Raw genomic sequence first — 143786 nt, 5'->3', positions numbered from 1 at the left:
ATTACATTCCACCAATTATACCTGTACTCACTTAAAAAAAACACAAGAGTTTCTCTGACCAGACACGAATTCCACCTTCTTTAAGGAGTTTGCAGGGACAGCCGTTTTGGTCTATGAGGTGACCTTGAGGATGGAAGTCATGAACTGAGGATGGCTGAGCGGGAATAGAGAGTCTGGATCCCTGCTGACACTTAGAGATTCCATCCCAGTTCTGAGCTGATGATTCTCCAGAATCTATCTTTTTCTTTCTTTCTTTCTTTCTTTCTTTCTTTCTTTCTTTCTTTCTTTCTTTCTTTCTTTCTTTCTTTCAAGATTTTATTTATTTATTCATGAGAGAGACAGAGAGAGAGGCAGAGACACAGGCAGAGGGAGAAGCAGGCTCCACGTGCACGGAGCCAGACATGGGACTCGATCCTGAGTCTCCAGGATCAGGCCCTGGGCTGAAGGCGGTGCTAAACCGCTGAGCCACCGGGGCTGCCCTCCAGAATCTTTCTTATGTGTGACAGAAATAAACTTTTATCTTAGACTTGTTCTTTTGAAGTTTTGTTGTAAGCAGGAAAACTTAACCCTAGCTGATTCAGCTGCTTACAAAAATGGGAAGATGTCCCATTCACATTCGAATGCAAATTGCTATTTTCACTTAAAAAATAAGATCTGGCTACACTGGGGCCCACATTCCCAAGTGGCAACCCTGGGGCTGGGACCAAGGAGGGGCTGTCGCCTTTATTCTCAGCTTGAGTGCCCATCTCCAGTTCACACAGTCCTCACTAATCACAATGGGCAATCCTCCCAATGCCCCCATCTATATTGCCTCCCTGCTCCTGTAGGCGTTTGAGTTTGTGAACCCTGTGTCTCAGAGCCTCAGTTTCCCCATTAGCAAAACTGGACTAACAGTAGAACCTCCCTCTTAGGCTTTGGGGCAGTGGGAAGTTTAGATATGTTACTAGATGTAAAGCACTTAAAGTGCTCTCCACCCGTCTCAGTAGTGACAGCCCTGCTCTTATTGGGACTGTTACCTTTCTTTTCAATATTGGAAGGAATTTGACTTTTTTGGTGGATGATCCAAAAGCGAAAGAAGAGAAAGCCGGGCACAGCCCAGGCTCCAGCAAGTTTCTCGGGTGTGATCATGCCTGAGGGTGACTTTTCTTGCTGGACCAGGGACAAATGCTACCATGGTTATTTCCTCTCTCTCTCTTTTAAAGGGTGAGCAGCTCATCGCTTTCACAGAGGATGGGGCTGCCTATGATCTTCTTCAGGCACTTTCCAGCTTCTTCTTTGGCATCCCCCTGCAAGGTCTGGGGACCTGCCATGCCTGGGCTGTCTGCCAGCACTCCTCCATCAGCCTGGGGCTGAGGCAAGGCAGCCAATGCAGTGAGGAGGGGGGATTCCAGGTTAGCCCACAGCACAGGGGAGAGTGGATTTTTCCCTTTGCCCCCATCCAAGGCTGGTACCTCCCAAGAAAGGCCACATAAAAGGGGGGAAGGAGACAGACACACATTGTGCATACTGAGGTCTGGGGGGATAGGCTGGCAGGGGTCACCCTCAGCATGTGCAGGGGTGCTGCACTCGTTTCCACTCTGAAGGCTGCCTCCTGACCTGCAGCTCAGGCCCAAGGGCCCTTAGTCAGCCCTGGTAGGACACTCCATGCACGTGCAGGAGAGCAGAAAGTGCTGGAGAGTTAGAGCCCTCAGGGCAACCCTTGGGCACTTGGGATCCGATCCTGGCTCTCTGATTCACAAGCTGTATGATCTTCAGCAAGTTACCTAACATCTCTGAGCTCCAGTTGGCTATCCCAGCATCACCCTGGTGACTAGTCCTGTCCATGTCTCCTTAGGCCATGGGCAGGGGTTTCTCGAGCACATCTCCCAGGTCCAGATGTGCTGAGTTACCCAGTGTGGGCAGTCCTAGTGTTACGGAGGGCCAGTGGTGCTCTGCAGTGATTCACAATTTACATTCCCATGGGGAGTGTGTGTGCTTTTCCCAGGCTGTTGAATACCCTTTACAAGCAGAATCATGATATGCTCATTCTTTACCTTGCTTTGTTTCCCCTTGCCATGGATATTGGAGATCTTTCCAAATCAGCCCATCTAGATATGCCTCATAAAAAAAAAACATTTTGTTGAATGATATCATAATTATAGAAAAGTGCACAGCACAGTGAATCTCTGGAGTGAAAAACAACTATGTAACCACTACTTAAATCCAGAAACAGAATGTTACTCTCATCAAAGAAGCCCCCCTGCCTGCCCCTCCCCTCTCCCAACCAAAATGCACTTATAAATAATATGTACCCCTTTTATTTTAGGGGAGGAGGGACAGAGGGAGAGGAGAAAGAGAATCTTAAGTAGGCTCAGTGCCCTGTGTGGAGCCTGACTCGGGGCTTAATCTCATGACCCCGGATCATGACCTGAGCTGAAATCAAGAGTCAGATGCTTAGCCCACCGAGCTACCCAGGCCCCAATAATATGTACTCTTGTTGTCTTTTTGTTTAGCTTTTTTAAGCTAAACATTATGTTTATGAGGTCTTTTTAAAAAGATTTTATTTATTTATTTATTTATTTATTTATTTATTTATTTATTTGAGAGCACAGGCAGGGGGAGGGGTGGAGGCAGAGGGAGAGGGAGAAGCAGTCTCCGCACTGAGCAGGGAGCCAATTGTGGGGCCGGAACTCAGAACCCCAAGGTCATGACCTGAGCCTAAGGCAGATGTTTAACTGACTGAGCCGCCCAGATGCCCCTGTTTGTGAGATTTATTCACGTTGCTGCATGTAGCAACATCTAGCAAGGTCTGGAGACATGGTTGTCACAACTTGGAGAGGCGGGAACTGCTGGCGTCTAGTGGATGGGGTCCAGGCGTGCCCCCCTGCACCCTGCAACTCATAAAACAGCCCCCTTCCCCGCAACAGAGATCATCTGGCCCCAAATGTCAACTGTGCTGAAGTTGAGGAAGCCTGTTGCTTCGTCCAGGCTAAGGACTTTGGATTTTATCCTAAGAGAGAGGATGAGAAACCCGGATCAGGTGTATATTGAGATTAACCGCCCAACTATTTTCCAAAGCAGTTGGGTTCTCATTCTTTAGTGACGCCTGCATCCTTTTCCATGATGTGGGCACATCCTGTTACCAGTTCCCATCGATTAACTTTACACCATTTCCAATCTTTTGGCCACTACATCAGCACCAGATGAGAGCCCTTGTAACAGTCTGTGTAGACGACATACTGCATGGGGATGTAAACACACACACATTCTCTCTTTCACCCACAGATTCTCTTTCTGGAGATTCCAGACAATGGGAGGGTGATGGAAGATTCATTTAAATGTAAATTTCCTCCCCCCTCTCAACATGTTTAACATCGAACTGACTTACAGAAATAGCTCCTGTCATCTTGGCTTCTGCTGAGGATTCACATCTTGTGCAAGTGGACACATGATCTGGAAAGATAAACAGGAAGTCCCTCGAGACACAGGGACATGGGACAGGCCTCTGCTCCTCTGTGAGCTGGGACTCAAATAGCTGAGTGCCAGCCAGGGTGGAGCCCAGGCTAGAACTGACCCTCCTCTGCCTACCAACAGGACTGACCAGCTCTGGGATGATTTACAATTTTTTCCCCCTAAATGCTTCATCTGAACTAATTCTACTTTGGAATTAATCTCTGGTATCTCAGGGTCTTTTATTTTTGTCTAAAATCCAAGTAACAGTTAGTGCTTGGATTTCAAATGCACTGTTTTAAACCATAACTACATAATCTGTCTTGCTCATTTTTACCTCGCCTATTTTTCAAGTGGCTGTGTTAACAATTTTTTTTACATTAACTCTGAATGCTACAATAAAGTCAATAGAACAGAAAATTTATTTATTTATAAAGATTTTATTTATTTATTCATGAGAGACAGAGAGAGAGAGAGAGGCAGAGACACAGGCAGAGGGAGAAGCAAGCTCCATGCAAGGAGCCCGACGTGGAACTCAATCCCGAGACTCTAGGATCACACCGTAGGCCAAAGGTAGGCGCCAAACCGCTGAGCCACCCAGGGATCCCCTAGAACAGAAAATTTAAAATGCCCATGACGTTAAGGAAGACAGCCCAGATTCGTTCACTTACTACTCTCAATAAGAATTAAATTTAGCTCTGAGCTTTCCGGTAGCCAATGCAAAAAGTGAAACATGATGCTTCGCACAATTTTTTTGTTTCCTAATCAAAGGAAAATGGCACATCTTTAACTGAGATAATTCTTTTCTCTTCTTTTCTTTTTTAAAAGAATTTATTTATTTATTCATGAGAGACACAGAGAGAGAAGCAGAGACACAGGAAGAGGGAGAGGCAGGCTCCACGCAGGGAGCCCAGTGCGGGACTTGATCCTGGGACTCCGTGATCATGACTTGAGCCATAGGCAGATGCTCAACCGCTGGGCCACCCAGGTGTCCCCGGGATGATTATTTTCTTGATTTGAAGTTCTGAAAGGGGCTGAACCCCCAACTGCCACATGGACAGTAGTGGAGTTGATAGGTGGTCAGGATGGTCCTTGGAGATGGTAAGTAACTTGTTCAAGGTCGCACAGCTGGGCAATGCCGGGGCCGAGTTGCAAACAGGAGAATTTAGACACCTTAAATATCTACCTAAGTACCAGGTACACCTTAGGGCATTTGGTATAATTGTGAGGGCGGGAGGAGGCTGAAGTTTAGAGTAGCTGACTTAAACTGAATTTGGCCTCCTAAGAGCCATATGACTCTGGGCAATTTAACTCCTTGGGGCCTCAGTTTCTTGATCTGAAAAATGGATAGATAATGGCCCCAACTTCAGATAGTACTGTGAGGACTTAGTAAATTGATTCCTGGGGAGGGTTTAGCATAGAATCTGGCAAAGATGGTACCCATCAAAGTCAGCTCTCAATGCCAAGAATCCTTGATGGTAAAGAAAATATGGCATACACACACACACACACACACACACACACACACACACACAGAGAGATGGAATATTATTCAGCCTTAAAAACGAAGGAAATCTTGCCATGTGCAATGACACGTATAGAACTGGAGGACCTCATACTAATTGAAATAACCCAAACACAGAAAGTCAAATACTGTGCGATCTCATTTACATGTAGAATCTGACATAGTCAAACCCATGGAAGCAGAGAGTAAAATGGTGTTTGCCAGGGGCTGGGAGAAAGGAGAAATGAGGAGATGTTGGGCAAGGGTAAGAATTTCCGTTATATAAAATAAATAAGCTCTGGAGATCAGTTGTCCAGCACGGGGCCTATGCGAAACAATATTGTATCATATCCTTAACGATCTGCTAAGAGCTAGATCTTACGTTAGGTGTTCTTACCATAGAAGGGAAAAGACAAAAGGGGTGGGAGGAAGCTTTTGGAGGCAATGGGTAAGTTTATGGCATTGGTAGTGTTGATGGTTTCACGGGTGTGTACTCATCTCCAAACACATCAAGTTCATATGTTAAATAGCCCCAGCTTAGCTATTTGCTCTACATATTTGCTATTTATCTCTATCTGGATCCCCATACATCTATGTTATAAAGAAGCCTTGCTGAGGCAGGAAGGCCAGCTCTCCGCTTCGGGTGGAATCAAACTCTCTGCCCCCTTTTATAAGCCTTTCCTGTTCCCAACCCTGCACTCTCTGATTGCCCTAGGGGGGTTGAGGAGACACAACCAGGACAGGGGCTGGAATTTAATAAATAAGCTCCCTTTGAAATGGCCCGGAGGTCCCAGCTATGCGCTGTCCGCAGTGGTTTTCAGGGCAAGCTTTGCAGTAATACCTTCTGTTTTTATTTATATTACATTTCCTGTTTAAAAAGCCCTGTTGCTACATGCCCTCATCTGTTTGCCTGCTGCCTCACTTCACCGCTCTGGCAGTTCTGCGAAGGGGCAGGGTTCCCATTGCCATTTTTTTTAAAATTTTTATTTATTTATGATAGTCACAGAGAGAGAGAGAGAGAGAGGCAGAGACACAGGCAGAGGGAGAAGCAGGCTCCATGCACCGGGAGCCCGACGTGGGATTCGATCCCGGGTCTCCAGGATTGCGCCCTGGGCCAAAGGCAGGCGCCAAACCGCTGCGCCACCCAGGGATCCCTTCCCATTGCCATTTTAGAGATGAAGCAAAGAAGGTCCAGAGAGGTTAAGTGACTTCCTTAAGGTCACCCAGCAGAGAAGATACAGAACCCAGCTCTTCTGGGGCCCTGTTCAGGGCTTTCCCCTAGCACATATTGCTGCAGGCCAGCGGTTAATAAAATCGTTTCCGGAAATAGTTAAGAGTCAGAGCCAGAAAAAAGCACATTTTGAATTGGCCAAGAGGGATTTGAAAAACCAACATGCCTCAAATCCCTGGCTTTTCTCCTGATGTGGCTACTTGTCCCTTGTCCCCTGTTCCCTCAGTCTCTGTGTGTCTCTGACCAGCCTCACGGTCCTGCCCAGAAACAAAGCAGAGGACCGGTTCATTTGTTCAATCATTCACTTACTCACTGTTATACACTGAATTGTGGTCACCCCTTCTAATTCATATATTGAAGTCCTAACCCCCAGTGTATCAGTATGTGACTGTATTTAGAGATAGGACTTTTTTTTTTTAAGATTATTTATTTATTTGAGAGAGAGAGAGAGAGAGCACAAGCAGGGGATGGGCACAGGCAGAGGGAGAAGCAGGCTCCCCACCGAGCAGGGAGTCTGATGCAGGGCTCGATCCTAGGACCCCGGGTTCATGACCTGAGCAGAAGGCAGCCCCTCAATGACTGAGCCACCAAAGTGCCCCAAGATAGGGCTTTCAAAGAGATAGGGCTTTCAAAATGAAATCCTATGGGAGGGCCTTAATCCAGTATAACTGGTGCCCTTACCGGAAGAGGTTAGGGCACAGACAGCCCAGGCAGAGAGGCCACCGTGTGAGGACACAGCAAGAAGGTAGCCACCTGCAAGCTCAGGAGGAGGACCTTAGGAGAAATCCACCCTGCCAGCACCTCGATGTTGGGCTTCTAGAACTTTGAGAAAAAAAATTTCAATCATTTAAGCCCCCAAGTCTGTGGTATTTTGTTGCAATAGCCCTGCCAGAAGAACACACTCACTCCCTTCCTCACACTTTCCCATGCATCTGGCCTCATGTAGGTCTCTGCTTTGCAGTCACTGAGCAAGGTTTCCTGACCACTCTCTTTAAAATTGCAACCCCATTTCCTCTTGCCTCATCCCCTGGTTCCCTCCTCTGCTTCATTTTCCATAGTGCTTAGGACCATCTGGAAACCTGTGTATTTGCCGTTTTGTGTGTATATTGCCACCTACCCCCACACGGGTATATGCACACAACAGGGGTGGGGTTTTTTGGTCTGTTTTGTTCACTGCTATATCCACAGTGCCTCGGTTATAGTAGGTGCTCTCTAAGCGGATCTCAAATGAATGAGGTCATGCATACACTCAACCAATCAACAGTATCTGAGCTCTGACTTAGCACCACGCACCATGCCAGGAGCCCAGATGTACCTGGGGACCCGAGTGTCTGTCATACTGGACTGAGTATAGATATCAGATGCTGGGGATCGTGTCATGCACTGTCCACTTTCTTCCCAGACTTAGTCTGGGATGATGCTGGATCAATGATTGTTGAATGGCTGTGTGTTTCGAGAAAGGACCTGACCTACCTAACACCCTGGGTGGGAGGGTGAATGGCCCCACTGTGGGACCATGATGTGGCAGGTAGTGTATTACTTATTTTTAACAAGTACCAAAGTCTGCAAAGATAGGGATACAGGAAGTAACCTCCCTCTCCATTACTTGATTCAGTTGTATCCTCCTGAGTATGAGAAAAAGGATGGATGGCAGGATGTTTTTCAAAGCCAGAGCCCTCAGAACTTCTGGCACCCACAGTGATCCATAACCCCCACTTTCCTGGCTTACCATTCACAGCTTGGGGACTTTGAGTTGTTATTTAGAGTTACATGCATTTGTGTTTAATTTTACCCATGGAGATATTTTTACTAAGGTAGAAGGTCAGGAGTGGTGAGCAAAGCATGAACTCGGGCACTTTCTGGGGTGCTAGTGACATTTTGTATCTTGAGGGGGGGTTGGGTTGCATAGCTATGCTCCTTTGTCAAAACCCATTGAATAATGTTACTTAAAATCTGTAAATTCCTATTTGTAATTTCACCTATAAACAAATACTGAACCCTAGGGAATGATTTAGGAGGAAGTAAAATAATAACTGCACTTCATTCGAAATGCATCAAATCTCAAGATGGATCAACAGATGGAAACAGATAGCTTCATGATAAAGCAGGCACAGTAAAATATTAATAGAGCCTATGTGATCACTGCAAAATTCTTTAGACTTCTTGGTATGTTTTAAGTTTTTTATATTAAATTTTGGAGGTAAAAGGCATAAGCAAAGCACTGATTATTTTTTTGGGGAAAGGGGGATACATAGGTTTTTCAAATAAGGTAGTAGGAGGGCTGGACAAGGGAGTGAGCCTGAAGTGCCATTGTTTCTTTTCCTCCTCCTCCTCCTCCTCCTCCTCCTTCTTCTTCTTCTTCTTCATTTTAAAGTTTATTTATTTATTATCTTTGGTAATCTCTATACCCAATGTGGGGCTTGAGCTCATGACCCTGGCTTTACCAGGTGAGCCAGCCAGATGCCCTTCATTTCCTTCTTGATTAAAGAGTTACAACATTGATGCCATCCTCAACAGACACAACTGGGTCTCCCAATTTATTCGAATCTGTCTCATTCTATAAAGTGGATTGCAGGTATTTTATTTTATTTTATTTTATTTATTTATTTATTTATTTATTTATTTATTTATTTATTTATTTATTTATATTTTGAGAGAGAGAGAGAGAGAGTGCACAAGCACATGCCCCAGCAGGGCAGGAGTGGAAGGCAGAGGGAGAGAGAGAATCTTAAGCAGGCTCCACAGCATGACCCTGAGATCACAACCTGAGCCAAAACCAAGAATTGGAGGCTTAAATGACTGAGCCCCCCAGGCATCCTAGATTGTAGATATTTTAGAGAGCCCTATCATAGTTCTAATAATTATACATTTTTCTCTTTTGGAATTTGGGGGCATGTACCACTCATTTATTCACTCATTCATTTATTTATTGACCCATTCATTCTTTCCTTCCTTTCTTCCTCCTGTTTTTTTCATGAACTCCTTTAATCACTCATTCATACAGGACGTCTCACTATTATAATTAATTAATATCAAATAAGTGAAATATGCAATGATGCTTTTCATTTTAATTACCACATGTTAAAATCTACACAGTCTATGTGGTATCATTTTAAATTATAATGTAAGAGGGTTTTTTTTTAAGATTGTATTTTTAAGTAATCCCTCTACCCAGTGTGGGGCCCAAACTCACAACCCCAAGATCAAGTGTTACATCTCTACCAGCCGAGCCAGCCAAGTACCTCTAAAATAAGATTTATTCATACTTCTTTATCAATAGTACATCTGGAGAAGCTTGACAGATTTAGCAAATAAAAATGCAAAACACCCAGGTGAGTTTGAATTTCAGATGAATGATAAATTTTTTAGTATAAATATATCCCATGCAATATTTGGGACATATTTACACTAAAAAAAAGTTGTTTTTCTGAAATTCAAATGTAACTGAGCATCTTGTATTTTATGTGGCAACCTTGCACATAGACTCACCTCACGTATATTACCTGGAAAACATTGACGCTGATTTTTTAAAAAATCTTTTTATTTTGGAAGATTTTATATTTACAGAAAAGTTGCAAAGATAGTATAGGGAGTTCTAGTATACCCTTTACGTAGTTCCCCTGTTTTAACATTTTACAAAACTGTGGTGTATTCATCAAAACTAAAAAATTCACTTGGGTGCACTGGTATTCACCATACTCCAGATTTTATTTGGAATTTTCCAAGTTTTCCACTGATGTCCTTTCTCTGTCCCAGGATCCAATCCAGCATACCACATTGCATTTAATAAGTCTGATTTTCTTTTAACATTTCATATTTTGGAGGTGAAGCTGGGTGTGTCTATTTGCCTTTGCTTATAAAAGGGCAACTTCCTGAGATTTTTGCAAATAACTATTTTAAGCATTCGTGGGCTGGTGAAATGTTTGTGGGAAAACCACAGCAAAAAAGAACAAATTTTGGTTTTGTTTTAAAATACTGTTATTTAAATCCAATTAATTAACATTAATATAGTATATTATTAGTTTCAAAGGTAGAGTTCAGTGATTGATCAGTCTTATTTAACACCCAGTGCTCATTCTATCCTGTGCCCTCCTTAATGCCCATCACCCTGTTACTCCATCCTCCAACCCACCTCTCCTCCAGCAAACTCTCAGTTTCTTTCCCATGATTAAGAGTCTCTTCTGGTTTGTCTCCCTCTGATTTCATCTTGTTTTATTTTTTTCCTCTCTTCTCCTATGATCCTCTGTTTTGTTTCTTAAATTCTGCATACGAGTGAGATCATATAATAGTTGTCTTTGTCTGACTGACTTATTTCACTTAGCATAACACCCTCTAGTTCCATCCAGGTGTTGCAAATGGCAAGATCTCATTTTTTGATGGCTGAATAGTATTCCAGTATGTGTGGTGTGTGTGTGTGTGTGTGTGTGTGTGTGTGTGTGTGTATCATATAAGAAAAACAAAGCACTGATTACTACCCAACAAGTTTTGGTTTTGTTAACAATCTGGGTGTGCTGATAGGAGTGCATTACATATGTACATGTTTTTTTGCATCTGAGTTATAATCATAGTAGTATTATTTATTGAGGGATTGCTATGTGCCAGATATTGTGATGATGTTATTGTTGTCAGGCCATGGGCCCCATGAAGGCAGAGATGATCTTTTACTAAGTTTTGTAACCCTGGAATACAGTCGGTGCTCTGCAAACATTTACCAAGTAAATGAGGTATATAATTGTTCTCCCCAAATCCATCACCACCAGTTAAACAGTTTAAAAGTCTAGATTTTAAAACTAGTCAGATGAATCGGTGTTATGTTGTAACAAATGAGTCCCTGAATCTCAGTGGCTTAAGAAAAGGAAAGTTTAGGGGCACCTGGGTAGCTCACTTGGTTGAGTGGCTGACTCTTGATTTCAGCTCGGGTTGTGATCTTGGGGTTGTGGGATCCAGCCCTGCATCTAGCTCTGTGCTCATCAGAGACTGCTTCTCTCTCTCTGCCTCTCCCCCCACTTATACTTTCTCTCTCAAATAAATAAATACATAAATAAATACATAAATAAATACATAAATAAATATTTTTAAAAACAAACAAAGATTTATTTCTTATCCCTGCTGCCTATGTAAGTTAGGATAGTAGGGGCAGGGCTGGGGCTCTGCATCACTCAGAGACTCAGGCTGACAGATGTTTATATACTTCAACCTCTGCATTCTTAGTCCCCAAAGTAGGATGAAAGAGAACTGAAGCTTATACCCTGCTTCTTAAAGACACCCATCCCTTCTGCTACCACCCTTTGGTTAGAATCAGTTCCATGGCATCACGTAGCTGCAGAGGGGCCGTGGAGTGTAATCTGCTTTGACCTGAGAAAAGAAGGAAATGAAAGGGGACTTGGTGGGCACATGGCAGCATTACATGTGAAATGTAGCTAATGGACAGAGATCGTCCATTTCTACCTACTTGCCTAACTCCCAGCATAGGTTGGCACCAAAAAAAAAGAAAAGAAAAAAAAAAAAAAAAGAAAAGCCGCACTGTCAGACTTGTAGGGTTTGTAGAATGAATAATGTATGAATAAATCAAATGAATGATCATCCCACTTTTCGCCTGGCTTTGGGAAGCACACATTCAGAGTCATATTTAATTCCCGCACTCTGAGGCTGAATCCTTTAAAAGATCCTAATTAGATTCTTGAAAGAAAGAATACCCATCAGACAAACAAATGACAGGAGGTTGCCTGCGGAGCTAAACTCCAGGCTGGGAAAATGTAATAAGAGGGCCTCTCCCTCTGGAGACTAAACAGATAGGATGAAGAAAGGTCATGCCAATTCATAGCAGGCATAAAACCCATAAATAGTGTCCTTCAAGGCTCAGTGCCCTATTCCCTGTTAGTCTGAGGAGGAGGAAGGAATACTTTTCGTGTGATTCTAAGTACATACTTTGTTTCTGATAAATTAAGCTTGAGAGAGTTCTGGATTGTTGACAAGGGTGTTCTATATTCAAAAAGGCCGTATTATGGTCAATATGGGAAATTTCGGAGCCATTTCTTTTCTGCACTGTGGTAAAGCAATAGCAAGGTTTCCCGGGAAGGCAAAGACACCTTTGTGTTCCTGCCTATTTATTATTCTCCTGTGTGAATACATGGTGGTTTGTCACAGTATCATAGGCTCTCACCAGGGACCTCAGAATCATCCTAGAACCACCAGCTCAATTTGCAGGTGAAATTGGAGACCATGCAGGTTAAATTTAGCATGGTTTAATATCTGTGGCTGGGCAGGTTGTGCACTGCACAACTTAAAGGTGTTGTTAATGTAGGCTCCGTGTGAATGGCACCTGTTGGGGTTCAACCATCCTATAAGACTTATTGTGAAGAAAAAAATGATCTCTTGTTGCTTTGAATAAAAAAATGTGTATAAATTTCAAAAATCTTTCAACAGATTATTTAAAGAAGATTAGCATAGCTTTGCAAAGTATGATTCTCAACTTTTTGAAGCACCTCACATTTTTGTTTTCTTTCTGGAAGTGGGTATTCCATCACAGCTAAGAGTTCAGATTTGAAAATCAAGGAAGAAATGTGACTTGATCATTACTTAGCTGTAACCTTAGGCAAATCACTTCTGCTCTCTAGTAGAGGGCTCTTTGTAATATGAACATAATATTATTACTGGCTTGGACAATGTTACCTACAAATTGCCCATCTCCCCTACTTCTTTACATACTGGGAATCTGTTCTTGGTAACAATGGACTTAGATTATGGATTATGGTTGATCACTAAGCCAATCATTGGGCAATCCCATTCCCTGCTTTCCCAGACCCTTTTGCACCTAGGGGTAGCCATCTGATCCTGTTCTGGCCAGTGGGTGTGTTGCATCTGTTTCTAGGATATTTGGTTATACTTGAGTCCCTATTATTATTATTTTTTAAGATTTTATTTATTTGAGAGACAGAGAGAGTGAAAGAGAGCACAAGCTGTGAGGGACAGAGGGAGAAGCAGACTCCTCGTTGAGCAGGGAGCCCAATGTGGGGCTTCATCCTGGGGCTCCAGGATCATGACCTGAGCTGAAGATAGATGCTCAACTGACTGAGCCACCCAGGTGCCCCACAGTCCCTGTCATTCTTCCACAGAGTTCATAGTTTGAAGGCTGTGTGTGTCCAGCTGGAAAGAGGATCCACTTAAGCTCTGAATCAGAAATCACAGACCCTTTTTCTCCCTCCAGGTGTGCCAGTGGTCCTGTTGTATGATTGTGGGCTAGCCACTTCCCCTTTGGGGATTTCAGTTTTCTCATGAAAGTTGTGGGGGGAGGGGGTTGGATTGTACCTGAGGGGTTATTTATTTATTCATTTACATAGGCAAAGAGAACTCTTCAGATCTCATGCCTAACCACCCACTGCCCATCACCCTTTTAGCTCCTCTCCAAGGAGAAGGTGCTGGTTGGCTCCTTGAGAGTCCAGGACATTCTCTGGGCCATGCATCACTAGTGGGAAGAGTCACTGTGTGGCCATGGCACAGCTCTGCTCCACCTCCTCTCCCACTTCAAGAGGCTGGGCAGGGCTCTGATCTAGTGCCTGCCTGAACTCTTGTGCTTTCCCACTGGGAAACTGATGGCCGTTTGGTTGTGCTCTATATTAAGTTTGGTAAGACCTCAAGATTAGGGGCACCTGGGTGGCTCAGTTGTCGAGCATCTGCTTTTGGCTCAGGTCGTGATCCTGGGGACCTGGGATCGAGTCCCATATCAGGCTCCCCACAGGGAGCCTGCTTCTCCCTCTGCCTGTGTCTCTGTCTCTCTGTGTCTCTCATGAATAAATAAATAAACTCTTAAAAAAAAAAACCCTCAAGATTTATAGGCATGGATTGGGGTAGAGAGTTAGGAAGCCTATGTTAGTCTAGCACTCAAACTAAGTGCTCAGATCTAACTTTTGTTAGGGACTTCTACACTGGTGATTATTAGGTCCAAGTTCAACTCTTAATAATGAAGAGTTCAGGGAACCCTGGGTGGCGCAGCAGTTTAGCGCCTGCCTTTGGCCCAGGGCGCGATCCTGGAGACCCGGGATCGAATCCCACGTTGGGCTCCCAGTGCATGGAGCCTGCTTCTCCCTCTGTCTGTGTCTCTGCCTCTCTCTCTCTCTCTGTGTGACTATCATAAATAAAATTTAAAAAAAAATAATGAAGAGTTCCAGTCTAGCTCCTGTTCCTTGTATATGGCTCCCTAAAGAAATTTGAGAACTGGATGGAGTAGGAGGGGAGCAATAAGGAGATTGTGCTAAGTCTCAGGCATTGCCGGATCCCCGGTTCAATGGTATCAAAAAGATGAGCAAAATCCCAACTCAAGCCAATTCCTACTAAACTTTTAACAACTATTTCTGAAATACCCATTTTGTGCCATGTCACAGCCAGCTCTGCTGTTCTAAAATTCTCCTATGTTGGTTGAGACTGATGCTGAACCCTAAATTCCCATCCTCCCAGTGGCTTGTGGTTTCCTTTCTTGAGGCCTAAATAGCCGTGTGGCTCCAAGCATTGGAGAATTTTATCCTTCCCCATCTTTCAATTTCCATCAGCCCAGTCTTTAATATGGGCAGCTGATATTGCCTTTAAAAAAAAAAAAGAATTTATTTATTTATTTGAGAGAGAGAGCATGAGTGGGGGTGGGCAGGGCAGAGAGAGATAGAGAGGGGAGCCTGACACCGGGCTTGATCCCAGCATCATGACCTGAGCTGAAGAGGCTCAGTGAGCAGAGGCTTCACTGACTTAGCCACCCAGGCCCCAACATCGACTTAATTTGATGTGGTATTAAACATCTTCCTCTTCAACAACTCCTTTCTTCCTGAGACCCAAGCCTTTCCTCCTATAAAAATTCTGGGGCTCCCTCTGCTGAGGAGCCCCTAAAGATTTACACTTTCTAAGACAGCATGATGGGTTCCATTCAGAGAGAATACTTTCTTGAAAAGCAAACATTAAAATGGCACAATGAGTCCTGGCCTGGCTTCCAACAGCTTTTGGGCATTAGCTCTATGACTGGTGCCATTTATCTTAGGCACCAGGAACTCCAGGACATTGCCATACCTTGTGCTTTTAGAGTGGAACAGGCGATTGTGGAGGACATGGACAGATGTTTTTAAATTGGCCATGCACACTGTATTCTTGCTTTTTTCCCCAAGGCAGGATTTAAAGCAATTTTTTTTAAAAAAAGGTTTTATTTATTTATTTGAGAGAGAGAGAGAGAGAGCAGAGAGAGAGCACAAGCAGGGGGAAAGGAAGAGAGAGAAGCAGATTCCCTGCTGAGCAAGGAGCCTGGTTCAGGGCAGGATCCCAGGACCCCAGGATCATGACCTGAGCTGAAGGCAGATGCTTAACCGACTGAGCCACCCAGGCGCTCCTTAAAGCAAATTTTTAAAACTTAAAAATAAGGAAACAAACAAGGACACCGCAGTGGGTATGTTCAGAAGAGCTTGATTCAACAGCTATTTCTGGCAGCTTTCTAGAGCAGGTGTTCAGGAAACAGAGAGGTGAACTGGTGCGGTCCTTGCCTTCAAGGGGCGGGTGGCCTCAGGATGAGACAGACACATAAGAAGCCTCTAGAATATGGGCTAGTCTCAGCCAGGGCTGGGCAGAGTTTAATGTGCCTACAGACCACCTGAGAGCTTCTTAAAATGCAGATTCTGAGCAGATTTGAGACAGATCCTGAGATCTGTGTTTCTCACAAGCTCCAGATGCTGCTGCTGCTGCTGCTTCAGGTCCACATTTTGATTGGCAAGGGACCAGGCACTGAAAGCATGAAAGCAAGGGCTCTGGAGCCACTTACTAGCTGAGTGAGCTTGGAGAAGCTTCTTAGCCTCTCTGAACCTCAGTTTTTCGTCTGTATAACAAGGCCAATAATGCCTACCTTGTGGTATTGTGTCCGTATCAGACGGCATAATTCAGTTGAAGCACTCAGCCTATTGGAAATGCTCAACAAATGGTAGCTGTCCTTGGGAGGGGCTCTTAAGAGCTATTCTGAAGTTAGTGCTATGGGCATTCAAGGAAGGTTTCGTGGAGGGGGTGACATTTCAGCTGAGTCAAGCAGAATGGGAAGAAGCATAGGGCAGGGGACAGCCTGAGCAGATGTCTTATAACTGGCCGCATGCTGGGCATGATTGTTCTTGTGTCAAGACTTGGTATGACATGGGGTTGCCAGAGGCTCAGCCCTTCCTGCTCCTTCTGCTTCTTTCTTCTGCTGTCATCCTTGCTCTGAAAGGGGCATGTGTAGGGATCTGCATGGAGCTGCTCTATCCAACATGGTCGTCATTAGCCCCATGTGGCTAGTCAACACGGACAAGGTACCTAGTGCCACGTGTTGAAACGACAGTATGTTGAATATCCTGGGTTAGAGAAATCATGTAAAATATATAAGGAAAAACGGGTAACAAAATACAGTGTATTGTTAAAATTAATTTCACTGTTTCTTTTCACCTTTTCAAAAATGTGGCTAGTAGAAAATTTTAAATTAAATATGTGGCTTACATTGTATTTCTATTGGCCAGCACTTGCTGGGAGCCACCAGTCAGGTTCCCTTGCTGAGATTATGGCAGAGAAGTAGGGAGTTCTGATCTGGGGACCTCAGCCAGGGTCTGCTTCTGGAGCTGGAGCAGCTTGGAGAACAGGCATGGAACAGGAGGGAGGGCTGGGTTTGAGGAAAGGAAGGAGGTCAGTTACCATCTCAGCAGATGTTCATATGTGTGCTGTGTAGCAGTTAGCTACTGCAGCATAATAAACCACCCCCAAAACTTAGTCACCTAAAACAACAATCATGCTTCCGTGTCTCTGGGAAGTTTGCTGATCTAGACAGGGTTGGGTAGATTTTGACTGTGTCTCTTCATGGGCCTCAAATTTAATTGGTCTGTGACGGGGCTTAGCAATCAATACATCTTAAAAGCTCCCAAGTGACCCTAATGCAGCCAGGATTCAGAACCATTGATTCGGACCCTAAAGCAGTGGTTCTCTGATTCAGAACCCCCTGGAGAGTTTATCAAACTAGAAATTGCTGGGCCTTACCCCTCAGACTTTCCAATTTAGCAGATTTGGGTTAGGCCCTAAGAGTTTGCATTTTTTACAAGTTCCCGGGGTGATGTTGATGTGCTGGTCTTGGGGCCACTTTTTGGGAACCGCTGAGCAGGAAGAAAACAGTGATGAGGTAATGGTGAGCAGGGATTCCTACCAGACAGGATGGGGAAGTAAAACCTCCCCATCTGGGCTGGGAGGAGGAGGGGAGAGAGAGGGGAAGTGAGGTAAGAGATTAGATTTAAAAGTCCTCGCTCCTACTTGCTGGAGGAAGTAGCAAAGGCTGGTGAGTTTTAGAAACCTTCAGCACAGTTTTGGGGAATCTGAGGATTGGACATGGTATTCGGTTTAGCATCACACGGCCCAGAGAGATTGCAGGTCCCTTGGGGAAACACGCTTTGGCATGGCGCCACATCAGTGTGGCGTGAGAATGGTGGATTAACCAAGGTGGCATGAGAATGGTGGATCAACCAAGGTCTGGGGTAAGGGTGGCCTTGAAGGCAGACTCCCAGAGTCCTGACGGCTGCTGAGAAATCCCTCAGAGACTACAACAATCCCCACCCTCCTCCTGGGGGCACAAAGGTGGATCATTAGAAGTCTGGGGTTGGGAAGAAGCAAAAGCAATGGGACACCTGGGTGGCTCAGCAGTTGGGCATCTACCTTCCGCTCAGGTCGTGATCCCAGAATCTGGGATCGAGTCTCACATCAGGCTCCTTGCATAGAGCCTGCTTCTCCCTCTGCCTCTGTCTCTGCCTCTCTCTGTGTGTCTCATGAACAAATAAATAAATATTAAAAAAAAAAAAAAAAGCAAAAGCAATCATAGGGATACAAGCAGGACCCATGGTCATTGGAAATGGGTTCCAGCATGAAAACCAGGAACCAACACAATCCAGACCAGCACAGACCTGCCACTTCTCAGCAGAAAGCAGCAAGAATAGAAGCCCATGTGCAAAGCAGGGTCAGGACTAAGGTCAGGCGAGAGAGGTACCCAGGACACAAAATGCTATTGCAGGGTCAGCACTCACCCTAGACCCAGTCCCTGCACAAAGACGAGAGAGATGAAGCCCCCCTATGCTGGGGCCCCACAGACTTACCAGTTCTCCCACACTGCTGCTGGGAGTCTGACATGCACCCTGCATCCATCATGGAAAAGGCTCACAGCTGGGGACACCCCAAGAGCTGATGGAGAGTTCTAGTCACCCTGTGTCCTCGAAAAAGACTGGGATCAGAAGAGACTGAGTTATCATTAACGGGTGAGTTTCCGGAACCAGGAGAAGAATGGTTTTGCACAACTGAATCATGGTGTCAAGTTTGCTACGGGGTATTTCACAGAGTTTGCATCAAAAGTCTTTTATTATTAATTTTTTAAACAAATGAAGGTTTGTCTGAGACAAGAAAGGGTTTGAACCTTTTAAGAACTTGGCTGGGTAGGAGGCTGAGGCATGTTATGGAGATCCCGTTAAGACTGATGAGGCCAGGCGATGGGTGGGTCAATGCGCCTCTCTGGGAAACTGGCTGAACCTAGAGTGAGGGCAGGTCTGGAATTGAGCAGACCAGTCCCACCCAGTAATTACTTTGTTACTCACCCTGCAGATTTACTTTGGAGAGGGAGGGGGCCCAATGGGCAGGGACACTCTGGGTCATGCCAGATCCAGGGAAAAGCCTAGACTGATCCTTTGAACCTATCCCCCGCCCCCATTACAAGGGGGCACAAGTTTGGGTGTCAGATCCCATTTGTTCCAAGACTCTGGTGGGGCACCTGATTCCCTTCTCGGGGAAGTCCCTGGCTCTGGTGGTCAGGGAGGCAAAAATGTGGTCCTGGGAGTGAAGTCAGCCCGCCACAAAGAAGATCCACTAGTTTAACCTGGGTGTAAGAGGCAGGAGATACTTCCCCTTCCTAATGCCTGACTTCTCCTTTTATTTATTTTTTCTAAGATTTTTATTTATTTATCCATGAGAGACAGAGACAGAGACGGGGGGGGGGGCAGAGACACAGGCAGAGGGAGAAGCAGGCTCCACGCAGGGAGCCCAACATGGGACTCAATCCCAGGTCTCCAGGATCAGGCCCTGGGCTGAAGGCGGCGCTAAACCGCTGAGCCACCCGGGCTGCCCCCTCTCCTTTTATATTCAGCTCTCCCTGTAGGATCCCTCCCCTTGTCCTGTTTTCCCAGCGCTGGATGCCTTCCCTCTGCCAGACAGGAGGAAGTCAGGTTAGGGAAGGCCTTGCACACATGGGAGGGTGTTGGCATTTATCCTGCAGGGAGTGGGGACCTCAGCGGGCTTCCGAGCTGACCACTGACGTGGCTAGTGTTTCCCGTACCCTCACCCCAGACAATGCCTGGTTTGTAGAAATGTGTGCTCAATCCACTTGGTAGACCCATGATCTATGCTGTGTTCTAAGAACTGGGTAAGTTTCCACTATTTTAACACAGCCTCTTCTCCACTGCCCTAAAGCAATCTCCGACCCATCCTATCGCTGTAGGATGCTTTGTACTTATTTCTACTGATGGTGCATTTGATTTTTTTCTGCCAGATTGGCAGCTCAGTTTTCACCGATCTTATCTCTGAACCCAGAAATACCTAGAACAAGGGGTAGTCTATTAGGGTTGGATATTGGTCCTCCCCCAAAGCACTGTGATGGATGTGGCTTTGATTTCTTTTTTTTTTTTTTTTTCATGATAACCTTCCAAGTTGTTCAGGTTTAATGGAATTAGAGCACAGTAAAAGGCATTAGTATCCTAAGATAATGCCCTCATTCGTCCCATGGTCAGTCTCCAGGATTCTGTGGGGTCAGAAATGGAATGATCAGGTGTTATTTGGTATAATAGAAAGAGCAAGAATTCTGCTCACTGGCAGGTCACTCAGATCCCAGCCCTGCCACTTAGTAGCTCTCTCGCCTGAGACTATTTGCTAAATATCTCTTGGTTTCAATTTTCTCTTGAAAAGTGAGCACCACCTCTGTGTCTGGCTTACAGAGCTGTTGTGAGGATGGTAAGGAAGACAGGTACTCTAGTGTTTAGGGCAGTGCTTGGCCACAAGGTAAAGGCTCAATAAACAGAGTAGTTATTGAGTAACACCCTCCTCTCCCCCCCCCCCCCCCCCCCGCCCAGTGGCAAAAGCCCTAGTGATTGGGATTCTGTTCAGAAAGATACCTGACATTTTCGATCCAAGGCCTGTGAAAGATACTGGGGCTATTTCTGGGCAAGGCTGAGAATAAACTTCATGAAACTCACTTTAAGGATAAAACTTTTTTTTTTTTTTAAAAGAATAAAACTCTTAAAATAAAAATCCCTTTCTCTTCACAGAGCTCTCCAGCCTCAAGAGATATTTGGATTTAAGCTTGCAGGGGAAGGTGGTTTTTAGCTTTCAATACTAGATAAGAGTAGAGGTGGGGGTGAAGGAGGAAGGGGTGTAGGAGTGACTCAGAGAAGGGGAGGAAGTACTGGAGTCCTCCTGGCGGGATGAGGGAAAAGAGATCTATGTCATGAGGACAGGGCTGGCTTTACTGGCAGTGGTCCAGATCCTGTGCTCAGAAAGATTGCGAGCCCGGCTTGAAGATCTGTTGTCATTACCATCTTGAAATTGTTAATAATTTGGAACAAGGGGCCCCACATTTTCATTTTGCACTGATCCTGAAAACTATGCACTTATGTGGTCCCATATAAGTGGAGGGATGAGGAGCAGAGGGGGCTCAGCAGATGCTGAGCTGCCTGCCCACGTGGACCATCCAGTGACCATCCTCTTTGGGTCATATGCTTTCCCAGAATCATTCAACACTTGTACATCCTCTTGAATGAAGAGAGAGGATGCAGATGGGTATGCACTGTCTTTAAGAAGGGAAATCTTAAAAAAAAAAAAAAAGAAGAAGAAGGGAAAATCTTGCTGCCCTCATTGGAGTGGATCTGAATATAACCAGGAAGGCTTTTCCCTATGAGCACCTGTGAGACCTGAGACCATCACCGAAATACTCTGAGGTCCACAATGGCTCATTGGACCATCTTGCCCTGTTAGGATTTTTCTGCATGAGGTGGGTAATCTTCTGGCTGTCTGCTGCTTCTGCCTTTCAACCATTCTCACTGCCTCTGTGAAAACTGCCCTTTACTTTTCCATGTGTTTCCAGTGGGTCTGCCACTGATGGTGTGCTGTCTCCCACCATTGGCCTGGGCACGTGACCCGGGCTAGGCCAGTCAGTGCTCTATCTTCTTCCCCCTCTGCATTGGACCATTGGTGGCAGTAGAGAGGACACCAAAGCTGAAGCTACCTCTGTCCTCTAATGGTATTGAGATGGAAATGGCCAGTCACCCGGAAACAGACTCATCAGAATATTTCACACACGTCTTCCGTCCCCTATAATCACAATGTAAGATTTTACTTGTACTGTTCCTACTTCCTGCGTGAATGTGGGATTTATCCGGTGCTCCGATGGGCACAGATCCCTGGAGCTGGTGCAGTTTACTCAGTGACCAGGTCAGAAAACCACTTCAAAATGCCAGAGTGTTATGAACCCTTTTGGGTCTTACTGAGGGCAGAAATGAGAACTATTTATAAACTTCATTTGTATTAACTGGGACACCAATGGGTGCATTCATTGGTCTTTCTTTTTTTTTTTTCATTTTTTTTATTTTTACGATAGTCATACAGAGAGAGAGAGAGGCAGAGACACAGGCAGAGGGAGAAGCAGGCTCCATGCACAGGGAGCCTGACGTGGGATTCGATCCCGGGTCTCCAGGATCGCGCCCTGGGCCAAAGGCAGGCGCCAAACCGCTGCGCCACCCAGGGATCCCTTCATTGGTCTTTCATAGAAACACATAACTAAAAAGCAAGGAAGCATAATTCTCAAAGCGAATTTGAGAGGAGAGCCTTTAGACACAGAACAACAATAACAAAAAATAAAAATAACAGGGAAGATAGTAAAACAATAGTAAAAAATAGAAAAGATATAAGCTATGTCATCTTTTGGCAAGAGATTTCATTTTATTTTCTTTTAAAAAATAGCTTTGTTGACATGTAATTTACATACCGTAAAGCTCACCCATTTTGAGTGTACAATTCAATGATTCCAGTAATTCACAGTCATGCCACCATCACCACAAAACAGTTGTAGAACATTCTGCTCCCCTCCCTATATCCCCCCCCCAACTCTCTTGTGCCTATCTGCATTCATTCCACATCTCCACTCCCAGCCCCTGGCAACCACTAACCTCCTTTCTCTCTCTAAGGATTTGCCCTTTCTGGACATCTCATATGAATGGAGTCATATCATATGTGGTCTTTCTTATCTGGTTTCTTTGACTTAGAAAATGTTTTTGAGGTTACCCATGTTGTGGCATGTACTGATCATTCATTTCTTTATTGCAGTAAAGTATTGTATGTCTGTACCACATTTTGTTTATGCATTCACCCATTGATGGGCATTTGGATTGTTTCCACTTTGGGGACAATTATGAATAATGCTCCTGTGATGATGGCATACAAGTTTCCTTGCAGAGCAATGGCTCTTTCAATAATGTTAAATTCTTCTTCAGTAGAGAGAAACAAGCTCTTTCTTGAAAGAGTACATGGGACTTCGTGAACCTTGTTTTGAATAATGGATAAAGTGTTAAAATTCATCTGCTACCCTGGAGAAGGCAAAATCGTTATAGGGGATGTCAGAAAATCTCAGTCCCTGTACAGGAGATTTCCCCATGTCTCTCTTAATGAGGTGGGGCCCATTAATTCCTCCCTGGATTGATATACATATGGATGTCTGGGAAAATCTCTTTTCTCACAGGGGTGGCTATGCTGAGAAAATGTAAAGTTGGTGCCCACTAGTGCCACTTGTCCTCTACGTGGAAGGAGACTTAGCAAAATCCACTCATGCATTCAACAATACTATTGAATGCCTTCTATATGCAAGGCACTGTTCTAGGTATTAGGGATACAGGTGTGGGAGAAACAGAAACCAAAAACCCGCCCAAAACCCCTAAGCTCAAAGAGCTAGTTGGGGAGACAGACCATAAAAAATAGGGAAGATATAAGCTACATCACATGGTGATATGTATTAAATTAAGCAGGAAAGGCAAACAGGAGTTCCTGGGAGAGGGGAAAGGTTGCTATTTTGTTTTTGTTTGTTTGTTTTTGTTTTTTTTAAAGATTTTATTTATTTATTAATGAGAGACATACAGAGAGAGGCAGAGACACAGGCAGAGGGAGAAGCAGGTTCCATGCAGGGAGCCCGATGCGGGTCTCGATCCCGGGTCTCAGAGATCACACCCTAAGCCAAAGGCAGGCGCTAAACCACTGAGCCACCCAGGGATCCCCAAGGTTGCTATTTTGAAGAGGAAAGTTGGCGAAGATCATATTGCAAAGGTGACATTTGAGCAAAACCTAAAGGAGGTTGTATTATCTAAAGCTATCTAATGAATCTCTACATGCTTAGCTACTTAAAATAACACGTATTTATCATCTCACAGTTTCTGTGGGTCAGGAGTCTGGGCATGGCTTATTTGGATCCTCTGCTTCAGGGTCTCTCTCAAGTCTTTAATCAAAGGGTCGGCGGGTTGGGGTCTCAGCCGAAAGTTCAACCAAGGAAGGATCCACTTCTGAGCTCACATGGCTGTTGTCAGAATTTTAGCTCCTCTACGGGTATTGGACTGGGGTCTCAGTTTCTAGCAGGGTACCCTCATCTCCTTGCCATGTGGATCTCTCCAACATGGGAACTTGGGTCATGGAGAAAGAGGCAGCTACCAAGGCAGAAATTACTGCTTTACATAACCTAACCACCGAAGTGACATCTCATCACTTGTGATAAGTTCTGCCAATACTCAACGGGAGGAGATGACGTGAGGGCGTCAACAGGAGGCAGAATCATTATGGGCCATCTCGTATGCTGCCTGTCATACAGGTGAAGGAGTGAGCCATGGGGGAGCTCAGAGGGAGGAGTGTAAGAGGCAGAAGAAATAAGTGCAGAGGCCCTGGAGTGTTCAGGAAACAGTGAGGAGGTCCGTGTGGAGTGGAATGTGCAAGGGGCAGGGGAGCAGAGATAGGGACAGCAGAGGAGGTAATGAGGGGCCAGGTTATGTGGGACGTATTTGACTCTTACCTTAAGTGAGATGAGTCACTGGAGAGTTTCCGGCAAAGGGATGACATGAGCTGGCACCTGTTCTAGACCCTCGATCCTCCAACTGTGGTCTGTGGATCACCCTTGAAGCTTGTTAGAAATGCACAATCTCAGGACACCCACCCCCCCGCCCCGACCTAGCGCATCAGAGACTGCATTTAACAAGACCCCTAGGTGAATGGAATGCCCAGTAAAATTGGAACCTCGGTGGTTCTCACCCTGCAGCCAGCATCAGAATTACTCAGAGTGTTTGTTGACCCAGTTTGCTGGTCGCCATTCCCCAACCCCCAGAAGTTTCTGATTCAGTAGGTTCAGGGGGAGGACTGAGATTCCGCATTTCTAACAATGTCCCAGAGCTGCTGCTGCTGCTGCTGCTGCTGCTCAAGGGACCATGGTTTGAGAACCACTGGTTTACAGTGTGCCTGGTGCCAGGGTGCAGGGATGAGGAAGACAAAATCCTTCCCTTGAAGCTGTTCAGAGCATCAGACCCTGTTCTGGCCTCTGGGGGAACATGACACATTAGACCCAAAGCTCTTTCCTTGTCATAAGTCCTAGGAAAGTAGATTTTCTGTGCTGTCCCTTAAAACCACATCTGTGTGGTCACACTGGTGCCTACCCTGGCTCTCCGTTCTATTTGTGCAGTTAAATCTCATCTGTTTCTCCTATGCCTTTGCTGTGGCAAAGAGAGGGAACAGGTGGTCACCAGTGCCCCGCTAATAGCTCTTCAGATGTGTGCAGCCCATTATTAAATCGCCCTCAGATTTTCCTTCTTGAAGACTAAATAATTAGCTACCCTTTTCTGAATCACGGAGTGGAGAAGGTTTGGCTGACTGTAGCTACCAGCCTCAGACAGGGGCAGATGTGGTGGAAATTCTTAAACCAGCAGGGAGGCTAGAGGTAAGATGGGGTGGGGGTCTTCAAAAGCTAGACCATGGGACTCCTTCATCTCAGCAAGATCCTTAGAAGTGATGCCAGCAGACAGCATGCAAGATGACATGTCTGGTGTCATGCAGAGATCAGCTGGAGGTGACATGTCACGGGTGAGCCAAACGTCTTGAGGGATTATGGGCACCATCGGGTTCACTCCTGCCCCAGGGCAATCTCCCACCCTGACTCATTCCAGCCAATGGATCAAGACCAGTGGTGATGATCCTCCTAGGTAGGAAGTGTGTGGACATCACAAAGATGATGTCCTAGTATGTCAAGGTCAAGGTCAAACTTGGACCACCTGCATCTGCCTCTCTTGGGAAGCTTGTAAGGAAATGCAGACCTCCAGACCCCACCTTAATACTTACTGCATCGAAATCTCTGGATGAGGAGTCTGAGAATAGGGATTTTAACAAGATGGCATCCCCTCATTTCTGTGCACACACTGTGCTAGTGTGTGATATGGCTCTCTCTCTTCCTAGGGTTGGCCACCCACAAAAAAGAGAAACTGGTCAGGGTAGATAAAGCACTTAATATGGGTATTAGGAATAAAAGCAACTTTGGTCTGTTTCCATTTTGAAAATAAAAAATAATGATAGCATTTCTTGAGCAGCTCCTCAGTGGCAGGCACTGTGCCAAGGGATGAATATGATTGGCCTATGAAATCCTCCCCTCGGGATCCCTGGGTGGCGCAGCGGTTTAGCGCCTGCCTTTGGCCCAGGGCGCGATCCTGGAGACCCGGGATCGAATCCCACGTCGGGCTCCCGGTGCATGGAGCCTGCTTCTCCCTCTGCCTGTGTCTCTGCCTCTCTCTCTCTGTGACTATCATGAATAAATAAATAAAATCTTTAAAAAAAAAAAAAAAAGAAATCCTCCCCTCCATGAAATAGTGGCTGCTAGCATCCCATTCAACGAAGAGGCAACTGAGGCAGAGAGATATGTCTGAAGTCACATAGCTGCTAAGTGGCAGGCAGCAGGATTTAGATCCAGGCTTGGCTGATGCCCAAGGCCAGGATTTGAACCTCTACTTTGTCCCTTCCTCCTCCCTAACACATTTCCTTCCACCTATAGAATAGAATAAGAGGAGCCACGGCCCCAGATTCCGTGTCTGTTATGGGAGAAAGAAACAGAGAACCACTAATTGTGAACACCCACTAGAGTTTCACATGCATTGTTCTCACTTACCTAACTTCACACCAGCCCTCAGAGGGAAGCAATATACCCATTCTGCTGGTGAGGAAACCTGAGGCTCCTGGGGATGAAGCGTCCTGCCTGAGGCCACAAAGCCATTCTGTAGGCAAGGCTGGAGTGGAACCCAGATCTCTTGCTATCATCCAGCCACACTGCCCAGAGAAGAAAGGGGTCTGACTCCTATGTGGGTTTACTTATCACGTCAGCCCTAGGGATCATACTTAACAGGTGGCTGCCCTTCTTATTGCCACACCAGCTATTTAATTAGCCCAGAGCCTTCTTACTTCCCCAGAGTTCAGAAACACTGCCTGTGGGTTATGGGCACAGCTAAAACAGGATCTGAATGGCATGTTCAGGAAGCTGTATAATTAAAACTGACTTAGGAGACAAGTGCCGTCAGCCTGTTTGGCAGAAATAGAAAGTCACCTAACCAGAATGTGTGTTGCCCATATGGTTGCCAGAGACAGCTTTTTGCTCTTCTGGCGCTTTTAAATTATAAGAGATATCCTGAGGTCTGTGGTTTGCCACTTCTAACTACCTTCTTAAGGATCCCGAAGAGAAAACCATTATTATGTGTCTGCCACCTGGGGTTGGAGGGGAGAAGGTGAGGGGCCAGGTTCCTTCGAGAAGCTGTGGACTGAGGTGAGCCTAGGAGGTGACTGAAGCCTTATCTCCTGATCAATTCTGTGCCCCATTCTGCATTAGGAAGGTCTGAACTCCCTTACCAACACGTCTGCCCATTGAACACCTCCACCTGATGTTCCACAGCCACATCACTGTGGGCATGTCATTTGGTTTCCAGAATGTCTTTCTTAGAGGACCCCATTCTCCCCCTCTCTACATGGTCTTCATGGGATGGTGGCTCATGATCTCTGCTCACCTGGTCCAGGTGGACTCCAGCAGAGTGCTGGCTCCTCTGGACACAGTGCTTGGTCCAGAGGTAGGCACTTGAGCCAAGCAGGACCAATTAGAGTTTTTCCTTAAGATTTCATAAAAAGCCTCTCTTACTTTTGGAGCTTTAACTATTAAAACATACACTCACGTTCACCACTGGCCGTGTTTCTGCCACGGGAAGCAAACCCCCTCCAGGAGAAAAACTTCACGTATTCAGAGAAAAGCCGTGAAGAGGTGAGATATGGAGAGAGTGAGTCCTTAGGACTTCTTTTGCATCTCTAAATCCAGCCATGGATTTCTAGGATTTGCCCTCGGACTTCCCAGTCAGTGAGCCCACAAGTTCTTTTTCGTTCAAGCTGGATGGACATGAGTCTCTTCCAGGAACCTTACATAATATGTGTCTGAGATTCAACATATGCAAATAGAAAACCCCAACTCCTCCCCCAGCAAACCTGCCTTCATCTAGCCTCGGCTGCCTTCTACAGCCTCACTGCCCATTCAGTTACAGCTACTGATTCACCGCCGTGACCATCGTTCACGCTCGAAATCGCCTCATATCTGGATCACCACCATATCCTCCCCGCCTCCAGGCTTGTCTACTCCATGTCCACAGACAGACACACACACACACAGACATACACACACCCCTGCCAAAATCCTTCTGGGCCTAACCCTTCCTGCTCTTCTGTGGAGTAACTTCCCAGGCTGCAGGGCATCTGGCCTCTTCTACCTGTTGAACCTCACCTGGCACCGTCCTCCCCTTGCTCTAGCCAGAAAATTATTTGGCAGTTCTCACTCTCACCCCTAGGCTAACGCACAATGCTACTTGCTGGGGCTCCTAATCCTTTCTGTGCCATGGACCCCCCAATGGCCTGTTGAAGCCTGTAGACCCCATCTCAGAATAATGCCTTTAAATCATACAGTGGGATACCTAGGATTATAATGAAATGATACTTCCATTGATAGACACTGATCAAAATATTAAAACCAATTTAAATATGGTAATGTATGTTCTTCTTCACTAATGCATTAGATAGACCTAGTAGTTGTGATTTTCAAGCAGTAAAGAGTGCAAATAAAACTTCAAGTTATTCGCAACAACTGTAATGTGATACGAATGTACTTGATTTCAACTGACTTCTATTTCTTTTTTTTTTTTTAAGATTTTACTTATTTATTTACTCATTCATGAGAGAGAGAGAGAGAGAGAGAGAGAGAGAGAGAGAGAGAGAAAGGCAGAGACACAGGCAGAGGGAGAAGCAGGCTCCATGCAGGACCCCAATGTGGGACTCAATCCCAGGTCTTCAGGATCACGCCCTGAGCCAATGGCAGGCGCCCAACCGCTGAGCCACCCAGCATCCCCTGACTTCTATTTCTATTCTACTCTCTGTTTCTATTGGTCACAAACCCAGGTAAATGTTTTAATCTGCTGGGGTTTGTTGTCTGCGTCCCAAATGAAAGGAGGTACTGAATTTCATGTAGAGGCTAGTGACAATGGAGGTGGAACTCTTTTCCTTCCTAATTTCAGGAACCCTGCAGAATTCTCAAGTAGGGGCTTCTCTACGGAGAGCTGGGTGGATGCCAGCTGCCTCGTCCAGACAGGCACAGCCTTGCTCTGAGTCCATATTACACCTCAAAGTCGGACTACAGGGGCTCCTGGGTGGCTCCGTGGTTGAACGTCTGCCTTTGGCTCAGAACGTGATCCCAGGGTCCTGGGATCAAGTCCCACATCGGGCTCCCCGCAGGGAGCCTGCTTCTCCCTCTGCCTGTGTCTCTGCCCCTCTCTCTGTGTCTCTCATGAATAAATAAAAATCTTAAAAAAAAAAAAAAAAGAAAGCCAGACTACACATCCCTGTGAAGGGCAGACAGAGGAGGTGGGGACCCTGAAAGCCAGGCTTCGAGTGACATCTGATGAATGACTTACAACTGACTTCTTGTTCATTCTTTCTTTGGAGGCAGGATGGTGCAGCTCTGAGGAGCTGGGCTTCCGGAGTTAAACAGATTTGTATTTTGGTCCTGTCCCTGTCACCCTTCACTTCTTTAACTCCAGTGACTCACTTCCTCTCTTCAGAGCTTCAGCTTTTGCACCTGGAAAATGGGATGACGATAGTACCTACCTTGTGAATGCTCCGGTGAATGCATGTGAAATGCTCAGCTCTCGGTCATAATAATGACTCAAAGGTTGGCAGCATCCATATTAGCTATTGTTACCATCCATTTACTCATTCAACAAGCACTTATTAAGCACCTATAGTGTGCCAGGTGCTTACACACCAGAAAGTATTTGGTAACCTCAGAGGTAGGTTCTATTACGCCCATTTAAAATAACCTTCAAAAAAAAAATAAAATAACCTTCACTGGGAGGGGTGCCCGGTTTTCTCAGTTTTAAGTCCTTAGGGATTAAGGTATTAAACTAACCCTAAGGATTCCCTCCCTTTTCCCCCAATACCCAGCACTGGGAGGCAGTGCGGTGCCCTGACAAGGGGAAGGATTTGGTGCAGGCTGTCTAGGTTTGAATCCCAACTGTTCCCCAATACCATCTACCCCCTGGGCAAGTTACTCCACCGCTTCATGCCTCCTCTTTTGTCATCCAGAGACTGGGATGGCAACAATGCCCACCTTATGTTTATCAGGGAAGTCAAAGCTGAATTTGGGCAAAAGGGTTAAAGCAGAGCCTGGCACACCATCTCCAAAAGGTTAGCTGTTCTTTTCTTTTCTTTCTTTCTTTCTTTCTTTCTTTCTTTCTTTCTTTCTTTCTTTCTTTAAGATTTTTATTTACTTATTTATTCATTCGAGACACAGAGAGGGAGAGAGAGAGGCAGAGACACAGGCAGAGGGAGAAGCAGGCTCCATGCAGGAGCCCGATGTGGGACTCAATCCTGGGTCCCCAGGATCAGGCCCTGGGTTGAAGGGGGCACTAAACCGCTGAGCCACCTGGGCTGCCCAGGTTAGCTGTTCTTAACACCTGGGAACACCTGGCTAACTCTTCCACCTCTCTCAAGTTCCCCACAAAAGCGCCCAATCCCAGGGAGGCCCTCTCCCCACCCAGCACCTTTTCCATCAGTGTTGAAGAAACATCGGGGATAAATACCATTAAGTGGTTAGGAGGGTGCACTGTGCGGGTTGCAACGCCAGCTGCATGCTTCTCTGAGGGGTCTCTACCTCCTGCACCCCAGTCTCACCTGTGAACTGGGGGGGGGGGCGCCTGCAGCGCCTCCCTCAAACAGGAGGAGCCCCCCCTGCAAACACAAAAGCATTTCTTGAGTGCCTCCTCAGGTCAGGCACCGTGCTGGCCATATCGTGAGCAGGGCAGGGGGACGAGGGCATGACACCGTGCTGGTGGACAGTGGAGCACGTTGCCCGGCTGATTATGCGTGCTCGGCCTGTGTTGCACGCCGCGCTACGAATGAAATCTTCCGTGCTAACGAATGTGTGCCGGCTGGATTTTCACGCCAAATACCCACCCAGAGGCACGTTATGCCATTTATTTATGACATCCACGCTCATTTGCTCACGTATCCCCACAAAGCAGCCTTGGAGAGAAGGCAGGACGCAAGGACGGAGATTCCATGCCTTTTTTTTTTTTTTTTTTTTTAGTGCAGAAAAGACAGACGGGAGGCGCCGGGCGGCAGAGGCTGCAAAACGTGCTCACGAGAGAACCGGCGGAGGGCAATGTTCCACTTCTAACCCCCCGCTCCCGAGGCCCGGGGCGCCCCGGCCACGCGCGCCGAGGGGACCCGCGGGACCCGTCCCGGGGCGCACTCGCTCGCTGGCCCCGGAGCCCGCCCGAGGCGGCGGACGCGCGCACATCGCGGGCGCGACGCTGGGTGGCGCTGCCGGGCCGCCCCGCCGCCGACCTGTTGCGCCCGGGGCGCAACTCCGGCAGGTTCGGGACCCGGGGGCGCTCGGGTCTCGGCGCGCGCCCCCGCGGCCCCCCGGGCGCCCCCCGCCCCGCCTGAGCTTGGGGCTCCCAAGCCCCCGGCCCCTGCGATCCTCGCCGCAGCAGCTCCGGGCGCGTCGTGCACCGTTCGGGTGGGGCGGGAATAAAGTTTTTCCGACCGGGACTGGGAGAGGGCTGGATGGGGAGGCCCCTGCCCGCCCCGGCCTCCTCGGCGGGCAGGCCTGGGCGCCGCCGGCTGCAGGGCTGTGCCGGGGGCCGCGCTCTCGGGAGGGGCCGGCCCGAGGCGCGCGGAGGGGCCGGCCCGCGCGCCGCCCGCGCCCGCCCCCGCGCCCGCCCCCGCGCCCGCGCGCCCCGGCCCCGGCGCCTCCAGCCCCGCCCGCGGCCGCCCGGGGCTCCGCGCAGCCCGGCCCGCGCCTGGGGGGAGCGGCGGCCGGCGAGCGTGGCCGCGGCGGGGGCCCCGGGCGCCCCGAGCGCCCGCAGCCTGGGAGGCGGCCCCGGCCCCGGCCCCGGCCCCGGCCCCGGGAGCAGGAACGCGGGGAAGGGCAAGGACGGGGCGGCCGGCGGAGGGGCGGGCGCCGCTCATCAGCCACGCCGGTCACGTCTGGGGCCGCCCGGCTGCCTCTTGCTTCCTTCCCCCCTTGGCTGTGCCCCGCGGCCCCTGCGGGCGAGGGCAGAGCGGCCGTGGCGGCGCCATGCCCGGGCCGGAGTGAGCGCGCGAGGGCGAAGATGGCGTACATCCAGGTAGGGCTGAGGCCGGGGGGCCGGGGCCGCGGCGCCCCCTCGGCTGACGGCGCGCGGCCGGGCTCCCGCCAACTTGGCTCCACCGCAGCGGTGCCCCAGGGCGCGCCACCTGTGCGGCGGCGGGGCGCGCCCCGGGGCAGGGGGCAGGGGGCAGGGGGCTGGGGACCCCGCCCCCGGGATGGAGGCCCCCCGGCTCCGCGCGCGCCCCGGCCTCGCCGCAGCGCAGGGGGTGCGGCCGACTTCCCCGCAGCCCGGCCCCCCGCACCCCACCCCCGGGGAGGGGCCGCGCCAGGGCGGCCCGGGACGCGCCGGCCGCGGGGCCCGCCAGCTGCCGTTGCCGTGGTGACGGCTCGGGCTAATTGGCCGGCGGAGCGGGCCCGAGGCAGCTGCTCCGGGCGGGAGGGACAAGGACGTCGCCTCTCCCGGGCACGGGGTGCCGAGGCCTGGGGGGCGGGGGGCGGGGGGCGGGCGCCTTCGATCGTTTCCGGCCTTTGCCTTGGGGTCTGCGAGTTGTGAACCCCAACACCTGGAGGAAACTTCGCAAGAATCTTTGCGAAGGAAGGAAATAATTTCCGAGCATCCTTTTTTTGGGGGGGTGGGGGGCTGCTTGAGACCTTTCCCTTCAATACAAGGCGGGGAAGTGGCGACAGGTCAGCGCCAAGGTCATGCAGTCAGACCTGCAGTCAGACCCGTTGAGCTGCCTGCTTTCTGGGGCTGGCTCCTCTCTCTGCCTAACAGAGAAGCCTACAGGTTCCCCCCTTTAGGGTGCATCTGGACTCCCTTCTCTTACCCTCGGCTACAGCCCGCCAGGGCGGGGGTGCTGGTCTCCTGGCTCCCCACTGACTAATATCCTGTCCGGACTTTTCAGCCTGGCAGGAACTCTGTGCTCTGTCACCGGTGGTGGTCTCTCCATCCCTCACCTGGCTTAGACTGGCTCCCTTGGCCTCTGTGGAATGTCTAGGTCCTCAAGTTCAGTGAAGGTCACGTCACTGAGCTGTACGCTTACTGCATGCTGAATGTTGTCGTGGGGCTATTGGATAGTCACTCAACAAACACTTGGAGTGACTGCCTACTCTGTGTGGGCGCTGGGGATACAGTTGTGAAAACAGCAGTCTCTGCCCCTCAGGATGCACAACCCAGTGAGAAATGCAGGACATTAGAACCCGCCTCTGTGGTTTTTTAATAAGCACCTTTAGGACAGAGATGAGTGACTTGCCCAAGGTCACACAGCTGCTTAGGGGGTGTGGTGGGACCTAAAAGAGAGAGGATGGTGGGGATCAGTGGGGGATTTGTTAAGCTAAAATGAGACTGGCTCTGTGATACTGACTTTCCTTCTAGCACAAGGTATGAAACTTTTTCTACAAAGGTCCAGATAGTAAATTTATTTTCTTGGAGGGCTACGTGGTCCGTGTCACAAATAGTCAACTCTGACTGCGATATCAAACAGCCATAGACAATAGTAAATGCATGGGCGTGGCTGTGTTCCAAGAAAACTATTTGTGGATACTGAAATTTGAATATCATCAACTTTGTACTAGTGGGGAAGTATTCATTTTCTTTTTTTTTTTTCCAACCATTTAAAAAGGTACAAACCATCCTTAACTGGAGGACCATACAAAAACAGGTTGTGGGCTGGATTTAGCCTTGCAAGTCATAGCTTGACAACCCCTGTTCTAGAAGATCTGAATTCTCCTTGGTGTTTTTGGCTTAAATCAGTGATCCTCCATCCAAATACCCGAACCCGGTGGACCCAATGTAAGGAAAGACTTAGCATGCTGGAAACATAAAAACATCTTCTCTCCCCTTTTTCTCTTGGTTTCTCTTTGCTCCCTGACATTCATCTTATACCTGGGGTTTGAGACAGCTGGATGATTGGGCCCTGTGGTAGCCTTGTCTCTGTTCTCATGGTTTTAGGAACGGTGTCTTTTGATCACCACACACCCAGGAAATGCTTTCCTCTCTGAAAAGAATGGGCATGGACTGTAGTCTAAGGAAAAAGCCACACTTTATCCTTGCACTTTATTGTGCTTACAAAAAAGTCCTCAAGCACTTTCTCACATGTAAGTGCAGGCGGGCATAGCTTTTTGCTTCTTTTTCACTGCTGTATTGGCCAGGACAGTCTCTGGTGCCTAATAGGTTCCAGCTGGTCTTGACAAACCACCTCGTTCTCATAAAACCACGGAAAGAGTGCAGATATTCTGCGGCTGGGCAGCACAGGCAAGAATTTTCATAGAGTCCTAGCTTAGCTCTTCCACTAAAGAAAAGAGGTAACTGAGGTTCAGAGTAGCCCCCTGACCTACCCAAGTCACAGGACTGGCTGGTGGTGAAGCCAGCCTCAACAGTTACCCACTCAGCTCTGCGTGACCCCTAAGCATCTTCGGGTCTTGCTCTGTGTGTGGTTCGACTTTTGCATTTGGAAGAGTTTGTGATTAATGCCTGACGCTTTCTTTCCTAAGCTGCAACCATTCCCTTATCATCACTTCAAGGATTTTGAATTTTTCATGAGCCGTGTACCACTTGTACTGTATTTACTTAATACTTTTTCCTATGAATGGACTCACTATTTTTTTTCTTTACTTAAAATCATATGAAAAGGAAACTTTATGTCACTACGATAGTAGAAAACCATGGTCACTTGATATAAGCAGAAGGCAGCTGGAAAGATAAACACAATGATAATAATGTCACATAATTACTTATGTCCAAGGCTCTGAGCTAGGGTCTGTTCTCTGTTTAAAAAGGAAGAAGGGATGGTGGTGGGGTGAGATGTGCAAGTGTTAGAAACACGTTAACATACAGTGGTACCAAACTGAGACCTTCATTTTGAGAGAGAACTGAAAAGGAGGATAACTTTCTTCATCTTGATTGAGTGTTCTGAGTTTGAGTTCATCTCCGGAATATATCCCAGGCTGAGAAGCAGTTGGACTCCTGATCTCCGGGGTTTACATGGCTCATCCATTCCTAAACCACTGTGACTCTTCCCTGGAAGAGGGGGAGGGAGTCTGTGTGCCTTGGGAACCTGTGAGAAGTCCTGGTGGGGGGTGGGGCTACCTCCCTTTTCAGCCCCTCCCTCCCAGGACCAGATTATGGCTTCCTCTTCTGCTCCCTGTGTTTGTGGGTGGTCATATGAAACTCCCCACCATCACCATTGGAGCAGAATTATAAGGTAGGGCCTCTGGGAGGGTGGGGGAAGCCAAGTCACATCCACTCTGTGCCAGTCTGCATGTTTAGCTAATCATGTCCTTTTGGGTTGGCTTCATGGCTATTTCTGTATAGGAAGGTTTGCTCTTCTGAAGTGTGGCTGCATTGGATAGCATGACTATCTATCCACCCGCTCTGATTCATAACAGCATACGGTGCAAATCAAATCGAAATGCTAAAGTTTCCCATTTATTCGGTGTTGGTTAGCCAGGAGGCTACCAGCAGCCCCGCAGATAGCAGTACGTTGTTAGGGAGTCAGCTCCCTTCCCAGGATGGTAAGTGGAAAGATGCAGGGCTTTTTTTTTTTTTTTCCTTTCTTTCTTTCTTTCTTTTTTCTTTTCTGAGTTGCTGGAATATTGCTAAACTGGTCTTGTCTCTCTTTTTGTAATCCTCTCACCCCCGACGCCCCTTGGCTTCTTCGTGGATCTCTAAAAGGGCAGTTGGAACCTTTAAACGAGGTGGGTTAATTCGATGATTCGTTTAGTCTTGTTTCTGATCAAGAGGTGCTTGCCTTTCATTTTGGAGTTTGATGTGGGGCTGTGGGGATGTTCAATGTTAAACGATAACTGGATGTTGAGAATGGCACAGTTTTGATGCCTTTCTATGGCAGGGAGGGAGAGCCCGATGGAGAGATGCTCACAGACAGGATAGATTTCCCTCCCCGGCCCCCTCCTTACTCCTTTTGGTTACTTTCATGTAACTGAGGTGATTTAAAAAAAAAAAAAAAAAACCTTTTTGCTTTGCTTTCAAGAAGACAGTAATATTCATTGTGTTTCGAGAACATACTGTATAGCCCTCATGATGTTGTATAAACCACCCACCTGTCGAGAAAGACGTTCACATAAACCACCCAAGAAAATACCTGCAAATGTTTTGCTCACTATTAATGGCTCCAGCGAGTTGGTGTTTGCCATCTTTATGCCTGCAGTTGGTAAATAGAAACGGAAAACATTTTGTTCTAAGTGTTCAGCAGCAGAGACAGACCTCCCGAATGTCCTTATTTCTCAGCAGGGATCGGCTGCTTGTAATTTCGAGTGTTTTTCCTTCTCCTCCTCTCCACCCCTCCCATCCCCCACCCACTCCCCCTCTCCACTGCCCACCTCCCCCCCCCCCCGATGGCCTCAGGGTTTTCTTTCTAGAATCTCCGATCTGCTACTGTGCAGATGGACTTGCAGGCACTGCTGTCAGAAGTGCTATGAGTCCAGCTGTTGCCAGTCGAGTGAGGATGAAGTTGAAATTCTGGGACCTTTCCCTGCCCAGACTCCTCCCTGGCTGTAAGTAAAACTGCTCTGAACTTCCTCGAAGGCAATCTCAGGAGGTTTCTTTTCTCAGTTTGTGAGACGGGGTGCGGGCAGGAGGGTTTGGGGTATGATTGAGGGAAAGGCTGAGTGGCTGTGGACCTCTTTGCTGCCCATGGGGACCTGCTCTGTGCCTCTCTCATTTTGTTTGGCAAGCTGCTGAAACCAGCTGGTGGCGGGGCTCAAGTTTAGCTAGTTTCACATCGGCTCTTCTGAGATGTGAACTGTACACTGCTAAGCATGTGGGCACTATTAATCACGTTGAGTGTCATTCCAAGTCAGAAAAGAGATCTGTGAGCATCTGTATTCTTCAAGGGATGTCGAAATTCTAAAGCTTTCTGTCCAAGTCAGTATGACGAACTGTCCTAGCATCTGACCCAGTGCATGGCACACAGTCGATGCTCAGTAGAAACTGCTGCAGGAGTGGTAGACCAAACGGACAAACAAGTGCCTTTTTGCTGGTCTGAACAAGAGCTTCGGAAACAGGGAAGCAGAAGAGCACCTCCAAGCTCCATCCTGTCCTCCAACGCTGTTTATGTTCTCTCTGGCATCTTTCATTTTATTTCCAATTCGTGCTCCTCCCGCGCCTGCATACAACATCTCCATCTGCCAGTCGCTCAGATATTTTGGGAATGCAGTTTTGAAGCCTCTCAGCCACGTGTCCGGTCCACCTCTCCATGGCTGAGAGAGGCACATGGCTAGAGAGTCTGGGTTGAGTCTAGAAAGGCCAGCGCTGAGAAGGTCCTGACCATCATCAAGTACACCTTCTCCTGACACAGTGGGAGACCCAGAGAGGGCAAGAGGCAGTGCAAAGGCCCACAGCCAGAGCCTCAATGCCGGTCCAGCTAAATCTTTGCTCTGAGGTTCTGGAAGTCCACGATATCCCCTCTTTCCCTCCAAGTTGGAGGTCATGCCTCAGTCTTCTCATTTACCCTTCTTAGAGACAAGCATCAGATATTTCCATAGCAAAATGCCTCTATGTCAATCTCCATGCATTCAGATCCTGTTTCTCCTACCTTTTTTCTAGTTCCGTGACCTTGGGCAAGTTGTTAGATCTCTGTGTCTTGACTTCACATCTATAAAATGGGGATGATCAAAATAATAGTATTTATCTCATATGGTTGTTGTGGTGACCGCACAAATTAGTACACAGAAAAACACTTAAGAATGGTTGACACCTGGTTGGCAGTCATAAATGTAAGTGGCTCATCTCACCCTGTTTGGTTTCAGGTTTTTTTTTTTTAAGATTTCATTTATTTATTCATGAGAGACACACACACACACACACACACACACACAGAGAGAGAGAAAGAGGCAGAGACACAGGCAGAGGGAGATGCAGGTTCCATGCAGGGAGCCTGATGTGGGACTCGATCCCGGGTCTCCAGGATCACGCCCTGGGCTGAAGGCGGCGCTAAACTGCTGAGCCACCCGGGCTGCCCTGGTCTCAGTTTCCACATCTGTGAAGTGAGAACAATAATAGAACCTATTTTATAGGGTTGTGATTAAGAGCAATGAGATGTGCACATAACATACTTTATAGAGTAGTATTTATTCATTTCTGAATTTGTACGTATTGATAGAGATGCTTTAAACGGTGTAAAGACAGTGTTAAGAAATGCTTTCGTTACTCATGGGTTGTAGCCTGAATCCTGCAGGTATGTGTAGAGTGAGATGTGTGGTGAAACCAATTCGTTGATCAGGAGATCATTCCCTCACTGCCTGGATAGCTCAGTCCCTTCAGTGTCTGCCCTCGGCCCAGGTTGAGATCCTGGGGTCCTGGGATCAGGCTCCCTGCTCTGTGTGGAGCCTGCTTCTCCCTGTCCTTCCTGCTTGTGCTCTCTCGCTATGTCTCTCTCTTGCTCTCTTTCAAATAAATAAAATCTTTTAAAAAAGAGAGAAAGATCATTCCCATTTTCTAGTGCCCTGTGTGGCAGAGATTGGCTCAGCCCACCTGGTATCTTGAAAGCCATGTTCAGAAGAATGCCAGCTCTGTGAGGGCAGGGTTTTTATCTGTGTCATTCACTCCAAAAAATTATTTATTGACCAACTGACTGACCTGCAAGCAGAAATTGAATCTTGAAAGTGCCAGTCATCTGGTTGGAAACTTAATCTCAGTTTCTTTGGCAATTATTTCTTGACTGTTCTTTGTGCTAAGCACTGCAGGATGCAGAGGTTAGTTAGAGTCCTATTACTGTGCTCAGGAGATTTTAAATATCATATAGCAGATAAGGCAGGTACATAGGTCTAGCTAGAGTTGTGCATTCACATCCTGTACTCCAATACGATAGTTCTGCATAGAGTCTCATTTTGGAAAAAATCCAAGGATAGTGGCTTCAGGCATAGCTGGATCCAAGGGCTCAAATGTTGTCATGGGCATGCATTTATGCGCTCTCTCTCTCTCTCTCTCTCTCTGTTTCTTCAGTATTGGCTTCATTCTTCTTTTGAGGTGGGGAGGGGCAGGGAGAGAGGGAGAAGAATCTTAAGCAGCAATGTGGGGCTCAATCTCACAACCCTGAGATCATGACCTGAGCCAAAATCAAGAATTGGATGCTTAAGTGACTGAGCCATCCAGGCACCCTTATATTGGCCACATTCTTTTTTTTTCTTTTTTAAGACTCTATATATTTGAGAGAGAGAGAATATGAGAGGGGGGAGGGTCAGAGGGAGAAGCAGACTCCCTGCTGAGTGGGGACCACCCCCCTCCCCCGATGTGGGGCTGAGCCAAAGGCAGATGCTTAACTGACTGAGCCACCCAGGTGCCCCATGCCAATCTTTGTAATAGACAATTTGGGTGCTGTAACCAGAGAGGAGGGACTGGACCCAGAATGGGCAAACTCCACAACATTTAGGAAGAGTTGGGGGAATCATGGGAAATGAGCCTGCAAGCTCAGGACATGTAGGGTCTTGAATGCCAAATTTTAAGGACTTTGAATTAGTTTCTGAACCAGTGGAGAATCCTGATGGACACTGAAAATCACAGTCAGGTACTGTTTGCCCTCAATACCCAAATGTTGAGTGTTACAGATGCATGCCCTAGGTCCTGGCACTGAGCCGGAGGACGGTTGTACTCTGGCTGTGGACCCATTGTGCAAGCGGAGGACTCTTTCTGGGAGCAAGGGGTTGGGAACCTCTGGCAAGACACTTTGGTCTTGCCACAAGCAGAAAAGAGGGCTGGAACCTTCCCAGTAGGGCCAACACACCACACAATTCTGGAAGACTCCATTGACCTCATGGTCATTATGAATGATACCACCTAGAGCTTTGCAGTCTAGAGCCTGAACAACGGTACATGACTCTCCATACTTCTTGAGATGAATTTCTTGAATCCCAGGTAGCAACTTAGTATATTTTTGGCACTCAACATAATGCAAAATGTTAAGAGAAATCTGTAAAGGGGAGGCGGGTTAAATCATTCAAAAAGTGAATTTACAGCTTGTGCTTTCCCCAGATTTATTTACCAAGTGGGCATTGCATGTTATCAAACAGTCAGGGAGTAGAAATGTCAAGTGTGCAGGCTCTGCAGTGCTGTTCCTACTGTGACATTTGAGCTAAGAACCACAGGACATGCCTCTCTGTGGGGCAGCATGTGGCAAATGAGCTAGTCCTTTATGTGTGGGGTATTTTGGGGGACACCACCATTAATTGTCACATATTATCCTGTCATTTGAGTACCCCAGCTTTTTTTGGCTGGGCTGGGCCAGTGAAGGTCAGGAAAACTATATACAATCCAACTGGCTCCTTTTGGAGCGATGCCAGAAAGACCCTCATTGAAGGGTGAACTAAAGTCAGGTCACTTCTTTGTTTATCAGGCATGTGTCGACCTACTAGATGCATAGCTCTGACGGGTCTCACCAGGGATGCCCAGCTCAGTAGTTTAGAGCATGTAGTTCAAATTTGGTATTGCTGGACTTCATTGGGAGTTTAACAGTGGTGCAAAATAATGACCCACCCCATTCCCCACCCCACCAGCCTTCCATTCCCCAGTCTGGAAGGGGGGTGAGGTTATTAATAACAAGTAAACTCAGGGGTGCCTGGGTGGCTCAGTTAGTTAAGTGTATGCCTTCAGCTCAGGTCGTGATCTCAGGGTCCTGGGATCAAGCACTGCATCGGGCTCCCTGAGGAGTGGGAAGTCTACTTCTTTCTCCGCCTCTGCCCCAATTTCCTGCTCTCTCTCTCTTTCTCTCTCTCACTCATATGCTCTCTCTCTTTTAAATAAATAAAATCTTTCAAAAAAAAAAAGGATAGTGCCTGGCACATACGTGGTGCTAAGCAGCTGGTACCTTTGATCAAGATAAGAACAGATCGCCCCATTAAGAAGGGGCTGCTGTGGAGGGTGGTAAGATATGCCTCAGATCATCTTGAGATAAGATAAATCAGATAAGAATCACAAGAAGGGTGTATCCATTCATTGATTTACTGAGAAAATAAACATGGAAGATGCTGTGCTAGGGTGAGGTCAGCCTTGGTGGTGGGTAGGAGACATTGGCCTGCCCCCATGGAGCAAGGATTTAGTGTCAGATGCAGAAGATAAGCCACCACTAAAGGTAGTAGTTATGTGCGTTGTTGAAGAGGTAAAGAAGGGCTGATGGGGGGAAGAGGTGATGGGGACAGGACAGAGCTTCTGAAGAGGTGCTGTTGAAGCTGAAACCTGACTGATGAGGAGGAACCAAACAAGAGATGGAGACTGGAAGAGCGTTCCAGGCAGAGGGAACAGCAACAGCATGGCAGTGTGTTGGAGGAAGGGCTGGGAAGCCTGGTGGGTGCAGAGGAGGCAGGAGTGGTTCAGACAACTGAGAAGATTCAGCTGAAGCTTCAGGGGGGCGACAGCGCTTAAGCTGAGCCTTGAAGACCGGATGGGACTTTACAGGTGGAGGTGGCTGCTGCACTGACGAATGGCAGGTGGGTAACAGGCATGCACACGGAGGTGCCTGAGGTGGTTCTACTACCTTGGGAAGATGCTGCAGCTTTTGTTTAAGGGAGAGCCAAGGATGAACAATACAGTATGATTGCATTTCTGTGCCTTCCCCTGCCCTCCCCCTCCCCCCATTTCATCTGCTACAGACCAAGAGCAGGAGGCAAGCGAGGACTGGGTATTCCCCTGCCCCTCTGACCCCCCCATAACATGCCCTGTCTTGTCCTAGCTGTGACCCTTATATTGCTTTGGAAGAATATTAGATCGGTCTAATTTCATGCATAGGCTGCATCTAAAGACCTTCTAGAATTGGAAACTCGCATTTTTCAAGACTAGCTTCTGCACAGGCTTAAATGTCAAGCTGGGGGGAGAAGGGGATGCAGTCTCAGAAGGTATCAGTCTATAGCCACGACAGCTTAGGGGCATGTCAGTAGCAGCATCCATCTCCTGGCACTACTCCACCAGCTTTTTTGCCCTCCTCTCTCCACCCCCCAGCATCCTTACCTAGCTTAATGGGGATTGGGGAATCTTAAAGATTGTAATAAATGCCAGCTAGAATGTGTTGAGCACATACCTACTACATATCAAGAACTATTCTAATAAGCATTTCATATGTGTTAACTCATTCAGTGTTGAGAGCAACCATATAAGGTGGGTACTAGTATTATTCCCATTTTACAGATGGGTAGATGGAGGCACAGAGAGAAGGGCCTTGCCCAAGGTCACCCAGCCAGGGTTCAGGCCAAGAGGTTGTGCTCTTAATTACTACCCTGTATCTCCCCATCCCTTACCCAGTGCTTTTTCTTCTTTTAGTATCTTTCATCCTCATGGGGAGCACATTACATCATGGCTGCTGCTCATTTTTAGCTGTTTCTTCACATTGAACTATTGGTCTTGTCATTGATTCTCAGGGCCATTTTGTGGCTATAGCCCTGCCACACAAAGAACTCTTGAGTGACACTGCTATATGATACGTTTAAAACATGTTAAAGTGTAGACACAGTGAGGGTTGAAACAGCAGAGCACTTCTCACCAAAAGCCACTTGCCCAGTTTCAGATGGGTAGGAACACCTCCTTGGTTCCTTCCCAGACTGAAGATCTGGGTCTGGGCTTGGCTTAGCCAAAGTGGCGCCCCCATGTGGCGATAGCCTGCATAAGCCTTCCCACAGTCTTAGCTTGGAATTATGCACATTCTTGACAGATTGTTCTAAATTGGAAAGTATTTATTCATATCATTTCACATTTTGTGCAAAAAGTCACTCGTTATTAAGAGTTTAGGGCTGCCATGGTGATTCAGGTTTGTATTACCCCAAGTTGTCTAAACTGGATCTGAGAGCTATTTCATTGTGGGTCTGCCCTCCAAGGAATGGAGATGCCAGTCCCTGGAGATTTTTTGACAACCATTGATACCTCTTCCCTTCCTATAGGATGGCCAGCCGGAGCAGTGACAAGGACGGGGACTCTGTCCACACAGCCAGTGAAGTCCCTCTGACCCCACGGACCAACTCCCCAGATCGAAGATGCTCATCCTCAGACACATCTAAGTCTACGTACAGCCTGACCCGGAGGATTTCAAGTAAGCGTTTTTGCTGTGACTGTCTAGGGGTCATGGCTCATGCAGTCCTGTGTTGTTGCACCTCCATTCAGGCCCATGAATTAAAATCCCATTAGCCGGGGCCCCAGGACAAAAGAAGAGAGCTGGCTTTCCCAGATACTCAGCAGCATCCCCAAGGAAAGATGTGAGGGGAGGGGTTGTCTGAGGAGGGGCAGGGTGAGGTGACAGTCCGGAAGACAAGAGGATGGAGAAATAATGACAATGTGATAGGAGTGCATTACACCTGATTTCTGCTGAGTTCAATCAGAAGCGATTATTTTGATTGATTTCTCTTTTTACTAATCACGAGTTTCATAGAATTGGCTCAACTGATTGACATGGCCAGCATATATATCATATCAGACCCCAAAAGGTGTGTGTTATTGTGTCATACAGGAGAACTTGCAAATTCAGGTCACTTCAGGGGCTGGGTGCGTTATGTTGGGGGATGAGTTGCAGAGGGTTGGACAGAGCTGAATGTTGTTCTGATGCAGTGACAAGTGGCAGCTGACTCGGCCTCAGTTACCAGGGCAGGGTGGGGACTTGGGGAGCTGATGCCCCAGTCACGGGGGGCAGCGGCTACTCAACTCTCCTGTAGGAGAGAGAGAAAGAGACTGTGGGCTCAGTACTGCTTGCCCTTTCTTTTTAAAAAGAGTTTATTTATTTATTCATGAGAGACACAGAGAGAGAGAGAGAGGCAGAGACATAGGCAGAGGGAGAAGCAGGCTCCCTTTGGGGAGTCTGACGCAGGACTTGATCCCAGGACCCTGGGATCACGACCTGAGCCAAAGGCAGACACTCAACCACTGAGCCACCCAGGTGTCCCCTGCCTGTCCTTTCTAAAGAGAAACTGGCAATCTGGTTTTTATATAAAACTTTCTTAGCTTTAAACCCAAACAAAGCAGATTTCTGGGTCAAACTGGGTCCACAGGCCACCCAGTCTGTCCACTCTGATGTACAGCGTCTGTGTTTGACCCAATGGCATAATTTGGCTGGGGAGGAAAAAGGAGGATGAAACCAGAGTCCCAGCCTCCTCTTACATCCCAAAAGTATCACTGCAGTCATTTCAGCTGTCTGCTATTCACTTAACAGAGGAGAAAAGCTTAAAATTCATGATGTAGATCCACTCAGGTGGAAATATTGGTGTCTTATCTTTCCTGGGGGCAAATGTGGGGGGAAGGGGAAATAGAGAAAGTTCAAGGGCTTGATAGAGTGAAGCAGCAGACATGTGAGGCTTCTCTAGACCTCAGTCTTTCTGTCTGTAAAATGAGAGGCCTGTTCTTGACCTGCTCTGTCCAGTACAGTGGCCACTAGCCACATGTTGCTGGCGAGCATTTAAATGGGGCTGAGCCCAATCGAGACACGCCTCATGTGCTCTATACTCATGATTTTGAAGCCAGGAACTGAAAGAAAATTTAAACCGTCTATCACTAAAATGTTTTAATTTTGATTATATGTTGAAAATGTTAAAATTAATTTCACCTGTTACTTTGCACCTTTAAAAAAAAGGGGATCCTGGAAGATTTTATGTTCCCTACGTGGTTTGTATTTCTAAAACCCATGATGTTTCTCTTGAATGGCACCAATCTAGATGAGTCCCAGGTCGCATGCCCAGCTCTAAACACAGATGATTTTCATTTAGTCCATAGTTATCAGAGTACCAACCATGCACCAGACCAAAGTGTCATGATTTTAGCAGACATGACAGGTGTTCGGGCAATGTCATGAGAGAACAACAAATAGTATATAACCCTGCTTTAAAAGAGGAATCTAATAGTCAAACTCCTAGGAGCAGAGAGTAAAGTGTGGTTGCCAGGGTGGGGGAACTGGGGAGGTGTTGGTTTCCACTATGCAAGATAAATAAGGTGTAGAGATCTACTGTACAGCACAGTGCATATGGTTAACAATATTTTATTACTTAAAATTTTATAGAGACTTGATCTTATATAAAGATTTTTATCACCAGAAAAATTAAATAAATAAGGCAGGAGAAAACTTTTGGAGATAATGGATATGTTGATAGCACAGAGTGTGGTGATGGTTTCATGGATACATACTTACCTCCAAACTCATGCACAGCCTTTTGTATGCCATTTGTGCCTCAGTTAAATAGTTTTTTTTTTTTTTCTTCAGTTAAATAGTTTTAAAAAAAAATTCCATGAGCTCACTGCTAGAATAGAGGAATGAGCAAAGATTCAAATGGTGGACTTGGGAACTCTGCTGGTTGATGGGGAGGGGTGAGGTGCCCCACAAGTGGTGAAGTTCAAATATGATCATTGACAAAGTATAATAGTTACCATTTAGTGACCTCTTACCATGTGCACGTTCTATGCCGAGCCCTTTCCATGCATTGGCTCTGTGAATCACCACAGTCTTTGAAGTAGGGACTATTACTGACTCCATTTTACAGATGGGGAAACTGAGTCCCCGAAATTCTGGCCTCAGGGTCCACTCTCTGAAAGTGGAGGCAGTATAGGGTAATGGTTAGCGTCAAGACTTTGGAGCCAGACAGGCTTGGCTTGACTCCTGGTTCTTCCTCTCACTACTTGGGTCACTTTTGGAGAATTATTTAAGGTTTCTGTTTCCTCATCTGTCAAATAGGGATAGTCGTTATCTAAAACCTTGTGAAGATGACTTGATATGTCAGTGCATTTAGAACAGTGCCTGGCCGTGACGGAGGTGATAATGCCACCAAGCTACCTCTCATAGAATAAATAAGAGTATCTCAGGGTGTGGAGAGCAGATGGCACAGAGCATCATGAAACAGAGTGAACAATGTGAGAATCTGAGAAATGGTGCTAATTTCACAAAGTGGCCCAGGTTCGGTCCCATACATGGTGGTCTTAATTATTATTTCTGGTGACTGTTTAGGTCTTGAGTCCAGACGACCCAGCTCCCCACTTATTGATATTAAACCCATCGAGTTTGGCGTTCTCAGTGCCAAAAAGGAGCCCATCCAGCCCTCGGTGCTCAGACGGACCTATACCCCAGACGACTACTTCAGAAAGTTCGAGCCCCAGCTGTACTCCCTCGACTCCAACAGCGACGATGTGGACTTCCTAACAGACGAGGAGATCTTGTCCAAGTACCAGCTGGGCATGCTGCACTTCAGCACCCAATATGACCTGCTGCACAACCACCTGACGGTACGGGTGATCGAGGCCAGGGACCTGCCACCGCCCATCTCCCATGACGGATCGCGCCAGGACATGGCCCACTCGAACCCCTATGTCAAGATCTGTCTCCTGCCAGACCAGAAGAACTCTAAGCAGACGGGGGTCAAACGCAAGACCCAGAAGCCTGTGTTTGAGGAGCGTTACACCTTCGAGATCCCCTTCCTCGAAGCTCAGAGGAGGACCCTGCTGCTAACTGTGGTGGATTTTGATAAGTTTTCCCGCCATTGTGTCATTGGGAAGGTGTCTGTGCCTTTGTGCGAGGTTGACCTGGTGAAAGGCGGGCATTGGTGGAAGGCGCTGGTCCCCAGCTCTCAGGTAAGGGGTGGTTTGGTGGTGTCTCCTGCTGGGATCTTTGCAAAAAAAAAAAAAAAAAAAAAAGATGATTATTTTTATTTTATTATTGAAATTGTCTTTGTATTTTAACAACTTTTCATTTTGAAATAATTTTCTACTTCCAAGAAGTTGCTGATGTAATATAGAGTGGTTGTGTTCTATTCATCTAGCAACCCCAGTGAGAAATCTTACACAAGCAGAGTGCCTTAGCAATACCAGCAAATTGGCGTTGGCAATGAAGCTTTGGACCTTATAGAATTTTCACAGATTTTTACATGCACCATTGTGTGTGTGTGTGTGCATGCGTGTGTGTGTGTGTGTGTTTGTAGTTCTAGGACATTTTATCACATGTATAGATTCGTGTAACCACCACCACCCTGGGAGCTTTTTTGTCATTGATGCCGGGTTATTTAATAAGGAGAATGATTGTCCAGGGTATGAAGCTATCAGTTATTTTGACTTTCAGAAATTGATTTGGGAAAAATAAAATGAGGGCTGCAGAACAGGATGATATATGGATGTTTTTCAGGCAAATTGTGAGATTGGCTTCTTTCCCCCTACCAGCCCACAGACTTGCAATTGGCTGCTTGGGAAGCCACCCACGGACCAGGCTCTGTCCCCAGTGGGCTGATAGAGTCCCTCCCTTGGGCATTCTGTGGATGACAATGCACGAACTGTGCAGAGAAGGACGAGGTAGGAGCCCAAGGGAAGGAAAAGACCCAGCCAGCTGGAGGCCAGTCTAGTCCATTCAGGCTGACGGTGACAATCCTGTGTAATGCAGGCGGGATTATTTTATGTCAAACATGCCAAGGTGCTTTTCAAAGCTGAACTCTACTGGTCAGGGATTTGATGATCCAGCATCATACCTGGAGTATTAGGTTTTAAACATGGGGACTGGAGGGGTTGCTCGTGTGTGTGTGTGTGTGTGTGTTTCCATTCAAAGACAGATTTATCCTTCTCTTCATTTGGATCCCCCTAGGAAGAAGAGAATCCTGAGGCAAGGGAAGTCATTTATTAGGGAGGTGACAGCAGAGGAAACACCAGGAGGAGGGTGGGAAATTGACATAAAGTATGCATTATCCAGCTGGCCACCACTTTGGGGAGATCAGGCCCTAAACCTGCTGGGGAAATGGGAAGCCAGGATTAGACACATGTCTAGAGTCTTTCCACCTGAGTGGTGGGGGAGTTGGGGTGTGTATATACCAACTCCTATCAGCCCCTGAATGAAGGCTGTTGGCAGGGGTATGGAGATGTTCCTTCCCTGGCATTTCTGGCCTGTTAATACTGGTTGATAAAGAGACCTTTGACATCCACAGATGCAAAAAAAAAGTACAAGAGCTGGTAGCTACATGCAGACCTGTGTGCACTGAAGTGATCAGGACCAGGAGGTGATGGTCAAAGTGTTAGCTGTGTTTGCTATAATCCTGTATCCTCCTTCCCATCACATGATCAGAATAGATTGGGTGCTTTCCATGTAGCCTCCTCAATATTTGATATCACTGGGTTTTCGACCATCAAGAGGGTTGAAAGAGGGAGACCCACCGGACAAGATCGACTCTGTATCGCCAGCTTGACTGCGCACATCAGAGAATCTGGACATCCACACACCTTGCCTCCTTTAGGTCTTGGCTGAAATGTCACAACTTCAGCGAAGATTTTTCTGGCACATCTGCTGTAGTTTGATTCTCCTGAAATCTGAGGCCAAAGACCAGGACCTGGGTGCAGGTAGATTCTTTAGGAGGCTATCCCGGGGAACAGGAATGAGGGGTAAGGAGGACACAGGGAAGGAGGGAACATCAGTAGTGGTTTTTCAGGTTGCCATTCTGGCCCTAGCATGCTCGTCAGGTGGGCCCCCACACCCTCACGGAAAGACTGGGAAGGAGAAAGAAGGGCCAGGACCAAGCCCGAGCAGAACTTCGGGACCGTCTGTAGCTGGGCCGGAGGTGGTGTCCACTGCATGTCTCTGCTGACGCAGTAGCCAGCACCCAGGCACTCCCTGTCCCCTTCTCCTGCTTTTGCTTTTCTCCAGAGACTTTAACCATCATCCTGCAGACCATACATTCTGTGGTCTGTCTCCCCTGCTAGTATGGAAACCCCACAAGAACAGTTTCTGTTTTGTTCACTTCTGTGTGTCCTGCACCGAGAACAGTGCCTGGTGTGTAGTAGTGCTCAATCAAGCACTATTTGTGGAATGAATGAAGGATTCCCCGGAGTGAATTTCTTTCTCCCACCTGCCACCTTGCCCCCTGCTCTCCTCCTTCCTTCTCACTGGAAGAAAGGCTAGTGGAAAGGCCAGTTGTCAAAAAAAAAAATTAAAAAAAAAGGGGGGGGGATCCCTGGGTGGCGCAGTGGTTTAGTGCCTGCCTTTGGCCCAAGGCGCGATCCTGGAGACCCGGAATCGAATCCCACGTCGGGCTCCCGGTGCATGGAGCCTGCTTCTCCCTCTGCCTGTGTCTCTGCCTCTCTCTCTCTCTCTCTCTCTCTCTCTCTGTAACTATCATAAATAAATACAAAAAAAAAATTTTTTTTTTTTTTTTTAAAAAAAGGAAAGGCCAGTTGTCTGAGGTTGGGTTCCCTGGCAGCAGAGCTTGAGATAAGGATTTGGGTGTAAATCTATTCGCTTGTAGGGCTGCTGTGACAAAACAAACATTAGAGGCTTAACACCACAGAAATTCATTGTCTCACAGTCTGGACATTAGGAGTCCAAGATCAAAGCCACGCTCCCTCTGAAACCTGTCAGAGAGAACTCTTCCTTGCCGCCTTCTGGCTTCTGGTGGTTGTTGGCAATCTTCGGCATTGCTCGGGTGACAGCTGTACCACTCCCACCTCTGCCTCCATCCATCACAGGACCTGTCTGTCCGTGTCTGTGTCTTTTTTCTTCTTCTAAGGACACCAGTCCTGTTGAATGAAGGGGCCACCCTATTTCATTATGTCCCCATTTTAAATAATTACATCTGTAATAACCGTATTTCCCGATAAGGTCACGTTCTAAGGTAGTGGGAGTGAGGATGATAACATATCTTTTGGTGGGGGGTTGTAGGAGAATGCCCTGCAGGGGAGAGAGGGAAGCAGTCTAGGGGAAGAGTGACAGCCCATTGAGAGCATGGTCATAGCCTCAGCCTGATGGGTGGTTGGAGAAGGGACAATGGATCCCCACCCAGATGGCGGATGGTGGATGGAGCTGCAGTGTCCTTCCTCCTTCAGACCCAGATCCAGCCTTTGACCTCCCACATCTGTCAGCCATTGGCTGGGTGGCCATGGGCCTACATATTAGCTTCTATCCTAAAGATAGGGGTTCTGAGCCAAGGACAGACTTGCTCTTGGGACACTTGGCAGGGCTGGGAAATGTTGTGGGTTCAGCGAATTGAGTTCAAGGATGCTGCTAAGTAGCTGCGGTGCACGGAACAGCCCCCACCACAAAGGGTGCTCTAGCCAGAAGTGTCTGTGCCAGAGGGGGCGAGCCCACGATGAGAGAAGGGGATAACAGATTCAAGAATGGCAGCACGGTCTATACCACGCAGGCAGGATGAGAGCCAGGCTGGTCCCTGAAGGCTGGGGAGTTTTCTTCCAGCAGAAACAGTTGCTGGGAAGCAGGGAAAGCCAGGGATGGAGGGTGTTAGGAGCAGATATCCAGGTAACGGTGTTGTTTTTCATGCCATCTGTGGAAAAGGAGACACTGGTTCTGAACAAAAATCCACATTGTGCAAAGTAGGCCTGTTTTAGAGACAGAAAACAAAATCCTCATGTGATGCACTGAGGCCATGGGATGTCGATGCTGATTTTCACAGCAGCCAAAGTCTACCTTCACCAAATCACGTGGAGGTCAGTTGAACAGGAGGGGAAGATGCAGTGGTGTCCGGGGGTGGAGGCAGAGCTCGACAGGTTCTTGTTTGCAGCCCACCTTTGCTAGTGTGGGATCCACATGACTCTTAGATGTTAGCTCTCAGTTTCTGTGTGTTGGAGAACCCACGGGAATGGTGGCTGGCAGGGCCACGCCTCCTCCTCTCCTGGCTCACGGTGGGATGTCCCAGCTATTTTGTGGCTTTGAGCATTGTGTCTTTGACCTTGGCCTTCAGAACACAACAGCTAATGGGGCTACTGTAAATTTTTTGGTCTTGTTGATAAGGTTTGGCTAGGAGATCATGAAAATGAAGACAGAGAAATATGAAGCCTCTGGAGTGATTAAACAGGTGCAAAGTTACTCTTGCCACTAAGAGAAATTCTGCTCATCCAAGTGGACTACAGTGAATTGGCACTGTAGTCATTGAATGTGAAATCTATGTAGGTTCTACTCTTTTTTTTTTTTTTTTTGAAGATTGTATTTATTTATATGAGAGAGAACAAGAGAGAATACGAGCAGGGAGGAGAGGGAGAAGCTGAACAGGAAGCCCCATGCAGGGCACAATCCTGGGACTCTGGGAACATGACCTGAGCCAAAGACAGATGCTTAACCAACTGAGCCACTCGGGTGCCTATAGGCTCTACTTTCTTAAAAAAAATTATTAGTTGCCTCTCTCTCTCTCTGTGTCTCTCATGAATAAATAAATAAAATCTTTAAAAAAAACTATTAGTAATTATGACAAAACACACCTAACAAAATGTACCAGGTTATCCATTTTTAAAAAATATTTATTTAAATTATAGTTAGTTAACATACAGTGCAACAGCTTATCCCTTTTTAGGTGCGCATTTCAGTGGTATTAAGTACATTCATAGCATTACAACCGTTACCACCATCTGTCTCCAGGACTCTTTTCATCTTGCAAAACTGAAACATTATACCCATTAAACAATAGCTTCCGTCTTTCGTTGCCCCCAGTGCCTGGCAATCACCATTCCTTGGGTCTCTATGAATCTGACTACTCTGGGTACCTCACATAAGTGGAGTCATACAGTATTTGTCTTTTTGTGACCAGCATGCTTCACTCAGCCTCATGCCCTCAACATTGAAAAGGTGCTTGACGTCATTAGCCATCAGAGAAGGGCAGATTGGAACCACAGCGAAATAGCACTATACACCCAGGTACCGGTATGTCTAAAAGTTACAAAGACTGACAACACCAGTGTTGGTGAGGATGTGGAGCAACCAGAACTCTCGGGCAGTGGAGGGGTATAATGTGGTATAACCACTTAGGAAGAAGCTCTAGTTGTATTTTGTGAAACTGAACATTTATCTACTCCCATGAACCATAAATAGCCACTCCTAGGTATTTGCCTAAGAGAGATGACAATGTTATGTCTGCACAAAAAATGGGACTCAGATATTCACAGCAGCTTTACATGTCACAGGCTCCAGACTAGAAGCAGCCAGTTGTCCCATCAGCAGAATGAAGGATAACAAGCTGTCATATATTCATATAATGGAGCATTATTCAGAAGTGAGAGGGAACAAAGTACTGATGCACACAACAGCATGGATGAATGTCACAAACAAGCAGAACATTATGCTTTAACATTATATATATATATATAATTTATAATTTAACATTTATATATATATGACTGCATTTATATCGTTTGAGAACCACCAAAACTAGTCTATGGTGAAAAACCAGAATAATAGTTGTGGGACGTGAACAGGAGGGAAGGGGATTGAGTGGAAGGGAGCAAGAAGGACATTTCTGAACTAACAGTGATGTTCTACATCTTTATGGGACAGGTGTGTGTGTTGTCAAACTCATCAGGTACACTTAAGGATTATGCATCTTGTTGGATGTAAATGTTATTTGCGAGGGGGGGTGGGGGGGAAGAGCCATAAACACACACTGAACTCTGGCTACTGACATGCCTGCTGAAGTGTTTCAGGGGGAAGTGTACTAATGCCTGTAACTTATTTTAAGATGCTTTCAAAAAAAGATCATGGTGGGGATGCTGGGTGGCTTAGTCATTAAGCATTCGACTCTTGGTTTCGGCTCAGGTCACGAGCTCGGCATCATGAGATCAAGCCCCATGTTGGGCTCTGTGCTCAGTGGGAGTCTGCTTGAGATCCTCTCTCCCTCTCCCTCTGCCCCTCCCCCCCAAAGAAATAAATAAATCTCAAAAGGAAAGATCAGTAGACATGCAATAAGGCAAGTATAGCATAATTTTAAAATATTAATGTAGAATTATTAATATTAACTGCATTGCAGAAGCTAGGTGGTGTGTATAAAGGAGGTGACTGTACAGTTCTTCCAGCTTTTCTGTATGTATGCGACAGTTTTTATGATAAAATGTTGGAATGCAAAGAGAGAAGAAGACAGAGACCCTAGTAAGGAGCGATTTGCCATGGTTGCATAGGCAGGATATGATCTCCTGGACCCGGATATAAGGTGCAGGAACATATGGGGCCAGCCGGAGAGACCATTTGAAGGTGCAGTGTTTCATGTCTGGGACCAACCCTTAGACATTCAACTCCAGCATCAGGGGTGCTATAAACAAGGCTTCCTGACAGAGTAGGGGTTCTGCATCATGCTGGCTGTTCTCTTATTTTCACAATCAGCCTCGCTGATTCCAAGGTCCCGAGTCTTAGATGAATCAATCACACTTCAGCGAATGTGCTGGGAGATTCTAATGCAGGTGAGCTGTGGTCCTCCAGCTGAGCAGCACTGGGTGACCGTAGAAAGAAAGGGTTAGCTGTCCAGGCTGGACGTATGGGGCTGGAGCATGGCTCTGCCACTCACTGATTGGCTGTTGTGTTGGTTGAATGAGCTGAGTGCCCAACATAGGCTGCCATTAAGATTATGTGTTATGGAGCCATTTGGGAAGGAGTAGACTCAGGTTACCATGCTCTTAAAAGGTTGGGGGAAAATTCTGAGTCACATAGGGGTGTAGCATCTCTTATTACAAAGCCAGATTTTCCACCAAGGAGAAATGTTTGATTTGCACTCAGAAGAAGAAAATGTGGGATCCCTGGGTGGCGCAGCGGTTTGGCGCCTGCCTTTGGCCCAGGGCGCAATCCTGGAGACCCGGGATCGAATCCCACGTCGGGCTCCCGGTGCATGGAGCCTGCTTCTCCCTCTGCCTATGTCTCTGCGCCTCTCTCTCTCTCTGTGTGACTATCATAAATAAATAAAAAAAATTAAAAAAAAAAAAAGAAGAAAATGTGTTTCGTCAAAAGTGATATTTGCACACTGCAATGCTGGATATTTATGTTTCTGAAAATTGCTTTAACCTGAGATTTGCTCTGACCAAAGGAACGCATTTTAAATCTTCAATGCCTAGCATTCTGGGCCCTGTGGCTTAGGAAGCAAAGTCTGTGCATATTGCCTTTGTCAAGTAAGATTCAGGGATTCACATTTAGCAATAAATATGTTCTGGGACTCACACATACTAACTAGACCCTGAGCTGCATGCAATACTTACATTACCCTATCAGATGGATAGTAATGACACTTGTATTTCATAGATGGGGACCCTGAGGCTCAGAGAGGTTGAGGACCTTGCCCATGGTTGCACAGCTGAAATGGAGAATTGAACCTGAGACTAACTCTGAGCCCACACCCATAACCTCTATGAAATAATCAATTTAGGGATTGCCCTGGCCAGTGGCTTTGAAAGTTGATCTACACCATGTAACTCAAGTGTGATAAGATAGTATTTCCCATAAGTATAGCCACATTTTAATATGACTATGTACCTTGCTTCCTTCCCCCTTGGATTTATCCTCCTAGAAGGAGTTCTGTGTTTGTTCTGTGTTGTTTCAGCAAGCTTTCAGAGTCTGAGGGGTGTGCTCATGGCTTTGCTCAGGAGCACCAAACTGACTGGATTTTTGAAAATGTCTGTGGGACAGTCTTATTTGATAACGAAGATAGGTGTCTGTGTAGCGATTATTGTTTGTTTGTGGGTGTTTTGTTTTTGTGAGTTTTTTTTTTTTTAGGAATAGAAAAAAGATTGTATGACTCTGAGGTAAAGAGATTTACTTTCTTGGGTGGCCCCCCAAATGTCTTTTTTTTTTTTAAGATTTTATTTATTCATGAGAGACAGAGAGGCAGAGACATAGGCAGAGGGAGAGGGAGAGGCAGGCTCCCTACAGGGAGCTCGATAAGGGACACGATCCCAAGACCTGACGTGAAGGCAGATGCTCAACCAGTGAGCCACCCAGGTGCCTCAAAATGTCTATTTTTATCAGGAATCTTGGTTAAAACTGACAGAACCCATCTTAAACTAGCTTTGGCCAAAGAGAAAGGTTTGTGGTAGTGTGGGCTCCCGGCATCCCTGGCTCTAGAGTTTAGGTTGTGCCCTGGGAATCTTTCTCAGCTGGAATGTTCCTCAGCTCTGCCTTTCTCCATGGGTTTTCTTCTCAGAAGACGTTTCCCATGTGCAGGAGCAAAAGCAGCTACAAGTTACCCAGGCCTACCTCCCACCAGCCAGGACATGCACTTGGGGAGACAGGTCCTCTCTTCTAAAAGTTCTAGAAGTCTGGGGCACCTGGGTGGCTCAGTTGGTTAAGCATCTGCCTTCGGCTTAGGTCATGATCCTGGGGTCTTGGGATCGAGCCCCAGCATCGGGCTCCCTGCTCAGTGGGGAGTCTGCTTCTCCTTCTCCCTCTGCCCCTACCTTTCTCTCTCAAAATAAATAAATAAAATCTTTTTAAAAAATCAAATAAAAGTTCCAGAAGTCCCAGGGAGGATTCTCAGGGGCCCATCCTCCTTGGGTCCTAACCTTGTCCATGTGGTGGGAGATTGTTTGTCACCACATCCCCATTCCAGCTGGTGGTCACCACTCAGGAGCCTTGCAATGGGAGGGAGCGTGGTTTAGGGGAAGGAAGAGTGAATATCTCCTTACTCAGTTGCCACAGTTGTGGTTGGGATTCTTTGTTGCTGCTTCCCTGACTAGCACTTCCCTGGCTAATGTCCCTGCTGAAGAACCTTGGCAGGCAGGGGTTCAAGAGCTGGCCCTGGTAGCAGGTGGATGCCAACTATTTGGAAGTTTCTGGAAGTAGAGGGGGCTGCCCGGGCCCTGGGAGTATACCTCATGGCTTTTTACTGTACTGTTGGGCAGCAAAGCTGGGCAGCTTCTCCCTGGAGGAGGAGCTCTCAAGGATGGGTCAGATGGCCTGAACCTACCTTCTCTGGGGCTCAGTGGCCATGAGAAACTCATCTATGTCCTAGGCTGCACTCTCCTAGAAGCAGACCCTGAGACCAAGATTTGAGTGCAAGTATTTTATTTGGGGGTGATGCCAAGAAAAACCAGAAGGGAAGCAGGGGAATGAGACCTCCACTAAAAGACCTGTTATTGGGCAGGTTCCCACCACGGGCAACTGGGTCACGATCCTCCTGGGCACTCAGTGTAAGGGCAGTGGCAGCAACAGAGCATTTATTCACCATCTCCCTCCAGATAGAGGTTGAGGGCTGCTTCCAGAAACCCATAATTTTTGAGGCTCCTCTATCCTGTTCCTTGGACATGGTGGCCAGAGAGACTCCTCAGATGGAGAGATGTGGGGCTGGCTATAGGAAGCTCGGTGGTCTCTGGCAGTGATGCTGGTCAGGCCTGGGGGCTGGAGCGGCCCCTTCTGCATCCCCACACTTACTCTTGCCACCCCAAGTGCAAGGTCTTCTGGGCTCTCCCTTCCCTCTGCTTGCCACTTCTCTCGATCCCTCCTCTCCTCTGGTCAGAAGGGTGAAAAGCAGGCAAGCAAGACCACTGGCGGAACAGATGCCCATAGAGAAGAAGGTGCCAGTCTCCCCTTCCTAGAGGGGCATGCGATCTCTGAGAGTGTTTCTCTTGGCAGCCATCTCTCTCAGCTTTGGGGCGGATGGACTGGGACAGTCCTCAGCTTTCCCCACTCAGCCAGCATCTCCTCTCTGCCTATCGAGGCAGGGAACATCAATGCTTTTGAATAATGCGGGATCCCATCTCTGCCTCTTACAAATCCCAGAGGGAGGTGCTGAGCACCTGTTGTTCCTAGCACCTTGGTACCTGTCCCCTGTCCCCAGCTTTGGGCCCAGGCTGCCAGTTCTGGGGCCAGCAGGGAAGGCCCCCCTCCACATCCTATTGAGGTACATACAACTAAAGGCTTGGCCAGACTCTCCATAACATCAGCTTCTGCTTCTATTTATTCTTGGTATTTTGGCACAAAGAAGGAACTCATTAGATGTTTTTTGAATTGAATAAATATTGTTGTGTAAAGAATATTAGCTTTAGAGTTAAACTGACCTGGTAAAGGTCCCAGCTTCACCTTGTACCAGCTGTGTGAATTTGAGTCCAACTCATCATGGGGAGTTGGGGCAGTGTTGTGAGGATAATATAATGACAAAGAGGACTGACTCTGACATAGTACTTACTGTGTGTGAGGCATGGTGCTAGGCATTTCTATTGTATTTATTATCATCCCACTTTATAGATAGGGAAACTGAGGCATACCTTAAGTAACATGCCCACGGCCACACACCTGGGATTTGCACCCAGGCTGTCCAGCTCCAGAAGCTGTGCTGATAGCCATTCTGCTTCACTTCATTCCATCTTGATAAACCAAGATCAGGGAGGCAAAGCACCTGACATATAGTATATGCTGAGTAAGTACTGACTCGGGGCTCATGCACTGGGAAGAAGGAGAGAGGGAACCAGAACCAGAAAGAGGAAGGAGACATTGGGAAGCAAGTGAGATCAAAGCCGTGAGGAACTGGCCAGGGGATCTGATTTGGGTTTCAGTACATGCTACTTTGACCTTACCATGTCCCGGGCAGACAGAGATAGAAAGATAGAAAGAATTTCATCTTTTAGATAAAAAATTTTCATTTTTTGGAAGGAAAAATAGGTAATGATTTGAGGCACCCAGAGTTCTGTGTTGATTGGGCCAAGCACCTGGAAACTGCCAGAAGTGATACACGCCCCCAGCCTCTCCTGCCCGCATATTGTGTTTTTGAGATCGCTCCCCATGTGATCCCATAACAGGCAAGGCCCTCGACAAGGCAAATGTCAGTTTTTTAATGAGCATTCCTCTTTAACTCATCCTGAGCTGCTGTCAGCCTTGCCCCTTTCAGTAGGATGCTGGCCTCTGTGTGTGTTAAAAGGGTTTCCTGCCCAGGTTTTGGTGAGCAGAGTGTTTTGGCAATACTGTGCAGCCAGGGCTCAGCCCAGGCCAGAGCCTTAGAAGGCAGCATTAACTAGAAGTCTCTTTTCATGTGGTCCTTCTCGTTTTCCTCCTTCTGATGTAGAAATGGCTTTTACATTTCAGACCTCAACCCAAGCTTTTGGTTCCTGGTTATAGTATGAACTAGAAGGGAAACCAGAGATGATTTGGACCAAGCCTGTTTTCTAGATGAGAAGACTACAGCACAGAGCAGTTGAGTGACTTGTCCAAGGTCACACAGCTTTCAGTGATAGCTTTCAGAGACTGGTTAGGTTGCCTGACTTCCAGGCAGGAGGTCTTGCCACTGTGCCACACTGTTTTACCTCACACAGGAAGGGGTCTGTGGTGGCTGAGAATATACAGACCTGGGTTCAAGTTCTGGCTTTTATACCCTCTAGAGGTGTGGGCCCCGGAGAGTTACCTTATCATCTCTAAGCCTAGGTTTCTTTGTGTATAAAATGAGGATTATATAGCATGCCGGAGCTAGCTTGCATTGGCTCGCAGAGCTCATTTTAAATTTTCAAGCATTTCACAAGCTGATTGACTTCACATCGGAGCCAGCCATTGTGTATGAAATAGACAAATACTACAAATCAGAGCCCTTTCCCCTCCTGCAGGGTTAAATATCTGCACATCACTGATCATAGTGGTATTTACTTCAGGGTGTTTTTGTGGGCCACCAGTTGGCTTGGTTCTGAAAGCACAGAACCTTGATGTATGTATACAGTGGTGCCATATCAAGAGGACAGGCCTATAGTCCCATGATCCTCAGGCTAGCATTAGCCCGGCTCCTTCCAGCGGTGCGACCTTGGGCAGTTACTCGCTGTTGCTGATAATGACAATTGCTGACTCTTCCTGAGTGTGTTCCATAGACCAGCTGTTGTTTCAGGGCTTTCTATATCAATTTGAAAATCAAGCAGGGACTATCATTATCTTCAGTTTTCATTTTAAAAAGCTGAAGCTCAGGGGCATCTGGCTGGCTTAGTCGGTAGAAGGTGCAACTCTTGATCTTGGGGTTGTGAGTTTGAGCCCCACTTTGGGGGTAGAGATTACTTTAAAAAATGAAATGAAATGAAATTAAAAAACGGAGGCATGGAAAGTCTGAGGAACTTGCCCAAGGCTATGTAGTTAATGAATGGGGGAGTCCGCATTCAGAGTCTGGCAACTGCTCCTGGCCTCCCCTCACCCACCCACCCCCCGCCCCCATCTTGTTGAGGCTTGGCTTCCTTCTGTGGAAAATAAGAAAAGCAAATTCAACCTCAAAAGTGGCAATGAGGCATCTGATAATGCCTATGGTGCTCATGGTGGCCCAGCCCATCGCAAGGCCTCTGTTAATGGGTGCTTTCTGCTGGCAAGCCCTAAGTAAACATTGCTGTCAGTCATTACCACAATAATTGCCCTAAAATCTTCTTAGCCAAGGGACTGTGACTCAGTTTGACCAAGGAGATTAAAACATTTGCCAGCAAGTAATTCATCTACCTCTGGGGGTTGAGAAGATGAGGCTTTAGCTCTTGAGTGGCTGGTGGGTTGGGGGGCTCTGGAGGCGGACAGTAAGCTTCAGAGAGAATGTGGGGGCTCTGCTCAGAGGAAAGGTTGAAGACTTCAGTGGGCTGTTGCCAATGACTGAGCCTGTACCGATGGCAGGGGCTACAAACCAGAGTGAGACCCAGGCCCCTCCTTCAAGAATCTCAGTATAACAAATACTGAGTATTTGTCAATGCTCCGTGTTTCTTGATGCCGTGGAAAGCATTTTCCGTGCATAAACCCGTTGAATCGTACAAGCCTTTGAGGTACAGTGATCATCCCCATTTTACACATGAGAAAACAGAGGTCCCAGTCAGTGAATGACTTGCTTTGCATGTTCAAGGAATCAGTGGCAGAGCCAGGGTTTGAATTTAGGTGACTCTGTCCCTCAGTATTTCCTCCTTTCCTGGCATGGCCTCTGAGAAGCAGTCATGGCCATCAAAAATTAGGAGAAATTAGTGGGGCCCTGAAAGAAGGGTCTTCAGTTCAAGCAGCAGCAGAAGTGAATCTGGCCAGCTAAGGGAAGTGATAAATAAAATAAAATGATAACAGATTCACTTACTAAGTGCTGGGCTCTAAGCTCTGCCCATATATTAACCCATTTAATTTTTTCATCAACTCTGCCTCATGGGTGTTCTTACTATCCCATTCCGCAGGTGAGGACATGAAGGTTGGGGAGTTGGGGAAGCTGGTCACACAGTAAATGTGGAGCCGGGATTCAAACCAGGCTCTCTGGGAGCGAAAGAGGGCAGTCCTGAAAGGGTAGTGGAGTAAAGGAAGCAAGGAAAGGAAAGAATACAAGCAAAGGAAGAGTTGAACCACGAGGCATCTGGGCAGCTCTGGGACTTTCTTGAGCGGAGCTCCATGGACTTCTAGGGGGCGGGGGTCAGATGCCCAGGCTTAGCCCCACCCAAACCACAGCCAAAAAGGTTCTAATACCAGAATAAGTGGGGACAGATGCTGAATAGACAGCAACAACATATACTGCCTACAAGGACCCCCAAAACCTGAGACTGAGAGAAACTGTGAGTTTGTTTGTTTTTAAAGATTATATTTATTTGAGAGAGAGAGAGAGAGCATGAGCTGGGAGGAGGGGAGAAGGAGAAGCAGACATCCCATGGAGCAGGGAGCCGGATGGGGGGCTACCTCCCAGGAATCCCAGGACAGAGCCACCCAGAAGCCCCAAAAGTGCATTTTTTTGGTAATGGGGCTTCTGTGGGCAGCTGACATAAGAAAGGAAAGTAGCAGGGTTCCTGGGCGGCTCAGTCAGTTAAGCATCTGCCTTTGGCTCAGGTCATGATCCTAGGGTCCTGGGATGGAGCCCCACATCAGTCTCCCCACTCCACAGGGAGCTTGCTTCTCCCTCTCCCTCCCCTCCCCTTCCCTGGTTGTGCTTTCTCTCTCTTTCTCTTTCTCTCACTCTCAAATAAATTAATAAATAAATCCTAAAAAAAAAAAAAAAAAGGAAAGTAGCTACAAGAGATGTCTGTGCTTTTCTTCTTTTTTCTAAAATCAATCAGTAGGTATTTTAGACTCTTGCCATGTGCCAGGCCTTGGACTAGGTAGGAGGATGGGCTTTGAAGTTTGACAGACCTGAGTTCAAATCCTGACTTGACCACATACCCCTCTATCCATTCAGTAAGTTTTTACTGAGCCCTGGGGCAGGGCACTCGTTGTCACAGGGGACATTCACTGTGTGACCTTGGGAAAGTTACTTGACTCCTCTGAGCCTCAGTTTTCAGTGGGAGAAAATGGGGATAAAAAGCCAAAGAGCACAGTTGTCAAGAATGCACAATCTGGAGTCAGCCTCCTTAGGCTCATACCCTGTAAGCTGCTTTTAGTCCATAACACTTCTGATATTAAAGGTATGGGAGGGGGGATTTCTCCACACAGTAAATTCTCCATATGTGCAAGCACCAACCGAGTGTCCTACAACTTAGCTCAGTACTGACACTGCCTGCAATCAGCTCAGACCCCTGACCCAGGTGAAGGGCTCAGTCTCATGGACCGCTCCCATTTCAGATCCAGTCACAAGTCCCAGGGCGTCCCCATACTTCTGACTGACCCAGCTGTAAATCAGGCGTTCTTTTTGACCTCTGCCTCGGCTTCCATAATTTGCTAGAATTGCTCACAAAACTCAGGGAAACGCTTTATTTATTTTAGAGGATAGAATTCAGGAGCAGCCAAATGGAAGTGATGGGTAAAGCAAGGTATTGGGGGGAGGGGCACAGAGCTTCCATTCCCTCTCGGGGCCCAGCACCCTCCTAGCACCTTGATGTGTTTACTAACTCAGAAGCTCTCCAAACCCTGTTAGTTAAGAGGGTTTTTTTGTTTGTTTGTTTGTTTTAATGGAAGTTTTATTATGTAGGCATGATTGATTAAATCATTGACCATTGGTGATTGAACTCAGCCTCTACTCTCTCCTCCCCAGAGGCTGGGGTTTGGGGCCAAGAATTCCAACCCTCTAATTGTGCCTTTGTCTTTCTGGCAACCAGCCTTCTTCCCAAAGCTATCTGAGAACCCCCAGCCCTTAGTCATTCATTAGCATACAAAAGACACTCTTATCTCTCCCAGAGATTCCAAGGGTTTTAGGAGCTGTGCGCTAGAAGCTAGGGACAAAAACCAAATATGTATTATTGTGTCACCTGCAGCCCTGCCAACTGCTCACTGTGTGGTGTCAGGCACCCACCTTTGGCCATCCATCGTCTCAGGTTTCTCATATGTACAATGAGGATAATGATAGCTCCTCTCCAGGGGCTTGTGGTGCAGATTAAATGAGAAAATAAAGGATAGCACTCAGAATCCCATGCCTGGCACAAAATTGCCCAGAAACACTGGATAATGTAAGAAGAAGAGGCAACCAGGAGTTGCATTCTGGGGAAAACTGCATTTAAGGGCAAAAGTAAGGGAATGAGAACAATGAAGACCAAGACTTGAAAGCTAGGAGGTTAGAGGGAAGCTAGAAGGGAACATAGTCATGCCAACCAACAGAAGGATTTCCAGAAGAGCTCTTCCCCACTAGAATTTCACGGAGTGTATATTATATCCCTCATTTTCCCCAGGAGGATAGGAAATGAGGCCCAGAGAGGTTCAGCAGCAAGTCCAAGGCCCATACAGTGAGTACATGCTAGAGATGGCATTGGATTATAGGTGTGTGACCTCAGTCCTTTGCCTAATCACCCACCGTGTTAGCTTCCTGGGGCTCCCATCACAAGTTCCCATAAATTGGATGGCGTGCCACTGCGGGAATTCATTCTTTCACGATTCTGGAGTCTAGAAGTTCAAAATCAGGGTGTTGGCAGCGGTTGGTTCCTTCCTGGAGGCACTGAGGGAGATCCTGTTCCATGCCTTTCTAGCTTCTTGTGGTGTCACGGTCCTTCGTGTTCCTTGGCTTTAGATGTATCACCTGGATCTCTGCTTCCATCATCCTGTGGTGTTCTTTTCTATCTGTGTCTGTCTGCTTCTAAGGATACCAGTTAGACCTAGGGGTCACCCTAATCCAATATGGTCTTGTCTTAACTTGATTACAGATGACCAGATCCCCATGTCCCAATAAGGTCATATTCATCCTTGTCAGGGGTTAGGGTTTCAACATATCTTTTGAGGGAAACAATCCAATGCATGACAACTACCCCAACTCCAAATGGTAGGGCAGAAAAGAGGGGTGCATGAGAACACAGACTATGGAGTCCCTCCCCACAGAAATTACAGTATATGAAAAGTCCAGTAGCCCCATAAAAGAGTTTGCTCTGACAGGTACCAGAGAAGCAGATAAGTACAATGTGAGTGGAAGAGGGAGTCAGAAGGAGAGATAGTTTGGTTTTTTTTGTTGTTGTTGTTTTTTAAGATTTTATTTATTCATGAGAGATACAGAGAGAGGGGCAGAGACATAGGCAGAGGGAGAAGCAGTTTCCCTGCGGGGAGCCCAGTGTGGAACTCGATCCCAGGATCTTGGGATCACAACCTGTGCCAAAGGCAGATGCTCAGCCACTGAGCCATCCAGGCATCCCAAGAGATGGCTTGAACCATCAGAAGAGGAATGAGGTATAGCCAGAGAAGTCCTTTTATTTTTTATTATTTTGTTAAGATTTTATTTATTTATTTGAGAGAGAGAGAATGAGTGGTGGGGAGGGGCAGAGAGAGAGAGAGAAGCAGACTTCCTGCTGAGCAAGGAGCCTAAAGTTGGGCTTGATCCCAGGACCTCAGAATCATGATCTGAGCCACCCATGCATCCCCAGAGACATCCTTTTAAAACATTATGTCTAATTAGGTGACTTTCTGCCTAAAGCCTTCTGTGGCTCCCTGTTCCTCAAGTAAGTCCACACTCCTTACCTGGCAGCCTCAGGTCTGCACCGGACCCTGCTCCAGCCCCCTGACCTCCTTTACTTGTACATATTGGTCATTGTGGTTATCGTGTGTACCTGTTCCTTGGCCCTCCAACCCCTGTTCCTACTTCTGCAGGGGAGTCTTGGGAAGGTCAGTTCTCATAGCACTCCATTACTCTTCATAGCACATACCACTGTACTAATCAAATAATCTAATATTAATTAGTTATGCATATTAATTAATGCTTACTATCAGGAACTGCATTACAGAGATCATAACTGTCTTGCTCACTGCTGTGTCCTTTGTGTCTAGCACAGTCGGGATACTCATTGAGCACCTACTATATGCCAGCCCTATACCCTACATGTAGTAGATAGTCTATAAATAACTAGTGACAGAATGCTTGGGCTGGATCTGAGGTTGGGTAAGTGTTGGTGAGACACAGAGAAGCAGAGGGGGGACATTTGACACAGAAATGGAATGAGCAGATGGGAGAAGAATCTGGGGGCTGGGCCCTGCTGGCTCAAAAGCTGTCCCTTTGCTTACAGAACGTCTCCCAGCCATGTCTCCATAGGTGCTGTGGCTCATCCTGGCTGCTGCTGCTTCTACTTGAGCGGGACTCTCTCTAACATAATTTGTGTCCACTGTTAGTCCTTTGTTACAGACACTTGGTAGCTGGGGAGACAGGGAGGGCTTCCTGCTGTCATTTCAGGTTCGGGTTGATAGTGTTGCATGTTCTGAGGCAATCTCTGTTAGAACAAACAGCTTTGCTATAAGATGTTCACTGGGAGCTCAATTTACAATAGAGTCAGTATCTCACTCTTGAGATGCTTGAGTGGATCTGAAGTATGTTGACTGAATTTAGATGGCCACTGAGTGCTAGACAGAATCTCTTCCATATGAAAAGATTGAGCTTCTTTCCTATCTCCTCTGGAAGGTTTAGCTTCATTTGCAGGATATAAACAAATGTTTCTCTGCATCAGCATTCATCAAGAGTCTGTCCTGTAGGAGACATATAAAATCACTAGCCTTAATGAGGTCATTGCCTCATGCAGCAGAAAGACAGCAGGAAAGATGGTTACTACCTCAAAAATGAGAACGGAGCCTTACCTCACACCATACACCAGACCAAGTCCAGATGGCCCAAGGACTTAGATTTATTTGAAAAGCCTAACCTTTTAGAAGGAAAAAAAAAAAAATAGAATGTCTTTATAACCTGAGTGTAGCAAAGCATTTCTGAAAAGGTCATAAAGTGCAAACTGTGGAAGAAGAAGCTGGGTACAGTCTACCACATTAAAATTATGCACTCTGTTCATCAGAAAATACGGTACAAAAAAAAAAATACAAGCCATAAACTGGGAAAATATATTTGCTATACACATGTACTTGTTTGCTGGGGCTGTTGTAACAAAGTACTAAAAACTGTCTTATTAAACAACAGAAATTTATGATCTCATAGTTTTAGAGGCGAGTATTTCAAGATCCAGTTGTCAGCAGGGCCATGCTCCCTCCGAAAGTTCTAAGAAGGATCTGTTGCTGTCCTCTCTCCTGGTTTCTGATGGTTCCACTGCTTATGGAAGCATAACTTCAGTCTTCACATTGCTCTCTCTCTAATATGCATGTCTGTGTCCAAATTTCTCTTTTATAAAGACACTGGTCATATTGAATTAGAGGCACATCCTATTCCCACATGACTTCATCTTAAGTAATCCTATATGTAAGGATGCGATTTCCAAATAAAGTCATGTTCTGGGATCCTGGGGGGTTGGGACTTAAAACATGAATCTGGGGGTGGAGGGAGGGGAACACAATTCAACCCATAACAACACATAACAGATGGGTAATTGACTATCCATAATATTCAAAGGCCTTTTTGTAAATGAATAAGAGAAGACAAGTACTCAGTAGAAAAAATGGGTACAGGGACGCCTGGGTGGCTCAGCGGTTTAGCGCCTCCTTTGACCCAGGGTGTGATCCTCGAGTTCTGGATTGAATCCCTCATCAGGCTCCCTTCATGGAGCCTGCTTCTCCCTCTGCCTGTGTCTCTGCCTCTCTCTCTGTGTGTCTCTCATGAATAAATAAATAAATAACAAATCTGAAAGAAGAAAGAAAGAAAGAAAGAAAGAAAGAAAGAAAGAAAGAAAGAAAGAAAGAGAGGGGAGGGAGGGAGGGAGGGAGGGAGGGAGGGAGGGAGGGAGGGAGGGAGGGAGGGAAAAATGAGTGCAAAGGATTGAACAGGGTTTTCATAACAGAGAAAGTATAAAGAGCCAATGAACATGAAAACAGCCAGGGAAATAACAAACTAAATCCAAAATAAGATATCCAGTGGACAGGAATAATTAGAAAGCCTGACAGTAACTGGCAGATACAGTCCAGTCTGAAATGTATATTGTCAGTCGTGCCACAGACATATAGAAGGGCATTAAACTCACCCAGAAAAACAGAATGTCAACATTTCCGTGCAAGCAAGGAAATGCAGTTAAATTGATACATGACTAGATATTCATTCAAAGAAATACAAGCGAAAAATATTTTAGCAGCCCCACTGATCCCATGCCTATGTGTCAAAATGTTAATATTCAGTCCTAGTGACTTTGCAGGGAGACTTGTGTCCTTCCTATCCTTCTGCTGCTTGCCATCAAGCTAGTGCAGCCCTTTTGGCTGGTCTGGCAGTTCTCGTTCAGCAGCAGAAAAATATCTGATGTTTTTGATATATTTTGATCTAGTCTTTGACCCAGTAATCCCACCAGTGGGTTTTATTAAAAGGAATCTAAAGTAATCTAAAAGAAAAGAAGAAAAATGTCAAAATGCCCAATTTTAGGTCATTAAAAATAACCTAAGTACCTAGCAATAGAAAAATGCTTAAAATAAATTACAGTGTGTTTCAGCCTAATGGAATATTCTGTGTGGACATTAAAAATGAAACTTAGGGTGCGCCAGGCGGGCTCAGTCTGTAAAGCATGCCACTCTTGATCTCAGGGTCGTGAGTTCAAACTCCATGTTGGACATAGAACCTAGGTAAGAATGAATGAATGAATGAATAAGTCACTCGTGATATCTAGGTGATAATGTGAGAAATGCACATGTCTATTTATTTAAGTTTGGGAAGTGGTTCAGAATTTGCCTGTGTTGTCGATGCAGTTATACAAATACTGTTTTTGTGTATTGACAAGGACTGGAGAAGAATCCCAAAGGATGACAGGGTGAGGGCAGTGGAGAATAGAAAGCCTTTGATGCACTGTGTAAAAAGTACTGGGATTATCGTTGGATTTTGCTTTTTAAAAAAATCCCTTCCTATTTCAATGTTGTTTGTGCTGTAAATTAAGAGACAAAAGGCTTCTCCCAGCTCATGAGAACAAAGACAGGCAAGCACAGAGCAGCCTTGTTTGGGCCTCGTTAGAAGTTGTGTGCACACATCTGAAACCCTCTACCAGGTGAGTGAGAGCCGGAGTGCCGTTTCGAAGCACCTTTATCAAAGGACGGGTATCGGGAGGAGAGCCAGGCTGTTGTTTTCCTCAGAAAGTGTCTTTTGTCCCAAATGGTTTTCTCTGACTTCCTTTTTATTGATTAGAACTTAGCTGTTTTCAAAGGCTGCAGGGAGAGAGAATTTTTGTCTGGGTAGAGAGCAGAGCAGCATTTGTACAAGCCGGCTGCTGGGGGCTTGCAGGGTTGTTTCTGGATGCATTTGAGTAATTTACAGATGGTCTATTTTGGTTCTCCCAAGCCCACCCCACGTGGTTCAACCAAATTAAGCTCATCAGGCTCTTAAAAAAGGAAACCGGGCCTGTTTGTTTGTGACATTGCGTTAAAAAGGGAAAAGGTAGAAATGGCACCTGTTACCTAGTTTTTTTTCTCCCAACACGGCTTCAGTTCTCTCGAGGTTGGATGAGGCAGGCCACAGACACAGGGGTGACCCCTCTCCGGACCATGCTGTAGTGGCGGCAAGCCTCCATGTAGGGGAGCCTGTTCTCGTGGTCATTAGGATTGCAGTTGCTTCACATGCTGTGAACATAGTGGTGGAAAGATGGATACTGTCCTTGCCTTCGTGGAGAGCTAGCAAACATCACATAAGGACAAAGTGCCTTGAAAGAAATAAAATAGGTGATAAAGACAAGCAATCAAAAGTGAGGTAGGCAGGGGTCTATTTTCAGTTGGGTAGTCTTGGAAAGCATAGCCAAGGAGGTGACGTTTGAGTTGACATTCCCAGGCTGAGGGAATAGCAGATGCAAGCCCCCGCAGCAGGGATGGTCTTGTGTTTCCAAGGAATAGAAAGAAGGCAGATGGGGCTGGTGGACGAGGTCGGAGATGGAGGCTGAGGTCAAATTATTTAGATCCTGGTAAACCAGTGGTTCTCATTAGGGGGGGGGTTGCCCTCAGAGGACATTTGGCAAAGTATAGAGACATTCTTGGCTGTCACAATGGGGGATGGTATGCTACTGGCATCGAGAGGGTAGGGACCAGGGATGCCATTAACTATCCTAGGGCGTGCAGGACTGCACCCATAACACAGAATGATCTAGCTCCAAATAGTGCCAAGGCTGATAAATCTTGTAGATGAGACTAAGGACTTTTTTTTTTTTTTTTTTAGTTTATTTATTTAAGTAATCTCTACACTTAATTTGGGGCTTCAACTCTCAACCGCAAGATCAAGTCACCAAAAAAAAAAAGATCAAGAGTCACATGCTCTTCTGACTGAGCCAGCCAGACACCTCTAGATGAGGATGTTGGATTTCGTTCTAAGAGTGGTGGATGGAGAGTGTTACATAGGGAAGTGAGAGAATGTCCTGGTTCAGTTTTCTTTTATAAACCTAGAGTGTGGGACCAAATTATTCTTGCTCTGACATGCCAACCTTATCTGACTAAATTTGGGCGGGAGAAGGGAGACTTCATAGAGTTGGAGACTCTCCCAGAATAAGCAATCCATTCTTTCTGGGGAGGCTGAGCCCACTTCCTGGGAGGGGTTTTGTATCGGGTGCTCCGGGTGCTCCGGCGTTTCTGCCTGCAGCCAACAAGAAAGACCCGGGAGGAAGCGAGAGGATGGAGTTGTAGCTTGCTCTTTGGCCTCTTTTGGTCAGTGGAAGATCCAAGACAAGCTCAGCTGAGCTAGTGAATGGACTTTCCCTCATATCTGTTGGAGCAAAATTCGAAGTCTTTGGTTGCTATCAACATTTGTTCAGGCTAAAATCATGGATAAGAAAAGAATCTCAGTTGAGATTTCTCAGCCTCAGTGCAACTGATATTTTGGGCCAGATCATTCTGTTGAGCGGGTGGGAGCATTGTGCACTTTGTAGGATTTTTAACAGCATCCCTGGCCTCCACCCACTAGGTGTCATGTCAGCAGCAACCCCCTCCCTGCTTGTGACAACAAAAAAAATGTCTCCAGCCATTCCCAAATGTCCCTGGAGGTGTGGGCAAGGGAAAAATTGCCCCAGGGTGATAAGGGGCCAATACTTAATGAGTGTCCACAAAGATCACCATAAATTCCATGATTGTTTTGAGGGAGGAAGTACAGATTGGAGAGCTACTGAACTAGATGGTCTTACTTTTTCTGTTCCCATAATCTAAGCTCCTTAACCATCTGGCCTCTGGTCAGCTCTTAAATTTAGCATCAGCTGTTTCTAGGGATGAAGGACAAAGAAGATGCCATATTCAGGAATCCTCCAGGGACATGTTTGCCCTCAGATTAGAGCAGTTTTGATGTCTGAGTGGATGTTGTTGTTTAGATGTGTCACACCTTCTGGGACAAAGGCCCTGAGTTTAGTGACAACCTTCCACTTTCTCCTAGGCTGGGTTAAGATATGATCTTGAGATCCTAAGCCTGAAAATTAGGGAAACTCTTGTCATATGTCATTCAGGATGACTATAGTGGCTTAACTTCTCCACAGTGATGACTTCACTGCTACTTCTAAATATCAAATACTAAATTCTTGCCCAAAAATGTATCCTTCTCTCTTTTTAAGATTTTATTTATTTATTCATGAGAGAGACAGAAAAAGAGGCAGAGACATAGGCAGAGGGAGAAGCACTCTTCCTGCAGAGAGCCTGATGTGGAACTCGGATCCCAGGACTCTGGGATCATGCCCTAAGCCGAATTCAAACGCTCAGCCACTGAACCACTCAGGCATGTCTGTCTGTCTGTCTGTCTGTCTCTCTCTTTTAAATATTTTATTTATTTATTTGACAGAGAGAATGCATGCATGAGCACGAGGTGGGAGGAACAGAGGGAGAAGCAGACTCTTGCTGGCAGCTAGCCCATCTCAGGGCTCGATCCCAGGACCCTGAGACCATGACCTGAGCCAAAGGCAGACGCTTAATCAACTGAGCCACCCAGGAGGCCCCTATTTCTCTTTTTAAATTTGAAACGGAGGTTGAGGGCATCCAGAACGCACACCTGTTCTGCCTAAGGGTGAACTAGCATTCTTTTTCCCATTTAAAAAACAAAGGAACTTACAAAAACCAAGACTGCAAATGAGTGAGGGTAATGCTATTTGTAAGGAGGAGCTCACTGTCTTATTTTAGAAATCCAAATTATTAACTGCCTTTGCTTGCTTACTTGGGACTTTATGTTATGAAATCAAGAACCTCAGGACCAGAACAGCAAAGGGTAATGGTACTGCGGTAAAGGTTCTCTCATTCTGTTCCACCTACATAGAGTGTCCTTCCCTAAAATATGTGCAGGACAAAATCCTACATATCTTTTTTTCCCCTAGTTTTATTGAGATATAGTTGACTTATAATATGATGTAGGTTGCAAGTATACAATGTCATAATTTCATACACATATATATTTTGAAGTGATTTACCACGATATGATTAGTTAACACATCCTACTTCTCTTTAAAGACTTAAATGCCTCCTCCGTGAAGCCTTTCCTGACCATGCCCCTCCTGAGAACGGGTTGTGCTTCACTCTGTCATGCACTAGGTCAGGTTTGTGTGGCTCGTTAATACCCAGAGCCCATAATTTGCTTTTTTGGAGACAAAATTCACATCATGTCAATGTAACCATTTTAGAGCATACAGTTAGTTCAGTGGCATTTAGTACATCCTCGATGTTGTGTAAATATCCCCCTCTCTCTCTAGTTCTAGAATATTTTTATCACTCCAAAAGAGACCCCGTGGCCACTAAATAGTCACCTCCCATATCTGCCCCCCACCCCCCAGCCAAGCTCCTACCAGATCCTGACAACCACTGATCTGTTTTCTATCTTTATGGATTGGCCTGTTCTGGATAGCTCAGAAGTAGAATCATAGTGTATATGATTTTGCGTCTGACTTCTTTCTCCTACTATAACGTTAACGAGGTTCAGCTACACATACTGTAGCGTGTACCAGTACATCATTTCTTTCCATAACATTCCATTGTATGGATAGACTCCATCTCGTTCATCCGTTCATCCATCGGTGGCTATCGGCCCATTTCCACCTTCCGGCTGTTGTGAACAGTTACAACTGTGAACATTCACCTACACGTTTTTCTCTTCTCTTGGGAGAACAGAAATATCAAGGAGAGGAATCACTGGGTCCACATGGTAACTCTAGGGTAAACCTTTTGAGGAACAGCCATCAGACCGGGTAGCACAGTGGTGGGGCCATCTTACATCCCCACCATCAGGGCACAGTCTTCAGCCTTCTCCACAAGGCACCTGTTATTTTGTTTGTTGTTGTGTTTTTATAGTTGACCTTATGAGTATGAGACCACTGGGGATTTTATATATATATATCTTCCCTGCTCCCCACCAAAAGACTGAATTGTTGGTGTCATGATGCTTTTGTTACTGGCGACGTGGTAAGAGAGTTAAAGATAAATAAGATTTAAATAAATAAGAGTTTGGGATCCCTGGGTGGCGCAGCGGTTTGGCGCCTGCCTTTGGCCCAGGGCGCGATCTTGGAGACCCGGGATCGAATCCCATGTCGGGCTCCCGGTGCATGGAGCCTGCTTCTCCCTCTGCCTGTGTCTCTGCCTCTCTCTCTCACTGTGTGACTATCATAAATAAATAAAAATTAAAAAATAAATAAATAAATAAGAGTTAAAGCATGGGCTGCACTTGCCACCTGTCCTTTCTTAGAATGTGATCTCCAGGGGCATCTGGGTGGCTCAGTGGTTGAGCATCTGCCTTCAGCCCAGGTCGTGATCCTGGGGTCCTGGGATCAAGGTCTGCATCGGGCTTTCCCCAGGGAGCCTGCTTCTCCCTCTGCCTATGTCTCTTTCTTTGTGTCTCTCGTGGATCAATAAAATCTTTTAAAAAAAGAAAAAAGAATGTGATCTCCCGCTGTCACTTGGCTTCTCTGAGCCTGTATTCTTTCATCTGTAAAATGGGGAGCCTCTAGAGCTCTTGAGGGGAAGAAATGAGATTCAGCCTTAGCATGCCCGAGTCAATCCCCAGCCTAGGGTGATTTTGAGATAAAAGTCTTCCATAATTATTATGATCATGATGTCCTGGTGCCTAGGACTGAGTAACAGTAGAATAAACGTTTGTTGAATAAATCAGCAAACCCTTGCATGTTGCTCGGTTAGCCCTCTTTTTTGTTTCTACCAACTGTCCCCTGAATTCCAGACAGCTGTCTTACAAACTGATCACCCCCAAGGCCAGGCAGAGAGACAGAATGGCTGGGTCGGTGGGATGACCTCTCTTGGAAAAATACTTCCTGAAAACCTTGTTAGGCTTGTGTTGGGGGTGAGGCAGGGCTGGAGAGAACAGCAGCTTGTATCCTTCAAAGGGAAGAAAGAATAAAAGAGCTTTCCCTTTTTTGAGATGAAAAACAATCTTCTTAGAAAGGGGAAGATAGAAGATGACACCAGGCATCGGCCTTGGTGAAGCTTGGTCAATGCCCCCCCTCCCCTGGTGGGGAGGAATAGAGCTTCTCTCTCCACTCTGAACAGGAGCTTGAGGGCTCCCTTAGGCAATGAGAGCCTGGTAGCCAGCCTCACTCCTTTTACCATTTCCTATAAAGCTGGGAGTGGGCATGCTCCCACAGGTCTGCCCCTCTCGGTAGCTTTCTCTAGCTCTCATGGACCTTTCCAGAACCCACCTTTTAGCGCATTCCAGCCATACTGCCTTCACTGTGTTCCTGGATTTCTTCCTCTTCCCACCCCCATGTTCGTGTGTCCGCCTGCCCATCTCACTTCCTTCAGCCCTTCTTCCAACCTCACCTCTGAGTCCTTGCCTGACCACCGTGGCTGACCTGGTGGCCCCCACGTGCGCCTCATCAGTCCCCATTCTGTTACCCTGCCTGGGTTGTCGTGCTTGCTTTTTTAATATTTATTTTATGTTTTTAAATGAAGCATTTCCAACATAAAATAGTAAACACCCAGGTACACATCTCCCAGATCTGACAAGTGCTGATAAATATTCTGTCCTATTTGGTTTACTTTGGATCCTCCCCAATTTAATCAACTTTATCAAGGTGTAATTTGCATACAATAAATATGTACATTTTAAATAGTTGATTTTTGGCAAATGCACCCATGTCATCACCACCATAATCAAGATACAGAGTATTTCCCTCACCCCAGAAGGGCCCTTCATCTCCATATCCTGCTGGATTTTTCTCCCTAGTACTCAGCCTGATCTGAAATCACCTCACTTGTGTCTCCTTTAGTCTGTTTACTCTCTGTCTCCGACCCCCTCACCCAAAGTATATGTTCCATGAAGGCAGGGACTATCTTGCTCCCCACTCCTTACATATCATGGCCCACAGTCAATCTGTCAAGGTCACGATAGTGCATTTGTCCTTGTGCATGCATGGTGACGCACAGTGAGGTACATGGTAAGTTCCTAGAAATGGAAATATTGAGTCAACGGATATGTACTTTTTTTGCTATTGTAAAAGAAACATGTCCCATGTCTCTCAATCTGAGCACTGTTGCCATTTTGGGCTGGATCATCCTTTGTTTGGGGGGCTGAGGAGCTGTCTTGTGCATTGTAGGGTGTTGAACACTCTCCCTGGCCTCTACACACTAGATCCCAGGAGTATCCCTCACCTCAGGAGTGACAATCCGAAATGTCTTTAGGCATCGGTGCTGGTGATGGTGGCAAAACTGTTCTCATTTGAGAACCACTGGTCTATAGGCTAATTTCCTACCATACTGTTTTGTTCCTCAGTTGCAACCCTCTCTCCCTCTCTAAATGAACCACCCATGATGACACTAGATTTGAATCCATATTTCACCAACTCAGCAGACTAAATTACAAGTTATGATCCTTACCTATAAAGCTATGTCATGAGTTGAGCAGCTGGTTACTTGTAAAAGCAGGGAAGGCTTCGCTCTAAGTCCACAGGGATATGAATGGCTTCTCCTTGGCCTGGGAGCCAGCAGAATTCTCAGCATTTCTTGTCTCAGGATATATATGTCTACAGGATCAGGTCCTGAGGACTACATCTTCCAGGCCTTTAAGAACAAGAGGGAGAGGTGCTTGGGTGGCTCAGTCAGTTAAGCATCTGCCTCTGTCTCAGGTCCTGGGATTGAGCCCTGCATTGGGCTTCTTGCTCAGTGGGGAGCCTGCTTCTCCCTCTTCCCACTCATGCACACATGATTGCGCTGTCTCTCTCTCAAATATAAATAAAATCTTAAAAAACAAGGGGGGGGGGACTCCTAGCCACTGTGTACAGGGGCTCTGAAATTCCTTGATTACTCAGGATACTGAGTTGACCATTCTGTCTTGACAAACCTACAAACTCATATGTAAAGCAGTGAAGGATGGGGACCTCATGAAATGGAGGCAGGTCCCATCTAGGGGGACACCGCACTGTGGCCACATGTTGCCAGGTGGGAATGTGGGTCCAGCCTTGCTGGACCTTCTAATTTTTTAAGAAAGGCAGGAAATCCAGATTTTTTTTTTGAAAGTGTGAGGTATCTTGATTCTTGAATTTTATCATAATTATCAATTAGTTATGTTTAAGCTTGATGTAGGCCAAATAAAACACATCTACAGGCTGACAAGTTGCAACCTCTGAGTTAATGTGTAAGATTGTTTCTTGTCTAAGGACTTGTCACTTAGTACAGAAATCTTTTGGTTTGACTAGGAGTCCAATCAACACATGTTTATTGAGTATCTCCCATGTGCCAAGCTATGTTCTAGAGCTGCCACTTGGCATAAATTTGCTGGAATCACTGATAACCAAAAGGGATGGACAGAGATTATGGGTGAGTAGATGGATGGATGGATGGATGGATGGATGGATGGATAGATGGATAATGGATGGATGGTGGAAGGAAGGATCAATGAATGGATGGTGGATGGGTGGTTGGAGAATGAATAGTTGGTGGATGGTTAAATGGATAAAGAGATCAATCATATTCTTAGAGATATATACTAAAATATTGAGAAATAATATGATATCTGGGAATTACTTCAGAATGATATGAGGCATTGAATGAGGGTATAGGTAAATCAAGATTGGCTACGAGACGATAATTGTTGAATCTGAGTAGTGGTGGATATGAGGAGTTTCCTTGTACTTTTCTGCCTTCTTTTGAATGATCAGAAATTTCCCATACTAAAAATATTTGTTTTAATGTCCTTATCTTTTAGAGATACTCTCTGAAGGATATACAGGTAAAGTGACATCATGTCTGGGATATGGTTTAAAATATTCAGCTAAAATTTTTTGCAAGTCAATGTATAGATGTGCTGTGATCTGAATGTTTGTGTCTCCTCCAAAGTTTACACGTTGGAGTCCTAACTTCCAATGTGATGGTGTTGCAAGATAGGGCCTTTGGGAGGTGATTGGGTCATGAAGCTGGAATCCCCATGAATGGGGTTAGTGCCTTACATACGAGGCCCTACAGCACTCTCTAGTCTCTTCCACTAAGCAAGGACACAACGAGAAGTCTGTGACCGCACCTAACCATGCTAGTGCCCTGATCTTGGACTCTCAGCCTCCAGAAGTATGAGAAAGAAATTTCTGTTTATAAGCTACTAGTCTATGGTATTTTATTATATGGACCAAGATAAGTACAGAGTAAGACGCAATGAAACATCCTTTAGCAAAGGAAGTATTCTGATCATGTTACCACTAGGTGGTGGGTCTATGGAGATTCCTTATGCTCGCCCGTGTAACTTGTATATGGTTGCAAGTTTTTACAATAAACATTTTTGAAAAAGTGGGACAGAGAAGTGGAGGCCTCCTCTTTTCTAGGTACTTTTGGAAGTGTGGAAGGCACCATGCTCTGGATGAATTTCCCACCAGTGTGGTAGTGTCGACATCAAGGGATTGCATGTTTTTTAACAAGCAATGTCATGGGCTGAGTGTTGTAGCGGTGAGACTAGAAGCATGGGGTCTACTGTGGACTGCAGGTTGAGAACAGATTTCTCACCCACATACTTGCTCTGTAGGGTATCCTGCTCTCAGTGATCCTGGTGGGAGGCAAAATAGCATCGCGGTCAGATTATCTGGAATCAGCGTCCCCAGGTCTAAATGCCGGTGCTACCACTTTCTGTGTGGTCTTGGATATGTCATTTCATTGTTCTGATCCTCACTTTCTCCTATTAAATAAGAGTAATACTAACATCTTACAGATTCATTATGAAGATTGAACTGGTTATCACGTATAAAGTGCTTAGCTCGGAACTTGACATTTAGCATTTATTATTATTGATACCTTGTTGTTAGTATGTTGTTGCTGCTGTTCAGCATCCTAAGAACAGAAAGAATTTTCTTTTTTTTTTAAGATTTTATTTATTCATTAGAGAGAGAGAGAGCACAAGCAGGGGGAGGGGCAGAGGGAGAGGGAGAACCTGGAGCAGACTCTGCGCTGAATGCAGAGCCTGACGTGGGGCTCGATCTCACAACCCTGAGGTCATGATGACCTGAGCTAAAATCCAGAGTTGGACGCTTAACTGATTGAGCCACTCAGGTGCTACAAGAACTTTCTGGGATAGATGGAATAATTGGGGACAGAGGCTAAAATAAGTCAAAGGAAGAGTCACTCACTGTCAACTGATCCACCCACAGAAGCCCATTTGTGAGCTGCAAGAATCACTTTACTGCATGATAGGTACAAAAAGGAATACAAGAAAAAAGCAACTTTCTGATCATTTCTTTGCTCTGCAGAATGAAGTGGAGCTGGGGGAGCTGCTTCTGTCACTGAATTATCTCCCAAGTGCTGGGAGACTGAATGTGGATGTCATTCGAGCCAAGCAACTTCTTCAGACTGATGTGAGCCAAGGTTCAGGTACAGTGTAACCCCTTCACTCCCCATTTCCTTAACGAGCCATCTATGTTTGTTTGATACAGAGCCTCGATTTTTTTCCCCTGAATTCCGGATACTATTCATAAAACCCTGTGAGGGTAAACAAAGAGCATTTAGAACTAGGATGTTAGATCAAGAGGGAAAATAAACACTCAGATGTCTCTTAAGATGAGGCAGGTAAATGATGCTCTCTCCATAACTCCATTCGAACTGGGGATTTGACCGAGACCTCGTGGGATAACTACTGACCTGGATCCTCTATGCACACACAGCCCCGAGGAAGTCACCTGCCTTTCCAGATGCTCCATCGCAGGTTGGAGATGCCATGCTCCTGGTGGCGGGAGCGGCGGGTACCGACCACGCATTCTGATCTGAGGGGGTATTGGGCAAGCCCTGAGGGTTTTTTGCCAGCTCATTTCAAATGCACCTTGAATCTTTATAAATCAGCTCTGGAAAGACTGTTATATTTAAAGTGTCTGCTTTATAGCAAACCAATTCAAACATGACTTTTCATGAAATGGAACAGATTACATTCCATCTGTATGTAGCTTCTCCCATGACAGCAAAAGATATTATCGTGAAAGTAGCCAGGATCTCTGAGACCTCTTCAGCTCAGTGGAGAAACCACTGTCTCCTCTAAGTACAGTAGCTAAAATAAATTACTTTTGCTATCAAGTGACAGCTGCATTTAGAAGACAACTTACATTCTCAAAAACCACATTATAAAAATAGAGGTTTTGAAGGGGCCAGTGGAGGGAATGATGTTGAGGCTGGAGAGTTTCAGACTTAGCACAACAGGAGAGACAGTTTGATAAAATGATTGAGGGTTCTGGAGTCAAACTGCCTGGAAACTAGTTCTCATTCTACTGCTTACAAATGACATGGCCTTGGGGAAGATACTTAACCTCCATAAGCCTCAATTTCTCCATCTGAAAAATTGAGATAGCAACAGTATCCATCTCACTGGGTTGTCTAAATAAATATTAAGTTGGATAATGTACATGAATCTCTTTGTAAACTGTAAAGGGATCTAAGAATGATAGTCATTAGTCAGCCATCTCCGTACTCCTGTGTGTGGAGCTGTGGGCTCACTGACATGATAATGGGTTTCTAGGGACAAAAAACCAGGGCAGGCTCTGGGTCTCGCTCTTCTTCCACTAGTCTGATCTTAAGCAGACCATTTCCTATCTTGAGTCTTTAATTTCTTCATCTGTACAATGAATACAATGCCTGACATGTGGGAAGAGCTCAATAAATTTTGGATGGATGGCTGAAGGAGGAGAGAAAGAGATGAACCAGACAAGCAGCTGGATGGGAAAAAAGAAAGGGTGGATAGTGGATGGATGGGAGAATGGATGAATGAAAGGAGGGTTGGATACCTGGACTGGGGGATGGAAAGACAGACGGACTGATGAGATAAAAGAGATGAAAGGATGGGTCGGTAGTTGGATTTTCAGATGGATGGATGGATGGATGGATGGATGGATGGATGAATGGATTGAGTTTCATGAGCTCCAACATTCTATTATGCTGTGTCCGATTCTCAGACCCCTTTGTGAAAATCCAGCTGGTACATGGACTCAAGCTTGTGAAAACAAAGAAGACATCCTTCTTAAGAGGCACAATTGATCCTTTTTACAATGAATCCTTCAGCTTCAAAGTTCCCCAAGAAGAACTTGAAAATGCCAGCTTAGTGTTTACAGGTAGGCAGTGGTTCAGACCCTGATGAACTCCAGGTGAGACATCTTCCACTTCTTGTCCTAGAGATAGAAGGGGTTTAGACAGGGTAATATCTGGTATTCAGCTACCTGGGTTTGAATCCATTTACCACTTGTGACCTTGGGTGAGATTCATAGAACCATAAAGCATATTTACTACAAATGTAAACTTTGGAGCCAGATTCCTTGACACTTCCACATAATTGCTGAAGCCTTGGACATGTTACTTGACCCCTCTGAGCCTCAGTTTCTTCATCTGTAAAATGTGGGCAATCCTAGTACCTGCTTCAGAGGTTTGTGAGATTAAGTGACTTACAACTTTGAAATAATAATAAGTGCTCACTCTGTTACTTTTGATGATGTGGTGATTCAAGGAGCTTATAGTTCAACAGGGAAATGTGAGAAATATATCACCTAACTTGGAGAGGAGGATTTTGAAAGCTTCCCAGAGAACATAATTTTTAAGTAGAGGCTTCATGTGCCACTCTGGTTGAATGTAATCTGCTGTTTTCAATGCGTATTAGTTATCTATTACTGCATAATAAACTGAGTGACTTAGAAACATTTATTAAACTCATAGTTTCTGTGGGTCAAGAACCCAGACGTAGGTTTGCTGCGTGCTGCTTTTTTTTTTTTTTAATTTTTATTTATTTATGATAGTCACAGAGAGAGAGAGAGGCAGAGACACAGGCAGAGGGAGAAGCAGGCTCCATGCACCGGAAGCCCGATGTGGGATTCGATCCCGGGTCTCCAGGATCACGCCCTGGGCCAAAGGCAGGCGCCAAACCGCTGCGCCACCCAGGGATCCCCTGCTGCGTGCTTCTGACTGAGGTTCTCTGACAAGGCTGCAGTCAGGGTATTGGCTGGGGCTGCAGTCTCATCTCAAGGCTCATCTGGGGGGGAGGATCTGTTCTCAAGCTTACTCACATTGATAGTGGTTGGCAGGATTCAGTTCCTCACAGTGGAGATGCATTGGATTGGAGGCTTCCTTTCCTTCCTGGATGTTGGCCAGTGACCTTCCTCCGTTTCTCACTATGTGGACTTCTCCGTAGGGCAACTCCCAATGTGGCGGATGGTTTCCATCAGAGTGGGCAAGTGAGGGAGCAAGAGAGAGTGAGCAAGATGGAAGCCAGAGTCTTATCATAACCTAATCTTAGAAATGACATCCTCTCACTTTTGCCATATTCTATTCATTAGAAACAACCCGCTAGGTTCATCACAATCCAGGGGAGGGGGTTACAGAGTGGCATAAATCCTGAGAGTTAGTGATCATTGGGAGCCATTTTAGAAGCTGGCTCCCACAACATCGAGTTAATGGAAGTAATGGTTATTATTTCCTGTGTCCTGATCACAGCAGGGGCTTCACATACTTTATTGCTAATATTCATCATAATTCACGCTGTCCAATCAGCATAATCCTCATCATCTTATAGGGCTGGAGGCTGAGGCCTCAAACCCAAGTAATCCACATGGTCTCAGACTGGTACAGTCAAGATTCCAGCTCTGTTCTTACTAGCTCTGAAGACCAAGGGGTCTGCATTTCCCCAAACATCCAGGTAGTGCTGGCATTGGGGACCTGACATCACACTGAGGAGTCGTGCTCCAGAGTAATTAGTAAAGCCTAATCTGTTTAGATCTAGTCTAAAATCCTTATCAGCAGGTCCCCCAAGAAAGAAGCCTATGGCTTAAAAAACCCTTGTATGCAAGGCTTCCTCTGCACAGGCTTAACTGCTTCTCATCACTAAGATTGCAAATGCTCTGTGCTCCAAGACTCCTTTGAAGCAGGTTGGTTCTGGGTTTTCTTAGGGCCTGTGACCCAGAGAGTCTGCATCCAATCAGGAGCTGCCTGCCCTAAGCAGGTATGACAGTCCTATCTGCAGCCGGTGATGGCTGCTGTCCACAGGTCCCACTGTCCCCAAGGTTTCGGGTCAAGCAGAAGACAATGATTGCACTGAATCTTTAAATGGTAGGGAGCAGGCAGTGGGGACTAAATTGAACCAAGGTAAGATCCAAGCATGGAATATTGATTTCCAAGTCCCTACTGAGAATAAGTGACTGAGTGTTGCACATTTAGATTGGGAGGGGACCCCAGGGGGCATTGAGTGCCCAGAAGGGAAGCCCTGACACTTTTATATTTTACTGAAGATTTTATGACAAAAGTATTACATGCTTGTCACAGTGAATGGCACAACCAAAAGGTTTGTTTGGATGGAGAATCAGAAGAGTAGAGGGGTCAAATGTGGGGGCTGTAGGGCCAGGGCCTTGGGTCTGGGCTCTGTAGCCTTGAGCAAGATCTGTATGCTTAGATTTTCTCATCTGTAAAATGGTTATAACCACACAAGGACGTCTTGAAGAATTGTTACTTGGATAAGATGAAAAGAAGACAATCTGTGTTGGGCACTGTGCCTAGTATACAGCAAGCACTTAGTAACTGTGAACTATTATTAAAAGGCAGTGTTAGTCTCTTCTTCATCCCCCTTCCATTCCCTTCTCCCTGAAATCACCACCTCAATGTCTTGGTATGCATCATTTCACACTTTTTTTTTTCAAGATTTTATTTATTTATTCATGAGAGTCATACAGAAAGAGGCAGAGACACAGGCAGAGGGAGAAGCAGACTCCCCATGAGGAGCCTGATGCAGGACTCGATCCCAGGACCCCGGGATCACGACCTGAGCCAAAGGTAGACGCTCACCCGCTGAGCGTCTGATTTCACACTTCTTTACTCATTTCACACACACTGCTGATTTCACACTTCTTTCCTCATTCCCACAAATGTCATCCACATACAGAAGATTCAGCTCTTTTAAGAAGTTATTCATTAATTCAGGAAGTGGGTATGAAGCACTTTCTGTTTCCAGGTGTTCAGAATATAGCAGTGAACAAATCAGACCTCCAGTTTGGGGAGCTTTTCAGACCATTCTGTGGACCCCACTCTCAAACTTACTTTTGTTTCATTAACAAATGAATGTGTCCAGTCCCTCCAGGGTGATGCAGATGTGAATGGACCTAGCTCTTTAATAGTTGTGCTATATACCATCCCCTGGTGATGTGATCCCGTGATAAAGGCAGAGGTTACACATGGTGGGGGTAGGGGAAGGTGCGGGGAGGTAAGGGGTATGTGATGGAGCTTAAGATAATGTGATAAGAACTCTGGAGCACCTTCCGAGAGAAATACCCTAAACAAAAAGAAGTTTTGCCTTCCATTGAGAGGTTGTTTAGAACCCCTTGAATCCCATATGTGAACCCCATCAGGCCAAAGCCTCAAACTGGGGCAGTATCCCTGCCCCCCATACATCTCTCATTCAACCCATTACGTTTCAGGTAGCAGTCTTCACCAGGCAAGGCCCCTGCTCTCCATTTGTGGAACGCAAGCTTCTCTTGTTTATTTTATTATTTTTTTTAATAAATTAATTTTTATTGGTGTTCAGTTTACCAACATACAGAATAACACCCAGTGCTCATCCCGTCAAGTGTCCCCCTCAGTGCCCATCACCCATTCACCCCCACCCCCCGCCCGCTTCTCTTGTTTAAATGTTGGGGTTTTGTGCCCCTAGCTCAGGGGTGCCTCTTGTCAGGTTAAAGCCCATTGAAAATATACATTTTGTTTATTTATTTGGGAGAAAGAAGATAAGCGGGAAGCGGTGGAAGGAGAGGGAGAAGCAGATTCCCTGCTGAGCAGGGAGCTCCATATGGGGCTTGATCCAGGGACACCAGGATCAGGACCTGAGCCCAAGGCAGACGCTGAACTAATTGAGCCACCCAGGCGCCCCCGTGTATATGTATTTTTAAAGCACCCTAGATATTTCTAGTGCTCAGTCAGGGTTCAGAACCATAGCTATGAGTGGAAATCCCAGCTGGGATGACATTTTACATGAACGGCCCTGCCTGCAGTTACAAAAGAAGTGCGGTTTGAGCTGGTATCTCTCTAGGCAAAGCTGCAATGGTGCTGAATTAGAATCCATGATGTTCTAACTTGCTTTATTTATCAGCTAGGGGAAAGAGCTGTCGCCTCCAGGCTAAGGATCTGAAACCTAGCCTATTAGCTTGTTTCCAAACACTTCATAACAGAAGTAAGGTTGAGCTGCACTTGGAGCGTTTGCCGAGAATCCTGGGAAAAGCCTGTAATTAGCTGGCGGGCTGGGCTTTCTGAGCAGTTCTGTTCCTGTGTGGGATGAGGGTTCTTCTGCAATTTTCAATCAGGTGATTTTCTGCAGCTGAAGTTTAAAAAAAAGAGGGAAAATTACTTCTCAACTTGTGAGAGTGACATGCGGCCCAGAGGCCTTCCAGAAAAGTAATGTGGAATTGGCCACTGAGGTTAGTGGGCTATTATTAGAAGTGGGGGAAGAAAAGAAAGAAAGAAAAAAAGAAAGGAAGAAATACAGCTTGATGATGGCTTTTCAAAAAAATTAAAGAATCACCATGTGATCCAGCAATTTCCCTTCTGGGTATATCCCCAGTGGAATGGAAAGTGGGACTCAAACAGACATCCGTGCACCCGTGCTTGTAAGCGGCACTACTCCCAGTAGCAAAAAGGTGGAAGTAGCCCAGCGTCCATTGATAGAAGGATAAATGGATAAAGAAAATGTGACCTATTCATTCAGTGCACTGTTACACAGCCTTCAGGAGAGGGAAATGGTCACATGCTACCACATGGATGAACCTTGAAGATATTCTCTGAGGTGACATAAACCAGATATAAAAGGTCAAATACTGTGGAATTCCATTTATTTATTTAAAAATTTTTTTTAATATTTTATTTATTCATTTGAGAGAGAGTGAGTACAAGCGAGTGGGGAAGAGCAGCAGAGAGGACAGGGAGAAAGAATCAGAAGTGCATTCTGCATTGGGTGGGGAGCCTGATGCGGGGCTTGATCCCATGACCCTGAGATCACGCCAGGGCTGAAACCAAGAGTCGGCCGCTCAACTGACTGTGCCCCCCAGGTATTCCTAGAACTCTGTCTATATGGGGTATCTCGCGTAGACAGATTGATGGAGACAGAACAGAGGCAGCCTCTGATGGCAGGGGCGGGAGCAGGTAAGGGTCAGCTCCCTGGGGCGGGAGCTGACCAAACATCAGTCTCCATGGATTGAATTTTTTTTTTCAAGCACCTACTATGTGCTGTGTATTCAGTAGAGACCCAGACATTCATGACCCGTGTTCTCATGGCATTTACATCTAGCAGGGGGACAGCTGGACATTAGACTAAATGCCACACCAATCACGATGCAACTGTGAATTGGTCTGAGGATTATGAAGGAGCAAAGCGAGGTACGTTGCAAGTGCCCGACCCTGTCTGGAAAGTGAGAAGGTGATACATGAGCTGGGCGCAGAGGCCTGGAGGGAGTGAGGAGAGACCGGGCAGGCCTCCAGCCCAGAAGGGAAGCTAAGGTCGAGGAGAGAAATTGAGGCCAACCCCCTACTTCACCCTGCGAGCTAACGGGCTAACAGGGGTCAGCATGGAGGACCCATGCTCAGCCATCCCTCTGTCCTGTTAGAATTTCTCAAGGCAGCTGCTGCAGGAATTGCCCTGGGCACGGGCTCAGTGATAACCAGCCTCTGGCAGCCTCCCAGCACCCAAGAAGAGAAACCAGGGCAATGACCAGTGACTGACATCCCTAGCTTTTTGCCAACCCTTAATGCGTCTAGCTAGGGCTAGAGAGCGTGGCACCTTCATCCTTAACATCTCCCAGGGATTTGTTAAAATGCAGGTTCTGATTCAGTTGGTCTGGTTTGCGGCATAGGATTGTCTTTCTGATGGCACCCCAGTGAGGCCAGTGCTGTGGGTCTACAGACCACGCTTTGGGGAGCAGATACACAGAAGCCCCTGGACATGCGTCTGGGGGAGTGATAGTGCATGCACATCAGAAGGAATTAGACTTGAGCAGTGATCCTAACCCCTGCATATCAATTAGACTTCTAACCCCATCAGTCATTGGTGTGATGTTGGGACTTAAAAAAATCCCGATTCCCAGGCCCCAGGCCAGAGCAGCTGAATCAGCCAGGGCATCTGCATTTGGGGACAGGGGTGTGTTTTTCACAGCTCTCCAGTTGGCTCTCTCGCACAGCCTGGGTTGGCAGCATTTGCCCACACTGTTCTGCCTCCCTCCCCACCCCGATGTCTGCTTGGAGGCCTCCCAGGCCTCTCTGTTGAGAGTGAGTTCCAAGGCACCTGGTCTGCTTCCATAATTGCTTGGCTTTCTGCAACTACAGCATCAAATTGGTTAATTGAATCTGCTGGTGAGATGAAGTGGGTGGGGAGGCGTGGCACAGGAGGAGAGGGGAGGATGGAGCAGCGCTGCCACCCACTCGCCTGGGGAGGCCTCAGGGCCGAATGGGCACCAGAGGACACGCTGTGAAAGCGTTGGGGTTCGGGAAGCAGGACAGTGGAGACGCTGAGGGTTTCCAGCAGAGGAGAGATGAGGAAGCCAGTTTGAGAGGGGCATAGCCATTCTGCAAGAGCCAGAAAGTCCCTTGAGATGGATGGAGAGATGCTGTGGGTTTGCACTGTTCCCCAGCATCTGGCCTCACGTCCTCCCTGTAGCCTGCCCACAGCCTCTGTCTTCTCTCCCGCCCGACTTATGGGGGCCCCAGGCCCAGCTCTGCCTGCTAGAGAAACGGTTGCATGGCCACTCAGAGTATGGGTTGGAGCGAGATACAGTTTTTGGTTCACATGTCACCTTTACTGCTCAGCAAGCGTGTGACCGTGAGCAAACAACTTCTCTTTCCTGTAGCTCAATTTCCTCCTCTTCCAACCTTCCAACCTCAGGACATAATATAAAGAGCTTTAGACAGCGCCTTGTACATAGTTAGTGCTCAGTAAATACCAAATATGATGATGATGGTGATGATGTTGTTGATGGACCTTGCCACAGAAGAGCAGACCCTGGAATTATTCACACTTGAGTTTGAATCTTGGCCCTACTGTTAGCCAGCTGTGTGACTCCAAGCAGATGGCTCCACTTCTCTGGGTCCTGGACTTTGTCTTGTCTGAAATGCAGCAAATCATTCCTATTATGAGCATTAAAGGCAAATCAACACGTGGACCTGTCCATCCTAGAGCTAGCCACTCGGAAAATCATGCCTGTTGTTTTTAAGAGTTATACTGGCACTTTTGAGGTGACGAACTCGGCCTAGCTGCCTCTGGTCGCCTCCTGACCATGGCCCTCACCTAATCATCATCACCCCAAAGCTGCCAGCTGGTGCAGTGTCCAGGAGCAGGGATTGACACTAAAGCTGTGCCAGCTCAGCCACAGAACCAGACCGGTTTGCGTTCCCCACAGTGCCCTGGGGTTGGCGGTGCGTGGGAGGAGCTGGCAACAGGTGCTTGGCTCCAGATCCAGACTCGGTCACAGGAAGTAGGTGGCAGAGGGAGGAGATGAACGCCTCCACTTTCTAGGCAGAAGGTAATCAGAAAGTGGGCCCCTGGGAGCCAGAGCATAAGGAATATTGCAAAGAGAGAGAGCAGCACCCAGAAGGAAGCCCATCAACTTATATGTGAACTGGGCTCACCCCTGAGCTACACACAAGTGGGTATGACCCTAACCAGTATACAAGAGACTTTGAGAACTGAACTGTGGTGTAGACTACTGCCCAGGTCTGTAGCGGGCTCCCGAAGACACAAATGAGGGACAGATATGAAGAGCACTGCAGAGACTTTAGAGATAAACTGACTTTGGCATAACAACACACGGAAGGCAACTCAGAACATGTGGTCTGAACCGAACCTGGTCAGTTGCTCAGCACAGCTAAAAAAAAAATCAATATATTTAGTAGGATTCAAACAAGACCTAGAGTCTCATGACATAATATTCAAAACGTCCTGGATACAATCCAGAATAACCTGATTCACAAAGAACCAGCAAAGCCTGGCAAATTCTCAGAGGAAATATAATCAGCAGACACCAACCACAGGACACAAAGACTTTAAAGCAGTTGCTATGAACCATGCTCCAAGAAGGAAGGGTGAGTCCTCTTGAAAAGAATGGTAAGACAGAGAATATTGCAGATTAGTAGAGAAACAGAAGATAGAAGATAGAACCAGGTGAAAAACTTCGAACAGAAAAGTACAGTAACAAATCAAATGGACTGGATGGACTCTAGCAGAACGTAGATGATCGAGGAAAGAGTTAGTGAACGAACCCATAGATGAAGAGCACTTATGTACTGCAAACGACAGAATAAAAAGATTGGGGAAAAGGAGAACAGAAGGGGGAAAAAGAGAACAATGGAGCCTAATATTGATGCTCCATGAATCCCAAAGAGAGGAGAGAAGAGAAGCAGTAGATAGCATTAGGATGGCAGTGGGGGAGGATCCCTGGGTGGCTCAGTGGTTTAGTGCCTGCCTTTGGCCCAGGGCGTGATCCTGGAGTCCCTGGATCGAGTCCCACGTCGGGCTCCCGGCATGGAGCCTGCTTCTCCCTCCTCCTGTGTCTCTACCTCTCTCTCTCTCTCTCTCTCTCTCTATGTCTATCATAAATAAAAATCTTTAAAAAAAAAAAAAAGGATGGCAGTGGGTGACTTCCCTCCAGGGGTCCCATGAGTTCCTTACCAGGTTCCCCAAACACCGGCTCAGCTGAACCATGACTGTCCTCCCCTTTGTGGAAAGGGTTAACCCGTCTCGAGGAGGTGGTATCGCACTGTGGGTCAAGTTAGCCAGACCTAGCTTCAGACTCTGACTGTGGGCTCGTGGCTTTGCCTCTGTGAGCCCCAGTTTCCTTGACTGAACTGTGGGGACATTGCACTTACATTTATCTGAACCCCCTGTGTGTTCGTTAATTGCATTTAATCTTTCACTTAACATATAAGGTGTGATCTGCTCTATGGCCATTTTTCATGGGGAGAAATGCTAGGGAGACCGAAGTTCAAAGAAGGGAATGGCAGTGAGTGGAGCCAGTTGCAAAGTCTGAGGGACTGGTCCCCACAGTGCTGCCCACACTTTGGACCAGCTGGCGAGAAATTCACGGTCCCTGTGACCTTGCAGGTTCAGTAATTCACGAGAATCACTCACAGGATTCAGGAAGGTGCTACTTATATAAGCACAGTTTTGTGATGGCAAAACACATTTTATTTTACAAAATAAAATCAGCCCAAGGATGAGACACATGGGGCAGAGTCCAGAAGAGGTCCAGATGCAAGGCTTCTAGTCATTTTGTACCCATGGAGTCATGGACAGTGTTGCCTCTTCCCGGTCACTAAGTGTGCAGTATGCACAGAGTATTGCCAATGAGGGGAGCTTACTGTTGTTTGGCGTCCAGAGCTTTTACTGGGGCTCGATCCTGTACTCTCTAGTAGGTAACTCCAGTCTCCAGTGTCTCCTGGAGGTCCAGCTAATACCTCCTTGCAGAGAGAGAGCAGCACCCAGAAGGAAGCCCGTCAACTTATATGTGAACTGGGCTCAAGCTAAGGAACCCCAAAGCTCTCACCGTAAGTCACACCATCTATGGCCAGAGCTCTTAGGCAAGCAGAGACACCTGCAGGACAGTCCAGAAGCCTAGAGATGACCTCCCAGGAGCCAAGAGCGTAGACCAAGATCTCTCTTTGGAGAAGAGGAATTCTTCACTACACAGGAAGTAACTGGTCACTTGTGCCAAGTCCTCCAGCTGGTGAGCAGCCAGGCCAGGCTTCCAACCCAAGTTGTTTGGTTCCGGAGTCTCCCTCACTCTTAGCCACTACACTTCAATGAGCATATGAATCTCCTGGGGATCTTGTTAAAGTGTGGATTATTCTGAGTCAGTAAGTCTGAGAGAGACCCAGGCATCTGTATTTCCAGTAAGTTCTGGTAACACTGATGCTGGTCTGAAGACCATACTTTGAATAACAAGAAGACACTTCATCTGTTCTCCCATGTTACCCCTGTATGTCCAGAGCACAGAAGGCAGAGTGAGTTTGGAACAGCAGCAGGGCAGGCCCAGTAAAACCTGCAGGATTAGAAGCTCATGTTTGTTTGTTTGTTTGTTTTTGTTTTTGTTTTTGTTTTAATTTTTTAATTTTTTTTTTTTTTTTTTTTTTTATGATAGTCACACAGAGAGAGAGCAAGGCAGAGACACAGGCAGAGGTAGAAGCAGGCTCCATGCACCAGGAGCCCGACATGGGATTTGATCCCGGGTCTCCAGGATCACGCCCTGGGCCAAAGGCAGGCACTAAACCACACCCTGGGCCAAAGGCAGGCACTAAACCGCTGCGCCACCCAGGGATCCCTGTTTGTTTGTTTGTTTGTTTGTTTGTTTGTTTGAGTGTATTGAGAAGCCTTTGGAGGATTTTGACCAGGGAAGTGCTATGGTGATGTTTTAAAGTATTACTCTAGGGGCACCTGGGTGGCTCAGTGGTTGAGCGTCTGCCTTCGGCCCAGGGCATGATCCCAGAGTCCTGGGATCGAGTCCCACATAGGGCTCCTGCATGGAGCCTGCTTCGCCTCCCTCTGCCTATGTCTCTGCCTCTCTCTCTGTGTCTCTTGTGAATTAAAAAAAAAAAAATCTTAAAAAAAAAATAAAGTATCACTCCATCTGTTGAATGGAGAATAGGATCATCAGAAGACAAGAGGGCGAGCCAGGAGACCATCTGGGAGGCTACAGTGCTGGTCTGCAGGAAAGGAGATGGTGACTTGGACCAGGGAGGTGGTGGAAGGGTTTCAAAGAAGTAAACTCAGTGGGATGTAATGTAAGAGGCAGAGTCAACAGAAAGTGCTCATGGATTAGATGTAAAGGACAATTGTCTATCTTGGCAAGCAGCCTAACTCTCCTGAATGAAGATTTCCTTGCCTGTAGGTTTCAGGCCCCCAACTCTTAGGATGTTGTGGGGATAAAAGGAAATGGTGTATGAAATGTGCTTAGCCCAGCGCTCAGCCCTTAGTGAGAGCTCAGTGGATTGAGGCATTGAGCCCCAGTGTGGGCAGAGGTGGTGCTCCAGCCAAGCAGTCAGGAGATGGAAGCAGACACCTGCCACTCTGGGGCTCTCCTGGCAGAGCACAGAGGCCGCGATGGCACCCCCAACCTCTCCTTTCCTCCACAGAGCTCCTTGAGGCTGCCAAAGTCCATTCACCCAGGCGGGAAAACTTGGCTGGGTCTTAAACATCCATTTTGGGTTCCGGTGGCAGCCTTTAAAGACCAAGCCAGCTGCCAGGGCTCCTGGGGAGTTTTACTCCATTTGCATGGCTGTCTCATGATTTGGTGCCTTTGGATGGAGCCTCATTCCAGGCAAATCCCCACAGGGGAAACCATCAGGGGGCCAGGAATTTATCCAACCAAAGTGTCCCTGCAGAGCCCCTGGCTAGGAGTGGGAAAGGGGAGCTGGTGAAGGCCAGGTTCAGTTTGCCTGTGCTTTCCTACTGGCGAGAAGCAGCCCAGGCCACCACCTGGTAGCTGTGAGATGAGGCCTGGCAAGGAGGATAAATCAGAAACCAAGAATATCCTTTCCGGACAGCCCTTCTGTCCCTTGCTCCTACCGCGAGCTGCCAGTCAGCAGGAGAAGGCTTAACCTTTAAAAGCCCAGGGACTGCGGAGCACAGGCTGAGTGTCACTCCTCTCCCTGTATCTCAGGGAAATATTGTGGAAATAGCTTTGGCTTAGACGTCAGAGAGCCAGGTCCGAAGAGCTTGGTTGCTGAAGCATCTCAAGCAGGACCTTTGCGTCTCGTTGAGCCTCCATTTTCTGTCGGATGCATTTAAAGTCTACCTTGAGGGGACCCATTCTGTTTTGGACAGTGACAGTAGACAAATACACAGCACTCCCTCTATGCCAGGGGCTGCTCCGTGTGTATTGTGTGAATTAACTCATTTAGCCTTCATAGCAGCACTGTGATGTAGGAATTACCATCATTTTGTGAATGGGGAAACTGAGGCCATGCTAGCAGAAGTAGTGTGCCCAAGGTCCTGGGGTCAGGATTCAAAGTCAGGTCATCTGGGTCTAGAATCTGGGCTCTCGGTCATGGAGTTACACAGGTTCAAATATTTATCAAGCCCCTACTATGTTGAAGTGTTGTGCCTGGTTGCTGGAGAAATAGCAGAAAGGCAGAAATAATTAATCCTTCCCTGACGCTGGTATGCTAGTTGGGGCAAGACAAATCAACACCTAAAAAATAATAGAATATGGAGACAGGGGCTAGAGCATCACTTTAAACTGGGTAATATAAGCTGAGAAAGGGCCAGCCGTGCAAAGATGGAGGAGAGGAGCATTCTAGGCAGAGGAATGGGCAAGTGCAAAGGCCCTGGGGCCAGAATGAGCAAGAAGGCACAAGTGGCCAGAGCCTAGTTAATGCTGTAAGTGAAACACACATGAGGTCAGAGCAACAAGTAGGGGTCACGGTAAGCTCAGATGACAAGTCTTTATTGAACACCTACTGTGTGCCTGAGACTGTTAGGCAGCGGGGAAACCAGTGAACACAACAGATGTGGCTTCTGCCTTCACGAAGGAGTGAGATGACATGCGTGCGGGGATACTTAGCACATAGCAGATGCTCAGTGGGTGTGATTTTCTCTTTCCCTGTGTGTAAGTTGATGTGAAAACGCTCCCCTGGGTTTCTGCCTAACTCCCAACCCCCCACATTAAAGTAGGATGTAGTTGGCTTATAATGGCAATCATTTCTAGAGACGGGCAGGGCAAGGGCATTATTCGCCCACGAACAGGTGGGTGAAGGATGAGCAGAGTGAGCAGAAGGGGCCGGCCTTCCCTCTCTGTCTGGGAGCTAATGCCCCGCCCAGGCCAGGCAAGGTAGGGTCTTTGGGGCTTGACTCACAGCCACTCTCTTTGTGATCCTCAGTCCCAGAGTGGGCCTGGGAAGAGTGTCCGCTGGCTCAGTGTCAAAGTTCTCATGATGTGATTGCTTTTAGGTCTTACTGTTTAATTTGATCAGGGCTGGAGAAGCAGAGGAGAGGCAGCCTATGGGTGATTCATGGATGGGATCCTCTTCCATTCCTGTTCAGACCTCTCAGTGATGTCTTTGGTAAGGAGGGGCCAGGACACTTAGAAGATGCATGGACAACCATGTGGTAACGTGAGGGTCCCCAGCCTTACTACAGGAAGCTTCCCTAAAGCCCAGTGTGGCGCTAAGGCGTTTGAGGACTACGGCAAATCATTCTTTCCCAGGTTATTGAGCATGACTCAGAAAAGAAGGCACAAGAGGCAAAAAGAGAAGGGCAGAAATTTGATGTCACTCTTTCCACTTATAGTAAGAGGCAGGCTTCATTAAGGCTTATTAGTAAGTCCCAGGCACATTCCCAGGACTCTCTCAGTTGATCCTCAACAACTAAACAAGGGAGGTAGTAGGGTTATGCCCATTTTACAGAGGAGGAAACCAAAGCTCAGGAACCTCAGGTGACTTGCTAAAAGTTACTGTATTAGCTAAGGTCAGGTAAGGCTGTGGTAGTAGGTCAGCCACACTGGTTTGTGGTTTGCCACAGTAGAAGCTTATCGCTTACTTGCACACTGGTGTTTGTGGGTCCTTTCATGAGCTGCCTTCCACGCAAGGATTCAGCGATCCAGGCCCCTTCCGTTTTGTGGCTCTGCTATCTTCTCAGGCCTTGGAGGGTTTCACCTCCAGCTGGTGGTTAGGGGAGGGAAAGAGAGAGAGAGATGAGGATTGTGTGGGAAGCTTTAATAGACCAGGTCTGGAAGTTCTACCTGTCCCTTCCACTTCGACTCAGACCGTATTGGCTACAGCTCCCTCTACAGGGGAGACCAGGATTGTAGTCCAGTTGCTTGTCCAGGAAGAAGAGGCTTTGGTGACCTCACAGCCGTCTCGGCCACAGACACCCAAGGGTGCAAATGAAAGCCAGCCTGGGCCATGGACAAGCTTGCTGTGCTGCCTTCCTAAGCACCTGTTGCCTCTGAGTTCACCGTGAGCGTCAGCACTGGGGAATCCCACCTCACCGAACGCCAGGCTCGAGGAATTCAAGCTAACAAGAGTGGTCCTCGTAGTGAATTCGCCACACTCCTTTTGGCTGGCAAGCACAGTGTACCTGCTGACGTAGAAGAGTAGTTAGACCGGCGGTTTTCAACTGGGCTGATTTTGTCCCCCAGCAGATGGTTGGCAGTGTCTGGAAGCGTTTTTGGTTGACACAACTCCAGGGGTGCTGTCGGCATCCAGTGGGTGGAGGTCAGGGATGCTGCTCACACCCCACAGTGCATGGACATCGCTCCCCTGGGATGGTGACACCCTGAGCTAGAGCAGTGAGGTCTGCTGGTCTTGGAGTTTGCGGGGTGGGGGTAGTGACCGCTGTGAAGGGCAGGTTGGCGCCAGCTCAGAGCCAGTCTGCTCCAGTTATGCGCCTATTTGAGGCATGTTTATTCTCCTTATGGCATTTTAACCTCTCTTCATTTCTAGTGGTTTTTCTTTGGCCGCCTGAGTGTAAAGAATTCAGGGGCAGAAACTTGAGTCAATTTGTGCTCATCTGTACAGATTTTTCAAATGGCTTCCCTGCTTCCACCCATAAAAATTTGGGCAGACAGAAGCATCCTGCTCAGCAAACAAGCCCCTTCCCCAGGTGATGTGACCTGTACAGATGGGGCACAGCCTGGCTCCGCAGGAGAGAAACAGAATATTTTAAAATCTGGGCTCTATTCCTCCCTACCTTGTGGTTTATGGGTGCATGTCACCTGCATGTGGTGACACAAAGGGTTTATAAGGGTAAAGGAGTTCTCATGGCTTTTCAGTGTTGTTATTAGAAAGGATATATATACACATACGCATATATACATATATATGTGTATATATAGTACAACCATATAGGAGAGAGTAGAATGAAAAGTAAAAGTCCCTAATTCTCCCTACTTAAAGGTAATTTACTTTTAACAAGGCTTCTTTCTAGGAATATATGCACGGATGTGTATGTAAGTGTGTGCATGTACGTATGTGTATACGTGGTAGGTGTACACGAATGTGTGTGTGTATCTCCATCCACTACCTCTAGTATCCAAAATATATATACTTTTCTGTAACTTGCTCTTTTCACATAATACATCTTGGACATATTTTCATACTGGCATATTTTATATGTGTATATGAGAGCCAGGCACTGTGGATACAATAATGAACAAATTAGACCACAATCCTGGTTTCATCAGATGACGACTTGAACGTGGGAAGACAGGTAGTAAACAAAGCGAGTAACTGTATGATGCCATGTAGAGATGATGTTCAGTGCTAAGGAGTAAACAGAATGAAGGAAGGAGAACAGGGAGGAGTAGGGTGAGGATTGCAGTTTTTTCCAAGGTGGCCAGGAAGGGCCTCACGGAGGTGACATTTGAGCCGAGTTGTGAAGGAGATTGGAGGTGTGCCATGTGGATGTGGATGTAGGAAGAGCATTGTAGCCAAAAAGAATACCAAGTGCAAAAGCCCTTACACGGGAGAAATAGCAAGGAGATCAGTGTGGCTAATGTGGAGTGCAGATTCCCCCTAACTGTTTTTGTTTTTTTTTTTAAGATTTTATTTACTTATTCATGAGAGACACAGAGAGAGGTAGAAACATAGGCAGAGGGAGAAGTAGGCTCCATGCAGGGAGCCTGACGCGGGACTCGATCTCAGGACTCCAGGATCACGTCCTGGGCCAAAGGCGGATGCTAAACCACTGAGCCACCCAGGCATCCCATCCCTCTAATTATTTTTAATGACCACATGATGTTTCATTAACTCCAGGAGTTGAAGAATTTACTTAATTAGTCCCCTGTTGGTAACATTGGGATTCATTCCAGGGTTTTTTGCAGTTAGGAACGTTATTGGAGTGGTCACCCTCAACATGTCTCCCTGGATGTGTCCAGACGTACTATGAGCTGAAAACCCAGCAGTGGGCTTGCTCGGTCAAAGCATATGTGTTTGTCCATTTGGATAGCTATTGTCAAGATTTACAGTCCAGGGACGCCTGGGTGGCTCAGTCAGTTAAGCATCCAACTCTTGATTTTGGCTCAGGCCACGATTCCTGGGGTCCTGGGATCGAGCCCCACATTGGGCCCCCTGCTCAGCAGAGAGTCTGCTTTTCCCTTTGCCCCTCCCCCTGCTCATGCTCACACTCTATTTCTCTCTCTCTCTCAATCTCAAATAAAAAAATAAAATCTTAAAAAAAAGAACTCCAGAAACTTAGTAATAAGACAAACACTCCACAATCCAATAAAAAGTGGGCAAAGATTTGAACAGACGCACTTCATGAGAAGACACAGCAATGACAAAGAAGCGCCTGAAAAGATGCTGTGCTTCATTAGTCATCAGAAATGCAAAGTAAAACCACAGTAAGATCCACTGCACGCCCACTAGTATAACTAAGTTTATTTATTTATTCTAAAGATTTTATTTATTTATTCATGAGACACACAGAGAAAGGCAGAGACACAGGCAGAGAGAGAAGCAGGCTCCCTGCAGGGAGCCCCATGCAGGACTTGATCCCAGGACCCCAGGATCACAACGTGAGCCAAAGGCAGATGCTTGACCAGCTGAGCCACTCAGGTGCCCCTTGATTTGAATCCTTTGTTTGCTGTTGTGATTAGAGAGCATCAGGGTGCCAGACCCTTCTGTTCAGGCCCAGGCCAGTGTTTCTGGCCATGTGTCATCTGGTTATTGTGGTCATTGGGATAACCTGGCCGGAGGACCCACCAGGAGGTCCTCGATATCTCTCCAGATAGGGCAGCCTGGTTCACTCCTGTGTCCCCCACGATTTACCAGGCTCCCTTCTGCTCTAGGATCCAACAACCCTGTGGCCAGCCTGTGAACAGGGTAGCCACACAGACCTAGAAGCTGATATTTCTGTGGCATAAAAAAAAAAAAAAAAAAAAAAACAGATTAATGAGGGCACCTGGCTGGCCCAGTCAAAAGAGCAAGTGACTCTTGATCTCAGGGTGGTGAGTTCAAAACCCACATTGGGCATGGAGCCTGCTTTTTAAAAAAGAGGAAGAAGCAGGTTAACGGCTATGAAAGTAAAACAGTTGAATTTGTGTGTTTATTTTTCATTATCTTGACATTTCATTGAAAACCTTTAAAAAAGTATTGGAAGAATTATCCAGTCAACACCCCTATTCCCAACCATCAAGATTTTACAATGAATATTTTGCTGTTTGCTTTATCACACATCTACCCATCTCTCCATATTTCAGTTTATATTTTTTTCATGTATTTTGAGATCAGTTACAAACAGTAACCCCATTCGTTTGTTTTTTAAAGTTGACTTTTTGTTGAAGTTTAACATACAGAAAAGCATTACATGGGCTTGATACATAGGTTGGGGGGGTTGGGATGGGCTGAAAGGTCCAGCCCTTAAATCCTGCCCTGGTCTTTCTGGCAACCTGCCCCCACCCTGAAACTATCTGGAAACTATCTCATGAGTATACAAGAAGACACTCATCGATTGGAGATTCCATGGGTCTTAGAAGCTCTTGTGTCATGAACCAGGGACTAGGACCAAATATTATAACAAAAGTTGCTCCCATCACCCCTATCACATAGGAAATTATAAGGGTTTTAGGAGCTTTGTGTCAGGAAGTAGGGGCAGAGACCCAATATATATATTTTTATTATGTCACTTTCATGGCCATCCATTTACATATTGTCTGTGACTGCTTTCTGCTACAATGGCAGAGGAGTTGGGACAGAGACTAGAGATGGCCCTTGAAGCCTAAAATATTTACTGTCTGGCTCTTTATGGTTAAAGTCCACCTACCTTTGCACTAAAGTAACACCTCTGGGCTCTCTTATATTCATTTTATTATTTGATTTATTCTCTGTTGTCTTGTATTCACTCCTCCCAGGGAAGAATTGACTTACCTGTCTGGGAACCTGGTGAGTTTTCATGTGGAGGTCCATGGTCCTCTGCTGGATAGGATTAAGGTAGTAGAGATCTCCCAGCCCTCCTCTCCTGTGTGGGACCTTCCTGCCCACAACGGGTAGCATTCTCTGTTGCTCCTTCAGTGAGCCTGCTGATCATGCTTGACCCTGCCGCGACAAGGCCTGCTCTGTATTTGGGTCAAAGAAGTTTATTTATTTTTAAATGTTATTTAAATTCATTTATTAATATATAGTGTATCATTAGTTTCAGAGGTAGAGGTCAGTAATTCATCAGTCTTATATAACACCCAGTGCCCATTCCATCAAATGCCCTCCTTAATGCCCATCACCCAGTTACCCGGTCTCCCTACCCCTACCCCTCCAGCAACCCTCAGCTTGCTTCCTGTGATTAAGAGTCTCTTATGGTTGGTCTCCCTCTCTGATTTCATCTTGTTTTATTTTTTCTTCTCTTTTTCTATGATCCTCTGTTTTATTTCTTAAATCCACATATGAGTGAGATCATATGATAATGGTCTTTCTCTGATTGACTTATTTCACTTAGCGTAACACCCTGTAGTTCCATCCATGTCATTGCAAACGGCAAGATTTCCATTTGTTGATGGCTGGGTAGTATTCCATTTTGTGTGTGTGTGTGTGTGTATATTTACCACATCTTCTTTATCCATTCATCTGTTGATGAACATCTGGGCTATTTCTGTAGTTTGGTTCTTGTGGACATTGCTGCTATAAACATTGGGGTACATAGGCCCCTTTGGATCACTACATTTGTATTTTGGGGGTGAATCACTAGTAGTGCAATTGCTGGGTCATATGGTAGCTCTATTTCCAACTTTCTGAGGAACTTTCATACTGTTTTCCAGTAGTCAGATAAGTTTAATTCCAGAAGAACAAATAGTGGGGTCAGGCCACTTTCTACAATCCAGCCAAGATACCAATCCAACTGATACTTTGTTCTACATCTAACGCAGTATATCTAACCTGACCCCATGAGAAGCACCTGGGAAGCATTTGAAAAACACTGCATCCAGTCCCCTACCCCAAACCAGTCAACAGAATCTCTTGGGCTGAGGTCTGGGCACTGGTATTTTTTAAAAGCCTTGCGAGTGATTCACATGTTTGTGGTATTTCTCCTTTATTTTCTCAATTATTTCTCGATTGTTTTAGAAGATGGAGAAGGGAAGATTTGATTAATTGTCCCCCTGAAGCTTCAACAGGTGTCTTCAGTTTGTAGCGAACATTTCCCCCAGAGCAATGCCAGCATCTCAGAGACAAGTGTACAAGGATGATCCTCTTTCAGATATATAAATTTTGGTTGTTCATGTAAAAACAAGCACATTACGTTACCGTCACACTTTTAAATGCTTCCTCCTAGACGGTGTGATTCAGCTCTGAAAGTGATTCTTCAACCCATATGTCATCTTTATAAACGCAGGCTCCACATGGCTCAGTTTCCACACAGAAGAGTAAAGAAATGGTCCAGCAGTGGTCCAAAGGAATTTCAAAAGGAACTTTGATTTTTTTTTAAGATTTTTTTTTTTCATAGAGAGAGAGAGGATGAGAGGGGCAGAGGGAGAGGGAGAGAGTCTCTAGCAGACTCCACACTGAGCATGGAGCCCGACTTGGGGCTTGATCTCATGACTCTGAGATCACAACCTGAGCCAAAGACTCTTGGCTATACCAAGCTGGTCTTTGACCAGCTATACCACCCAGGCACCCCAAAAGGAATTTCAATCTTGACTCCTGTGTCTTGAGGAAGCAGGAAGAGACCTAATCTAAAGCCACAGTGACAGGTCTCAGAGGCCTCTTTTTCTACTCTCCAATTTGTGCAGTGGATTAATGAGGGAAAACCCCAGGTCACATGCTTTCCCTTTAAGGCAGGGTTCCTGAGCCTCAGTCCACCTGGACAGTTTGAGCCAGGAGATTCTTGGTTGTGAGGCTATCCCAAGCATGGTAGGAAGTTTAGCCACATCCACTCCCTAGTGGTGACAATTCAGACATCTCCTGACATTGGCATATTTGGGGAGCAAAATGGGCCCAGCTGAGAACCCCTGCATTAAAGAAATTAACAACTCCCATTAAGCCAGTATTTCCTGTAGACCTGGCCAAAAGGGGCCTCTGCCTGGGGCCTTATGCTTTCAGTGGGGCAAGAAGTGTGGAGGCAAGTGCAAGGAGTCGAAGTCACATGCCCACCACATGCCCAGGGCTCTCTCTAGGCATCTTCAGGAAAGTGAGCCATGATGGTAGTATGTGGCCTCTAGCCCCAAGAGGTAATAATAGGCTGATCTTGTAAATCAACACGTGGATAAAATCATTTAGTGCAGTCAAGAATCCATATAACGAGGGCTGACACATTAATAAGTACTATATAAGTGTTAGATGCTAGTATTATATTTTTCAGATCAGTCCTCTGTACACGTAAGACAGCTTCCTTGTCCACTGTCCACCTGAACGAGCGTCCATTCTCATGTTGGAAGCAAACCTGACCATGCTGGACCCTAGGGGGATGATGGGAAGGTCTCCCACATGGCACTTTTGTGAGGGGTTTTTGAGGCCCGTTTTGACTCTTGATGCTTCTTGCCTTACAGGCCAGCTTGAGGACCTAACTCAAATGCATACGTGCACTGTATTTCTACTCCGAGTCTTGTTTTTGTCATATAGCAGAGTCAGTGGGATGGGGAATGAGTGAGACTTTCTGAGACAAGAGAAGGAAAAATGTTGCTGGACTGAGTGTCCATCCCAACTGTGCCACATGCCAGCTCTATGACCTTGGGCGCTCAGCCTCCTAACCCCTATGAGTGAGCCTCTAATTCTCCATCTGCAAAAGGATATAAGTAGTACTTTCCCTAATAGGGCTGTGGTGTGGATTGAGTCAAAAAATGTATATGAACTACTTTTTTCAGTGCCTAGTGTAGGGGACACAGGATTTGGTATTGCTGAGTTTTCATTTTATTATTATTTTTTTTATCTTTTTTTTTTTATATAAATTAATTTTTATTGGTGTTCTCATTTTATTTTTTTAAAGAGTGAGAGCGTGTGCATGTGCACATGAGCAAGGGGGGATGGTGGGGGAGGGGCAGAGGGAAAGGGAAAGAGAATCGTAAGCAGATTCCATGCCCACCACGGAGCCTGATCCCATAACCCTGAACTCATGACCTGAGCCTAAATCAAGAGTCGGACCCTTAACCAACTGAGCCACCCAGGTGCGCCCTGGTTTTGCTGATTTTTAATTATAATACAGTTATCTAAACTGCCATTTTGACCATTGGAAGAAGGAACATGGAAAAAAACATTCTGTCCAAGCAGCTGCTGTGAATCACAAAGTGAAACCTCACTCTTCCGTCATGGATGAAACTTCTTAGAACCAAAGAAATGTCATAGTTGAAAAGAGTCTTAAAACCTACCCATCCATTGTATAAATGGAAAAACTGAGGCCTAGGTAAAGGATATAATTTACTTTGTTTGGAAGAAGCACCTGAAACAGCTTCTAGCTTTCAGAGAGGAAAAAAAAAGAACGAGAGCTATAGGCTGAGGAAGTTTTGCAAAAGCTGATGAGAGAGTGGGTACCATTGTTGGGTGTGTCAGAGCTGATGTATGGGGATGCCTGGGTGGCTCAGCAGTGGAGCTCCTGCCTTTGGCTCAGGGCATGATACCAGAGTTCCGGGATCGAGTCCCACATCGGACTCTCTACATGGAGCCTGCTTCTCCCTTGCCTGTGTCTCTGCCTCTCTCTCTCTTTCATAAATAAATAAAATCTTTAAAAAAAAAAAAAAAAGAAAGAAAGAAAAAAGCTCATGTATGGAGAGGAGGGGACAGGAGGGAAAGAGGACAAGGAGCTTGCTTTGGGGGCTCCTCTGAAGGTTGAGAGATGACTCCTGAACATCCAGACAAAGTGTGGGGATCCCTCCACACTGAGGAATTAGGGAGGACTGGCAAATAGCCCAGGGTGGGTTTTGCTGGCTTCATGCATTGTTGTTTTTTGTTTGTTTGTTTGGGGGGGATTTTTTTGTTTTTTCAGAAATGGGGGAACAGCTTAACTCAGCACCCAAGAAGGTAGACTGTGGGGCCTCTGATGAGGTGGGGTTCTGACCATGACCTGGGGCACCCCTGCACTGTGTTGTCACCCTCAAAGTTGCATATGAGGGTATCACCTTGTGAACCAAACTTGCAGAAATGGGGAGCTGTTGAGATTTTTTTTTTCCTTTTAATTTGCAGTGTTTATGACACCCACATGCTAAGTCATCCAGCTTCCCTTCCAGACCGGCTGCCTCTGTGAACTAAATTAGCAACCAAAAGAGTTTAGCTCTTGCGGGGAAGAACAGATTCATTTTCACAGCAAATATCAACATGTGAAAGCCTCAGACTGCCCCTGACTCACTCAGGGCACCTAGATTTTGACTGGAGCAGTGAGCAATCCCCCCCTGCACCTCCCTGGGCCTCGGTCCCCCACCCCCGGCTGTAAAGTGGGCCAGTGATAGCAAGTGCCTGAGAGCAGTGGTTCTCCATGGAAAAGAGTTAGGTGATGCTGCTAGGGGATGTATGGCGATGCCTGGCAGTAATTTTGGATAGTCACAACTGGAGAGAGGACTGCTAGTGGCATCTGGTGCATCTAAATATCCTGTAGGGCTCCGAACAGCCCTACAACACAGAATGACCAGGCCCCACATGTCAGTAGTGCTAAAGGGGAGAAACCTTATTCTAGAGGGTTGATACATAGATTTAGCAAGTTAATCCACATGATATGCTTAGCCCTGGGCCATACATCATCTAGTAGGCACTTAATAAAGCCGTGTTAACTCTCCATGCTCCTCCAAAGCCTGTCCCTGAGCCCAGTGGGTACCCCTCATCATGCTTTGTTTTGCCAAAGGGATTTCCCTCACCTAAATTTCCATGGTGATTGGTGCCCACAGAAGCAGACAAATATGTTGGTAATTCTTTAGAGATAAGGTAAGCTTAAAATTCCAGAAAGTGGCATATGCCAGGTGTACCTGTGCCTCCCATCTGGCAGTGGAACTGGACTTTGGTGGCTTGCCTGTCTGCACAGAGGGCCATCCTCTGAGTTCATAGCATGGGCGCTTGAGATTTGTCGAGGCTAGGGAGACAACACAGTGTGACAGGTGAGAGAACACAGGGCAAGGTGGTGGCTCTGCTCCATGTGGGGGTGGGGGGCACCAAAGGGGTTTTGTGTAAGTGTATCTTCCACTGAATGAAGCCCCTTCCCTTCAATGTTAAAAATCGCTTTAAATTTTTAACTGTTTGGTGAACTATTCACACTTACTTTGACCCATTAACCAAAGCACTGAGCTTTCTGACTGATTCAGTTACAACTATAAAAAATAAATGATCACACGGTGACTATACCTTGGCTCTTGTTTGCCCCTTTGCCAAATGGCCCCATTCTACTGGACTTCTTTTTTTTTTAATTTTTTTTGTTTGTTTTATTTATTTATGATAGGCACACAGTGAGAGAGAGAGGCAGAGACATAGGCAGAGGGAGAAGCAGGCTCCATACACCGGGAGCCCGACGTGGGATTCGATCCCGGGTCTCCAGGATCGCGCCCTGGGCCAAAGGCAGGTGCTAAACCGCTGCGCCACCCAGGGATCCCCTCTACTGGACTTCTTAAAGTTCTTGGGGTGCCTGGGTGGCTCAGTCGGCTAAGTGTCTGACTTGATTTTGGCTCAGGTCATGATCTCAGGATCAAGAGATCGAGCTGGGACAGGTTCCGCTCTCAGCGTAGATCTGCTTAAAATGGTCTCACTCTCCTCTGCCCATCCACCCACTTGCATACTATCTCTTGCTCCCTAAATAAATAAATAAGTAAAATCTTAAAAAAAAAAAATAAAGTTCTTGTATCTGCTGGTAGTTAAAATCTGCTAAATTAAATTACTGTAGATGGGGGTGCCTGGATGGCTCCATCAGTTAAGCATCTGACTTTGGCTCAGGTCATGATCTCAGGCTCCTGGAATCCCCACATTGGGCTCCCTTGCTCAGTGGGGAGTCTGCTCCTCCCTCTCCCACTGCCCCTCCCCCTGCTCATGATCTCTCTCTCTCTCTCAAATAAATAAATAAAATCTTGAAAAAATTTTAAAAATGAATTACTACAGATGAGGAACTCAGATGGCCAAGTTTATTGAGTATGTCTAAATCCATGAAGAGTGAATAGGTTCTTAGAGAAAATGTGGGGAGTTCTCTCCATGGGTTTTGTGCACGGACTCTGAATCTATTCTGACTGTTGTGATGCCTTTGTGCTATTCTAGATTGTATAGGTCATTGGGAAATTGCTTCCAGATAACTAGGGCACATAGTCCAGTAATATACTGGGGACTGCAGTAGAATGAGTCCCCCATAACAACCAGCAGGGATATTTGGGGATGCCTTACAACAAAATTTCTGATTGGGATTGTTTCTAAAGAGAGAGAAAGTAGGGATCTAGTTATGAAGAATTGACTTCCTTCACAGGATATTTGCTGCAGATACTTCAAGTTTTATCACCAACTAGCTCAGTGACTTGATTTCCTTAGCTGTAAAATGGAGGAGTCGGGGTATCTGGCCCCTATCTGGATTCTGTAGGTATTCAGTCCTAATTCCCTGTTTCTCCAACAACACACTCCCTAGAATTTACAGTGATAGCAAATCTTGATATTCTCTGAGGCAACTTTTATAATAGAAGTCATTAGTTTTATTCATCTTTGGCTTATTATAATTTGCATTTTAAATGTTCGATTTTTAAAAGACTGTCAAGATTGCCATAACTTTACCAAGTGATTTGCAAGTGCCAAAGCCTGCCAATTAACTCAGATGGTCACAGCAGCGACTGCTTCCCATCAGAAAGGCTGAATCATTTAGGAGCTCCTACCTTTCGAGGGCCAAGTGATTCACCAAGCCAAGTAACTTTGCAAATTGGGATAAGGAGCGTAGGATATTAGACTTCCTTTTAGTCTTCTTTCCCTTCTGGCGATTTAGATGTGGATTCTCTAATGGCAACTTGTTTTTTTTTCTTTTGTTTTCTTTCCAAAACAATATGTACTTACAAGAAGTGCAGACTATACTTATATAATACAGAAAGCAGAAAGTTCCCTGTTTCCCCTCCCTGGAGAGAGCCACTCTTAACAGTTTGGTGAAATTCCTCCAGATTGTTTTCTATTCTATATATTAACATTTTTTTTAAACAAAAAGAGATTATGTTTACATATACTATTTTGCAACTTGCTTTTGTCTCCTAGCAATATGTCTTGGAGATTTTTCTATTTCATATATATAGGTCTATCTCATTTTACAGCGACATTGGTTTCCATGGCATTATTACATCAGAAATGATTTAATTAGTCTCTGCCAGTCTGTCTGGATCCTTCCCAAAGCTGATCCTAAGACAATGACTTGGGTTCAAGTAGGCTACTAAGGAGATGACCCTTACTGAGAAAGGGAAGCAAGCCAGTCAGGGACATTTGATGAATCCAGTAACTGCAGCTTGGAAGGTCCCCAAGACCATCAGTGTCAGTGATTCCCTGGAAGGACTCACAGACTTACCAAAGCCATTATACTCATGGTTATAGTTTATTACAGAAAAAGGAAATGGACCACAATCAGCAAAGGAAAGAAGCGCAGAGGGCAAAGTCCAGGAGAGACCAGACACGAATTTCTGGTTGCCCTCTCCCAGTAGAGTTGTATGTCCCAGGAAGGATGTATGGAGACATAGTTGAAGGGTAACCAGTCAGGGAAGTTCACACAAGCCTTGGTGTCTGGGATATTGATCAGGGGATCAGTCCCATAGGCATCCAAGTGGCTGACGCTAGTCTCCAGCCCCTGCAGAGGTCAAGCTGCTATTGAGTGGCCCAAGGACTCCACCATAAGTCATAGTTAGCATAGACTGGTGTGGCCCCGGCCGAGGGCTCTGGGTGCTCAGGAGCTGTGGGTAGCCTCTAGGATGGGCTAAGGGAGTAAACAGGGCACTCCAGCCTCAGATACACTTCTTCATGGACATTTTTTGTTATTTACATTTTTTATTCTCCCAATGTTCTAGAGCAGAAGTCAGCAAGCTTTTCTCCATAAGGGGCCAGATAGGAAATACTTTCAGCTTTATGGGCCGCACAGTCTCTCTTAAAGCTACTCAACTCTGCTGCTGTAGTGTAATAGCAGCTGTAGACATTGTGTAAACAAATGGGTTTGAGAAGTTTCCAATAAAACTTTATTTACAAAAAAAACAGGCCAGATTTGGCAGGCTCTAATACCCAGATATTATCCAATATCTAATATCCAGAGAACATTCTTGATGTATATCTTTGTCCATTTGTGCAGATAATTCTGTGGGATAAATTCTTAGAAATAGAATTGCTAGATCACAAGTTATTTCAAGTAGATACTGTGAAACTTTCCCCAAAGTTGAACCAGCTTCCTCTTTCACCAACAATACCTGAGAATGTTTGAGATTTCCTTTCTTAAAAACCTTTTCCCAGGGAAAACCTACAGTCATTTACTTGAATTTTTTTTTTTTTTTTTTCATTCTTGAGCTTTGGAGAGGCAGCGGAAGATAGAGTATTTTGCCCTCAAGGAAGAAACCCAAATAAAGCCTGAAATGGCCTCCTGATAGTATCTTGCATTATCAAGGCCCACAGAGAAGGAGACTCTGGTAATTTGCTTTTGTTTGGTGAGATAAAACCTTACACTGCCTATTAGGCGTGGTTCGGGTGTGGTTCCTAAGTGTTACCTTTTCAAAAAAAAAAAAAAAAAACTTCAAGTACTCCTTAGTAATGTCCTTTATTAAGCAAAGATTCCTGTCCTAATTTTTCCCTTCAGGGACGCCTGGGTGGTTTAGCAGTGGAGCACCTCCTTCCTTCGGCCCAGGGCGTGATCCTGGAGTCCCGGATCGAGTCCCACGTCGGGCTCCCTGTATGGAACCTGCTTCTCCCTCTGCCTGTGTCTCTGCCTCTCTCTCTGTGTCTCTCATAAATAAATAGATAAAATCTTAAAAAAAAATAATTTTTCCCTTCAGCAAGGGATCTTCACAAGGTCTCCCTGTGCATACTGAACCCTTTAGCAAGTTACAAAAAATATACATGGTCCAATTTTTGTCCACATTGCTGACAAGTGCTGGACCCTTGAGTGGTACTGGACTCAATTGGAACGGGCTAGCCTTGTTCACCCTGAGTTTTTTTGGTATTTAGGCAATGGATGGAGTTTTGTTTTTGTTTTTCTACTTTTCCTTCTTTCTTCTCATTCCCTGCCCCTCCCCCAATTTTTATCATTTAGAATTCTTGATGTGAACCCCACAGGGGAGAACAGAGGCTCATTAGCATTCGAGCTCTGTTTTTGGCTGCATATTTTAGCTGGTTTATTTGATAATCGGCATCCCTCCTGGGATCCAGCCCGCTTTTGCTCTGCTCCTGCTGGGTGAATCTGTGATATTTCCCATTCTGCAGTCCTTCATTTATAACACAGACACAGCCTGCCTTCCCGTTAGCGAGATGGCATGCCCGGACTACCCACACGCAGATAAAGAATTAGGCAGAACTTGGCTGGGAAGATAAATCAAGCTAACCATCTCATTAGGCTTGAAAGACACAAATTAAGCTTTGCATTGGAATTAACAGAGAAGCCTTCCAAAGAGACACGCAGTACACCAAGGGGTAGAAGAAATTGCCATGGCTGCTTCTCGCAGGAAGCTTGCCTCCGTTGCCCAGAACAGAGGAGATATAAAGCCTCTTTTATAAAAGGTCCACAGACAGAAATTTGGGATCAAAAGAGCAATATAACCTTCAACGAGGGCTTCTCTAGGTACAGTGTGCTGAGACATTACATACAGTATCTCACCAAAACCTCACAGTGACATATGAGGTAAAGTGCTGTCAAGAGTCCTATTTAACCCGGAAGGAAACTGAGTCTCAGAGAGATGCCTTCCCTTGTCTCAGGCTCCCAGAGCTAGCCTAATGGTCACCGAGGACATCTGGCCCCATGGCCCACGGCCCTTATCCAGTGTGAACTGGCCCTGCAGGGGACATTGGGTTCTGTCTGGAGACATTTTGAATTGTGACAGCTGATGGGGGTGGTGCTGTTGGCATGCACTGCATGGAGGCGTGAGGTGCTGCTCAACATCATGCAGTGCACGGGATGGCGCCCACAACAAAGAATGTCAGCAGTGCCTCAATTGGGAACCCCCAAGTTACCCCCGGGTTAACTACTCAACCAGATTCCAGTGATGGTTGACTGTCCCCCTAGAACTACCCAACTACAGGGCCCTGTAGACAGCGTGGCAGGGCAATGGCTGTGAGCTTAATGTTGCATGTTGTAGAGGACGCAGCTCTCCGGCAGAAGGAACAGCCAGTGCAAAGGCCAGGCGGCGGGAACAGGCCTGGCGTGGTGAGGAACAGGAGGCCACCCAGTGCACCTGGAGTAAGGGGACTCGCGGGAGGATGAGATGAGGGGAAGTGGGAGTTCTTACCATTAAAAGAAACAGATGAAAAAAAATTTTTTTAATAAATAAAAATTTAAAAAATAAAAAAATAAAAGAAATAAAAGAAACAGATTATGTCCTAAAAGCAAAGAGCCCACGCCTGCAGTTGAGGACTTTGTAAACTAACGACCTCTGTCTTGTTCCTGCCTCCCTGTTCTGTTTCTCTCCTTCTTCTTACCTCCTCCCTGCTGCCCTCGCCCCTCTGGCTCCCTAGTGTTTGGCCACAACATGAAAAGCAGCAATGACTTCATCGGAAGAATTGTCATCGGCCAGTACTCCTCGGGCCCCTCTGAATCCAACCACTGGCGGCGGATGCTCAACACTCACCGCACCGCCGTGGAGCAGTGGCACAGCCTGAGGTCCCGGGCTGAGTGTGACCGCGTGTCTCCCGCCTCGCTGGAGGTGACCTGAGGGCTGCAGGAAAAGCAGCTTTCATTTGTTGGGGGAAAAAAAAAAAAAAAGGGAAGAAAATTTAAGACAGAAAATGTGTCACATGCCTATTATATCCACAACGCAAACACACACACACACACACACACACACACACACACACACACACCCTAAATCCTCTCAGAACTGAGAGGAAGCTGACTATTGAACACAAAATGGTTGCTCTCAATGAGCAAAGCCTGAGAACTCTCTGGAAACCCCATCTATATGTCACGAGCAGAGTGGACTCTGCTGTGAGACTTACTGACAGTGTTTGCTCCTGTTGATACCCCTACCCCCAAATGCACTTTCAACCCTCAGGCCAGAGAAAGGGCCTCCCCAAGGGTGCCAGCCTCCATTGAGATGAAATTCTCTAAGAGCTTGGCCAGTGTGTGGGAGGCCCGACCCCCGCACCCAGAATGCACAGCTGCTGACTGGGTGGCTTCTGAACAGGCTGCTGTTCCCTGGGGTTCTTCAAACCTGATACCTTTCCCCAAAAATGTAAGTACTTTGTCTTCTCTTTAGTGGATGTGATAGATTAGACTCTGAAGAAACCAAGTGGCATCCAAAAATATGCTGGTGTAAGAAATTTCCCTGGCTTAACTGAACTTGTCCTCATGTTAGCCTACTCCTAAGGACCCCCTGTGGGTATGTATGTGAATGTTCTCATGTGTGTGCCCTCCCAGGTGAACACGTGTGTGTCCCTGGGTGTCCTCCTGGTGAGCAAGGCGCTTGGCGGGACCTCAGTCCTCAGCCCTCCCTTCTCTCTGCCTCTCCCAGCAAAATCTCACCCAGTGTCCTCCTGTCTGTCAAGACCCCACCTTCAGTAACAGCATGTGTGTATGTCAAGTAAATAGAATATGATAGAGCAAAAGTAACCTTATTTGACCGATTCGTGGTGATTGTGGCACCCAGAAGACCTGCAAAGGACAGCTACATGGATTAAAATGGCCACCACACTCCCATCCAAGATGACTCCTTCCTTTGTCATACTCTGAGCATCTCTGTGTTTGTGTGTGACCCAAAGTCATTTTTCTCATGCTAAGGAATTAGTGTAGTTAGAATAGATCTCTCCCTGTTGGATGCTTCTGTATCATTCCCACAGCCTATTGTCTGGCATAATGGGGAGCTATTTATTGAAATTAAAGATTATTTATTTGTGCCATGCATTTGAGTTCTCTTTTTCTTCATGAACACGGGGCACGAAGAGTGTGAGTTGTTTCAGTCACTACTGCTGTGTAACAAACCATCCCAATGACTCAGAGCACTGATAGGGCATAGAGATCAAGGCGGAAGGCGGGAGGACTAGATTCAGTGAAGTTTCTCAGGAGAAAAAAAAAGAGAAGACATTTCCCTTTTCTTAAAATGACTTATCATGGTTGTACAGAAGAGGATAAAAGAATGAGAGAACAAACAGAATGAGGAAGATGAGAGCGTAGCAGGCGTTTGGCACTAGAGATGAGGGAATAGCAGCGATTGGGCCCATGGGCTTTCGAGCCAAAGAAGCCGTGGTTCAAATTGTGGGCTCACCTCTCCCTAACCATGTATCCTTGCACAAGCCTTATAACTTCGCTGAGGTACAGTCTTCTCAGTACCTTGGTTAGGGTCCCTACCTAGCAGACCCTGAGGCTAGGACTTGGGTGCAGCTTGTTTACTGGGGAGGTGACTCCAGGAAGCATAAATGGAAGAAAAAGAGGAAGGAGAAAAGCAGATGAAAGCTCCATTGACTCGAACTGTGGGTCACTGGGGCTTAGGCACACTGGGGACCCCGTAGGATACACTTGAGAATGATTATGATAAGGGCACCTGGGTGGCTCAGTGATTGAGCGTCTGCCTTCGGCTCAGATCATGATCCGGGGGTCCTGAGATCAAGTCCCGCATCGGGCTCCCCACAGGGAGCCTACTTCTCCCTCTGCCTATGTCTCTGCCTCTTTCTGTGTCTTAAATAAATAAATAAATAAATAAATAAATAAATAAATAAATTCTTTTTTAAAAAAGTGATCATAATGGGGAACCTGGGGTATTTAGCTCCGAACGCCTATTCCTCAGGATCTGAGGTCCACCCCTGGAGATGTGAAATGTTTGGCACACGAGGACTGTCCTATTGGGCTGCATGCCCAGCCAGCCTGCAGCAGCCACAAGGAAGATCAGATGGCCTGAGAGCTCACTCTGAGGTGGAGCATCCCCAGCATCGGCCTCCCTCATCAGTAATAACAAGAGGGCTGAGCACAATGTGAAGTGCCAAACATGTCGTCCTCATGCGGAAACCCACACTGGAGATGTCATGACTCCCCTTTTACAAAAGAGGAAGCCAGGGTTTAATGAGATGAAGTGGCCAGTAAGTGATAGTAGAATACCAGTTCAGGCCTGTCTGACTCTAGAGGCTGTTATGGGCTGAATTGTGGCCTCCTCAAAAACATGGTGTCCTGACCCCCAGGCCCTCAGAGTGTGACCTTTTTGGAGACAGAGTATTCACAGAGGTAGTCAAGTTGAAGTGAAGCCGTTGACTGGGCCCTAATCCAGTATAACTGGTGTCCTTATTAAAAAAAAAAGGGGGGGTACTGGTGCGTCTGGGTGGCTAAGTGGCTACATGTCTGCCTTTGGCTCAGGTCATGGCCCCAAGGTCCTGGGATTGAGTGCCACATAGGGCTCCTGCTTCACAGGAAGACTGCTTCTCCCTCTGCCTCCTTTAAAAAAATATATATATATTTTTTTTTTAAAAAAAGAGGCAGGGGCAGAGATTAGGACCCAGAGACAGATACGCACAGAAGGAAGATGATGGGCAGAGACACAGGAGAAGATGACCGCCTACTAGACAGTGGGAGAGGCCTGGGCAGATCCGGCCCTCACAGCCCTCAGAAGGAACCAACCCTGCAGATACCTTGCTTTTGGACTTCTGGGCCTCCAGAACTGTGAGACCATGGATTCCTGGTGTTTAAGCCACCCCGTCTGTGGCACTTTGCTTCAGCAGGCCTGGAGACGAATGCAGAGCTGGTGTGACCAACTACGCTTGCTGGACTATCCTGTCTGAAAATAGGGGGACTCTTCTTACTCCATATGGTTAATATGAGGATTATCCTGGATGATGCCCGCACCCATGCGGTATTTGCTGGCTATTCCTATGAGGCACATGTCAGGTGATGTTTGCTGCTTGACCTGAGGAGACAGTTGTAGGATGGATGTCAGAGCCGTCCATATCTCCAAGGAGAGAGTCTGCCAGGAGACGAGGGAAATGTGTCGAAGGTGAAGGAATGACTTGGTTTCTATAGAAACTTGGGTCCAAGGTGCCCTGTTATGGGCTAATGTTTTCGTTAGCATCCTCCTCCTCTTCCTCAGCCAGAAGATGGGAAAGGAGATTCATGGGCCATCTGCACACACCCTCTTGGGACGTGAGGACCCAAGTTCAAAGGGAGGATGTAGGATGGTAGCGATGGGATTACCTCTGAAAGCGAAGTCTGTTTTCCCACAGCCAATCCTTGAGGCTCTTGTCTCTTGTCTCTCCACTCTCGAGAGTTGACAGAAACTGTGACCTTTGCCAGCCCAGCCCAGACATGCTGAGTCTCGGGGCACTGGGAACAGCTGTTTGGTGCACTGATATTTCCCTTCTGGAATGCTGGGAATCACAGCAGGGGAAGAAAGGACTCCTTTCCCTTCTGGATGGCCAATCTTCCACTGCCAGTGGGCTACATGCTCTTTCTTATATTCAAAAAGACCAGTGAAAATAACTCAGGGATTGGAGCACCCGGCTGGCTCAGGTGGTGGAGCATGGGACTCTTGATCTCAGGGTTGTGAGTTTGAGCCCTGTGTTGGATGTAGAGGTTACTTAAAAAAATAAAGTCTTAGGGGAACCTGGGTGGCGCATTCGGTTAGGTGTCCGACTCTTGATTTCAGCTCAGGTCATGCTCCTGAGGTGGTGAGATCTAGCCCTGCATCAGGCTCCATGCTCAGGGGGGAGTCAGCTCGAAGATTCTCTCCCCCTGCCCCTCCCCCATGCCAGGGCACGCACACGAGATCTCTCAAATAAATAATCTTTTTTAAAAAATAAAGGGGTGCCTGGATGGCTCAGATGGTTAAGCTCTGCCTTCAGGTCAGGTCATGGTCTCAGGGCCCTGGGATCGAGCCCCACATCAGGCTCCCAGCTCTGTGGGTAGTCGGCTTCTCCCTCTCCCTCTGCCTTTCCCCACTGCTCGTGCTCTCTTTCTCTCTCTCTTTCTCAAATAAATAAATTCTTAAAAACATAAAAAGTAAAATCTAAAAAAAAAAAAAAAGCTCAGGAATGATCACTGCTATGTAAAAACTAAAAATTAAATGTCTAGGGAAAAAAACGACGGCATTACCATCAAGGCTGGCAGGAGTTATCCATTGGGAGGTGGTTTTACCACTCAACCACATACCTTCCCCTCTAGTATTTTCGAAAGTTGCATAGTGATCTAATGGTAGCTAACGTGTATTAAGTGCTTATCATGTCAAGCACTGCTCTAAGCACTTTTATGAGGCCAGCATTGATTTGTTCCCATTTAGCAGATAAGGAAACTGAGGCTTATGGGTTTACATAATCAGTATGTACTTACATAATGGGTACTGCAGTGGGTGCCTGAAGGGAAAGCCATGAAATGAACCAGCCTCTTACTGTCCCTTTTATAATGATGGTAAGGGGGCAGGGGACTTTGTTTTGTTGATAAATAAACAATTTTTTAAAAGCTAAGAAACTAAAAGAGGTGATAGATGATAGATAGATAGATGATAGATAGATAGATGATAGATAATAAATAGATGATAAAAGATAGATGATAGATGATAGCAGAGAAGGTGGGGGGACAATCATCACTGAATCCCCAGACCACCATGAGCACAGTGTGTGTGTGGATGTGTGTATGGGGGCAGGAGGGTGGGTCATGCCTTCACACAATGAATAAAGGCTTTAGGAAGACAGAAAAATCTATACACTATGTTACGAAGAGACTTCCACAACCTCCAAATGACAGCAGAGATTGTATTTGTTAAGTGCTTTCTGGTCAGTAAACTTGGGGTCTAAAGCAAGGGTTGGCAAACTATGGCCCATAGACCAAATCCAGCTCGCTGCTTGTTTTTGTAAATAAAGTTGTATTGGAACTCAGCCAGGCCCATTCCTACAGTCTTTGGCAGAGTTGAGTAGTTGTGACCGAGTCCATGTGGCCTGCAAAGCCTAAAATACTTGCTATCTGGCTCTTTATGGAAGTTTAAATTACAGTAATGTGAGATGGATGAGTCTAGAGAGCATTTTTTTTTTTCAAAATCATCCTTATTTATTTGGTTACTTATTTAACTCTTTCCCTCACCCCCACCCACCTCCCCAAGGATAAGCTCCAAGAAAGCTGTGATGTCTCCCCTGGTACTTTGCAGAGCCTGGCGGATAGAAGATGCTCCATTAGGATTTGCCGTATGAGCGAATTGGCTTCTTTCCATGTGCAGGTGCCTTAGCCTGCTCCTGCTGGAGGGTGAATGGAGACAGGGAGGAGGAAGCAGGAGACCCTTGAGTGTGTACTTGGTGGCTGGTTCAGATGTCCTTGATCGATCTAATGCTCTTCGTTGGGCCTGGTGCAAAGATTTCTTTCTGCTTGGCTGGAGAAGAGGGGCTGGGCTCTGGGAACTGCAGCCATAGCCCCTGAGCTCTGGAGCCTGCTGTGCCAACCCCCTTCTCCATGGCCAGGCTCTCCCAGTTAATCTGCCTGCCCACAGACACAGGAGGAGAGGGCTTTGAGCGAGCCTATGACCGTTCCCCAAGCTGAAGACCTGGAGGGCACAGACTTCAAAGGGCTCCCCTTGGCCTCAGGAGTCTCCTGATTATGGTACAGCATGAGGAATATGGCATACTCATGAGTATCGTGAATATGATGAGTATGAGTACAAAATATACATCAATATATAAAATATACAAATAAATTTGCTGAGAGAGTAGATTTCTGGTACTCTCCTCACCAAAAAGACAGTAACCATGTGAGATGATATGACTATTGATGATGATGATATTGACTACAGGATCATTTCACTGTGCATGTGTCTATCAAATCATCATGTTGCACACCTTAGATATATACAATTTTTATTAAAAAATAGAATTTATTATTTATTTTTGAAGATTTTATTTATTCATGAGAGGCACAGGGAGAGAGGCAGAGATACAGGCAGAGGGAGAAGCAGGCTCCTTCTGGGGAGCCTGATGCGGGACTCGATCCCAGGACCCCAGAATCATGACCTGAGCCAGAGGCAGATACTCAACCACTGAGTCACCCAGGTGCCCCTAAAAAACAGAATCAAAAAGAAAAAGCTTACCTACCCCTGTCTAGAGCAATGCTGCACAAGCTTTAACATACACAGAGCCCCTTGATTCTGATTCGGTGGGTCTGACCTGGGCCTGTAATTCTGCATTCTGAACAAACTCCCAGGAGACACCAGTGCTGCTGGTCGACAGACCATGCATGGGATTAAGCATATAACAAACACTTTGCTTGTTTCCATCCAGAGAGGGGGCATGAACCCATATACCAAAACCTTCACCTATCACCTGCCAATACATTATCGACACACATCATTTAGTTTATCTGCCAAATCACAGGATCCTCCACTTTCTCAAAGGATTTCCAAAGGCCTCTGTCCGACCACCCTCCTCCCCTACCTGGTGAGTTCACACTCAGAGGGTGCTTGATTTCTGTGACAACAGGAGCCCCCGAAATGCCGTGCCCCAGATGATGGAGCATGGGGAGAAAAGCTCCAAACTTATTGATGTTTTCTACCAACCTTTAAAAAAATTGTCAGTTTGGGGGAGGGGAATTTTATTATAACAGACCTGCTAGTACCGTAGGTAATCCATGCACATCGCTTATATAATAAATGTATGTCATTCCTAAATAAATACACGTGTGTGCTCTGGGGGTGTGCACCAGCACAAAGTTTTGAGGCAACTGGTAGACATGAGGCAGGAGGAGGAAACTGAGCCTGAGCTGTGCTTGTAGCCTGAGTCAGGCCTTGGCAGGCTTTCCAGCCAGTGCCAGCAGGGCAACGCATGCTGCGTGGGCACGAGTTAAGTTATGCCTCACAGGCACAGCAGCGGGTGTTCCAGAGAAAAAACGAGTGGCTGAGACAGGTTCAAGTCCTCCCTGCGGGTGCCAGCCACACACAGTGTCAGAGCACCTGATGGAGCATTTCAGGAGAGGAAGGGGGGGTGTAGGGTGGAGAGTATGCAGGGTCTTCTGCTAGGAAAGGGCTTACTCTGGATCAGTGGTGCGATAGGGAAATTTGCTATCACTTATTGAACACCTACTACTTGCCAGCATCTGTGCTAAGTTTTACAAACAGGTGATTTCATTTCATCTTTGCTAGGTAGGGACTGCTGTTACCCGCTATTGTCTTAAGGAGGCAACTGCAGCCTCAGGAAGGCAAAGTGACTCCCTGACAACACATGACGTGGGAGAGAGTAAAGCTCCGATATTTAGAGATATTAATTCATAAATGCAGTGACACTCCCCATGAAACACCAGTGGATTTGAAAACATTTATTTTGGAACTCCTGGGTGGCTCAGTGGTTGAGCATCTGCCTTTGGGTCAGGTCGTGATCCCCGGGGTCCCGGGATCGAGTCCCGCATCAGGCTCCCCACAGGGACCCTGCTTCTCCCTCTGCCTGTGTCTCTGCCTCTCTCCCTGTGTCTCTTATGAATAAATAAATAAGATATTTTTTTAACAAAAGAAAACAGTTATTCGAAGTCTGAGCAAACCACACATGAGACTTCTGCACAAATGATAACGTGCTTCTCTTGGTAGGACGCTTATTCTGGATCAGGAACCTTCTGCTGGCCCCTCCTTTAACCCCTTCTTAAGAAACCCTGAAAAGGGAAGGGGAAGGGAGGAGGGTAAACCACCTAGGCCTTCCTTACCACAACCTAGGCAAGCGGTGTTCAAACATTTGCCTTCAGGGCCAGTGTGAGGTGGGGACGAGCTGAGCCCAAGCACGCAGGCCCCTCCGACCTCTCTTTTTACCTTCTGCTATGTATTTCCTCTGAGGGTGCCCCAGATGCTTTATCTCCTGTGACAGGATGCAAGCTCTGCTACTCTCCCATCTCACAGAGGAGAAAACTGAGTCTCAGAGAAGCGAACCTACGCCCAAAGCCACACAGCAGCTCCGAGGCAGGGCGGTAGTTTCTCTTCGCCGAGCAGGGCAGCTCTCAGGCTGTCCCTCTGAGCCTGAGCGTCTCCAGCGGTGCAGAGAGGAGGGAGGAGAGATGGGAGGGGAGGAGGAGGAGACTGGGGTCTATCCCAGTGGCCTGAGCTCAGCAATTCTCGCCTGCTCCCAAGAGAGCTCCTGTGACAGGGCCCATCTCCTCCACTCAGGCCTGAAGGTGGCTTCCTCCGGGCTCAGGATGCAAAGGTGGGGGTCGTGGGCCGCGGCCTCCCTGGCCCTCCTGTGTGCACAGGCCTTTCCTCAGACGGACATCAGTATCAGCCCAGGTGAGCACGGGGCCAGGCCTGAGCAGGTGGAGAGGGCACCTCACGGACACCTGATTCTGTCGGTGAGGCCTGGCTGGCTCTGCAGGCCAGCTGGGCAGAGGGGAGTGGTGGGAGCACCCCCGGCTCCCCGTCCCCCACCCAGGGGGCTTTGTTCCAGGCTCAGATGCGGAGTCCTGATTTAATTTATTTTTTAAAAAAATATTTTATGTATTTATTTGAGAGAAAGAGAGTGCACAGCAGGGGGAAGGGCAGAGGGAGAGGGAGAAGCAGATTCCCTGTGGAGTAGGGAGCCCCACATGGAGCTCGATCCCAGGACCCTGGGATCATGACCAAGGTGAAGGCAGACGCTTAACTGATTGAGCCACCCAGGCGCCCCGAGAGTCCTGATTTTAAATCCTAGTTTTGCATCTTAAAAACTGTGTGACTTCACCCAAATGTCTTAACCTCTCTGAGCTCAGCTTCCTTGGGAAAATGGAGGTCAGAGTGGCACCCTTTGGGGCTACTCTGCACAGGGAGGAAGATAAAGTGGGGAAGGGCTTCAGGCTTGGAGCTTGGCACCACAGGAAGGTCTGAAAAGGGTATTTCGGGTAGGGATTTGGATCTGGGTACCCCCCACCCCCACCCTGGCTGTGACAGCTGTTCCCAGGGACCTTTCAGACCTGCTGCTGGGCCACCACAGGCTGGGCATGCAAGGGGATGCAGCTGTCCCTCTCATGGCCTCCCTGGAGGTCACTGCTCCGTGGCCCACTTCTGTGGGTTTTCTGTATCCCCTGCAAATAGGACTTGTCAGCCTCTGGCATGTGCCCACCCCCCCCCCCGCCCCCCACGGTCCCACTTGAAAGACTCAGGGCTTCAAATGAGTTCACTTTCTTCCTCTTTGCCATATGGAGACCCGGGTGCTCACTCTGAGGGACCCGTCTGGGTGGGAAGATTCGTGAATCCTTCAGTCTGCTCTGGACTGAGGATCTTGCCTGTCACCTCCACCCTGTGGGTTCTTCCCAAACATTGTTTAAAATATCTAAAATAATAAGAATACCTATAACCAATTGGGATTTACATAGCCCTCACTAGGTGCCAGGCATTGTTTTAAGCACTTTTTGTATATGGATTTGTTTTTTGGTTTTTGTTTTTAAAGATTTTATTTATTTACTCATGAGAGACACACAGACAGAGAGAGAGAGAAAGAGAGGCAGAGACACAGGCAGAGGGAGAAGCAGGCTCCATGCAGGGAGCCCGATGCAGGACTCGATCTCGGGACCCCAGGATCACACCCTGGGCTGAAGGTGGTGCTAAACTGCTGAGCCACCCAGGGATCTCCTTGTATATGGATTTGATTTATTTAACCTCCACAATAAGTCTATGACAGGGATACTATTTGGATCCCCATTAAAGCGCATCTAATAATGAAATACTCATAAGAGTCCCATAAGACCCCATTCCTGGGCTGTTACTGCGCTGGGGTGAATTTAAACAGTGGGGTGATAGAGGTGCCAGGTAAAATACCTGATGCCTGGGTACATCTGAATTTCAGATAAACAATCATCTTTTAGTATAAGCATGTCTCAAATATTGCCGGGGACATAAGCTTAAAATGATCTGTTGTCTGAAATTCAGATGTACCTGGGCATCCTTCCCTGATGGTGGCAGGTGAGTGGTGGTCTTTGTCCATTTGGGCAAGCGTTAGGGGCTCAGCTTCTGTCACAAACTCTCTGAGTGTCTGTCTTCGCTCGGGCTGCCATCACTAAGTCCAACAGACTGGGTGGCTTTGACAACAGGAAGTCATTTCTCACAGTTCAGAGGCTGGGAAGTCGAGGTGCTGCTTGATTCTGTGCCCTGGTGAGGGCTCTCTTGCTCGTTTGCTGATGGCCACCTTCCTTGTGTACTCACATGGCAGAGAGAGAAAGGGCATGTGCACACTCTGGCCTCTCTTCCTCTTCCTATAAGGACACTAATCCCATTATGGCGGCCTCCCCATGACCTCATCTAACCCTAATTACCCTCCAAAGACCCCCCTTCCAAACACCATCACATGGGGGGTTAACACTCCAGCATATGAAGTAGGTAAGAGGAGACACAGAAATTCAGTCCCTCACAGTGACTCTGCATCCTTGCTGTTGGGCCTCAGTCTCCTCATCCATGCAATGGGCGAGCAGGGGAGAAGGTGGACAAAATATCCTTGAGGTCTGCCTCGTATATCCCACAGCCTTGCCTTTCCATCCAGGGTGTGTGGGAAGGGCGAGAGGCTGAGTCTGCAAGTAGAACACGTGGGAAGTCTCTCTCACTAGACTGTTCCTGTGACACCTCTTTCTGAGCATCAGGTTTCCTCCCCTGGAAACTGGGGATCATAATGGCACCTACTAAATGTTTTGGGGATCTTCAGTGAGATCCTGCAGAGGAAGTGCTTAGCACATGAGTTATTACTGCCAGCTCTTCTGCTGCTGCAGCTGTTGGTGATGTGATAGAAATGGTCAGGAGACACAGCTTGGAATTCTGGTCAGCCCACCCCTCCCATGTTACAGTTGTAGAAACTGAGGCCTGCGGAGGCCAGTGACCCTGCCAAGGTCATCCTCCGTCCAAGTGGTGGTTCTCTTGCTCTCCAGGTTCCCACCCCAGCAGAAAGCCTAGTTGGAGCCAGAGCAACAGATCTTCTAGATGAAAGTGACTTCAACCCAGAAGGGAGTGTGTGAGTGTAAGCATGTGTGTGTGTGTGTGAGAGAGAGAGAGTGAGCAAGAGTGTGCACGTTGATGTGGACCAGGGAGGGCTTCCCTAGGGTCATGGTGGGCCTTTGCCAACCACAAAGGTGAGTGCACAGCCAGGAGCCCTCCTTACCGAGAATGGGCCTAGTCGTCTTCCTCCCCGGATCTCAGCCTTTCTGTGCAAAGCAGGACAGAGCATCAGTCATTTCATCACTCATCCCATGGCTCCCGACTTTCCATGAACATGCAAATACATGCACCTAGTGCGACTCAGCCATACTTCTGGATTTGCTTTGGAAAGAAATCCCTTTAGATGCTTCTGAGAGACTTGGGAGGGTTTAGCCAGACTACAGCCTTTTCCCAAACCCTTTCCTCCAAACCTGGCTTCGATCACATTGTTCAAGTGGATTAATGAGTGTAGAGCGCTTTAGAAGAGAGCCTGGCATGTCGTAAAAGCGGCATAAATATTTGTTATTAGGGCTCTTCAACCATTACCGTCAAGTTTCCGTGCCTGGCTCGGCAAGGCGCGTTTGAAGCCAGGGTGGGGATGGAGGTGGGGGGGCTGCTTCTGCAGGACTTCGGGGGTAGGCGAGGCATCAGGCCTGTCCTTCCCTCCAGGAAGCTGGCATTGCACTCCCTGCTGCAGGCAGGTTCCGGGGCCCAGGCTGTCTCTGCTCTAGTAATATCCAGTGCTTTCTGGAATGCCCACCACGAGCCGGGGCCGTGGCTGCCCTGTGAAGTAGGCATCATCATCGTGTCCATTTTAGAGATGAGAAAACAGAGGCACGGATTGCTGAGTGTCCAACGGGGGCCGCTGGACTCGAGAGTCCAAGCTGGAGCATAGAGGTCTGAGCAACCTGATGTCCCCACTTTCTAGAATACACCCTGGGGCCTGGATCATAGATCCAGATCCCAGAGTGCCCCGCGGACACTGACCCACTCCCCAGGCCTCCTCTATGGGCACAAGGAGTTTGCATATCCCTGGAACGCGTCTTAGGGTAGAATGACTTGTGGCCTTGGCCCTGGTTCCTCTCCCCAGGCGGTGAGACTGTGAGGCCACAGACCTCAAAGCTGAATAGGAACCCAGGAGACATTGAATTATTTGCTTGATTCACTTTTTTGGTCTTAGTTGGCTCAGGCTGCTATAATGTATAGTGAAAATACCATAGACTGGGAGGCCTGAACAGTAGGAATTTATCTCTCACAGTTCTGGAGCCTGGGAGGTCCAAAATGAAGATCCTGAGCAACTTGGCTCCTGGTGAGTACTCGGCCCTCGGATGGCCACCGTGCTGTGTCCTCACCTGGCATAGAGAGAGGTGGCGGTGGCAGGGCGGGGGTGCATGGGGGTGCGGGGGGTACTCTGGTCTCTCTCCTTTCTCTTCTTTTTAAAAAAATATTTTATTTATTTATTTGAGAGAGAGAGAGCAGGGGGAGGGGCAGAGGGAGAAGCTGGCTCCCCACGGAGCAGGGAGCCAGACTTGGAACTCAGGCACTCCACCCTGGGACTTGAACCTGGGACTCAACTCTGGGACTCTGGGATCATGACCTGAGCTGAAGGCAGATGCTCAACCAACTGAGCCACCCAGAGGCCCCTCTTTCTCTTCTTATAGGAGCACCTATCCTATCATGGGTGCCCCCCCATGACCCCATCTAACTCGACTCACCTCCCAAACGCCCCACTTCCAAAGACATGGAATTAGGGCTTCAACATATGAATTTGAAGAGGGAGAGACATAAGCATTCAGTCCATGACACTGTTAAATTTGGTGTTTAATATATCTGTCTTGCAAATGAGAAAACCAAGGGCAGAAAAAAGATGTTTTCTGGAAGTGCTTAGTGTTTAGGAATTTCTTTCTCTTTTTTTTTTTTTTAAGATTTATTTATTTATTTGAGAGAGAGCGAGAGGAGGGGGAGACGGGAGGGGAGAGGAGGGGAGGGGAGAGGAGGAGGAGGAGCAGACTTCCTGCTGAGCGGGGAGCTGGATGCAGAGCCTGATCCCAGAACCCTGGGATCCTGACCTGAGCCAAAGGCAGACTCTTAACTGACTGAGCCACCCAGGCACCCTTTGTTTAAGGATTTCTGAGCTCACCCTGATAGCACCACTTGCCAGCTGTGGGAGTAAGTAACTTAACCTCTCTGAGACTCAGTTTCCTCAGCTGTGAAATGGGGATACTGGTGCCCTCCTAGGCTGGTCTCAGCAGTTACATACTCACCACCGAATGAATGGCCACTCTTTGGACAATACAAGAAGTCACCCAGTGCTTTTTTCCTCTGTATCATGTGGCCACAAGGGTGACCCAGAGAAGGGAAAGCAAAGCTTAGGCATGAGAGGCCCAGGACCCCCGGTTCTGGCAACCAGAGCCAGGCCTCAGGGTGAGGAGGCCGGCCTGATAGTGGGACGTGTAGTCAGGGAGGCAGCAGGAAGCAAAGGCGGTGAGGGCAACAGAGCCCTCCCAGGGGCCACCTTCCAGGAAGGTTAAGCACTTCCTCCTGTCTCCTGGGATCTGGGCCCCTGTCGTGGGAATGGGGTGGGGGCTGGGATGTGGACCCCAGAGCCTTCCTCACCTCCTCTCCTGGCCGGCTCTCAAGGCTGATCTGGGCAGGAGGCGGCAGGGTAGTGCATTTGTAGGCGGCTGGATTGGGGCCAGGGGAGCGAGCAGCCAGATTGAGTGGGAAGGTGACAATTTATTCTTTTAAAAAGAGAGAGAGGGGGAAAAAAATGAGCCCTGAACTACACTGGTGTGTGCTTTTTTCTTCATAAGCTCAGAGCTCCTAAAGACTTTGACTCCCACCCCAGCTGAGAGACCTTGGTGGCCTTTAGTGCTGCTAATTGAAGTAAAAGACCTTGCAGTTTGGCCTCCTGGTTTCCAGAGCAACAAGCTCCTTTGTGCATCCCTTCCCCTCTCTATCCCTCCACCCTCCCTCTGTCACCTCTGGCCTCATCTCTTGCCTTCCCACCCTCCTCAGATTCCCAGCAAGGCTAAGCCATTTGCAAATGTTCTCCAAAGGTTCCATTCTCTCATACCTCCGGCCTTTGCACCTCCTGTGTCCGAGCACCTGAAACATTTTCTCTGACTCCTATCTTTCAGGTCTCAGATGACACATCATCCCCTCCAGGAGGACTCCCAGATCTCCAAATCCATCTATGCCCCTTTTAGGTGCTCCTGTGACAACTCCCTGAAATTCCCCCATCTGGAAAGGGGACTCTGGTGCCCTGTCGTAATCACCCACAGGCTCCATGAAGAGAGGGTTGTGGCAGCCCCCAGTTCAACTAGGGAGGAAAAGGGGGCAAACAAACGACCAGCTTCCACAATAATTAGGGGGCTGCTCCCTCAAGTTTTTGCTCGCAGGACACACATCCATAAATGACATATTAATGACATTTTATATCTCTACTTCTTTTTCCTTTTGGTTTTTTTTTTTTAAGATTTTATTTATTTATTTGACAGAGAGAAAGACAGAGAGAGGACAAGCAGGGGGAGCAGCAGGCAGAAGGAAAGGAAGAAGCAGACTCCCTGCTGAGCAGGGAGCCCAACATGACATGGAGCTCGATCCCAGGACCCCAAGATCATGACCTGAGCTGAAGGCAGACACTTAACCAACAAGCTACCCAGACAGCCCTGTGCTAATTTTTCTTAATGTCAATCTCCATTAGACTGTAAGACCCAAGAGTTCAGAAGTCACCATATCTCCAGCATGTAGTCAACTAGCTGCCTGAGCCCAGGTAGGTGCTCAAACAGGAATTGTTGAATAAAAAAGAGAATGAATGAATGAAGGACCAGACCATCAAGATTGAGACAAAAGGAAATGGGCTTAAATGCAGCAGGAAACCCTGGGTGACTCAGTCGGTTAGGCATCTGCCTTCTGCCTTCTGCTCAGGTTATCATCCCTCTACCCCTCTCCCCTCCTCCTGCTCATGCTCTCTCTCTCTTTCAAATAAATAAATAAATAAAATCTTTTTAAAAAGAAGAAAAAATGGAGCAGGAATCCCTAAATTAGATCTGGAGCCACACAGCCTGGCTGTAAAAACCACCTCTGCCCCTTAGGAGCTGTGTGATCAAAAAAAAAAAAAAAAGGAGCTGTGTGATCTTGGGCAAGTTATTCAATCTCTCTGTCGTTTGGTTTCTTCCTCTGTAAAGTGGGAGTGATTGTGGTACCTACCTTGTAGGATGTGTGGGCACTACATGAATCAGTGGGTACAAAGAGCTTGACACAATGTCTGAGTCAGAAGAAAGCTGAGCAGTGTTGGTCCTGTTTATCACATTGCCATCCTTATCTGTAAAAGCCATAAACCTAGAGAGATCCCTTCAGGAGGGAGACCCGGATTAGTGCAGGCTACTTTGGGGTTCAGGCTGATGAGAGACCTCTGGGATCCTTCTGTTCTCCGTTTCACAAATCCCAGAGGCAAAGGGGGTACAGGGATACCAGGCAGGGTGGAGTTCCTTATCGTCCCAGGGCACACTCATGCCTGTTTGCCTCCCAGACTCTGCTAATTAAAGGCCTTTGCCTGCCCGGATGGAAAGGGAGTAATTGAGTAGTGACCTGTCACAGCCCCATTTTCTGGTGTGCTTCACTCCAGGCATCCATAACCACCGTTTGTTCGGTGGAAAAAGTCAAAGGAACTGGCAGTGTGGAGGAGGGAGCTTGTTTTCCCCTGGGGAGACTTGATTAAAAATATCCACCAGATTTTAGGGCCCACGAGAAGCCCTTGGGCCTCAGGGAGAGGGGAGCTTGGGCCTTTGCTTCCTCCTTCCAGCCCCTTTCATTTGATTATTGCTGTCTCTCTACTGGATAAAAGGTTAGTGCCACAAAGTCCCCACAAAGAGCTCAGCAACACCCAGCACTGTAAGGGGACGTAGCCAGGACTGACACAGCTGCCTGGGATGGGGGACGGGCCTGTTCTGGTCAAATGAGAAAGGCCAGTGGCTCTGGTGGTGATGGGAAGCACTTAGCATAGCCCCCTTGATTAAAACAACTGACTCTTTCTTTCCCCCAAATAAATGCACAGAGGTAGAAGCATGAGCACACGCGCACACATGCACTTTTGATTTTGCATTTAATTTCAGGGGATTCAGGAAGCCCCATTAACCCTGGTTGTGAAACCTGAGCTTATCATTAATAATCATACTATCACAGGGCAATCCATATATGCCATGCATTCTGCGAATTTATCTGGCCACCTCTTGAAGTAGATACTAAAAACTGTCATCCATTCTCAGCCCTGTTAATTGCCCATGGTGAAGCATCCTGCGGACTTTCAGATCAAGACTTTGTTGTCAGGAGGCTGAGTTCAAATCCCTATCTGCAGGATGACCTTGGGCAAGTCACCTAACCTAAGCCTCAGTTTCCCTGTATGTGTTTGGCACATCACAAATGCTCCATAATTGTTGTCCACTACTTAATTATTCAGGAGCTCAGCCAGCTGTTACAGTGGCTTGAAAGGCGAAGACCCCACATCCTTAGGTGACTGCAAAAGGGACCCCAAAGACCAGCCAGTTTGACAGCTGAGAAGGGAGGAAATGTGCCATTGTCACAAGACACGTCAGGCAGAGCTGGTGGCTGGGACTCGGGCCCCCAGATCCCAGTGCAACAGATTTCACCATTGCCCACTGCCACGGATGAGCCACCTCACGTTGTTCAAGGAAGGTTCTAGGCATGCCCTCCAACCCCTAACGAGTCATCTTGAGTTGTGGTTTCCAAAAAGAGTATCTCCTAAGAGGCCTTCAAGGGAGGCCAACACTTGGGAAAACTTTATTGCCCCAATCATGGGTTTTCCCTCGTGTGCTTTTTTCAGAATTAGGAACACATCTTGAACCCCAGTGGTTTGATGGGCTCCAGATAGAAATAGTTTGATGAGCTGTCGTTTGTCAATAAACACCTGGAAAAATCTCTGCCTTCACCAGAGAGCCCAGAATTGCAAATTGAAACAAGATAGTATTTTTTGCTTATAAAATTTGCAAAGATTGCCATGAAAGTGATAACATGGAGCGCTGGCAAGGACCCTGTGAGGTGGGCACTCTCAGGCATTACTGGGGAGTATAAATTGCTTTCAGGAGGCAATTTAGCAAATTGTATCAAAGCCTTAAATTGTATCAATCCCTCCTCAGAAAATCACCAGAAATGCTGAAAAAGCTTGATGCACAAGGGCTGTTCGTCTCAGCATTCGGTGTAATTGTTTTTAAAGAGGGGAACCAGTCTGATTATCCACAAATTAGGGGGATGATTAAATAAACTCTTGGGGGGGGGCATTCAGTGGGGTATTCAAGAGCTATTTAAAAACAATGTTTACAAAAAATTTATATAATGACATGGGGGAAATATATTCTTACTTTTGGGATTCAGAATACTGACAGGTATGTAGAGTACAATATAATAATTGAATTTTTACAAATCACTGCATTCAAGCAGGACATGAAGAAAAATACACTAGAGCAGTAACATTTTCCAGGTGTTCTATCATGAGCATATATTACTTTTGTCATTTGGTAAATTTTGGGTATGCTTGTGTTCTTTGGACCTCAGGCATGGAATTTGACTTATCATAATGGGCCATGTTTTATTTTCATTCTTGAAAAGGTGTCAGAAGCTGTTTGCAAACCTTGTTTGCACACTGCCAACCCTCCCGCCAGTCTGTGTTCTTTCTGCCTACAGTCATGCCGGAGCTGCCCCGGGCTTCCCTCTGCCCCCTGTTCTGGATGGAGTTCAAAGGCCACTGCTACAGATTTTTCCCTCTCAATAAGACTTGGGCTGAGGCTGACTTCTACTGTTCTGAGTTCTCCATCGGCAGGAAGTCTGCCAAACTGGCCTCCATCCACAGGTGAGTGGACGTCTGTCCCCCACAGCCCGACTGAGCACCCCCTTTGGAAAGGGGAGTGAGAAATGCATTTCTCACTGGTGTTTCTCTTTGGTAATTCTAGCTAATTTGATCTAGCCTGAATTCTCATTGGAACAGTAGAAGGCAAAGCATTTAGCTTGGGTAGCAAATGGCATACTGCAGGATCCATCTTCATAAGCGCTGATTTTGTGCTGTGGCCCGCACTACGGCACAGGGGGGCTTGACCCTGTGAAAAACTCACATAAATACATGCAAAGAATATGATATGATGAATGATAACTGACATTTATTTGTTAGGTGTTTATAGACATCATCATGTTGAAGCTCTCTCTCAAACCATATTAGGTAGGGATCTTCATTGTACAGACACGGAATGTGATCCTCCAAGACGGTGACTTGCTCAAAGTTACCTACCTATAAAGTGGTGGAGCTGGGATTTGAACCTGAACAGCCAAATTCCGTAGCCCACCCACCGAGGCCTCCTTCCACATTCCTCTGTGTCTCCCTTATAAGTCCCAGTCATACTGACCATCTCCAAATTCTCCAGTCTGGTCCAGCCCTTTTACTCTTCCATACTTTTGCATATTCTGTTCCCTCTGCTGGGAATTGCCAGTCCCCAGTAAATACCTCCTCAGCCTTCAAGGCTCATCTCTTCACCAAAGTCACCCCAACTCTGGCATCCTAATTGCACTCATTGCCCACCTCTCCCAGAGCACTTTCTTTCATCACCCCATTATGACCTGTTTTCACATTAGACGTCCTCACCTACCTGTGGGTTCCTTGAAGCCAAGAGTGCTACGTTCCAATGGTACCCCAAACCACAGCTTCACAACCCTGCTTCTGTTTCTCAAGAATCTCAGAAAGACAGTTGGTGCTTTATGCTTTAGAGTCACCGAATTTTGTTAAAAACAGAGAAGGGGTCAGGTATCTTAATTTTTAAGCAAATCCCCCATGGTTTCATCCAACAGATATGGAGAGCTACCCCTGTAATCTCAGGGGTGCTCAAGAATATAGGGAGGCAGTCAGATCTTCAGGAGAAGAGGAACCACTACAAATATGAAAAACAGAGAATTTAGCACGCATGAGTGATGGAATCTAAGAACTGAAAGAGGCAGCAGTGAGGCAGACCAGAGATTCACAACGGCAGGAAGGAGGGAAGCCAATCCCACCTCTAAGGGGAGGGCAAACTAGTCTTTTTTCTTCTTTTTCTTTTTTTAAGATTGTATTTATTTATTTGAGAGAGTCAGAGAGAGAGAGAGATTGAGAGAGCAGGAGCAGGGGGGAGAGGGAGAAGCAGGCTCCCTGCTGAGCTGGGATACCAAGGTGGGACTCAATCCCAAGACCCCAAGATCATGACCTGAGCTGAAGGCACACATGCTTAACTGATTGAGCCAACCAGGTGCCCCAGGGCAAACTAGTCTTAGGAGAGCTGGAGCCACCCAGGTGAGGCAGCCCTTGCCAGCGACTCCCAAGGCAGAGAGGGAGACACATACCCTGGTTTCTCTCTCCCTCCCACCCTTATCCATGCCTCCAACTACTTGCCGGGCAGCTGACAAGAAAACCTGGGAAAAGTGGTCTTCAGGGCAAATCCTCTGTGATATAGAACAGAGTACAGGACTGGCACTTACAAGGATGAGTCAAAGAAGCTCTCGAAAATTTCGATCCTGGGGGTGCCTCAGGGGCTCAGTCAGTTGAGCACCTGCCTTCAGCTCAGGTCAGGATCCCGGGGTCCTGGGATCCAGCCCTGCATTGGGCTCCCTACTCAATGGGGTGTCTGCTTCTCCCACTCCTCCCCCCATGCTCTATCTCTTTCTCTCAGATAAATAAATAAAATCTTTCTTTAAAAAATTACGAGACTATGGAGGAAAATGAAATACATGTGATAAAAAGTAAATTCTAAAACGATTTCAGGGGCACCTGGGTGGCTCAGTCGGTTAAGTGTCCAACTCTTGATTTCAGCTCAGGTCTTGATCTCAGGGTCATGGGTTCAAGTCCCATGTCAGCATGGAGCCTGCTTGAGATTCTGTGTCTCCCTCTTCCTCCGCCCCTCCACCCCAGAGCACTCTCTTTCTTAAAAAAACAAACAAACCAAAAACCCAAATGAAGGTTTCCCTCTAGCCAGCCCACAGGAAGGGCAGCTCACCATGCTCATGGTGCTTATAACCTTAACCTTGGTTAGCCAGGCACCAGAAAGGGTTCCAGGCAAATCTGGATGCTTCTGGCAACCCCTGACCCAATTCCTGCTCTTTTCTGCCTCAACTTACCTTCTTCCTGTCTTCTCAACTGCCAGTGCCCCTCCTTGCCTTTCTCTCTCTTTTTTTTTTTTTTAAAGATTTTATTTATTTATTCATTGCAGACACAGAGAGAAAGAGGCAGAGACACAGGCAGAGGGAGAAGCAGGCTCCATGCAGGGAGCCTGATGCGGGACTCGATCCTGGGTCTCCAGGATCACACCCCAGGCCAAAGGCAGCACTAAACCACCGAGCCACTGGGGCTGCCCTCCTTGCCTTTCTCATACTAACATTCTCTCCCTTCCTTCTCCTTTACAGGTTGTTTTCCATTTGGCCATATAAAACTTTCTTGCAAACACGTAGGAAAGTTAAACCTGAACAATTCATTCAGCTATTATACATGGAATTCAGTTTGCAGAAAGCCAGACACCATTGTAAAATCCCTAATTATATCTTGTCTCTGAGACACAACCCGATTCTGTATTTCTGGTGTTTTCTCCATGGTTTTTAAATTTTTTTTCTTTCATAATTAAACACACAATCAGCTTATGTCCGTGGAGCATCTGATTGAAGCTTCAGATCCTCATACTTTCTGCTTACCTAATAATTTCCATCTTTGTTCGATTGAATTAAGTTCATCTAATCCGTGCTCCTGGATACTTACGGTAGCAACTTGGGCTTCTCTCTGTTCCAGTTATTTTGACCAGATATGGGGGAAATGCAATAAAATATTGAAATAGTTTCCCAAGCAGGTGTTGTTGAACAAAGAGGGCAAAAATCACTAAAAGTGACTGGACAGCCACTCCACCAGATGACTCCTCAAAACGTATGTTCGGCCGTCAGTGTAGCCACACGGTGAATGAGGGAGGCATTTGGGGATTCCAGCACTTGCCCAGCTGGGTAGGACCAAGGCCAAAGACCCATTGGGCTGAAAAACACTTTGTCCCCAGAAATTGGATCATTCACATGTCAGAACACACACTCTTGGAACATTGATATTGAATGGAGCCTGCTGATGGCATGAGAGGAAATGTCAAATAGATGTAAGACTTGCTATTGGTCTGTGTGGTCCTTGTGGCCCATTTGGAGAGACCGACCATGAGAAATAGAGAACTAAACCAACCAGCCTGCCCCTGGGAGGTCAGAAACGTGTGCTCCGGGTGGTCCAGGAGCGGTTACGGGTGCTCACAGGAGACTTCCTGGAAGAGCTGGTACTGGATCCAGGACCTTGAAGAATTTAGGAAGCTTAAGGAATGGGAACATCAGATGTTCCAGTTGGAGAAGCCCATGGGAGGAGATGTTATATACACTAAGGGCACTAGAGTCAGACAGTCCTGGACTAGTCCTAGCTCCGCCTCGTCCTCCTCACACCATCTGACCAAGGAGACCAAGCATGTGAAGCTCTCCCATGGTTAGCTCGACTGAGTGCTCAATAGTAGGAGCTGTTAATGATTTCATTTGTTAGAATCCTAGACATCTCAGGGCGTCAGTTCTTACTTAGTGGTCCCATGTCAGCTCATCTTTGCGAGGGCACGCAAGCCCTGCCTCGCTCACCCTCTTTTCCCTCCCTTTCCTCCAATTCAGGCTGCTGTTACAACAATACTACAGACAGGGGGGCTGATAAACAACAGAAATTTATTTCTCCCAGTTCCAGGGGCTGGAAGTTTAAAATCAGGGTGCCAGCACAGCTGGGTTCTTGGTGAGAGCTCGCTCTGAGGTCCACAAATGGGCCATCTTCATGCTGCCTCCTCACAGGGTGGAAGGGGTGACAGCGCTCTCCGGCATCTCTTTCTTCAGGCCCCTCGTCTCACTCCTGAGGGCTCCACCCTCACGATCCAATCACCTCTCAAAGTCCCCACCTCCTAATACCATCACATCGGGGGTTAGGTTTCAACATATGAATTTGAGAGGGACCCTAAGATTTAGTTTATAACAGTATTTGCTAAGCAACTCCCTGAACGTGACTGCCTGGAGAACCATGTCAGGAAAGATGCTGAGGGCCAGGGGTCCAAGTGCTTCTGGAATGCAGTAGTAATTTCTTCCACAAACACAAAATTAAGGAGAATAAACGTGGGTGCTTTGATTTGCTACCAATGGCTCAAGACAAAGGCGATCCAATGGTGGGCATTTTCGACAAGATGGCAGCCTTTGGAGGGTGGCCATTCCAATGAAGCCAATGAGAGCAGATATACTTTGTGGCAACATAGAGGGTCCGTCCACATAGTCCTGTTTTGAAGTGAGTTGTTCGCTAGGTGTTAGGTCCGAGGCTGATAATTACTACCTTATAATAACTTCCTCATCACACCAAACTTTACCTTATAATGCCAGGTGGAAGCCAAAACTGGGAATCCCCTGTCCAGTGGGATCTGTGCCTCTGGGTCTGGGAACCCTGTGAGTGCGGTGTGGCTTTTGTTCAGCCATGTGCTTTCACTTGCTTTGTCCACCCTCCTGACCTTGGCCAATGGCATTTCCCAGGCTCGCTGATGTCAGAGCACTGGGTAAGCCATCATCGCCCTCCACGGTCTTCCTGCAGCAACCCCATGTACCATGTGCCCACATGACTACAACCCAACAAGGAAAGGCAGTGGTGGAAGCTGGGCCCTTTCCAGATGCCTGTGTCTGTTTATCACGAAGGAGAGTATGTCCAAAGTGTCCCTTACAAACTTTCCCTCACATCCAATCGGCCAAACTGGGTTTTATGGCCAGCGTTAGCTCTAAAGGAGGCTGGAAAGTGAAATCTAGCTTGCCTAACTTCTGCAGGCAACAGGCAAAGGGATTAGACATGGCTGTGGAGTCAGCAACCAGTAGTATAATTTCTGTGCCCGAGTGCCAGTTTGATGCGAGGATTCACTGAGTTCATGGGTGCAAAACAAGCACAGTGCGCAGAAAACATTTTAATGATCAAATGAAAATCTCTATGTCTATCTCTCCATCCATCCATCTCTATTTCTTTGTTATCTTTGGCAGCAGACTGCCTTCAGTGTCCTCCACTGATTTCTTTTGTTAGGTGAATTATTTTATAAGCTCTTTGCAATAGGAGGTGAGAATCCCCCAAAAGACCCCAATGCCTTCTGCTACGGTTTGAATATTTGTGTCCGCCCCCCCCCCAAGTTCATATGTTGAAATCCTAACACCCAGTGTGATCATATTAGGAGGTGGGACCTTTGGGAGGTGCTTATGCCATGAGGGTGAAGCCCTCAGGAATGGGATTAGTGCCCTCATGCAAGAGACCCCACAGCGCTCCCCTAACCCCTTCCTACATGTGAGGATACAGTGAGAAGTCTGTGACCCAGAAGACGGCCCTCACCTGACCATGCTGACACCCTGACCTTGGATTTTTGCCCCCAGAACTGTTCTGGAGAAATAGAGTTCTGTTGTTGGAAAGCCATCTAGTCGATGGCATTTGATATAGCAGCCTGAAAAGACACTTTGTAAGGAGAGTGGACTGTTAACTGTAGAGCTTTGGTTTTGCTGAGTGGGCTCTGCTAAGTTCAAGCCCAGGGCTGAATTTTCCAGGAAAGCAAAAGATTTTGGAGATGGAATGTGAGAAAAAAAATTAGTATGATAAGTAAAGACTTGCTGCATAAGGAGGGCTTTTGAGAGAAAACAAAAATGTCTAGTGGAGATTTGTCTTAAATTATTTCATGTGCATAATGTAGTATAAACCTCTTTGTCTCTTCACGATATTGTCAATATACTCCAGCTTGTTCACTTGTGTTTTGGAGGCAGATTTAAATTTTTAAGATGAATCGCAGTGCTGAGATCTGCTTTGAACCAGGATGAATCCAATCCAGGGGTGCCTATGAAAGACAGTCACGCAGCCTGGGTGGCTCAGCGGTTTAGCGCCACCTTCAGACCAGGGCGTGATCCTGGAGACCCAGGATCGAGTCCCACGTTGGCTCCCTGCTTGGAGCCTGCTTCTCCCTCTGCCTGAGTCTCTGCCTCTCTCTCTCTCTCTGTCTCTCATGAATAAATAAATAAAATCTTAAAAAAAAAAAGAAGAAGAAAAGACAGTCACATCTGGGTGATGTAATTAAAGAAAGAGCAGGATTGCATCATACCGTCAATTGATGTTGGTCCTGGAAGGTTAACAAGGATTGCTTTCAATTTTCAACTCTGTCCTATGAAAAGAGGCAAGGAGTAACATGCAATGGCGTTGCTCACATTTGCAGCTGGGAAGAGAATGTCTTTGTATATGACCTGGTGAACAGCTGTGTGCCTGGGATCCCAGCTGACATCTGGACAGGGCTTCATGATCATAGACAGGTAAGAAAGCAATGGCCATCAGGCCCTCTTGGAAGCTCCAGCCAAGACGCCACTTCGATTTAGCCAATCTTTCGCATGGCATCTAAATGCCAGGTGACTGCTACATGCCCCACACACAGAGAGAAATCAGACACCAAGACATCCCAGTTAGAATATAGTGGTGCAAAAGAGCATATGATGGAAACACAGTATGGTCAGAGAAGGCTCCATTTGGGTTTGAGTTCCCAAAAAGTCATACACAAATGTGTAATTACATGTGCAAGAGATTTCTGTGGGGAAAGATCTGGGAGGATAAAAAAAAAAAAAAAAAAAAAAAGGAGGCAGGGAATGTGTCCAGGCAGAAATGTGGGTCTGAGACCTGTGAGGGGAGCAGGGGAAGGAAGGCCAGAGAGGAAGAGCCTCTGATCACAGCATATGATCTGAGAAAGATTTGGTTAGGCCAGTAGGGAGTTGCCTGAGTTGTCTCTCGGGCAAGAAGGCCATTAGAGGAGTGCTGCACCCGGCAGGAATGGGGCAGCCATCGCGCCCTCGAGTATTTGCTGAGACAGGGCCTGGGCACAGCCTGGAGGAAGCCAGGTCTCTCTGTGAAGGCAGGGATGGACCCAAGGGGGGAGGCAAGTTCAGGCCATCAGTCAGCTATGTTCCCTGTAGCCGGTCCTCCTAAAGGAGCTCTCAGCAGTGTCCTTCCATGGCTACCCCGGCCCCCTAGTTGAGAGACGTTTAAGCTGGTGTCTAATGGATATATAGGAGTCAGCCAGAGGAAGAAGCAGGTAGAGGGAATAGCATGGGCCAAAGGCCTGAAGTGTGAGTGCTCGTGACCCATTCAAAGACCTTAAAGACAAGCGAGTCTGGGATGCAGAGTGGGGCAGGGGTCGATGGGTTAATGGTGAGGCATTGGGCCAAAAAGGATAGCCAGCGCCAGACCTTATAGCTGGCGATATCCCTGCAGACTCCACAGGGACATTGTGTCCCCATACTTGTCCTGGGTGAGCTGAATACTGTCTCTCTTCTGCACCTGTGCTGCCAGCCTCACCCCAGAGTACTGTGGGGCACAGTTCTCCAGTTCCAGCTCCTGTCCTGTTGCTTACTGGTGGGTAGATGACTTGGGGCAATTTTTTTTTTTTTTTTTTTTTTTTTTTTACCTCTCTGGGCTTCAGTTTCCTCAGATACAAAACTGGGACAATGATAATAATGCCTTGGTGTAAAAAAGTAAAAGAGCTTAGCCTGGTGCTTGGCACATTATCACAGCTCATTAGGCTGGTGGGAGCTGCTGTCAAAGGAGCAAAAGTAACCATAGTGGCCAAACTCAATAGAGATCTATCTTTTAAATCCATAGAGTTCATCTGGCAAGAACCTATATAGAAGTTGTAATTTAAAAAAAAAAAACCCACATTTCTATTTGTAATAGTAATTTTAAAATAGGACTATGTGGGTTGGGGGGGTGTTGGGCGGCTCAGTCGGTTAAACATCTGACTCTAGGTTTCGAATCAGGTCCTGATCTCAGGGTCGTGAGATCAAGACCCAGGTTGGGCTCCCTGCTCATCGAGGGGTCTACTTGAAGATTCCCTTTCTCCCTCTGCCCCTCTCCCCACTTGTGTGTGTATGCTCACATGCGTGCTCTCTCTCTCTCTCTCTCTCTCTCTCTCTCTCTCTCTGTGTATCTCAAATAAATAAATGTTAAAATAAAGTGGGATTATAAGGGTGCCTGGCTGGCTCGGTCAGAAGAGCGTGCAACTCTTAATCTTGAGGTCATGAGTTCAAGCCCCACATTGGGCATAGAGAGTGCTTAAGTAAATAAATAAACCTTTAAAAAAATATATATGAAATTAAATGGGATGATGAAGACACTCAACTGGGGCTTAAGGAACTTGTATTACAACATTTAAGAATGATAGTACAGTAAAGGGGCTTGTTTTTTTAAATTTTATTTTCGGGGCTGGGGCACCAGGAACCGGGTACCAGCTAAGTCCTCCGTGGGCTTTACCCCATCAGTCCCCCAGGACCTTTCTGGGGGCAGACATGAGCCCCATGGTAACAGTGCGGAAACCGATGCGGAGAGGTAAGGTCCCTTGTCAGATTGCGGTGAAGAGGTGGGTAGAGCTGCTGGGACAAGCTCTGACCTCTCTGGGAGGCGCATGCCATGCCCGTGATCGCCCCCTCCGCAATCATCAGTGCTCCAGGGCAGACTTTTCTAAGAACTTGAATAAATGCAGAAACGGCTTGTGTTCCAGAACATTGCAAAGATGTAGTCCTCTCCACAGTTAATTTGCACATTTATTTTAACACCAATCAAATTCCCGACAGGCGTTCTCTTGTAATTGGACAGAGCGGTCCCACGTCGGGCAAGAAAAATACACCCTCTGTGGACAAAAGGAAAGAAATGAAGGGTGACCCCTGTCTGCTGGTAAATTAAAAAAAAAAAAGTGTAGTAGGTAAGGTCTTGGATTCGAATGCCAGCACTAATGCTTTATGAAGCTGTACGACTTTGGCTGGCTAGACCACTCCGATCTCGGTTTCCTCACCTGTGAAATGGGGATGAGGGTGCCCACCTTGAGGACAGAGAGGTGAAAGCACCTGGCGTGGCCCCTGATAAGGCTTCACTGAGCGGCAGTTGGCAGTGGTGGCACGACACTATCTCACAGCCACCGAGGACCTCTGTCCTGCTCCATAGGGAGGTGTTGGGTGTCATTCCCCAGCTGGGGCTGGCTCTCATGCCAGATCTTTCTCTCGTGGGCTTGCTTCCTCCACTCGGGATGGGACCGCCCAGGAAGGCCAGTTTGAGTGGACGGACGGCTCCTCCTATGACTACAGCTACTGGGACGGGAGCCAGCCAGATGACGGCGTCCACGCGGACCCCGAAGAGGAGGATTGCGTGCAGATATGGTACCGGCCCAGCAGCGGTGGGTGCCCCAGGGAGCAGGGTTCCTGCAGGGGTGCTGGGGAGGTGCCATGGGCGGCCAATTAGGTGGCTGGGGGCGCCAGGGGCCTTCTTCACAGTAGATGCAGTTTAAACGGTACGTGGCGGTGCGTGGTTGACATGCAGGCTGCAATCTGCGATCCGAATGAAAAGGTATTAGTGGTAGGGGCGGGGCACTTGTACAAGGAGCAAAGGACAGGATGGTGCTTCTGTGTCAGCTGACCAGGGCACCCACGTGCAACCCTAGCCCAGGCTCCCGAGGATTGGAACCGAGGCCTGGCTGCAGAAGCACGCAGGTGTAAGTGGTGAAAAGAATACACACCAGGGTTCGAGCCCCAGCCCTGCTGCTCTCCAGCTCTGTGTCCTTGCAGGGAATTACATGTGCTCTCGGACATCCCATGGGCCCTTCTGTAAAATGGGTTTAGTAAACATTCCTACCCACCGGGCAGATCTGGGGGTTATAGGAGATAGAGCTGGGCCGGCCTGGACCCCGGCTCCACCCCTTATTAATCTCGGGAGCCCAAAGTGAACGCCTTCACCTCTTGGTGCCTGGATGTCTTCATCTGCAAAATGAGCTAATGCTACTTAACTTGCAGGGTTGCTGTGAAGAAGAAAGAAGCTAATGCACATAAGGTGGCCACTATGGCTTGCATGCAGTATTAGCAATTGCCGCCATCAGGATTAACGGTATCATCACTCCTCACACCAACCCTGAGAAGTAAAAACTATCAATATTCTCATTTGGCAGATGAAAAAACAGAAGCTCAGAGAATTCAGTGATTTGCTCATGGTCACACAGCAAGTAGTGAAGCAGTTTCAAACAAAGATTTACTGAAGTCCAGATTCAAGCACTCAACTGCTACTCCCTGGGTGCTCTTTTTCTTTTCCTGGTCAGGAGAGGCAGGTATGGAACAGGGACTTGCTACCCTGGAGGCCAGGCTGGAGCCTGGGAGCCAGAGCTGGGCCTAGTATCAGGGTGAAGTTTGTCCTGCCCTATCCACAGTGGCAAGTCAGGACTAGCCTTATGAGAGAGAAAGGCTGGACAGCAGCCTCATCAAGCATCAGCAAGAAAGGGGTGCCAGTGCAGATGCGAGGCCACTGGAGAGGGCTTTTACTCCAGTGGGGTAGTGAGGTGACTTTTACTGTGGTAGGTGGACCCTCACCCAGATTCTCTGCTTCTCTCCATCACAGCTCTGAGGTCCTGGAATGATAACACCTGCAACCACAAGTTCCCCTTTGTCTGCAAGATCGCCTCTCTGACCATTCACTGATCCAGTCTTGGCCCCTCACAGTGAGCAGTGAGCCCAGCTCCAACACCATCTTGTAGCTGTACGTAACGTAGATCAAACAATAATGTGAAACACAGATGAGATAGAGCTCCTGGGCAGAGATTTGAAGCAAGCAAGCTTTAATGATACAGAGTGGTTACTTGGTCATAAGTGACAGGATACACAAGATAAACTGGCTTGATAAATAAAAAGGGGCGGCAGATTTGTCACCCCAAGTAAACAGAAGTCCAAGGTTGTTCTAGATTCAGACTTGAATTTCATTGGCCTGGCTCAGCACATTCCACTTTGGTGTATGTTGGTTGGCTAGGCCCTGCCTAGATGCACATCTCTGGGCAGGAAGGGTTGGGTGGGAGTCAATACCATCTGAACCACGTGGGCCTAAAGAGGTGGGTGGTTCCCCAAAGAAAAACAAAAATATTAACGAATCTATACATTGCCAGTGGAAGAATAAAACGGTGAAGCCATCCTGGAAAACAACATGGTGGTTCCTCAAAAAGTTGAACATAGAATTACCATATGACCCAGCAATTCCAATGCTGGATATATACCCAATGGTATTGAAGACAGGTATTCGAAGGTGAAGGGTCATAGTAGCATTATTCACAATGGCCCCCAAAATGGAAACATCTTTGGGGGTACCACCCAGATGACCTCATCCCATGGGTCAGGGTCCCAACTAGAGCCCTTGACCATAGTCAAGCCTTGATCATAGCCTTGCTTGGGAGCTTAACTGCCTTTGAAGTTCGATCCCTCTGAGTCCTGGGCTTGATCTGCCCTCCTGCCAGCTTCTTTGTCTGCAACCAAAGAGGTTTCTTGGCTTTCACTTCTAGAGCAAGGGTCTGTTACTTGTCCTTGGCTGATGAGTATCCTTCTGTAGAGCATCAAAGCCTTGTAGCAACAGCCATCCAACCTAGTTATGCTCAGGGGTACTGTATTCTCTGTTCATCGACTGCCTGATACATGGCCTCTCCTACAGCATTCCCTGTCCCCCAGTACATCCTCCCAGCTCAGTCCATCGAGTTACAACCACCTTGTGCCAGGGCCTGTCTGGGTTCTACCCACCACTACCAATTGCCAGCGTAGAGGGAAGCCATCCTGCCCCTAAGCTCTGCCTTGTTGCCTGCTTCTTCAGACCACTCCCAGTATCAGTGGTTCTAGACTGGGTTTTCTGGTAGCAGTTGCTGAAACAGAGTTTGGCATAGAGGTCATTTATTAGGAACCAATACCTGTGAGAGGAAAGCAGAGGGACAAGGAGACCTGAGATGTGACCTAGTGAATTATCAGCCAGCCTGGCAGGGAGATCCAGGAGAAATATTGACATCGGAGCAGACCACATGGGGCTGAGATGGCCAGGCCATTCAGTCAGTGACACAGGTTTCCTCAGAAAGGATGTTACTTCTCTGGGGCTGATGCTGACCCTGAAGGAGCTGACAGCTAAGAGCTCTTTGCCCTCTTCCCCCGGAGGGGGATCTGAGTGGGGCATCTCCATGTTACCACAACTGGAATCACAAAGACATAAGTTCAAAGCACCTGGGTGGCTCAGTCTGTTAAGCATCCAACTCTTGATTTCAGCTCAGGTCATGATTTCAGGATCATGGGATCGAGCCCTAAGTTGGGCTCTGTGCTGAGCGTGGAGCCTACTTAGGATTCTCTCTCTCTCTCTCTCTCTCTCTCTCTTCTCCCTTAGCCCCTCCTCCCTTCTCTCAAATAATAAATAAAATATATCTTTAAAAAAAAGACATAGGGGATCCCTGGGTGGCACAGCGGTTTGGCGCCTGCCTTTGGCCCAGGGCGCGATCCTGGAGACCCGGGATCGAATCCCACGTCGGGCTCCCGGTGTATGGAGCCTGCTTCTCCCTCTGCCTGTGTCTCTGCCTCTCTCTCTCTCACTGTGTGCCTATCATAAATAAAAAAAAAAAAAAAAAAAAAAAAACAAACAAAAAGACATAGATTCAAATACCACCATTTCCACTTACCACGTGACCCCATTTAACTCACTTAACCTCTCTGAGTGTCAGTTTTCTCCTTGGAAAAATGGAGATGCATTCCCCTCCAGCTTTGACTGTGATTTATCAGGAAGATCTGGGTAATGAGGAGCTCTCCATAGGTGACTTTTCCTGAAAACTAAAACTCATTCCCCAAGCATCACAACTAACTCTATTTTTTCTACTTTGAATAGGAATCTTCTAAACAGTGTTATACATTTCCCTGCTTCCCTAAACAGATGATATTCAACAAGATTAGTCTTTTCTCGATGATTCAGGGTCATGTGCGCTTCATCTACTTCAGGTATTTTTGTCGCCTGTCATCATATCTGGGTGTCAGTGTGCCAGTCTCTGACAGCCCACAGAATCTCCCATCTTTTCTAGACTGTTGCTGCTGAGATGCTGTGGGCAGGGAAGCCAGGCAACCAAGCCTGAGAATAACCCATGAGAGAGAAAGTGAGAGAGAGAGGGTGGGGGGAAAGCAGGGGAGATAGATAAGTGATGGATGCATGGATGGATGGATGGGCAGATGGGTGGATGAACAGATGCATGGGTGCATGGATGGATGGATGGATGGATGGATGGATGGATAGATGGATGGGTGGATAGATAGGCAAATGGATGAATGGATGGACAGATGGATAGGTGGAAGGATGGGTGGATGCATGCATGAATGCATGCATGGATGGAATGGATGGGTAGATGGATGGGTAGATAGATGGGCAGATAGATGGATGGATGCATGCATGCATGGAAGAAAGGGTGGAAACAATCAAGAGATATTTTTAGAGAGACCTAGACGTGGATAGATGGGCAGACAGACAGGGAGGCTGGCGCTCAAGATAATAGATATATATCACCCATAGGATCGTCGTAAGTGAAGCATACAGTCCCAGCATGCGGGCGTATCAAAATGTATTTAACACTCCTTCTATTGTTAATCTTTTAGCTGCATCTAATTTTTCCCTATTACAGATAACACAGTGATAAGCATCTCTGTATATACATCCTCAATTATTTTCCTGGGGATATATTCCTAGAAGTGGAATTACCAGTTCAAAGTGTATGCACATTTAAGAAATAGGATTACTTTTTTATTACAAAAATGTGCATGCAGACTGCAAAAACATATGCAGCGTGCCTCGTGTGTATCTCCCATAATCCCACCAGCCAGAGTTAGCCACTATTGACCTTTTAATAGTGTTTTCTGGGTGTATGTACTGTGAGCACCTTGAGAATTCACCTTGAGGGCCTCCTACTCCCAGGGAAATAATTGACTGAGGGCCCTGGCTTTTGTGGCTGAAATCCATCGTTTTGTTTTCTCTGAGGCCTTACTTCCTATAGGCTGCTCCCAGGCAATGACTGAGCAGCCCTGTTCCTGGGGAGGGAGGGGGCAGCATTCCTTTGTTGGTGGACTTTGGCTCAGGGACACCAGATGGCCTTGCTGAACTTGCCTTAGACTACCCCTGTCCTTCCCTAGGGGGCCAGACTTGCATCACAGGCTGACACCTCTCCCAGCCTTCCCTGGCTCTCTTCGTATTTTGTTTCACAAAGTCATTTCCTCCAATAAAATCCTTGCACAGTTAATCCATCCTGGTGCCTGCTTCTCAGGGGACCCAGATTAACACATACACCTCAAATACAATGAGACTCCCCCCAGAAGTCCGTTCTAATTTATATTCATACCTGCAGTGTATAGAGTCCCTCTTTACCTGCACTTTTGCCAACACATTGGCCCACCTTCAGACTGAGCCCCCAGTTAGCAGATGGATGCTCCTTTTGCTCCCTTGCCAGTCCTCAGAGGCAAGTGCATCACTGAGACTGTTATGATTGCTGGTGACAGAAAACCCAACCCAAACGGCATTAAACACAAGAAGACTTTGATTTACTCATTAAGCTGAAAAGCCCAGAGGTATCTAGCTTCAGTCGCAGCTCGATCCAGGGGCTTAAATGATATTGTCAAAGATATTTGTCTCCCTGTTCTGCCGCCATGGTGTCGGCTTGATCCTGAAGCTCCAGTCTCTCCACTTGGGAAAACAAAAATGGCCAGTTTAATTCTACAGCTCATATCCTTCAAGAGAAGGAGGGGTGTCTCTTTCTCAGAAGCCCTGGCAACCATCTCTTATCGTATCATTGGCTGTACCTGGGTTGTTTGGCCAATTCAACCCATCATCATGGCCAGGAGGAGAAAAAATTGATTGCTTAAGTCAATCAGTCTTGCAGGATCCATGCAATCAAGCCTGAGAGCTGAAGACATGTGGCTTTCCAAAAGGAATTGGAGGTATGTTTTGTCAAAAAAGAGCTGATGGAAGCCATATTGAAAACAACAACAACAAAAATATCTCTAGTACCAGGAGGCAGTGAGGAACCAACTCTAAATTTCAAACTGGTGGGCAGCCCAGGTGGCTCAGTGGTTTAGCACCGCCTTCAGCCCAGGGCCTGATCCTGGAGACCCGGGATCGAGTCCCACATCCAGCTTCCTGTGTGGAGACTGTTTCTCCCTCTGCCTGTGTCTCAGCCTCTCTCCCTCTGTGTCTCTCATGAATAAATACATAAAATCTTTTAAAAAATAAAAAATATTTCAAATTGGGAAGGAAGATGAGAACACAGAAAGCTAACTGCAGCCTCAGGGCAGTCTTCCCAGAGAAGGGCAAGACCACATCTCACGCCCGTGAAAAGTCTTTGGAGGGAGTGTTTTTTCTTCCTATTCTCAGCTCGTAACAAGTAGCATATTCTCTGTAGGGCTGCAAAAGAGAATCAGGAGCTGTTATTAGCTGTCAAAATAAACACAAGGGGCATAGTTAAGTGGTTTACCCAATTCAAAGGATAACAATAATATATTAAAAAAACAAAACAACAACAACAGAGAAATCAAACCTGTTATTTTGAAGTGAATTTCAGAGCCAACAGCCAGGCATCCATCCTTTTAAGGAGGCTCGGACCAGCTGGGGAATTCTCTTGAGGAAGCCAGTCCTCACAAATATGCCATGTTAGAAGAATCCAGGGCTTTCTTTTCTATCCAGGTTAGGCTGCAACAGCACTTCTTCCCAAAATCTACCGACTGAAAAAAAAAAACCAAAAAACAAAAAAACAAAATCTACTGACTGTCAGGGACCTTAGCCATGGAAGCTGGTGCAGTCCTCTCAACAAGCCCACTATAGGGGCTCTGCTGAGCCTCAAGGTGAGGATCGTGAGCTTGGAGTCAGAGTCGTGGCTCAGATCCCAGCCGCGGCACTTGCAAGGTCTAACCCGGGGCAAGCTGCTTCACCTCACCAGGCTTCCACTTGGAAAAGCAAATGGGAATGAGGCTGTGAGGACATAGTGAGATGCTCCATGAAAAGTGCTTACACAGTGGCTGGCACATAGTAGACACTCAATAAACATCCGCTGTCATTATGCTGATTGGTACTCCCATGCCCACTTCATCAGGTAGGCCAAGGACAGGACACCGCCCATTTAGTATTGAACCAGGATGACTCAGCACCTGTTGCGTGTACTTGAGAATGTCCTCGTTGCCACAGATCCTTCTTTCTGTGACACTTCAACATCCCTGGGCGATGTTCATTCCAGTTTATCTCCTCAAAGGAAGAAACCTTTCAACCCACGTGGGCAGCACCCAGGTCCTGGTCCTCTTGGCTTGTGTACTGCCACAACACAAGCAATCCTGAGCCGTCCTCCTTCCCCACTGCCAGACCACTGGTGGGGACGCAGGTGCACACCTCTGCTGAAACCTGGCATCAGGATAGCAGTCTGCTCACCTGAGACAGAGCCCCCTGTGCAGGCACTTGGTGCAGTGAATGACATGGAGCACTTTGCCCACGTGGGGCCCACCCAGTCATGCCTGAGTTACTGCAGCTCCGCATTTCAACTTGGGACACGTGCCAAAGTGGTTGGGTCCTAACAGGTTCATCAGTCTTGGCCACCTCCTGTGCCCAGAACAGCCCTTCTCCTCTCTCTTGATGTGCAGACACCAAAAGCAGGATTATGCCTCATTCCCTCCTCCTATGGCTTCCAGGAGCTAGGATGGGCCACTGGAAAAGCTGTTTTTTCCTCTATACCGAGAGAGCCTACAGTCTTACATTCGAATAACCAAGTGGCCTGTTATGTAAGGAAGCATTCAGTTTCATGGTGGGAGGAGAGGTTTTTCTCCCTTTCCAACTAACTGGGACTAAGGAAGCATATGGAGACCAGTTGTGAGGTGTCCCAAAGTATTTGATAGTCATAATAATTAAAATGGAAGGTCTGACAGGGATTTACTCATTTTTTAAGACTGAGCTCAAGATTATACCCCAGTTCTAGCCACACTCACCCTTGGCTTTCATTCCAATATGCATTCTTCAAAATGGAAAGGAAGAGACAGAGTGAGGGCAGAGGTTCCCAGGCTATTACATATTACTGTGCATTTCTGGAACAATATGTTATAAATGTGAACATTTTCCATTATCTATGGCATGGGAGATGGGGGATAAACAGGGTTGAGAATTATTGCCCTAAAAGAAATCATCAGTTAAATAAACTATGGCACATGTCAGTGGAACATTGTGCAGCCTCTGTGTACAGACACAAAATATGTGTAAGGCATACTGTTGGGTGCTAAAGGCAAGTTGTAGAAAAATGGATGAAATATATAATTTAGGGGTTCCTGGGTGGCACAATAGGTTAAGCATCTGACTCTTGGTTTCTGCTCATGTCGTGATTCCAGCCACACATTGGGTTCTGCGCTGGGTGTGGAGTCTGCTTAAGATTCTCTTTCTCCCTCTTCCTTTGCCCATCCCTGACACTCACTCTCTCTCCCTCAAATAAGTAAATCTTTTAAAAAATGTATATAGCTACTTTAATTTTTTTATTTTTTAAGATTTTATTTATTTATTCATGAAAGGCAGAAAGAGAGAGAGAGAGAGAAAGAGAGAGATTGGCAGAGGAAGAAGCAGGCTCCATGCAGGGAGCCTGATGTGGGACTCGATCCAGGGACTCCAGGATCACACCCTGGGCTGAAGGTGGCACTAAACTGCTGAGCCACCCAGGGATCCCTATATAGCTACTTTTAAAATATGATGAATTCAGCCCATTCTCTCTCATAACCCCTAAGGCTAGGTTCGACTTGGCCATGCACCCAGGACCAACCGCAGTGACCAGGACAAAATGCTAATATGTTTAATATATTTATTGCCAAATCCTTTCAAGAAGGGAATACCAATTTCCACCCTAATCTATGCAAAGATGACAAAAATAATAACATTCATTGCTGGTACTGAACAATAATTGGGCTTTTTTAAGATTTTATGATTTTATTTATTTGACAGAGAGAGAGAGCACAAGCAGGGGGAGCGGCAGGCAGAGGGATAGGAAGAAACAGGCTCCCCACAGAGCAGGGAGCCTGATGTGGGGCTCGATCCCAGGACCCTGGGATCATGACCTGAGCTGAAGGCAGACACTTAACCAACTGAGCCACTCGGATGCCCCCAAACAATAATTCTTTGGTTACCACTGAGGATGAGCATTTGTTTATAGTGGTCTTGGCCATCTTGAATTGAGAGGAGAACTGCCAGTTTCTAGAGTCTTCCTCAGCTGGGAGATGCCCCCTCCCAGCACCCAGGGACTATTTAATTAACACCTACCCCCCATGGAACCAAATAACAACCAAGCTTCCAGTGAACTTGCCCTCAGCAGGAGTCCTGCTGCTCCCCACGCCCACTGGAGTCAATGCTATTTGTCTTACAATAGAAAGTCTCCAGTGGTAACGCTGGGCTGTCAGAGCCAAGTCATCTAGGGAGCTCTGGTTCCTATTATAATGATACCACAGGAATGAGTCCCCAGCTGTGCCATAAGCATGGGTGCAAGGGGTAGATGGGGGAGATGCGGGCAAAGCCGTGCAGAAGCCCTCAGAGGCTCTACACGCCCTGCTGGCCTCCACGTGGGCCCTGGCAGCTTGATGTTCACTGGTCGCTCATTGCCAAGCCCCGCTGTGCATTTGCCACTCTCAGTATCATTAACTCACTATCTCTCATCCATGCAGGCCAGCCCATTGCCAGCTCCAGCCATTGGCTCCTTGAAGGAGGGCGTGGTTGCAAAAAGGGCCTCATAGTAATAATAGAGGGATGGGGAAAAATTGTAGGCATCAGAATTTCTTGTAGGGACAGACTTGACTTTTTTTAGAAAAATATTTTGATAAA

General features: G+C 46.9%; 1 protein-coding gene across 5 annotated transcripts; it reads left to right on the top strand.

Moving 5' to 3' along the window:
- The first annotated feature begins 31715 nt into the window (after positions 1-31715).
- Positions 31716-135847, top strand: SYT17 (synaptotagmin 17). Of its 5 annotated transcripts, XM_055340165.1 has the most exons (12): positions 31716-31942; positions 35584-35601; positions 36269-36417; positions 42784-42932; positions 45822-46441; positions 76418-76538; positions 78104-78259; positions 119298-119348; positions 124742-124907; positions 131329-131422; positions 134190-134322; positions 135531-135847. In XM_055340165.1, the coding sequence occupies exons 1-12, from the start codon at positions 31928-31930 to the stop codon at positions 135608-135610; spliced, it is 1752 nt and encodes a 583-aa protein (XP_055196140.1). In that variant the 5' UTR covers positions 31716-31927; the 3' UTR covers positions 135611-135847. The 5 variants fall into 5 exon arrangements, with proteins under 5 accessions (XP_055196140.1, XP_055196143.1, XP_055196139.1 ...); XM_055340164.1 differs by lacking the exons at positions 31716-31942; positions 119298-119348 and adding an exon at positions 32297-35418 and having other exon boundaries at positions 35579-35601; XM_055340168.1 differs by lacking the exons at positions 119298-119348; positions 124742-124907; positions 131329-131422; positions 134190-134322; positions 135531-135847 and adding an exon at positions 106698-108079 and having other exon boundaries at positions 31722-31942.
- Positions 135848-143786: the final 7939 nt, after the last annotated feature.

The sequence above is a fragment of the Nyctereutes procyonoides genome, unplaced genomic scaffold (genome assembly GCF_905146905.1).
Source record: "Nyctereutes procyonoides isolate TBG_1078 unplaced genomic scaffold, NYPRO_anot_genome, whole genome shotgun sequence".
Taxonomy (NCBI): Eukaryota; Metazoa; Chordata; class Mammalia; order Carnivora; family Canidae; genus Nyctereutes; species Nyctereutes procyonoides.
Note: the sequence above shows the minus strand (reverse complement) of the source record. Positions and strands in the feature narration are given on the sequence as shown.

Excerpts from the sequence above, each read along its gene's own strand:
- SYT17 (XM_055340164.1), top strand. The coding sequence starts at position 35,316 with ATGCTAAAGTTTCCCATTTATTCGGTGTTGGTTAGCCAGGAGGCTACC. Across the intron at positions 46,442-76,417 it reads CGCTGGTCCCCAGCTCTCAG|AATGAAGTGGAGCTGGGGGA; the intron begins GTAAGGGGTGGT and ends TTTGCTCTGCAG. Across the intron at positions 78,260-124,741 it reads TGCCAGCTTAGTGTTTACAG|TCATGCCGGAGCTGCCCCGG; the intron begins GTAGGCAGTGGT and ends TTCTGCCTACAG.